Source organism: Myiozetetes cayanensis, unplaced genomic scaffold, assembly GCF_022539395.1.
Source record: "Myiozetetes cayanensis isolate MyiCay16 unplaced genomic scaffold, myiCay2020 scf19, whole genome shotgun sequence".
In the NCBI taxonomy this organism is placed as follows: domain Eukaryota; kingdom Metazoa; phylum Chordata; class Aves; order Passeriformes; family Tyrannidae; genus Myiozetetes; species Myiozetetes cayanensis.
This window is the reverse complement of record NW_026087400.1, coordinates 157-109,980: the sequence shown is the minus strand read 5'-3', so window position 1 is coordinate 109,980 and position 109,824 is coordinate 157. Positions and strand designations below refer to the sequence as shown.

The 109,824-nt window shown below is 46.9% G+C and overlaps 6 protein-coding genes across 9 annotated transcripts; 4 read left to right on the top strand and 2 right to left on the bottom strand.

Moving 5' to 3' along the window:
- Window positions 1-39,330: 39,330 nt before the first annotated feature.
- SLC32A1 (solute carrier family 32 member 1) lies at window positions 39,331-43,075 on the top strand. The gene is made up of 2 exons (XM_050313936.1): window positions 39,331-40,082; window positions 40,914-43,075. Exons 1-2 carry the CDS (start codon window positions 39,711-39,713, stop codon window positions 42,099-42,101), a joined length of 1,560 nt encoding a protein of 519 aa, XP_050169893.1. The 5' UTR covers window positions 39,331-39,710; the 3' UTR covers window positions 42,102-43,075.
- A 3,984-nt stretch (window positions 43,076-47,059) lies between these two features.
- SGK2 (serum/glucocorticoid regulated kinase 2) lies at window positions 47,060-66,105 on the top strand. Of its 3 annotated transcripts, XM_050313923.1 has the most exons (15): window positions 47,060-47,192; window positions 50,879-51,011; window positions 56,315-56,384; window positions 57,639-57,696; window positions 58,203-58,252; window positions 58,839-58,896; window positions 59,484-59,567; window positions 59,884-60,015; window positions 60,834-60,946; window positions 61,470-61,506; window positions 62,054-62,140; window positions 63,392-63,487; window positions 63,760-63,915; window positions 64,300-64,389; window positions 64,606-66,105. In XM_050313923.1, the coding sequence occupies exons 2-15, from the start codon at window positions 50,960-50,962 to the stop codon at window positions 64,759-64,761; spliced, it is 1,239 nt and encodes a 412-aa protein (XP_050169880.1). In that variant the 5' UTR covers window positions 47,060-47,192; window positions 50,879-50,959; the 3' UTR covers window positions 64,762-66,105. The 3 variants fall into 3 exon arrangements, with proteins under 3 accessions (XP_050169880.1, XP_050169879.1, XP_050169881.1); XM_050313922.1 differs by lacking the exon at window positions 50,879-51,011 and having other exon boundaries at window positions 47,087-47,192; XM_050313924.1 differs by lacking the exons at window positions 47,060-47,192; window positions 50,879-51,011 and adding an exon at window positions 52,827-53,502.
- A 597-nt stretch (window positions 66,106-66,702) lies between these two features.
- Window positions 66,703-77,252, top strand: IFT52 (intraflagellar transport 52). 2 transcript variants are annotated; one of them, XM_050313912.1, is made up of 13 exons: window positions 66,703-66,950; window positions 67,993-68,080; window positions 68,351-68,480; window positions 69,301-69,376; window positions 69,464-69,535; window positions 69,975-70,101; window positions 71,109-71,195; window positions 71,495-71,563; window positions 72,280-72,434; window positions 73,454-73,541; window positions 75,591-75,699; window positions 76,213-76,358; window positions 76,939-77,252. In XM_050313912.1, exons 1-13 carry the CDS (start codon window positions 66,832-66,834, stop codon window positions 76,984-76,986), a joined length of 1,314 nt encoding a protein of 437 aa, XP_050169869.1. In that variant the 5' UTR covers window positions 66,703-66,831; the 3' UTR covers window positions 76,987-77,252. The 2 variants fall into 2 exon arrangements, with proteins under 2 accessions (XP_050169869.1, XP_050169871.1); XM_050313914.1 differs by lacking the exons at window positions 66,703-66,950; window positions 68,351-68,480.
- Window positions 77,253-80,028: 2,776 nt separating this feature from the next.
- LOC126639318 (uncharacterized) lies at window positions 80,029-80,769 on the bottom strand. The gene has a single exon (XM_050314019.1). It carries the CDS (start codon window positions 80,767-80,769, stop codon window positions 80,029-80,031), a length of 741 nt encoding a protein of 246 aa, XP_050169976.1.
- Window positions 80,770-83,375: 2,606 nt separating this feature from the next.
- Window positions 83,376-97,446, top strand: MYBL2 (MYB proto-oncogene like 2). The gene is made up of 14 exons (XM_050313915.1): window positions 83,376-83,411; window positions 83,981-84,074; window positions 85,547-85,618; window positions 85,993-86,085; window positions 87,739-87,959; window positions 88,118-88,274; window positions 89,021-89,293; window positions 90,520-90,909; window positions 92,321-92,460; window positions 92,763-92,862; window positions 93,492-93,605; window positions 94,167-94,283; window positions 94,462-94,608; window positions 96,721-97,446. Exons 1-14 carry the CDS (start codon window positions 83,392-83,394, stop codon window positions 96,847-96,849), a joined length of 2,067 nt encoding a protein of 688 aa, XP_050169872.1. The 5' UTR covers window positions 83,376-83,391; the 3' UTR covers window positions 96,850-97,446.
- A 4,319-nt stretch (window positions 97,447-101,765) lies between these two features.
- On the bottom strand, window positions 101,766-108,370 carry LOC126639271 (liprin-alpha-1-like). The gene is made up of 6 exons (XM_050313939.1): window positions 108,229-108,370; window positions 104,945-105,079; window positions 104,282-104,356; window positions 103,792-103,875; window positions 102,904-103,035; window positions 101,766-102,178 (listed from the first exon to the last, which is right to left on the bottom strand). The coding sequence occupies exons 1-6, from the start codon at window positions 108,343-108,345 to the stop codon at window positions 102,089-102,091; spliced, it is 633 nt and encodes a 210-aa protein (XP_050169896.1). The 5' UTR covers window positions 108,346-108,370; the 3' UTR covers window positions 101,766-102,088.
- Window positions 108,371-109,824: the final 1,454 nt, after the last annotated feature.

Sequence of the window (109,824 nt, the reverse complement as noted above, 5' to 3'; positions counted from 1 at the left end):
GGATTAATGACTTCTGAGCTGCTGTTAAAGATTTAAGCTTGAAGAAGGATAAGAAGTCTCTTTCCCACTCTCTCAGTCCTTCTCAGCTGAGCTATGCTCAGTGACATGAGTGCTGGACTAGCCAAACTGGTCTGGAATAATAGGAATCCAGTCTGAATATTTGGTTAAATCGTGACTAATACTTTAGTGTTCAATAGTCAGTGATGAAATGTGGCATAAATCGACTGTGGTTTGTTTAAAAACAGTAACAGCAGCAGCCTGTCCAGTAGTGCTGCTGGAAAAGCAGGAGTTGCTATCCTACCCAGAAACAAAAGGGAAGGAGGATCCAAGTGGCTTTAGAAAGCTTCCAGAGCAATTATCTGAGGAAAAGACCAGTTTATCAAACTCATTTCACCCATTCATCTTCAACAGTATCAAAGCGCTAATCTCTCCCATCCCCAAGGGCCTTTGTGATTGATCATTACACAGCTCTCCCTTGCTCACAATAAAACCCCAGTATTTATTCTTCGGGGATCTTCAATGTAAGTTTATGCTGTGCTGAGGTAACAGGACAGAATATAAAAAGAATCTTGCAAATGCTGGTTAAACATCGTTGTGGATTAAGTGGAACTGAAATACCACAGGTTAAAAAAAAAAAAAAAAAAAAAAAGGTAATTTGCATCAGGAAAGGTATTTGCAGAAATACAGGGTCTTCATAGGAACAAATGAAGCTTCAGCTCCTGGAGGGAAATGACACAGGAAAACTAAATGCACTTTGTGGAGCAAAGTAAGTGACAGCAAGCCCTCATAGTCATCCTCAAACTCCTCTACTACACCCAATCTCAGGTTTTATGCTTTTTTGGTTACTTGTTGTGACAAGCACCCTTCGTTGTCCCTCCTCATCCTTCACTATCCTGGGGAAGGTAGGTGACCTCACCTGCCAAGGTCCTTTTCCCCAGCACCTGGAGCTGGCAGGATCAACTGAGCTCAAGGTGTTGAAGCCTTTCATTCCAGACTATGCTCTGTTACCTAGTTCTGTCCAAGGATTGGCCCAAAGGATGTGGGTGGAGGAAGGAATTGCTTTTCTTTTTAGTCCTTGAAAAGGAATTTGGTGTGGTTTTCATCTCTCTGACCCTCTTGGCTGGCTGTACTTTTCTGGCTGGTGAAGTTGCAGGAGTAATTGCCTGGGGGATAAAGGCAGAAAAGAGCAAGAAGGCAGACAGAAATGGAGGGTGTAGGCGTACCTGTGTAGGTTGCTTGTCATCTTGTTCATTGTTTTGCAGGATTTGGAAAAGATACAGATGCCTATGAGCTCTGATGTTCCCTCCTTGCTCAACCCAAACCTTGCTCTTGCAGGCTGCAGTAGAAACTTGCTTCAGAGACTCCCCATTCTGTGCAGGTTGATGAACAAAGCTGATTTCCTTTGCCTTCAGCTTTTGCCAGCCTGCCTTTTCTGTGACAGGAGGGTGAGGTGAGCCTTCAGTAACGAATACATTTCACGTTAGTCCGTGTGTGTGTATGGATGATTCAAGCTCAGCATGGACTGCTTGCAACTTGTGTTCAAACTGAATCTTGTGAGCCTTACTCAGTCTTAAAAGTCTGAGGAGTGTGATTATACATAACTCACTGTTCTTACTTCCTACCTTAGCTTTTTGTATGTGCCCAGTCAGTGCAGGAAGAGAAAGCCACTCTTAATCTGCACTGGTGACTCTAGTTCTGCCTTCTCTGGGCACAAGAGCAGTCACAAAGTGGAATTATTGCCTTTTACTTATAACACACTGGCAGAGATGTCTCAGGGTTTCAAGAGAGACAATTAAAGATTTTTATATTGTTTTCTTCAAAAGGAGAAATAGACCTTGGAGTTCCCTAATAGCCCTCCTGATTCTGAGCCATGCTCTCAGAGGGTGTTGTTGTGGGTTGCATTTATGAGCCACTTATTATCCCTAATTACTGAGCAGGAGGTAAGTCTCTCTGTAATAGGCGAAGTTGTGACTTGATGAACACTCAGCTGTCTCTATTTAAGATAAAATTACTGTAATTAACAAATCGATCAACCTTACTCTCGCTTTGCCTGACTGGGACAGAGCAAATGGGCTAAATGAGGCCCATTTAGCACAAAGGTAGAGAAAGGGGTTTGCAGACCTTAGGATACAGAGGCTTAAAGCTTTTTTGTCACACGCTGCTTTTAATGGTAATGTCACATAATTGCCTCTTGTTAGATAATTTTGTCTCTAGCAAAAAGCGCCCGTGCTGGGCTTTCTTCAGATCAGCCCAGCAAGGCAGAGTCCTGGCAGGTGAGCAGCCAGGTGGGTTGATTTGCTATAATCTACACCTCGAGCAGGGCTGAGTTGATTCTCTGGCTGCTGCACTCCCTTGTGACTCTTATTGGATTGTTTGCAGAATGTATATCTTTGAGAGCAAGATTAATCCCTCAGGTTGCCTGTTGCCTGCCCTAACTGCCCAGTTACTGCTCTTCATGCTGCCTTGGTGTCCAAGAGCATCTGTGTGTTTCGCCCCAGCCAATCAATCCTTCCGCCTTGCTGGTGTGGGAAAAACTTGTCCCTAGCTCTTCTTCTAGGTAATTGGAGCCATGTACTGTCTAGAAAACACTCAGCTACAGGAATTCATTCCTATTGAAGTTTCTGGCATGGGGCTGTGCACTCTGGCAAGCTCACAGTGCCTGTGTAATCAGCCTATCCTTTCTGCCTGGTCACACTGAGATTGTGTCATATCCCCACATGTATTTAGGGTGATCCCATTAAGTAGATGAGATATCAGAGGGCTGAGGAAATGTTCCCTGTTTCACTATGTTCAGCCCTACTGTGAAATGAACTGGTAAAGGGTAGATCTGCTACAGCTGGGGAAGGGTCTGGACCATAAGTCTGAAGAGGAGTGGTTGAGGGAGCTGGAGGGCTCAGCCTGAAGAAAAGGAGGCTCAGGGGGACTATCTTACTCTCTACAATTCCTGGACAGGAGGGTGGAGCCAGGTGGGGGTCGGGCTCTTCTCCCAGGTAACAAGTGACAAAACGAGAGGAAATAGCCCCAAATTGTGCCAGGGAAATTTTAAATTAGAGATTGGGGAATAATTCTTCACTGAAAAGATGGTCAGGCACTGGAATGGGCTGCCCAGGGCAGTGGTGGAATCATCATCCCTGGAAGTGTTCAAAAGGTATATGGATGTGGCACTAGAAAATGGGAGTGCTTCAGCCTCAGCTGGTTGCTCTTTCAGGAGCATGAAGATGTCTATGGTGGAAGCTGGTTCTCCTTGCCAGCAATGGTTCTTGCTACACCAACTCATCTAGCAGAAGGAGAGGTTTGCTTACACACACTGTGTAAGAAAATCACAGTCAAATTTATTCCAACATATTGGTAAAAAAAGGTGTTGCATATGCCAGGGGAGGTTTATCCTCACTGTATCCAAACCCATGGGAGCAGCTCCAGTGTGATAAGGGCCTTAGGGCAGAGGGATAAATTGAAACTAGAGAATGTCTGGCTTGGTCTGTAATGCTGATGGCTCAGCCTTTCACAGGGATTCGTCATTGCCACCTTGTGCCATGGTAGGCGTGGCTGCCCTCCATTTTGGAGGCTGGTTGTGTCTGTTGGGTGTTTGACTTCTCCCATGCTGCCCATCGCTCTCTGTTGGGCATCTCCTCCATCCAGCTCCGGAGAATGCCTGGCTGAGAGGCACAGTGAGTCACTGCTGTAACTGTCACATACATGCAAGGAAAACTCATGTTAAGCCGTCAACGGCAGAGCCAAAACCATTTCAAAGCTTCATTAGCCGGGCTTTGTTCTGACAGAGTAGTCAGGCGAGGAAATAATACCGGGAGTGTTATCAGCCATGTGCAGGAGGCGGTTGCATAGCAACCCCGATTGAGGGACGGTGCCGCTTCTGTGCCGGAAAGAGAAATACTCATTTTCTTCAATTTAGAGGCATTTCAAACAGGAATTCATTACTGATGAACGATTTGCTCGGGTTTTACATCTCTTACAGAGATGGCAAGCAGTACTGGTCTTGTTTTAGTGTTGTGTGGGTGCAAACTCGTAAGACAAATAAACATGAGGCAATCTAGGTTTTCTCTGTGGTTTCGGCTGCTCTTTTCCATCCTTTTGTCCTGCTGGGGCTCAAAATGGGATGAGGACTGGAAATTTCATTGTTCCTATATCCTGATGTAAAGGCATCTCCAGGGAGCCCTCCCTTGGTACCATGTTGGTTATTACAGGTGAGGAGGGTGACCATTTTCCCCTCTTTCCTCCGAGCCCTGTTTAGAGAGTAAAGTGCAGAAGGGGGTTGGTTCTACCGCTGCGTCTCCATGTCAGGCTGGAGAACTGGTCAAGCTTCAGACCCCCTTCAAACCAGCAATACCTGTGAGGCTGCTGAGGAGCACTGGATATACGAATAGGAAATAGAATGATCGATCTGCTTTTTGTCTGGAATCTGAGATGCTGAGATTGAGGCAAACAGAGGCTGCCCAGGCCTGTTTTAAAGGGAACCATGATTACATGGCACAAGTAAGAAACGAGTTCCAGCACTAAGGAGTGGGATTACCAAGTGTGCAGGTAGTACAGGGCATTCTGTGGTCTCCCTGTGCTGCAGGTCTGGCTGTTTCACACACAGAAGGGCTACAAAGAGCTTTTTCAAACTTCAGCTTTGGTGTATGTTTTGTAGTAAGAGCAATAGGGTAGAAGTAATCTGCCCTGAAAGAGGAACTGGGATGCTGACACATGAGGGCATCCCTAAATGGATCTGTCTGGATTTGGTGACTTGCTAGAGGGAGACACATTCTCCATGTGCCATTTATCTGGATGATGTATCTGGCTTTCCAAAATAAGTTGCTCCTACCCTTGTACACTCATCTCTGAGTGCCCAGGATAGTACTAGTACACACAGGGCAGGGCCCAGTGCTACCAAGCGAAGATATTAATAGGGAATTAGTACCTACAACACTTTGATTGTGCTTCTGTGGCTCCATACAGTAAAGTGGAAATCACTGTTTAATTCTTTGTTCGCCTGTTAATATCTGTATTGCCAGGATCCACGATGGAGGAGAGCTGGAATGAGCATCTTCTATGTGGCCTCACCTACTGAGAATGTGGAGGCACTTTCTATGGTTAATCATCTTATGCATCAAGTGACAGCAAGTACAGCGAATATTATTTGTGCATTTGAAAACTCCTTTCTCTGCTCTGTCCTCTGACTTCAGCCTTTCAATATTGAACAATAATACATCTTTCCTTCTTATTAGCAATCCAGTTTTCAGACTGATTCAGATTAACTTGCATTCTCAGTGTATTAAAGACTTTAGGAAAAAAAACGTGAGGGCTCAGGATGTTTATAAATAGCAATTTCCTCAAAGCCAGGTAGTTTAATAACTCCATGGCCATGGCATTAATTTATTTTAAGCTATGTTTCCAAACTGTGATGAGTCAATAATAAATAAGGCAGGGTGGCAGATTTTGTGTACAAGGGAGCTCATCTCAAAGGAAAGGACACAAGCGTGTTCCGTCCGGAGCACAGGCAATAGAGAAGCTCCTAGATCCACCAAATTAAATGCTTATCTGAAAAATGAATCTTCTTATAGTCAATGTTTCTCCACTGAACTATTGGCAGCACGTGAAAATTTAGAGATATGTATGGCAAAAGGTTGAAGTTTCTGCTTCTCTCTGATCCAAACAGTTTTCTTGTAACAGTAAAATTTTTCTTCTACGTATCAGTCTGGATTTTTCCTTTAATCAAGTCCATGGTGTAAAGAGACATGTAGCCCTAGGCAGGCTTCTGCACCTGAGACCTCAGATCTGCCCAAGCAGTAAATATAAACATTACAGTGTGTTTCAGAGGACTTGTTAAAAATATTGGAGATCAGTACCTTGTAGGAAACAAAGTAAGTTAATAGTATTTGTTGAAAATACCTTTTACAAACCACATGGGACATTGAGCAGGTCAACTGGAATGTGTAACAACATTCACCCATCTACTGCTTCCCTCTGTGGATATTCAGGTAGAGATTTTGGTGGGTTTAAGTTTCATTATCTCCATTTGAAACACGGAAAATGCTGAAGAACCAAACTGAGTTGCTCTGCTTTGTGTTCTGCTCTGCTTACAGGAACTTTGGGCTCTCCAGCTCAGGAAGGGCTTTTCTTCTGCATCCCCCACATTCAGGGCAGCAGGTTCAAAATGTAAATAAGCTTTAAAAAAGTGGAATAGCCAGTTTGTTGTTAATATACAGAGATTGGGACATTGGATTCTGTTGGTCCAATTTCCTCTCAGATTACTCCTGGTAGAAAGATATCCCCTTCTCTCTGTGGAGTGTGATGAATTTTTCCCTTAATAATCAACATACTGAGCTTGATTAAAGTAGTGTTAGCTAACTCAACAGCCATATCTGTTGGATAACTTCTGTGAGTAATTGAGCAGGTAGGTTGTCCCTGCCATTCCCAAGCATCTGGAGGTTGGGCTGTGGCTGGTCCGGGAGCTGAGCTGCCTCTACTTTTATTTTGATTAAACAGTACATTTATAAATCAGGTGCCCAGCATGAATGTTTATTTATGAGTCCTAACTTTTTCCATAGCATTCCTGAGTGCGCACTTATTAGAAGTTCACACTGTGAGTCCCCAGGAATTCATGAAATATTTTATGTATCGGGGTACTTTAAATAAATCTCACAAGTGCAGCCTGCAGGACCTGGGTAGATTAACTGTTTCTGAACAGGCTTCCCACACTGACCTTACGCTTCTCCAGCTTGTCAGGAAGAGCTGCACCAAAATCTTGAGTCTTTTGGCTGTTGGTGAACTTACCTGCAGAGTTTGTTTGAGACAGGGGCTTCAGTGGTGGTTGGGGTGACACCAGAACTGTGGGTGATATTGTCTCCAGAGGTTTGTCGATAAGCTGTAGTGGGCTGATTTTGGCTGGATGCCAGGTGCCCATAAAAGCCACTCCATTATTCTCCTCCTCAGCTGGACAGGGGAGAAAAAACATGATGAAAGGCTCATGGGTTGAGATAAGAGCAGGGAGCTATCACTCATAAGTTACAGTTGAGGGCAAAACAGGCTTGACTCAGGGAAATTAGTTTAATTTATTACCAATGAAATTACAGTAAGGTAATGAGAGATACAAACAAATCCTAAAAATACCTTCTGCTAACCTCTCCCTTCTTCCCAGGCTCAACTCCACTCCCAAATTCTCTCCCTCCTCCCCCCAGTGGTACAGGGAATGTGGTCAGTTGACAACACACTGTCTCTGCTGCTCCTTCCTCTTCAGGGGGAGGACTCCTCACACTCCTCCTCTGCTCCAGTACAGCCTTCCTCCCACGGGAGACAGTCCTCCACAAATTTCTCCAAGATGGGGCCTTCCCCTGGGCTGCAGTTCTTCATGAACTGCTCCAGTATGGGGCCCTTCCATGGGGTGCAGTCCTTCAGGTGCAGGCTGCTCCAGCGTGGGTCCCCGGGGGGGTCATGAGTCCTGCCAGCAAACCTGCTCCTGCATGGGCTCCTCTCTCCATGGGGCCACAGGTCTTGCCAGGAGCCTGCTCCAGCATGGAGCTCTCTCTCAGTGCTGCAGCATTTTGGTAAGGCTGCTTCTGAGACCTAGACTTGGATCTTTAAAGAAACAAATCCCAAATCCTGACCTTCTAAGAAAGGCATAAAAATATCTTCACCCCTGTCTTTTTCCTCTCCCATGTCCTGAAGCCCATGATCTCTCTGACCCAGTGAATCAGGACTGTGGCCAAGTATCCCTACCACGAGAGTGCTGAAGCTGGCAGGGTAATGAGACAGAAATCTAATAGATCCTGAGCTCACATCCTCTCCACTGCTCCTGCTCATTGCCCACACACCGCTTTGGCCATGGGCATGAGCACGTGTGAACACCTGCAGCAGGATACAGAAGCAACACATGGGGACACAGATCCCTTCTCTAGTGGTTAAAGGATTTTATTTTTTAAAGTTATCCTAATAAATGTGTTTACACTAGCAAGGATTAAGTGGGAAGAATTCTGCAAGGATGTCTCTGCTCTCAAAGCCATTTCTGAGTCATCCCTTGGTGGATTTGGCTGCAGCAGCACTGACTGACTCCCCAGCACTTTCCAGAGTGCATCACAGTGCAGAGGAGGGATGCCCACTGCTACATCAGGTGACTGGAGTGTGCATTGCTGCCTGCTGCCTGGCTGCTGTTTTTGTTCCTTTGATTTAAAGCTATTCTGCCAGAGAGTGGGATTCATTCTGCTTAGGTATGCTACTTGCAGCATTGTAGAGAGTAAGAATTATCACCTAAATTCTTAGTAATATTTCCAGGCAAAACCTTTGATCGTGGTTGCTTATATCTGTCTTGTCTGTTCATGTTTTGGCTCACAGAGGCTTTGCTTTCTGTTTGGATTGGGAAGTATATGATTTCTTTGTTTGATTTTTCCCTCCCAAATATCCTGTCTGCTGCATACTGAAGGCTGAGGAAAACTTCTGACTGAAAAATAGAGTTCTACCTGATTCAAGGCTCCCCTGCCTTAATTTCTGCTCAGAGTATGTAAAATGAGAGAGAAAGGAGACAATCTGCCAGTGTTAACAGTGTTCAGCTCTGGTGGTGGTGTCCCAGCTGTTTCCAATCTTCACCTTGCTAGAGAACCCATTTCCATGATGATGATCTTTTGACAGCTTTTAATCTCCCAGTACAGAAGTGACAAAATAGTTTCATAATCCACTTGCGTGCATCAGACTGCTCACTTCTATTTTGGGAGATCCGGGCCTGACTAATGTACAGCTCTAGCCCATGGTATGTGACACCACCACGCCAAAGGCTGTCACTTTATAGAAAATGCCTCCAGAAAGGGGGTAAGTGTAGTGATTTTCCGGTATAAGTTGGAAACTTGAAGCAAAAAAAATCACAAAGCCCATGGAGAGAACCCTGAATAACTCACAGGAATAGAAGTTACTGAAGTTACCAGGGGCAGAGCAGACGGTGATGTTCTTCATGCTGTCCATCTGCAGCCTGGGCCTTCTTCAGTACTGTTAGAGGGATCTACAGGCTTCAAGCCAAAAGGAGAGAAAGGGGTGTAGAGCAGCAGGCAACAGTGTGTTTCCTATCACAAGGGATGCCAGTTACTCCGGAAATCCCCAGAGACATCTCTATGAGTCATCTGCGGAAGGCAAAGGTAGAGGGATGATGGGGGAAAAATTTGAGCAACATGTCATCTGAGGTGTGCTTTGCTTTGGAACTTTTGGAGAAGGGATAAAGCCTCAAAATTTAACACAGCTGCATCAAGAGGAATCGGGGAGAAAATTTGATTCTATGTTTGAATATTTCATCGTAACTTGCACATGTGGTCATTTGACTCTGCATGTGTATCTATTTCCACCAACAACATGCTGATTTAATCTTGTAAAAGCTGAGTGAAAGGATGGTCAAACACTTCTTCCTAAATAACCAACTGTGTTTAATGAAAAAAAAATTAAAATTTCAATAAGGCTCAACATGTAGACACAATAAAATGTAGTTGAAATGTAATCAAATCTTGATCAAGCAAGGAATTTATTTTTGAGAGGTGGCAGTGAGCTCTATGGGTGAAAAATGGCAAAAGACCTTGTTCTCTTGAGACTATGTTTGATTAAAGCAGAAAGTTAGTAAAAAGAAAAAGCAATTTCCAAGTGTGCCTAATGTATACACTGACAAGCTTGTGACGTGTGCATGGAAGTTTCTGACAATGAATCCTGCAGTTGTTTTACTAATAGTAATAATACTTACATAGAGGTACAGATGGGAACTAGTCCAAAGCAGAGTCCAGGCATAAATCCTACCATTTATCATCTGTGTTCTTCTAGAAGCAAGAAGTGACTGACATATATGCTTAATTCAAACTAAACAGCCTATAAGACAAGTTCCCCAAGGCTAATAATAATAATATCAGAAGAAATGAATATAAGGATGATTGAATACAGGATACGCTGAAGAGTGATTATGGAATATAGATACATATCATGTTGTCAAGGATGGGCTGGTGTTTATGGTATGCTAGAAAGTCCAATCCATCATCTGACCAGAGAATGTAATGCAGTTAGAATCAAAAAAGATGCCTCTGTCCGAAGCAATACATAGATGTTATAAACCAGCAAATGCAAATAATCAATCAAAAGCAGCAAGCAGACAGAAGTGGAATATCATTGAGCAATAATTCAGATCACAGCTGTGATTATAAGAAATAACCTTAAATCTACTATTTAATTAATATTAAGCTCCTGACACCCTCTAGGATGGGGCACAGAAACCTTATCAGGCTGATATGATAATAACCAAAGAAAATATTATGTTCCTTAGGTATTTCAGAAAGTGTGTTAACCATTAACCACCAAAGGCTCTCCAATCTGTGTGGATAAACAGGATTCTCTGCAACCAGATGCTGCTCAGGCAATGTCTGGTTTCCTGGGATCAAGCAGCCCTTGTCAGAGACCCCAGTTCAGGCTGGGGCAGGTTCAGTACTTGGGTCACCTTTGGGGTCCTCTTTTGGTGCTGATCCACAGCTGCTGTGCAGCCTCGTCCTTTTTGCCTCTCAGGGACGAAGAGAGATCCCCTGTGAGACCTTCCTATCAATGTCCAAGGCTGGTGAAAAAAGGTTGGTTGCCTTAGTGAAGGATGAGAGTGCCCAGCTGAAGCTTTGAGCTTCAGAAGGGATCACAGAACGGTTTGTGTTGGAAGGGACCTGAAAGATCTTATTTCAACCTCCTGCCATGGTCAGGGACACCTTCCACTAGACCAGGTTGCTCCAGATGCTGCTGATGATCTGACATCTCCAGTAGCCCAAAGTAGGTGTAGAGAGGTGTCTTGCACGTACTCCCCAAGCCTGGATGCTCATACATATGTGAATTCCTGGAATGGAGCTTTTTCTAGGTGAGTGCACTGGCTGCAGGTAGAAATATCTTTGTAGTAAGACTGTAGATTTGCATTGTTAATTAAGTGAGGGATTCCTGTGTCTAGGAATCAAGCAGCTTCCATCACCTTCGCCTGCTTTGTGAGAGTGTGTGTGTGCAGTAAATGACCTTTGGAATGAAAATATTAACAGAAAAGGAAAACATGACTGTAATTTATGAAATGTTAGCCCAGATGCCTCAAGGGGAGAATAGACCTTTCAGTCCTGCAAGCTGATACATTGCTGGGTGCCTGCATTGACACAGGTGCATTTAAAGATTCAATTAAGGGAAAACTGTATTTACACAGCCTGGATTAATTTCATGTTTTGGTAACTTTCCTTCTAAACAGTTGAGACTACTGATATTGCTTAAAGAGGCTGCTTGTTCAGAAAGGACTAGAGGAGGTACCAGAGCAAAGAAGTGAAGCCCACACCTCGGATAACAAGGCATTTGGGTGGTCACTCCACTCTGAGTACCTCAGATTGAATAGCCCCTGCCCATGCTGGAGCAACTCTTGATGGTGGGATTCAGGTTAAGGAATGAAAACAGTGCTGGCAAATGACTGCAAATAACAGCTAAATTTCCGGGGATGTTATCTGAAGGAGAACAAAGGAAGTGGGTGCTTTCTGAACAGTTGCTTTGTGCAATTCAATTTTCTGGGTAAAACCCATGAGTTTCTGTCTTCATTACTAGCCAGGAGCTTCCACACAGGGTTACCAAAACCTTAAAAGGCTGTCTTTGAGGCAGGTAAATGCAAAATGAAATGGGGGGAAATTGTTTATTGCTGATGAAAATACAGCACTGTGAATAACAAGGAAGAAAATGCAGCTGAGGGCTCAAATTGAATTTCTATTATGCCTGTGATTAAAGATAATGTGCTAGGAAAGGGGATTACAGTAGGGTTTCTGCGCTAGGTTGGATAGATAAAAATGTGGTGATTGTGGCTGCTAAGACTTCATTGGCCTGGGGTTGATATCTAAATTATAGGGCTATTACCCAGAAATGAGCTTGATTTCTGTCTGAATAGCAGAGCCCTCCACTGCCCAGCTGGCTGGGGAGACTGGTCCTGCTTGAGGCTTAGAAACTCTCTGTCTCTTTGTTTTCCTTAACAACTGAGGGTTTCTAATCCTTTTCAAGTCTACAGAGCTGGTAGTGCCTCTTCTTTTGTCCTTTTAGTGAACGGGAGATGAACTTGTTGGCTACAAGTGAGCAGTTACATCCCTGGTGCTGATCCAACCTCGTCCTGAGTTCCCTGTCTCTCCCTAGTCTGTGGTGCTGAGCTGGTGCCTTCACCCTAAACCCTCTGCAGGGCTGGGACTGGAATTACCTGAATTGCTGCTTTTCTTGAAAAGCCCAGAAATACCCAGTGAAAGGAAGGGGAAGAGACTGAAATCTGCCATAGCTCAGACCCTGGCAGGAGCAGTGCGCAGAGCAAGGCCGAGGGGTGTGGGGGGTGTGAATGGGATGAGGTTGATCAGTTGCAAGGGTTGGTCTTTGTTTTGTTTTACCATAACCATCATTAAAACCTTGAACACATCCCTGGCCCTCTCAGCATCTCTGACACCATGTATAGAATAGGAGAGTAATAGTCCTATGGTGTATTTGGGTCTGTGCAAATTGGAAGAGCTTTTGCAGAAGTATAAGTGTGTATACAAAGGGGCATCAAATTCAGTAAAATTTTATGAACCATAGTAAAATAACATGTACAGCATCCTTGGAATTGAGTACAAGAAGTGATAGAGACCTTCACAGTCACCTGGAAACTGTTAGCAGCACTCTGCACCCCTGCACCGTGATGTGGGGCTACAAATAAATTGCTTAATTTTATTTTTAAACTTCACACTAAAGCTTTTTTTTTCGTTTAAAGAGGCTTAAAAAACCAAAGATGTATAGATCCTTACAGTCAACCACACTCCCATATAAGCATCCAGACAGTTCATGAGTGACTGCTTTGTTTCAAAACTCGGTTTTGATTTTTTATTTTAATGAAGTGTATGTTCCTTTATTGATGAAGGCGATGCATTGGTAGGCAGAACAAGATTTAAGATGTTTTCAAGAAAAAACTTGCATATTTGTAAGTTGGGGTTACCCAACTAGAACCCCTTCTAGCTGGGGTTCTGAGTGATGGCTGAGGAGTTATTTGGCAAACTTAATTACATTTGAAAAGTATCTGGGCTTGAACTCGGGAGATATTGCTTCCTGTTTAAAACAAAACCGTTCACTAGGATGAGAAGAATATTTCAGTGATATGTTTGTATTTAGTAGGCTCAGGGCACTTTTCACAAACTTCAGAACCATTCAGCATCACAAGTTGTTTTCTTCGGGAAGTCCTTCCTGCTCTGCATCCTCAGCCCCCACAAGCTTTGATCTGGGAATTGCTGTTATCAGTTGCCTGCAGTGTTCTGCTCCGGTCTTATCTACTCCTCACACAATAAGGACACTGATGACTGCTAATCAACCTCCAGCCCACAGGTCTCCGGGAAACATCAACACTATCTGTACTGCACCGTTTTCTTTCTTCCATTCTCATCTTATTGGAGGGAGGAAACTTTGCTGCCTGCAGTCTCACTGAGCTTAAAAATTGGAGCACAGTTAATTATGCTTATTGAGTTGCTACATTTAGCTGAACCTTAATTGGAAGCACAGAGCTACTTGAATATGGAGTTATGTGGTTATCCACTTAGTCTTCAGCATTCAGGTCAGCTCTCCCCCTGGCACCATTAACACCAATGTTTGTACTGCAGTGCTGGGTGGTGTAGCTCTCCTATCCCCTTTGCTTTAGGGGACCTGCTGCAAATCCTGTTCCCCTGGAGCTGCAGGCTGGTCGTTGGCTGCTTGGTGCCACCTCTGGGTCACTCTCCCTATTAGTGCCAAGTACTTTTTTGGTGACCTGGGATGTGGGTGCCCCGCAGAGCCCAATCAGCACCTCTGCAGGTGCTAACGGGCTGCTGTGACAATCTGCAGCTCCTCAGCAAAGGACAAGAGGAAAGATGCTGTAGTGAGATTACATCTTCTGCAGGAGGACAGGCCTAATTGTGATTTGGTCTATCACCCACTCAGGTATCTTAAACTGGAGCGGACCTTGCAGTTTCTTGGATTATTTTGTTAAAAATTCACAAAAAATTCAGCTGTTCTTTCAGTATTCCTGTCACCACTCCTATTTCTCTTGCTGCTGTGGCTGCCTTTGCCTGGGACATTAATATCACAGTTGTCACCACTGTGCTAAAACGTGGCAGTAATAGCAAGTGTTTCTGCAGGAGCGTACGAGCAGAAGAGGACTAGAGGTCCTGGGGACTTCAGGCATCTAGGGAGGGTTTGGCTGATGAACCTAAGGCTGTGTTTACTGTTTCTGTGATTTTACTGAAAAAAATTCACATGATATATGCCAGGCAAACCTCCAGCTCTACATCTTGTGTGATTTTTACTGTCTTTAAAGGAGGAAAACCGATTTGAAATTGGAAGGTGCAGCCTGTGATGATGGGCTGTAAAAGCTCCACTTACTGGTGAGCACTGGTCCAGCGTGGCTGGAGACCCATGACTGGAGTGATGATCAGCTCCATACTGGACAAGGCAATGACAACTGTCGTGTTTGATGGATCTTGCATAACTGGTTCATGTGAATTTTTCAACATGCCTTTGTGGTTAATGAAGGCCAGCATGTGTCAATGGAGAGATTCAGCCCAGCTGTGTCTGACTCTCCTGTGTTTTGCTATTTAATGTGAGTGAACAAGGTCAAAGATACAATAATACCCCCTCCCCCTTTCACAATTCTTCTACTGTAATTTTTTAAGAGCCAGTCATGTGTGAGATCAGGCAAAGGTTAAATTGTCTGGCTGTCTTAGCCAAGGAGAGATTTGACTCCTAGCCTGAGGCAGGGGTATCTAACCTGAGCTGTTGCATTGCTTGTTAGATCCTGGGTTTTGCATTGCCAAAACATATTGACAGCATATCCTTGCTATCCTTGTTGGCTGTGAGGAGTGATGTATTTTCATCAGTCTGTGTAAACTTGATGTAACACAGCCTGGTAACATGTTATCCATCATTCATCCAATTCTGGGCTGCCAAAAAATGGCTGGCATTGCACTTTCTGCTTATACCAGGAAGAAGCATTTTGTTTCTCTGCATCCAGTATCTGATTCAGATTTATGCTGCTGCAGACGAACAAGGCTTGTGTTTCTTGTGTGTGTACACAGGGCAGAGAGTCAACTTGTGACATGGCTGGGAGTGCTGGCTGATTGCCTCTGCTTCCTAAGGAAATTGAGAAAAATTAACTCCTGTTAGATAAGTTTACCCTCATTTAAATTGAAATTTATATAAAAGTAACCAGAAGTTGTATTGCTGCAAGCACCTGAAGTGGCAGATCTGCTGGGCGTGTTGCTGGACTGAGAGGGAACCTGTAACTGAATAAAGCCTTTATACGGCTTTTCATATAAAGAAAATGAAGCTGCAGCACAGCAAACCGCATTACAGCTGCAGTGTGGGCCCAACCGTATGGACCATCTGGCAGACCCAGCCAAGTCACTGAGCCTGCAGGCTCTGTGTCCTGTGACACACGGATGGAAGCCATGCATGAACAAAAGCATTTCTCGTTTTATCAGCAGGAGCAGTGCTCGAATATAAAAAAGATATTGTAGTGAATTCTTCGTGGCGATGTAGGCAGAGCTCGCCTCTATCCCATGCTGTATTTTTCTTGACTCAGCATAGATGCCGCCACACTCCATTTTCTGGTCCCTGGTCTCATGATGAGGGTGGTGGTTTCTCTACCCCATCCTTCCAGGTTTCCTGAATGTAGATTAGGTTTGTAACCAAGGAGGAAAATTGTAAAAAGTGTAGTAATGTTCCAGTCTCAAATATTCTTCAAAGAATGTTTTCTATGAGAGTATTCTCTCAAATATTCAACAGACATGGGTCTGTTTTCTTCCTGCCTATTTCTTCTAGGCATCTCTGTCAAACTAGTATAGTAATAAAATAAATATTTTGGTCATCAGTCCCCACGTACTGTCATGGAATAGCTCCATGCTTCTCTGAAAAGCCATCAGATCCATTTGGGCACTGAGTGCCTCAGTGGAAGGCTGAGTGGAGTGGAGGTAAAAGCCCAGCCCTGTTTCAGCTAAGGCTGAAATGTGGATAGTCACCCTGCAGGTGACTTACTGCTTTCTGATTGCCAAATTAAAATACATTTGATCCCAAAGGAGCCAGAACTTAAGGCATATTAAAGCTGTCAGTGTCTAAGGTGCATTCTGGAAGAAATTGTAGTTGACTTGGTTCAAGGCCAGGTTGGATGGGACTTGGGAGCAACTTGGTGCAGTGGATGGTGTCCCTGCCCACAGCAGGGGGGTTGGAACTGGATAGCCTTTAAAGGTCCCGTCCAACCCAAACCAGTCTGTGATTCTATGACTTTTCTTTCCCCAACACGCACTGTTTATCTCTCCAATATCTGCACAACACATGCCCCTCCAGACAAAAAACAATCTTTGCTTTCACATCAGGACTCAGATAAACAAAGGCACCATCAGCTGCCCCCAGAGAGGCTGGGCTGTAATTGAGGTTATTAGCTGTGCTGTTTTTCAGAGCATAGAGCAGGCTGGCAAGGAGCCAACCCCTCCCTGTGCCGGCAGGGTCTCCTGCAACTGCCACGTTCAACACCCTCCACATGCTCACCAGCCCCCCCCACCCCCACCCCGCCGCCTCTGCTCGCTTTTCCCCGGACTGCCAATCCCCTGCTCACCAGGGAGCTTTTCAAATGGCAGCGTGTCTGGTTAAAAATAAAATGAAACTTTAACGACTACAAAATAGGCCCCTTTCCACCCAATTGCCCTCTGGAGGAATGGGAGTGTTGGGAAGACAGGGAATGTCCTAGAGCCGATACAGTGGTTGATGCCTTCTTTACTGGGGTGTGTGATGGTAGCGAGGAGTAAAGAGACAGAACAGAGGTTTTAATTAACCATTTTTAAAATTTACTCTGTTACCTTGTAGTTTCCGGATTGGAGAAAAGGTGGCTGGGAATGATTTGTGGCTAGGTAATGATTTGTTTGACTCAGTAGTGGCATGCACAGGCTCATAGCTTACTTCTTATGGTTGTGATGTAACCAGTACCTGAACACAGAATGCATTTTGGGCTCTGACCAGCACCGTCAAATCTGCCCAAGCTTGGGCACTCTGGGAGAGCCAGGCTGGCAGAAACCCCTGAGCACAAAACACTGGCCATCAGACCCTCCTGGTGGAATCCCATTGGGGCACAGGAGCAGAGCTGCTGCACTGGCAGCGAGGGAGCTGGTTGTGACTGGGTTTGTGACTGGTTTTTGGAGGGAGCTTGATGCTGCAGTAGTCAGCAGAGTCTGGTCAACCAGTCTGCTTGGTGTGATCATTCTAGATTGAATTTGCCACTTTTCCCCAATTGTTCCCTTGGGAAAACACAGTGTTACAACATTTGGTGTTTGTGTTCACTTAACCACAGTGCTGAACCACTGTGTGACTTCCACCACCCCTCTGAGACTGCTGTGCACTAATACCTCCGTGCTTCTCTTCTGATAGTATTTCATGACCTATTTAATCATTGTTAAAAGAAATTAGATGCAGACATTGGATTACACTGTAAATCAATATTAAGGCAACGCATCTTACCAAGATGGGAGTGGGAGGAAAAACAACCAGGGATGTTATTGTCCTCATAGGGTTTGTTTTGGGAAGAACTGTTCCCTGTGGCAGAGCATTTAATGACCTTCCACATGTGAAATTCTCCGGGAGATTTGCAAACTCCAGCACTTTCTGCTCGGGGCTGATAAAATAGCCTTTCCATGCCGGCATATCCTCGTTCAAAAGGATGCAGAAAGACTTGAATCCAGAGCATTAGAGCTGCTGCAGTCCCACAGCCGGGATGCGGCAGCCAGCGATGAACTGTGACGAGTCACCTCAAGAACTGAATCAGTCACACGGCATCTCATTGTGATGGCTGCTGGAGAAGTCAGAGGGAATCCCAGAGGTTATCCAGCTTCCGTGGCTGCTACTCTGATAGGTATGTGCTGGCACGTTTCCAAGGGTGCAGGTCAGCACAAAGCCCAGCAATCACATCACCCTCTGGGATTTCCCTCCTTCCTCCACAAAATCCCCATCACCCCAGTCCTTTTTTCATCCTGTGTTTGCTCAGTCAGGAAATATAAAGACACTATCATTATTTTTATGTGCTCTATGACTTTATAGGTTAATGTGACATTTCTGACTGCTGTAACTTGATGAGGAAAACAAGGTATTGGGATCTAGAAGTTAGTGATGGGTACTTTACAAATGTCTGGATACTCAAAAATAGCTGAGGAAGACAGTCCTGCTAGTACATTTTAAGAAGAAGAACAAGCAATGAAAGCGTTCCCAGAAATGCTCAAGGGAATAGCAGACTTTTCATTTTAAGGCTGTATTATTTAATTGGATAATCTGATTAAATATATAGGTTATGTGAGGACCTGATGCAATCCCCTTTAGGAACTGCTGCATAGACATGGAAATGGCAGAACAACCAACTGCATGCAAAAGAGAGCTACAATAAATGCTATTTTTGATGTAATTGCTCTGGAAAAATTGGTGGCAGATGCATTATGCTGCTATTTGAATTAAAGGGCTATTTTCTCCCAGATGAATAAGTTTATGAACTTTAGTGAATTGGCCTTTGCCAAAATAATTGGTTAAGTCCAAGTCATTGATGCTGGGTATTTTGTTTGAATTTCCATGTTTTATTTATCCTGTGCTTCATTTACACACATACATATATATATATATATATATGCCAAATGTCTGTGCTCTGTGACATGGCTCTGCTGTGTGAGTGGATCTCAGTGAGAGCTGCTGGAGCTGCTATTAGATCTCCGTGGTTTTGGTAGCAGTCACACCGGTCCGGGGAGTTGGATAAGCTGAATATATTTAACTCAGTGCTTTTTCTGTGCCTGAGCAAGGGACTTGCCATGCCCTGTGGCTGGTTGTTTATTAGCATAACTTAATGGCTGGCTATAAATAAAAACGAAGGGAGGTGCAGGCAGAGACCTGCCTTCCTAAGCTATCTCTTGGGTCCTTGTCTGTAATATTCTTTTTTTCTATTTTTTTTTCCCTTTTCCACAGTGATGAATAGTTAAAAGGCAATTACAATGTTAATTTCTTGTGTTAATGTGCTACAGCAGGAAGCCAAAGGGAACGGCTCTGGCAAACCGGAGAGCCAGTCAGTTCCCATTAACTGTACGGGCTGCCGGGGGAGTCCCTCTGCCACGGAAAACCGCGGAAACACAATCAGCGTCTTATCAAGTCTGACACCGCAAATGATGCAATCAGGTTCAAGTGTCCCAGAAGGACCACGGCCCTGAATAAAGATAAAGCCACTCAGCCCTTCCTTTCTTCACTGGGGTCATTGGGAAGAGAAGGATGTCATTAACCGAGTAATAAATCTTTCTCCTGAGGCTTCTAGTTTTGGTTCGCTCCCCTGCAGCTCCTCTGTAAAGCAAGGAAGGGGATGGCACTCGGCAGACCCCCTTGCCCCTGCACGGAGGGTCCTCACCAGGCAGCACTGTGGCCATGAGACAATGTTGGGTGATGAGCACCGGTGGGAGAGGTGTCACATCATCCCTCTGTGATGGAGCTCTTTCAGCTTTGCCAGTATCCCTGTGCTCAGCTACTGCTGCAGCATTGCCCTTTGGGAACACAAAGACGAGAAAGCAAAACTTTTCTCATCCCATTCTTGTTGGCAGTGTGTCTGGGAAGGAATGCAAAGCTCTGATGCTTTTCATGGACAGTGTTTGTCAAGAGAGAGTTTTAATGGGGGACAGCCTGGGGGCTTATGAGCTCCAACATAGGTTGTTGTCCTTCCCTCAAGTCTATCCCTTTTTTCTGCTTCTGCTGATGTGTTATCAAGTGCTTCAGTCCCCCTCACAGTGCTCTTCATGCTCTCCTCTGCCCCCACAGCAGCTGGAAGCTGTCCAAACTACCAAGCTACATCCCAGTGTCCCTTAATACATTGTTCCTTAAGAGAGACAGCAGGTTTTTCTTCTCTACCTCATTTATTCGATATTCCAGGTTCTCTCCCAAGGAAAGTGGTAACAGGCAGAAGTGTTGTCTTTTCTGTTCTTGAAACTGGGAAAATTTCTCCTGCCATGGGCAGAAATGGAAACCCTCATGGAAAGAGCCCAAGTTGTGAATTAAGATTTAAAATTTTATTCTTGGCTTGAGAGTGGCAGCAAGATCCAGCTGCTGCTGTTCTCCTTGTAGGTCCTAAGCCACTTTGTGGGTGTTTTAGTGCTCTAAGCGTGTGAAAGTTGTTTTATACTGGGGTGCTTGTAGGAATGTTCCTTCAGCTAATACATTTATTCCATTTTGCCTCTCCTTCCTTATGAATGTTTACAAAGTACAACTTGCTGCAGCAGCATTCCTTAGAATTTATTGAATGACAAAACACAGCCTTAATCAAATGCTATTTGCTCAGGACATACATAAATAAGTAAACCACTCTCCAAAACAGATGACTTGCTAGTAATAGAAAAATACCTTTTTTATTGCAGTAGCTGGCCTTCCAAGGAATTAAATCTCATTATCCTCTCCCATTTAGAAAAAAAAAAGGCTTTTAAATATCAATTTAGAATCTATTTGCAAGCTCCCTTGAGGTCCTGTATTACCATTTGGATCCAGGGAGATGTTTCCCTAATAAACTGCTGGGAAGTTCAGAAAAGCAGTAGGGAACTGGAATTTCTAAAATATTTTTCCCTTTTATTGTACTAAAATATGTGTCCAATTACTAAACTAGCATTTAAGACAAATAAAAAAACCAACCAAACAAAACCAAATCCCAAAACTAACCAAACAGCCCCATAAACTTCTATGACTCTTGTAAAGAGGAGAGAATTAGAAATTCATTACCAAAATGTACAAGTGATGTAAAGTTCAGAGAGGCCAAATGGCATGTTCCTGTTTATCACAGCCCTGGCCTAGCACAGTGAGGAGTGCTTGCACTGTCTGTTCCCCAGAGAGAATTAATGAAAGGTATTGGCATTAAAATAATGCTATCAAGCCTAAGAATATTTACTTTTCAAAAACTACTCACTGAAGAATAGATGCAGAGCTACATAAGTATTTCTCAACTTAATACTCTGAGACCTGATTTTGGAGTAGTCCAACTCCTCCAGTCTGCATTTAAAGCTAAGAAGGTCTGGATTTTGAAGATACCAGTTACTGAAGAATTTCAAATTCCATAGGAAAAACAGGAGATCCTATGTATTTCAAGCTGACTAGACAGTCAAGCCCTGTACTTCAAAGATGAGATGGAAAGGATGTGTCCTACTGAATCGTTGTGCAGATGTATTTATTAGTGCTTGAAAAATCTGGTTGCTCTATTGGCCATGAAAAATGGCCTATGGGGAAACATGAACTAATCATTCACAACATTGTCTACCTCTATGCAATGAATGAAACTTGTGGCCAGAGAGTGAACAGTGAAAATAGATGACACTGATCCTCTTTATTCCCTTCTGGAGCATTACCTGTTCCATGTGAGATGTGAAGCAGGACCCATGCGTTGGTTGAAAGGCTGAATTTTGGATCTGCCTAAAGATGCCAAATGAAGGATGTAGGAATAAGTGCAGCTGTGATGCTTTTGATCTCCTGCATGCTCCATTTTGCAGCGGTCACCAGCTTCTGTGGATGTGGTCTGTGTATGCTCCCTGCCTTGAGAGAGAGAATTGTACTGAACCTTGTTTTCCATCCCTTGTGAAAACCAATGGGCTTGTGTTCATGTGTTTATTCAGGAGGCAGCACAGCTGCTACTTAATAATCCTAATACTGTGTGAGATCTTGGCTGTGTATAACTTAGACATGGTGCAATTGTTTTAAAAGCATTTCTCTTTTTAAAAGTAACATGAATGCTATAGGTCTGGGGAGTGCATGGTTGCCCCTTGGGAGAACTGATGAAGAGAGGCTGCAGAGAGGCGTTCAGCTTCCTCACCTACATCCTTCTGGATCCAAGAGGAGTAGAGAGGGATGCTATCACAACCCACAGTATCCTGTGTTGGCTGTGTCACCTCTGCGTGTCAGGTACTATGGGAAGGTGTTGCAGATGGTGGGTGACAGTTAGCCCTGCTAAAGAAACCCTCACCCTAGCTTATACAGGGCATGGGGAAGCTTTCCAGGAGACATAAAATGAAGTAAAATCTAGGTTGAATATTTAAATGTGGCAGGTAGTGTTTAAAAAATAGTACTGAAGACTATCTGTGTCCCACATGTGCAGAAGTAGGATTTGCTCTGAAAAGCAAGGCAGTGTAAATGCATCAATATATTCCTGATTTACAAAGATGATGCCTTGAGATGATAGCTTTTGTGCCTGCTCTTTCCCCTTTTTACACCTCATTTTGATGCCTTGGGTCCTGTTCACTTTATTATCATCACATTAATGAGATTATGCTGCTCTTACTGGTTTTCTCACAGTGCTCCAAGGCACCTCATATGCCAGAGTTGAAGACCAGGAGGTTAAAACAACGCACTCCATTAGTGAACTTAATGAAACTAGTGAGGGTAACACAGTGTTAGTGTTGTCCTACAAACTAAGGAGTTCACAGTCAGAGCTGTTGCTGAAGTGGTCATGAAGAGAGGTGGTTGTTGCCTTTGCCTCTTCTTGTATCTGGCACGTGTAACTGAGCAGAAAAAGTGCAGCACTAGGTTTGTTCAGTTTTTTAGGTTATATGATGATAAAGAGTTGGCTGAATCCAATAGGACATAACAAACACACCTAATAGATGTGACTTTGTAATTCTGATTCAGTTTGGGACAAAGTAGGGTGTATTTCGTATTTTGCCATAAAATGCTGTTTAATGCTAGTGTATCAGTATTGGCAATTATTTTCAAAGGGTATTTTTCTTTTCGTGTAGATTTAAATACTTTGCCATATGTGCCAAGAGAGACCGATTGTTACAGGCCAGAGAAACCTGCTCCCTCTCTTAGCACTCCATGGGGCCACACAGCTAGTGTGATTTTTAATATTAATTATTAATATTAATATTAATAATCTCCAATTGAAAAAAAAATTAAGCCAATTTTAGGGAAAAAAACCCAAAAACCAACCAGTCAGGGTTTTCTACTAAGCCTTGCTCTTCCCTGCCCTTTAAAATGTTATAAATAGAAAAACATCACCAGCAAACTCCTTCATTATGCAAGAGCCTAATTTCTTCCTCTCCGCCAGGGTCTGGTGTGTTTTTCAGAGTCTGTCATTAATTGTGCTGTATTGTGAGCATTTTCTGCTTCACTAGTTAGTCAGATAGGCAGCAAATGGAGTCAGCTCCAGGTCAGAGAACACAAAAAGCCAACTCCTGCTGCCTCCCAGTCAGGTAGGCATATTGAATTGGGTGCCACATAATTGAAAACATTATCAGGCCGGACAATAAGCCAGTTCTTAAACACACAAGCCTGAAACACCACAAAGAGACAAGTGCTGAAAGTTCCTGATGAGCCTGATCTGTCTCCCCATAAAAGCAATAGAAATTCCCCCACCTCTTGCAATGGGCTCAGAGTAGGAAAGAAATACTGAGAGCACTGTGATTTAAAGGTAGAGATCAAAATACTTAACTTCCCCGAAAGCTGTAAATAAAATTAGGTTTAGCATTGCCATTTCTTGGACAGGTATGCTGAGACATAGAAAAAGATGTGGGGTGTTTTGCCATGTTTTTAAATGTGGATGAATAAGGACTTTTTCTATCTGTGAATCAATAGGTGCATCTTATTTGCCCAGACTGTCTCCTTTCCTAATTTCATGCCTAGAAGTTGCTTTTAGCCTATTTCCAACAAAGGTAGAAAACACCCTTCTGGTTAATGGTGTGCATTTCCCCAGCCATTAGCTCTTGTTTAAATGAGACCTGGACCTCCAGCTTTCCTGAATATTGCGAAGTTTTCACCCTGGCTAAGAGCACAAAAGCTGAGGGTTATCAGCTGGCATTGCAGACCTTGCCTTTGATACACACATTTGCTGACTGATGCTTCAGCCCAAGAAGAGCCATGCTAGATAATCAAACATTGGCCATTAGATGAGTAATAGACACTTCTTAAATAATCTCTCTCTTTTCCAGCTGAGGAGATATCACAGGCTGATCATTTTTCCCCTGAATAGTCTATAGCAAAGGGCTAAGCAGGGACTCCTAGAATTACAGATCCCAGTTGATGCAAACAGGCACTTCCACTGGGTACAGGCACAATTTGCAGTAGCTGAGAGTGTCCCAGTGAGGCACAGCAGATCCCCTGTACCAAGTGGGTATTTGGATGGCTGTAGGCAAGTATTATCCTTGGGTAAGTAGATAAATATTCCCATTCAGTATTGTGTATAGGACAAGGTTTCCATATGACCATAGTTACTAATCCTTGACCTCCCTTTTCTGAGCTTGCTTTTCTGGTTACATTATCTGAGTCAGTGGTGATGGAGATCACCTTGACCACAGAAGTGGGCAGGAGGAGAAGTTACAGTACCTTAAAATGTTCTGGGTTTTATTTATAGCATAATGAAATTGGAGGAGGAAGGCAGAGGTTCCAGCTCACACTAGGAATGTGCTGCAGGTCGGGCAGGGAAATGGTGCCCTTAGGGGTGGGCTGCTCTGTGTGGAGCATCTCAAGTGCCCCGACTAAGTCTCACCTGTGCTGTTAAAATATGGGTAAGGGAGAGACAGGGAGGGGAATGTGCACCACACCTTGTACAATTTTTTCTGGGGCAATTATCATATTGCTTCCCATTGACTGTAGTGGTATTCAGCATAAATTTGCATGTCACACTGTAACACCAGGCCTCCAGGTCTGGTCCCCACTGTGAATGCTGTAACATCAGCAGTACATACATGCATTTTAATTAGAGTTCCTTGTGTGTGCTGTCTTCCATATCTCTTTATACATAAGAAATGCAGAATAACAGTCGTGGCTATGCAAAATATGCAAGGAAAGAAACTGTACAAACAAACATGACAGAATTTCCCTTATCAGGTGAACAGCACTGGCAGCTGCATCCTTTGGGACCAGGGATCATGGAATGGCAGAAATGATGACGTGCACTGAGCAGAGGAGATAAAGTAAGTAATAATTCCCCATTGCCTCACACTGCTTTGGGCCTCCTAATCTACACAATCACAGCCCCTCGGTTTGTGTAGGCCGAGCATTTGGCAACAATACCCACAGTGTATCAGCAGCATAAGAAAATGTTCTAGGCTCAGAGTTCTGAATCTGCCCAGCTCAACCCTCTTGAAAGATGTTGAGCCACTGCTGGCTGCTCCTCTGTTATTGGCCCCCAAAGAGCAAAGTGATTCCCTGAGCAAAGGGGCAACTACAATAAGGATGGATGGATGGATGGATGTTGATGAGTGGCTGTAGCTCCAGTATCTGCCTAGTAACCTGCAGAAAAGTGCCCCAGAGAAAATCTGAGGGCATTAAAATGTGAACCAAATCACACCCTGCTGTAACTCCATGGGGAAAAAAGATGATTTACTGTAGCCACTGTGTTCTATATATAGCAGTTACATCTTTTTCAGCACTCAGACAACCAGAGCTCAAGAAGCATTTGGATAACGCTCTCTCTCATGCACATGGTGGGATTGTTGGGGTGTGCTGTGCAGGGCCAGGCGTTGGACTCAGTGATTATTGTGGACCTCTTCCAGCTCAGGAGATTCGATGTCCACTGTGTGCACATTTCTCCACCTACACATTTTAAAACAATTAATTTTACTGTGGCTCGGGTAATACATTTCCTTCATAACACAGTACTCCGAGGGTGTGTGCCCATTCAGAAATGCCTCTTTACAACCTAAGGCATTATTTTTTTCTGATGGAAATCACACATCAGAGACAAAGGGCAGCAGCTCTGCAGTCTCACCGTGGACATGGGGAAGTGCTCAGGCTGTGCAGATGGATGCAAAACAGAACTCATGGCATGCCTGTTCAACCACAGGAATGCTCCGGTGGGTTGTAAATTCAAAGCTGTTAAAATCCGTTTGAGGTGTTAAACGTCCAAACAGTAAAACACATTTTACCTTTGTATTTTCTTCAGTATCCCTAGAGAACCCCTCAGAGCTGTGTCCCAGTTTCTGATGCAGATGGCTGGGGAGGAGAAAGGGGAAGTACGGCTGTCATGCAGGTAAGTGCATTAAGGCTATCGGTGATGCAAGCAGAAATCCCTTGGATGCAGCGATGGAAAAGGGGGTTGGGAACACCAGAAGGTAGCTTCCTGAGATGCTGCTGCTGCCTGAACACTTTGCTGCTGCTGTACCACTAATTGTACAGCCACGTGGTTTGTGAGGATCACAGAAAAACAGCTGTTTGTAAATAACAGAAACACAGGTCACCTTCATTAAGTTTTAGAGTCAACACCACACAGGGATGAAGAAGGCAGTTCACAAGGCTCAAAGAATAGTGAAAGAAATTACTTTCAGTCTTTGCAACACTTTCAGAAAGGTGAAAATGAATCTCTGCTTCGACCCACCTGTGTGCTGTAAACTAACACCTTTAACAATGTGCTTTTACTCCTGCTGTTGCAGCTGGGAACCTCAGCTCCCTGTGTGTGATGACTGTGCTCAGGTCCATGTGGGAGAGCAGTTGCCACCTCAGTGAAATGAGACAGCTCTCCTGGGCACACTGGCGGGGGATTGAGCCGTTGTACATTGATGATGGATCTGACCAGAAGTGAGAAGAGGATCTCTGCATTGTTTCCAGTGACAGGTTTCCCCCTGTGGCCAGTAAACCTCTCCCCACCCTTCCTCAACACATTCCACAGTGAGCCCCTGTGCACTCCTTGTGCAGTGCTGTGGAGGCTGAACCAGAAATGAGCCCTGATCTGCAGGTGAATCTGTCTTGGGACACAGGTGAGTAGAAGAGGCTGAACTTCCACCAGTGAGTGGAGGACAAGGCACATAAGCAGAAAAAGCCCTTCTGTGGTTATCAATGTGAACAAGGGGTCTGGCCCCATGTCAGAACCATCCTGCAAAGACCCCGCTCCCTGGAAATGTTCAAGGCCAGGTTGGACAGGGCTTGGTGGAAGGTGTTCCTGCCCATGGGAGGGAGTTGGAACAAGATGGTTTTAAGGTCCCTTTCAACCCAAGCTATTGTGTGATTCTATGAGAACAATGCTTTTTTGTGCTGTCACTAAGACATAGATTTAGAGCCTGGCAAGTTTTTGTGTGTGTATGCTGACAAAATGGCATCAGTACTATCTGAAAATGAAAGGAAACAGTATCAGAGTAACAAGGAACCACGAAAAAAAAGAGAGAGATACAGAGTTTGATCATAAAAAAAAACTTTAATTCTTATAAAGCCCTGAATGAGACACAGGAAGAGCAAATATTTGTTCTGCTGCTGACCTTCTCAGGCAAATAGCACATCAGGCCCTGTGGGGCTGGAGGCATTGTGCTGAGGGGAAGCGAGAAATCACCAAAAGCCAGAGAGGGCTGTAGATAACAACTGATTACTCAGGGGAGACACAATGAACTCCCCAAACTCCAGCAGAGTGAGAAACCCTTATCTGGATGAATGTGCCCAAATAACCCCCTTGGGTTTTGAGAGAAAGGGCTGTCCCAAGAAGGCCACCTTTCTCTGCTGGTGCTAGCTACAGGAAAGAAGGCACCACCTGGATTCCTGGCACCAACGGGATCAGTTTTGGGCAGCCATGAAATACTGGGATGCCTTCAAGTACCCTGCCCCCAGGTAGAATTTCCTTACCAAATTGCTTTAAATCTGGAGCACGACTGTTGGAGAAGGGCTTAAACAAAAACTTAACAGATAGGAAAGATCAGCTTAGTTGAAAATCACCAGGGACATACAAACCCCTTGAAGAATAAGAAGCTATTTTACACAATTAACAAAATAATTGCTCTTACTCAGACTTTCTGTAAACTTTATAGTAGTTAGAATGGAAGCATCTCTCTGGGTTAATAGTCTTTCTTCCGGTAGGAAAATGGGTTCATTTTACCATTATTATTGCTGCTGAAAAGAGAGGAATTAATTTCCAGTGTGTGTCTAGAGCTGAAATTCAAACATATTTTCAGCACATGTGAGTGGTCCTTATGTCTCAGATAGAGAATAGTCCTTGGTATTTTGAGCTGGAAAATTATCTAAAATATTTTGGTAGCATTTTCCATTCCATCACACTAAGAAGCTGATTTTGGTGATGTCTCTGTCTCCAAGGGGACAGCACTGCTGTCAAAAAGGGGAAAGGTGCTCACATGAGCTTGGCACACTGCACGATCACAGAGTGGTTTGGGTTGAGAAGGACCTTCAAGACCGTCTTGTTCCAGCCTCCTGCCATAGGCAGAGACACCTTCTACTAGACCAGATCACTCAAAGCTGGCCTTGAACACTTCCAGGGATGGGACATCAAATCAGTCACTTATTTTACCTACATCTCCAAAAAGTGATTTTTTTTTTTGTTCCTACGTGGCATGTGTGGCTGGGGGGTGACACCAGCCACCAAAGCAGTGATGGCTCTGACCTCTGCCAGCTTGGCGGTTAGGACAGATTTAAGATGTAAAGGAGAAAGACTACATGAGGGAGAAGCTACAAATGCCAACAGCTGGCTGATGGGTCAACAAGGTGTGTGTTACCTGTGACTCTCAGTCTCTTCATCACAACCCTCCTCAGCCTGAGAGCACCCCTTAGCTCCTTTACTGGGGGCAGCTGATCACCTCCATAATGATGCCATTTGTGACTAATCTTCCAGGATTAAAGATGAACTGTGGCTGCTGCAGGCTTCCACCTTTGCCGCATAGCAACGAGAGCAGAAAGTCAATTAATTACCTTCTCACTGCAATCCAGGGGCTCTTTCATCCTCGGCTCAGCCGAGTGTGTAATGGAAAAGGGATCGAGGCCGGCTGCAGCTGGCCAGCTGGGAATTGCATGACAAAGTGAAAGATGAGCTCCGCGAAAAGGGAGAGGGAGGGCACTGGGGGGAAATCCTCGTCCTACAGGTTCATCAAAAAAAAGTAAGATGCTACTGACTACACAGTTATTGACTTATTTCCCTGCTTTCAGCCCTGATGACGGTGCAGACGCCCTGTCTTATTTCAGGGCACCACCTGAGCTTCTTGGGACATGGGATTATCCGCTCTGAACTCCTCCCTGCTTTAGAACTGTGCTTTCAAGAAGTTTCTTTGGGTAATGGTCACTTCTTGGCTGCTATAGCCTCTCACATGTCCCCAGAGAGATGCCATCCGGCAGCTGTTTGGTTGCTCTGAAAGCTGCTTTCAAAGGCGACTGTTTTACTACTCTTTCTGGTGGCTTTCTGTGCTAAAGGTTAATGAAAAAATCATTCTAAAGATTGAATATCCCTGGGAAGATTTGACTAATGGTTACAAAAACAAGTGAGGAGCCATGGGTGGTGATCTGAGCAGATACTGCTTTTGACTCAGAGCAGGAGGAGATCCTGCTTTTAGCAGCTTCTCTGTGAGACGGGCTTAAAAGGTCATCCTCAGCCCTCCCAGACAGGACTCAGCGAGCAGAGCCCTGTTCTGAGGGAAACTGGAAAAGTGAATGAAGATAAGGAATATTTTAATGTCCATTTATCAAATCTGGCAGCTTCAGACCCCTCAGTAATTGTCTGTTAATGAGAGCAAAAAATGTTACCTCTGGCCCTCTAGTTCAGCAGCTTCACTCAGGTCATTTTGCATGGGTTAGGAGTGGGATCAGCAGGAATCACACCTCCTGAAGAAGGGAAAGAAGAAGTGGAAGGGAGAAGATGAGCTGGGATGTGCAGGAGGTTCCAGCACAGCAATGCTTGAACCAGGCAGAGCCCTGGGGGAAGGAGGGGATCCCTGCAGAGGGCTCTGTTGCGATGGTAGTCAGAAAGGTGATAGAGGGAATATCAGAGGGAAATTTGGCATCAGATGCCCAAAAAGGCATCCTGGATTGTAGAAAGAATTAAACCTAGACAAATCAAGGAACATGAGACCCTCTAGTTTAACTTTCCCTCCAGGCACTTTTGTCCTGTCATCCATTGGAATGTGAGCTGAACTGGGCTCAAATGATTTATCTGCAGCGACAGAGCTACAGTGACCGAAATGGGAACAAGAAAAATTAATTTCTGCTTTCCTGCATGAGTTGAAAATTTTGGATCCCAGGTTGCCCCTTCCTCACCGGGGTTTGTACCTTGTAAAGCAGTTTTTGGCAAAACAAAACATTTAGACTTAGCAGCTGAAGGCCTGTGACATAGCAGGAAGGATGTCATCTCCTCCTGGAAAGACTGAGCAGGTGGGTGTGCTCATCTTGGTAACTTCAATGACTTTTTCAGGTCTTGAGAAACAACTCCTCAGGATCTTCTACCCAGTGCAATGACCAAAACATATTTACTTAATAAGCTAATCCTAAGGTTAAGTGGTTTAGTATTGGAAGAGAGTTCTTGAATCACAGTCCTGCCCTTGGACAGCGCAGCCCTCTCCTTTCCTGGCCTTGCAATTTCCTTTCACTCAGTTTTCTGATGTGCTCCATGGAGAAGTGGTAACTTTAAGTCTCATTGTTATTTTACCTCAGCCACAGTTTACGTGTGCAGGGGAAGGTAATCACAGAGCTGCCTTCTCTTCTGTTCTCTTCCTGAGGTTTTACACTCTCCACATTTCTTTTTGTCATAAATCAAACTAACAAAATTGCTTAAGAAGTACTTTTCTATTAAAAGCAAATAGTGTTGTGCTGCCAAAAGGTTTATTATGAGAACTCTCTGTTTAGTAGTAACACTTTGAGATTACAGGCTGCTAAATTCAGAGTTTCCAAGTGTAAAGACTTTGACCCTGCGAAACAGTCACCTGTGAAATAAAGAGTCTGGTATGAATTTACAAAGGCCTAAATCAAGATACAACTGGATGAAAATTTGTAAACGTGGTTAAAGTACTGGTTACTGTATTTACTGAAGATCCTTGGATCCCCCTACAGAGCAGGAGAGATACCTGGAGTCTTAGTGGACTTTCATTGTCAGGACAATTAACAGTTCAGACTGAATGAAATGCAGGGTACTGTGTATCACTGCTTCGGTGGGCTGCTGAAGTGGGGTTTTAAGGCTAAAATAGGGACAATGCATTGAAAAGAAAATGTGAGAAACCCAAACCAAGAACATATTAAAAAAAAAAAAAAAATTCAGACTGGAAGAGCAGGGTGTTTAAAAAGGAATCAGAACACATGAGTAAAGCATAAAGCAGATGCTCCTGTAACAAAGGCACAGACTTGGGATTCAGACATTATTAGTGTGATGTCTGGCATAGGGAAAAAAAATTTCTATCTATATTAGTAATTTAGGCCAAAACATCTACACATAATGGAGTGATTAACCGCAGTTTTCTGTGGGGTATGTACCTATCTCTTCATGCCTCCATTTCTCATGTCTGAAGGGCAGAAATAACAGAGTTTCCACCCATACAGCACAACACAGCATCCTTGTGAAAAGCCCAGGCACCTGCTGGGGTGGTGGCCATAAACACATCTCTGGGCAGAGCAAGCAGGGGATGGACACAGGGATTCATCACCCCTGGGTGTGAGTTCTTGGTTTCTTAGTGGTAATAAGAATGTTTTTGCCTATTTTTGCAGATGCAAGAAGGCATGTCATGATGAGAGCAGATATGCATGTGTATGCTTTTTTTATATATGTATATATGCATGTATGATATTTTTTGGGGAGTGTGCTAAGCCCTATTATTTGTGGGTATTTTTAAATCTCATTTTCCTTCCTCTCTTAATTCAAAGTCTTCAGCTAAATTCAAGGAAAGGAACAAAATTTGTGCCTGTTTCACCCTTGGGCTTTTGGCAGCTGCAGAGTAGACCTTGGGTGAAGACCACCCCGCTTGCACCTTGGCCACTCCTGGACCCATTTCTGCCTCTCCCTGGAGCACAGCATCCCACTGGGTAGTGACCAAAAACCCCACAGGAGATTTGCTGCAGCAGTAACAGGTGAAATTTTTATTTCATTGAGATATTTGCTGTGTGTCAGTGTGAGCTGCACAGCTGTGCATTGTGCTACTGTGTCACTCTGCTGCAGTTGTGATTCCCAGCGCGTGGTCTGTTCCCTCCCCTGGCAAGGAATAATTTCAGTCATGCCCTAGTATCTGTTCTCTTTCTATACTTTACACTAGATGAAAGAACAAAAACCTCTCTGTAGTGGTCTGGTCTTCTGCAGGTGTGGTTGATGCTGAAACCCCCAGGGGTGGCTGGACTCCTTTGGTGTATGTGGACAGGGAACTCACTGCTTGCTTGCTCACGAGGACAGTAAATATTGCCCTGTCTGAGCTTTCCTAATCTGAAGCGCTGACAGGAAAGCTTTCCAGGTCAGAGTATTTGAGAAACTGTATAGAAATGCTACATTTAGACTGTAATTACGAAGTGCTGTCCCTGTGCCTGGATCCATAGTCAGCACAGAGAAACTGTCTGCAATGGTAGGTGATCTGGTGCTCAGTATATCCAGGGTTGTTATAGACACTCCTGAAACAGCAGATTAAGATACTGAGATTGGCTGATCTCTCTGAGCCATGTAAGAAACAAGCAGGTTCCCTACTGCTTGTGTTAGATACAGGTAACTGCATTTCCTTGTACCCCAGTAGTCCTGGAAAAACTGGTTCTGCCTGATTCTGAGTTCCCTTTGGTTGCAGAGAGCCCTGTCCTCTCTCTCTCTCTCGCTGGGCTGCAGTGTGTTCTTCCAGCACTGTTCATTGCACTGCTCACACTGGTGTGGGATGAAAGGAACCAATGTGTGTGGAGACTTCCTGCAAAAAGAGGGGTTTTTTCTCTTTGCTTGCTTTATTTAAGAGCAGGACTCTGCCTGAACTGCAGAGCAGAGGAAGTTGAGGTGAGTGTAGCATCCAGTCCTCCCCCATAAGCACCAGTATCCCCCAGCTCAGTGAGCATGCAGGGGACTCACAAACACCAGCATGGGGTGTGGTTTTCTGCAGATGCCATGGCCCAGGAAGTGTTGCTGGGGGCTGAGCTGTCTTTTCCTTTAGATCAAGCAATGACACACCTCGCCTTGCCCTTTGACTTTCCTTAGGATACAGCAATAGCTATATGTGGTGTTTTCCTGGGTTGAGATTTTTTACTGTATCCTTAAATGGCTTTTATTTTTGGTCTCCGCAAAAAAAATGACTCAAACTGATTGATGATAGCCACATGGAGAGGCTGCACATCCAAATCCTGCTACTGGAAACAACAGGCTCTATAAGTTCAAGTGGGAGTCAGGTTCAGAGACCCAGCTGCAATTTTCCCAGTAGCAGAAGTCCCTTGGTTAGGAGTACCCAGTTGGTGCCACTCCAAAACATTGAGCAAGGTCCTGTTAAAGGAGGATACACGAGCCTCTGTCTGCTGCCTTCCCTTGTTGGCCTTGGCTGAGCACCAGGAATATCACCAAGCAGGGGCTAGGTTTTCCCAGTGTTCTGGTCTTGGCTTTTGGATGGGGCTGGGAGACATTTGCAAGAGATGTGAGTAACTGTGTGTGTCGCTGACCTGCTTTTATCAGAAATGGACACATAAAGGAGAATGAAAATGGACAGATGGGGGATGGAGCTGGCTGAGAGTGAGCCCTCCTGACAAGAAACACCCCAAAGGCAAGCTGGCTTCTGGGGCTGTCCCTCTGCTTGGAAAGGCCCTTCCTCACTGCATGCACAGATGGAATAGACTTAAGAAAAAATAACATTTTAAAAAAGGGAAAAATTAAGAAAAAATATAATTATATAAAAACTTTCCAGTACTGGAGCGTCATCTGACCACAGGCTCCTTAGGGAGAAAATTCCTGTACATACCAGCCTCCGTTCATTATATCAGCTTTTATTCTGTGCTTTGAAACATTATGTGTTGTCACCACTGGTTAACTATGTCTAAACATAATGCAGATTTCCTGCAACTTGTGCTTTCATTGCAGGTTGCTCCCAATTTTGCTTAAAATAAAAAAATAAAATTAAAAAAAATTTAAAAAAACCACAAAAAACCAAAAAAACCAAAAATAATGTTATGCTGGAGGAAAACAGCCAATCTAGGACTAGGGATAACAAAAATCTTGTTTCAAAAAGCAGCACTTAAGCTCCACAACTGCGGCAGAAGAGCTTTTTATTTGAAAGCTGACATGAAAAAGCTTGGCACCTATGAAGTATGTGCTTTCCTTTCCCAGTCTATAGTCATTTCCTGTGAAATACAAGCACATGTATATATATAAATATAAATATCTAATTTGACAATGATGAAGCTGTATGTATTTAGTCCATGAAAATGCTGTTAAGCTCATGGGAACAATAAAACTTTTGTAGTGAGCTGGGAATTTGGTATTGCAAGTGTCCAATGGTTATCACTTAATTTTGATGTCAACCATAAAGACAAACTACAAGTTAAATTTAATTCCAACTTATTGGGAGTGTTGTGGTCAAATTGCAAATTAATTTTTAGCTTATAGATGATAATGGTTTATCAGGGCTCCTCCCTTCTGGGAAATGAAAGTCACAGAAATTCGTGTACAAACAGTCTCCCAAATTAGAGATGAAAAGTTGTCTGTTTGGCAAATAGTGAGGTTAAAGCAAGATGCCTTTATGTAGTTTTTACATATTCTCCGGGCAAATTTTCTTACTGTAAGACATGTTAATCTAAAATGATGATATTCACAGCCCTTTATATGCTCAGTCTTTGTTTTATGTCTCTAGGCAGCCATTTTGTGTTCAATAAAAAAATTAAATAAAGAGGGGACACCCACTGCGGGCTTTCTCCTGGAGACTTTGCCTCTGGATTTTACTGTGTTATGGTTATTTCATTGCAGTGTCTGTCAGCCTGCCTGCAGCTGTCCTTGTCTTGGACAGCAAACTGTGAATTCAGCCTCAACAGCTAGCGCAAAACAAGCAGCAGCTTGTGTGATTCTACATCCAGCGTTTTTGCTTTGTACCTTCAACATATAGGTCAGCTCTAAACATGGGCAACAAGGAGAAGGTGGAACCCGAGGCTTGGGGTATTCCAGCATGCTGGACTGCATCCCAGAGCCCATCCTCCTCTCCAAAACCCTCTCACCACATCCTGACACCAAGGCCTTTCCCTTCCCTACTCTCCTGAAATTCCCAGAGCTATTAACTAGGTCACGGGAGCTGGTCCCAATGAAACAGTTTGTCTAATTGCCTTTTTATAGTATATTGTGCAACTCTTTATTATCCTGTCAGAGTTCCCGACGTGGTGTCAGAGGGGGCACAGGAGGCACAGCTGGGATGAAGGGCACTGCTGTGCAGCCACTTACGGGTGTGAGAGCTGAGGATAAGCTTGTGCATCACTGATGCTGTGGGGATGGCACCTAGAGGTGCTTTTGGCAGTGGCGGGGGGAAGAAGGACTGTTTGCCACTCCTGGGATCAGCTCTCTAGGTACCCACGTACATGTCCAGAGGGGTGGCTGCCGCTCTGAAAGTGACTGCCTGGGCTGACTGCACAAGGTCTGCTCCTTGGGCAGATGTGACCACAGAATCTTCTCGGCTGGTTGGGCAGAAGGTGCCCCTCGGCCTTCTTGTTTCTGCAGCTGGTAGCTCTGCTGGAGATGCCCAGCAGCAGATTTTTGGGAATTATTATGGCATTAGCAAGGAAACTGAGCAGTAATCAGAGGATTACATGCCTACATTCAGACACCCACTCTTTTCCTGAGTATTGCAAAGGAGGGTGAGGATGAAAAAACAGGATTTACAAATTCCCCTTTTCATGTGGTCACAATTTGCAGCCCACCAAAAGCCCAGGTGAATCAAATCATTTTGGGGCTGGGAGCCTGACTGAGCAGTGAACCTGTCTTGCTCCCAAATAATCACACCTTCATGCAATTGGCACTGTGCTGTGCTACCCAGCAGCCTGGAGAGGGGCTGGCAGGGAGGGCTGTAGAAAGCCCACCCACCTAGGATTGGCCTTCCCTGCTTCCCTTAAATTATTTTTGAGCACAAAGAGGTCTTTTTCCTCAGTTTATTAATCAGAAGACCCAGCCACAAACCGCAGGAGCCTTCTCTGAAGAGATAAGGCAGTCGCTCCTCTAGCGGGATGTTGCGTTTCCTGGGGAGGATGGGGAGGTTTGGATGAGCTGTTCTCCGCAGAAGCAGGGCTGCATACCCCCAGGGCTGCTCGAGGGAGTACAGGAGACACCCATCCCGCCCCGGGGAGCGGCTGCGGAGAAAGCAGCTAGCGCCAGAGCCCCCCGGCGTCAGTTCTGACAGAGGCTGCTGCTCGCTCTCTTTAGCTTGGTCTGAAACGATTTGCAGCTCAAGTGCCCCTCTGAGAGCCGCTAACCATTGGATAAGGTTTGGCACCGTTATCCTGCTTGGGTTAATTGGGAGTTAGGGAGAGTCCAGGAGTGACGCGGCTGCCTCCATCTGTCGGTCCGTCCGTCCTTCCGTCCATCATTCCGCCTCTCCAACCTCCCACGGCTCGCTCCGCTCCCCGGCGCGCTGCGGGCAGGGAAGGGGAGAGAAGCAGAGGTAAATGCCCCGACCCTCCTCTCCATCTCTCCAGGCTCTGCTTTCCTCTCTTCGTCTCCCTCTTTTCTCTGCGTGTCCCGTCCCCCTCCCCCTCTTTTCTGTCTGCTTTCTCTCCGATTTCAGCCGCGGGTAGAAGTTCGGGGTGGATTTTTTTTTTAATTTATTTTTTTTTCCCAGCAGCTACTGCAGAAAGTCTTTTTATCCCTCTCCTGCAAAAGGGGCAGGAGCGAGCCGCCGATCCGGAGGCAGAGGGACCCCCGGAGGGGTGTTCCCAGCCGGGCAGGGGCTGGAGAGGGCTGCTCCGAGGTGCGCCCAGCCAGCGCGGGGATGGAGAAGGCATGTGCTGGCTCAGCTCCCGGCGTTAAAACCGGGTGGGCGCAGCGGCACCGCGGCATCCCTTGTTACTGTATCCCTCGGACCCCGCCAGAACCTGAACTCCTCAGCATCCTCTGCAACTCTATGCATGGCCCGCATCGCCCCCCCCCACCCCCTCAGTTTCCTACTCATCTCGGTGTCCGACGAGGCTCAGCAGACCTCTGGTGTTCTGTAGGGTGTCAGAGTGAGGGGTTCCCTGAATAAAGAGGGGGTACAGCACAGTCCAGCAGCGGGAAAAGAGATTCCCTCAACCCCAGGGCATCCTTGGCCAGAGGAACGGCCCGAGCCCCCCCGCGAAGGACGAGGGTCCCACGGCCCTCGCAGGGGAGTCCCTGCCCGAGGGCAGCCTCTCTGCACTGGTCCCGAGACCTTGGACTTACTTTCGAGATCTCTGTGGGGTTTTCTTGTTTGGAGTTTTCGGTTGGTTTGTTGCTTTTGGGAGGGTTTTGTTTGGTTTTGGTGCGCTTGTTTTTGTTGTGTCATTTTTTTTAAATATTGTTGGCTTGGGGTTTTGTTCGGGTTTAAATGTTGTTTTAAATTTAATATTTGTTTGTTCGTTTGTTTTCGTTTGGGATTTTTTTCCCTGAGAGATATCTACCCAGCCCGACATATCCATGCTCAACGAGCAACCGTCTCCTCCATTCTTGGCACTATCATAGAAAGACTTGGGTTGGAAGGGACCTTAAAGATCATTGGGATGTCTAGGACCCCCTTCCTCTCCCCGGCATCGAGGGATGCTGGTTGGGGTGCAGCGCGATGTCCGGCGGGGCCGCCTTGGGGCTCCCAGATGAGGTTTGGAGGTACTGGGGCAGGGGCGGAGATGTGTCAAGGCGATTTAAGGAAATATTCACGCACTAGACAGAGGTTTGGATGAATTTTCGTTCCTTCTTCCCTGATGCCCCCTGCAGCCTCCAGAAACAGGGCTTCTTCATGTCTTCTTTCACAAAAAAACCTCGTTTTAGGATAAATAAAATAAATAATAATAATGATAATAATAATAAAAGGAAAAATAAATCGTTGGATTAATCCCTCGAGGTGTTCGTCGTATCAGTCATTTCCAGTACTAGGAAGAGGAGAAACAGCAGTTGCAGTGACGGCCCGAGCCCATTGCATCCTCCTCTGGCTGATTTTAATTTTCCGTGGTTAAATCACAGCCCGTCAAGACGATGGTAAACCCGGGGCAAAGCCCTTCTGCGCTCGGCTTTCTCGACCTATTTGTGCACTGACATGAAATAATTCCTCCGCAAAGCCTTCTCTGCTACAATCAAAAAGCCCCATTTTTGAGGAGTTGGCTGTAGCAGCAGCTACCCCATCCTTGCACCGGGAGCCGGGAACAGCAGCCGAGACACCTCTTAGGGGTAAAGCCCTCACTGGGGATAATTATTTTGAGGGATTTTTTTACGCCTTTCAGCCTCTTTGCACACAATTTTCTTTTGTATTCTGTCAGGAAAAAAAAAAAAAAAAAAAAAGAGAGAGAGAGAGAAAATAAAAGGTATTTAAGGAGGGTATTTAAGGTTTCTCTCCCTAGAAGTCGGGGAGGATTCGTTCCCCACCACTGCTCAGCGCCGCAGCCCACCTGCAACCGCAGCCAGAACGCTCCCTCCCCTCTTCCTCAACAACGATATTGGGAAATAATTTAGCGCTGGCTTTTCCACTCATCTGTAGTAAAACAATGCTCTTTTTTTACCTTCCGAAATAGCAAGTGAAACACAGATTCCACCCTTCCTCTCCCTGCCTTTCAAAGGATCAAAGGAAGGATATTTTATATATGTATATATATTTCTTTTTTTTTTTTTTTTTTTTTAATAAAACAACGATTTAAGTGCTCCCTCGGCTCAGAGGGGACGTGCTCTCCCGCACACCGCCCCAAAATGCCATTAGTCCCCCTGCCACCCTGCATTTGTCTGTGCCACAGCACAGCACCGGGATATCCCGTTGCCGTTGTTGGCTGTGTTGGCAGCCCATCTCGGAAAAATTCAAAATAAATTAAAAATCGTAAGGCTTTTAACCGACCAAGGAGTCTAAGCGCTTGGAAACAAAACTAAAATATCGGTATTTTATTTAAAGAATAACCGGGGGGGGGGGTGGCGGAGAGCTCTGCACTGAGCATCCTGCCGGGTGCCAGTGCAGTGCCGCCCGGCTGCGGGCCCCGATCGGGAATGGGGCCCCATGTCCCGCCAGGTTTGGAGCTCATGGATCACAGGAATCTTTACATCCAGCTGAGCTCTCGCCCCCTGTGCTCGAGTGGCCACGCACCGCGGTGCTCCCCGCGCAGGGTCCGCTGCCCAGGCCGCCCTCTGCCTCCGAAGGGGCCGCGCATTTTGGGGGACAGAAAAAAAGCAAAAGAAGAGAGTGCGAGGAGGAAAATCCCGTTAAGAACCAGTCAATAGACGCCTGTCCGCCTCTTCAGTGGAGCTCTTTTGTTTCTCTGTGGGGAAGCGACTGGCGGCCAGGGACCCGCGGGCGGGTGCGGGGCAGGTGAGGGACAGGGCGGGCAGTGCAGGGGCTGTGGAGCCGGGCGGAGATGGGGAGGGGGTCCATGCTGCGGCGCTGCTGGCAGGGCCCGGCGGGCGTGGGTGGGGCGGGAGGGGCTGGGCTTGGCCGGGGACGCTGGTACCTCCCCCAGAAATGCAGTAATTCTCCCCCCTCTCCTCTTCTCTCCGTGAGGTGGGCGCACTGCGATGGAGACGCAGCGCGCTCTACCAGGGGCTTGCGCTGCCCGTCTGGTGACATCCTCTGGCTGCTGACTGTCCCCCATCCTGCCCGGCTCGTCCCCCGACCCTGCCGCGGGGCCCGGCGGAGCGGCGTGGAGCGGGCGGCGGAGCGTGCGGGCCCGCTCCCCCTGCAGCGGTGTCATGCCCCTGGGCACCCCGGCCGGGAACCGCTCGCACTGCACCGGGACGCGGAGGTAGCGGCTCGGAGCAGCCACTCGCAGCCGCCCAAAGCCGGGCGCCCAGCTCCCGTCTACCGCCCCGCCGCCCGCCCGCCCCGTCGGGATTTTCCCTTCCCTGAGGATCCGCGAGCAGCGGACTCACGCGAGCCGCAGCCATGGCCACCCTCCTACGCAGCAAGCTCTCCAATGTGGCCACCTCGGTGTCCCACAAATCGCAGGCGAAGATGAGCGGAATGTTCGCCAGGATGGGCTTCCAGGCGGCCACCGACGAAGAGGCGGTGGGGTTCGCCCACTGCGACGACCTGGACATGGAGCATCGGCAGGGGCTGCAGATGGACATCCTCAAGTCCGAGGGCGGAGAGGAGGGTGCGGAGACGCCCCTGGAGGGGGACATCCACTACCAGCGGGACGGCACCGGCCCCCTGCCGCCCTCCGCCTCCAAGGAGGCCTGTTCCGAGCTCTCTGGGCAGGGCAAGCCCAAGATCACCGCATGGGAGGCGGGATGGAATGTCACCAACGCCATCCAGGTACAGCCACTGTCGCTGGGCACCGGGCAGTGCTCCCTTATCCTGATCACGGTCCTACTCCTCTCCGTGATCGGCTGCCGTGGGCTGATTGCAAACCCGCTTTAGGAGAAAGGGAAAGAAGGTGGAAAAGGGCATGGAAGGGGAAAAATATAGAGGAAAGATAGAGATTAAAATGGGGGGGAAAGGAAAGAAAAAGAAAGAAATATTAAGAAATAAAGGGAAACTAAAAGCTCCCAACAGGGCTCTCTGCTTTGCCTCCCCACCCCAGAGGAGGGCACAGTGCCAGGAAGGGGCCTGAGCCCCATCCCCATCCCACTGTGGCTCCCACAGGGCTGGGGCTGGCCGGTGTCCCCATCAGGTTGCCCCAGCACATGGGCTAGGGAGACAGGGGGGACAGGGAGCCCAGGGGATGACCAGGCTGCTGGCAGGGTTGCACCGGGGTGGGCCTGGTCTGGCGCCTCCAGAGGTCCCTGGCTATGGTGGTCTTGGTGCACTGAGAGGGGCTGGCGACAGAGAGGATAGAGAGTGGGGACAAAGCCCAGGCGCTGAAACCATGCTCTCTATTTCTGGGTGCTGCGGGGTAGGATCATGCGGGTGTGCGGGTGTGACTGTGGGAGTAGCACGTCAGAGAGGGAGGGTGGTGCATCACCGTGTGTGGCCATGGCTGCGTGGTGTGGCTGTGTGATCAACTGCATGGGTGTGATGGTGGTGCCAGTGAGGCAGTGAGAGCACATGTGACTGTGATGATGCAGCTGCATGTGCTCAGCTGCAGGTGCAGGCCTGGTCGCCTCCACCACCAAGCAACACGGTTTCCATTTTGTCTCTTTCTAGGGGATGTTTGTTCTGGGCCTGCCCTATGCCATCCTTCATGGTGGATACCTAGGACTCTTTTTAATAATTTTTGCTGCAGTGGTTTGCTGCTACACTGGGAAAATACTTATTGCCTGTCTTTATGAAGAGAATGAGGATGGGGAGATAGTCAGGGTGAGAGACTCCTACGTGGACATCGCGAACGCGTGCTGCGCACCTCGCTTCCCCACCCTTGGGGGCAGAATTGTGAACGTGGCTCAGATCATTGAACTGGTCATGACCTGCATCCTCTATGTGGTGGTCAGTGGGAACTTGATGTACAACAGCTTCCCCAACCTACCAGTCTCCCAGAAGTCGTGGTCCATCATTGCCACGGCAGTGCTCCTGCCTTGTGCGTTCTTGAAGAACCTCAAGGCAGTCTCCAAGTTCAGCTTGCTCTGCACATTAGCCCACTTTGTCATCAACATCTTGGTGATCGCCTACTGCCTCTCCAGGGCACGTGACTGGGCCTGGGACAAAGTCAAGTTTTACATTGATGTAAAGAAATTTCCCATCTCCATTGGCATCATTGTCTTCAGCTACACTTCTCAGATCTTTCTGCCTTCCTTGGAGGGGAACATGCAGAACCCCAAGGAGTTTCACTGCATGATGAACTGGACTCACATAGCAGCTTGCATCCTTAAGGGACTCTTTGCCTTGGTCGCCTACCTGACCTGGGCTGATGAGACCAAGGAGGTCATTACAGACAACTTGCCATCTACCATTAGAGCAGTAGTCAACATTTTCTTGGTGGCCAAAGCCTTGCTCTCATACCCCTTGCCGTTCTTTGCAGCTGTGGAAGTCCTGGAGCGGTCTCTTTTCCAAGATGGAAACAGGGCTTTCTTCCCCAACTGCTATGGGGGTGATGGGCAGCTCAAATCCTGGGGACTCACCCTCAGGTGTGCCCTGGTAGTTTTCACTCTGCTCATGGCTATCTATGTGCCCCATTTTGCCCTCCTGATGGGTCTTACTGGGAGCCTGACAGGTGCAGGGCTCTGTTTCCTGCTCCCCAGTCTTTTCCACCTCAAACTCTTGTGGAGGAAGCTCTTGTGGCACCATGTCTTCTTTGATGTTGCCATTTTTGTTATAGGTGGTATTTGCAGCGTCTCTGGGTTCATCCACTCTTTAGAAGGCCTCATAGAGGCCTTCAGAACCAATGCTGAAGACTAAGCAGGGGCCAGAGTTGGGTGCAGTAAGAGAATCACATTGAACATCTGTATAGCCAAATAATTCTGCATCCCTTTAATGGAAAGAGTAATTATTTTCGTTATGTGCATCCAACAAATTCTATGTCATAGAATCTGCAAATTAAAGGAAATAAGATGAAAGTGCTTGCCCTAATGTCTTTTTAAATAAGATCAGATTTAAATATATTTTTTTGTTATTTAGATTTTTTAGAAGGAAATTATCTGGTGCCCCACCCCTATCTCCTCACTCGTTGCCTGAAGCTTGGCCCCCTGCAAATGGCCTGTTGGGAAACAGTTGCAGTTTTCAATTCTCCTTACAGATATGCAATTCAGTGTTTCAGGAGCTGAAACACAGGTGGCCAATCCCATGGGATTGGGTCACTGCACTCACAAATGGAAGCAAACCCTCCGTGGATGCTGGGAGCAGGGACCTTCATTTTTCACTTTGTGAGATGGATGTAGATGAGACCCAGATTGTATGACCAGCCCAACAAACCCAAGCAGCGGCTGACGATCAGCAATGCCACTTACCTGCAATGTTTACATTGTTGTCACATAGATGTCAGGACTGCTTAATTCTTCCATCTGAACCCATACCAAGGAACGGAGCTTCCCATCGACTACAATGTGTTGCCTCTGGTTGAAATCGCAGCCCTGGAGTCCACCTCTCAGTGACTTTTGTTTTGTTTCATTTTCACAGTCGTTATTTCTAAATTATGAAAAGATAAAAAGAGAAAAAAATATGTTGTTGGATTTGACGTTGTTTCAGGATACAGAACAAAACTATGACACAATTCATTCTGTGCAATCTACCAGATCCGTGGAGCTGTTTCCAATGTACGTGTGGTGTCATTGTGGTAAATAAGATGAAAAATGTATATCAGAAAAAAAAAAAAATCTATCTTTAACATATAATGTGGTACATAAATATATCGAACAATAAAGAGAAAACATAGATGATGAGGCTGGCCTGTTTTGTGGGGGGCTTGGAGGACCAGGGCAGGGACAGGGGGAGGTTCATCCTTCCCGCATTGGGAGTACCACACATTCTCGGGGTAAAGTCTGGGCAGCGCCAGGTTGTTATCAACAGCGGGATTAAGCTGTTTGCAAGAGGTAGGACACTTATATTTCGGGAAGGGGTGGGGCTGCTTTCACCTCTCCTTCCAGTTTTGCTTTAGCCTGTAGTGGTCAAACTCCAGGGATGGATGGAATTTGCAGATGCACCCCGAGGGTTTTTTCTGAATAAGGGGAAAAAACCCCGTCGCAAACGAAGGAGGAGAAATAAACGAAAGAAAGGGCTGGGGGTACCTCTGGCTTGAACCGAATTCACCGAGCTCTGCCCAGGGGTGCGGAGCGTGGGGCTGATTTCCCCGGGGGCGCTTTTTCCCACAGCGGGGATTAGCCCCGCACTCCATACCTGTGATCGAAAACACCTCGATTTACAGCAATTTAAAAGCTACAACAACTAATTGTCCGCCCGCTGCCGCTGCACAGCGAAGATGAGGATGGGGGGACCCACCGTCAGCGTTCCCCTTAGCACAGGCACAGCTGAGATCCCCGTGGGGCTCCTATTATTGCCTCAAATCACGCCGAGCGCTGGGAGGGCTTGGGGTGTTTCCCCGTTTCCCCCGCCCGGTCCGATGGCAGCGGGCAGCTCCGCAATGCGGTACCGGGGGTGGGAGGGGGGTGTTGGCACGAGCCGGGAAAGGGGTTGCGGGCAGGAGAGGGGGATATCCCTGCCCGAAGGAAAGCGCATTTCGGGCGGTTTCCCCGGCAGCCTTCGGGAAAAGGAAAGAACAGGGGAGCTGTGGGGTCTATTCCGTCTGGAATCGGGGACATGTGGCGCCGTGGGTTGTGTAAGGGGGGAAGGGGGGGGGCATCGTGGTGGGGCGCCTGCTCCCCGGATTAGCCGCATTTCCCTCCATGCGGCGCCCTTTCCTGGGAATATCCGTCTGTGTCCTATCTCCATTCTTAACCTTATCTCCACGCATATCCCCATCATCACCCCTATCCCAGTCCTCATCATTTTCATCCTCATCACCCCTTATCCCCATCCCGGTGCAGGTGACCCCTGACTGCCGCCCCGCCGCCAGGCACCGTCAGCCCGATCCGACTCCGGCGGCCGCCCCACCCCGCCTCCAGCCCGGGGCCGCCGCGGCGGCGCAGCGCCCTCGCCCGACGGCGCGCATGGCCCGGAGCCACCGCATCCACCCGCCGGGATACGGGATGCACCCGGCCCGGAGCTGCCGCATCCACCCGCCCGGGATGAGGAGAGCCAGTCTGGCTGGGGAGCTGGGTGAGGGGCTTCCCTTGAGGTGTGCCAGCTGTTTCTTCTTCTGCCCTGAGGTATCTGTTCCAGCTCTGTTTTCTCCTCAGGGATCAGCATGGGAGGAGATCCAGCCAAACTCCCTGCCCTGTGCAGGGCTGAGATAAGCCCTCGGATCCTGGGAGCAAGTGGAGAGCTGAGGAGCCCTGGCAGATTAACACACTCCTCTGCATATATGTGGTTTGCATTTGCTCTGCACGCAGTAGTTAGAGAGTCTTTTTTTTCTCTGTGTTCCGCACTGGGGAAGCAAAGGGATGCAACCAGGCTGGCTACCATGCCGTGCCATTCCATGCCACAGCAGCACAGCAGCTGGCTCTCCTCTCCTGTGGGCAGCTGCTTGTGTCTGGATACAGGATGCTCACAGACTAACCTGACACGGTCTTTGTGTTTTACAGGGGCCAAATGTTATCTGGTTCAGGACACATGATGATGGAAACTGTTTCATGAAGTTTTAACTTTTCAGAGGTCTTAAACCTAATTCAGCTAGTCCCTTCCCCCCCACTCCTTTCCCCATTCCTCCCTCCTTCTCTCCTTGTGAACAGAAAGGGCTCCTGCTTTGACTATATTTGGGGCTGTAAGAAGAGTTGTGCCCTTTTTGTGACAATGGGGGAAAGTCAGGGCTCCGTGCTCCTGTGCCTCAGGGTGCAGAGCAGGAAGCACGAGCAGAGAGTGCTCTCAGTCCCTGCAAGGTCACCGCAAATCCCTGAGTCCTTCCTGGACATGGTCCCCTTGCTTCCAGGGAGTAGAGATACCCCTGGCTGGAGGAACTCAACGAGGTGTTTCTACCTTGCCCGTGAGGCCTGGCAGCTGGCTGTGCAGTTCCCAGGGATGACAGGGCATCTCAGCGTCTGGTTTGCTGCAGTTTTCAGCTGTGGTGGAGCCAGTGATTGATTACCCAGAGAGCCCCAACGAGCTTTGTCTTGCTGTCAGCTCTGCTCAAGAGCTTTCCTCTATGTTCCTGCCCGGTGCTGACGGGTGCTCCTGGCTGACGTGCGACGAGCTTGCGAAACGAGCCCGCTCAGCAAGCCAAGCGATAAGACGAGGCTTTGTCCTCTAAACTTGTCCGTGGATGGAACGAGCGTGGCTGTTGGCGCAACCTTTGTGACTTGGGCTCGGAACATGGGCAGCCCCTCCAGCCTGCCGCAGCAGACATTTTGGTGTCGTGCTGGTGCCAGCGGGAGTGTACTTGGACGCTGTGAGACATGTGTAGCTCTTACAGCAGGGGATGTAGCGGAGTGAGGAAAATAACCCCCAAAATAGCAGCAGGTTTAACTCAGACAAAGCAGAAATCTTCTGAAAAGCCCGCACGATGGCACAGTCTGATCTCTGTTCCAAATGGCTTTTGTCTGCAGCTTCATAGCTTCTGGTCATGTGCTGCAGCAATCCTCTAAACCTTCTCACTCTGAAAACCAGACAAACAAAGGCCCTCTCTGCACTAGCAGGGAACAGATTTATTTTTCTCTCTGTCTTTACAGTTCCTCAGATACAATAGGGACCTCTGTTTGGGCTTGTTCCCTTGAGACATAAGGGTAATACCAAATCTCTGTTATCCTCATGCACCCACACAGCTGTGCCACCCAAATTGGACTCTCGATGGGAGCTGGGGCAAGATGAGGGCTGAGCTCACTCCTCCCCACATGCTGCAGCTGGTGCTGGAGCTCACAGGGGGCAGGTATGGCTCTGCCTTCTTCCCACATACATGGGGCCACAGACCTTGGCTGCAATGGCAGCTGGGTGTCTTGGCCTCATGAACTTTGAATGCTCCATGTCATGTATTCCAGAGTCTTTCAGAAAATGCTGGATGGTAACACCGATGTTCTCCACCATCTGATTTTATACATCTTTGAAGTTTGTATTTCAGGTGAGGAGATGGAGTCTTTGCCAGTGACTCCACCAACATGTTCAACCACCAGACTGTTATTTGGGCCCCCACACAGGGATGTGGTGACCACTGGTGCTGGGTACCTACAGAGGCGCAAGGAGAGAACCAAGGAGTAAATGGGAGATGGCACAAATGGAGGGCAGTAGATTCTGGCTCCAAGAGGGCTCCTCTGGCCTCAGTTCTGATGTGCCCATGGGGCTCAGTCCTTGACAGCTGCTCAGGTGGTTGTTCCCATGTACATGTGGCCCAGGATAGGGAGCATGGAGCCAGAGGGGGGTCACACAGGAAGCAGAAGGAAAGTTGTAGGACCGTTGCACCTCACAACCCAAGCTCTTCAGTCCCTGAATGGCTTGCTCTGGACGCAGTGCTGCTGGAGGACAAGGCTCCACCTCGCCCTCCTCCTTCCTGGCTGGCAAGCTCCATGGATTGGTGGTGTGTTGGCAACAGGTCATGTCCACATCCAGGAGGTCTTGCAGGCATTTGGGAGGTGACACATGCCTCATTACCTCTGCTAGGACCCGGCATGTGACCCCGCACAGCCTGCGGTGAACAGAGCACTTTGTTCTGACCCTTTGCACTTCCCTGCCAGTGAGCTGCCCTCTAATCCCCCCAAGGAGGGATTTTCCTCACCCACCATAGCTCCCTGTGCCTCAGTCCCCTTTGAGAGAGGTCCAGGGTAATCATTTACTGCCTGCCACAAGCCACTCCTTTGGACTTTTTCTTCGACCTTCAGGCTGAATTGCCAAAATAAAAACAACTGGAAGAAGAACAGTACATGCTGCTTCCCATAGTGGGAGTGTGGCAGTGCCTGCCTGCCCTGCTGCTGGATCCCAGGAGCCCCGTTCCCCACGGCTCGCTCTCTGCAGGTAATGCCCATTTGCTTTCTCTGGGATGACTGAGACTTTTCCTTCCTCTAATGAGTTCCTGAACTCTTCTGGGAGAAGCAGAAGGTTTTGTGAAGGATTTGGCCCTTGCTGCCAGGAACCTGGCTGGCTTGTGGGAGAGCTGCTGCTTGGGGCCAGCAGCTGGAAGTGGTGGAGGGTTGATTTCCAGCAGTGGGGTGGGATTTCCCAGCTGTGGAGAAATCCAGAGAGGAGACAAGCAGCCTCCTTGCTCCTCCTCCAAGTACTGTACTAGGAGAAAAGATTTCTGGCATTAACTGTGCCTCCTCCAGGAAACTTCCATCACCCTGCTTGTCCATGCAGCCCCACATCAGCTCACCTGGGTGAGGTCCACAGGGAGCACCCGTGAGTGTTTCTGACCAGGGTGATTTCAAGAGCTGGTAGATCAGTAGAGGTAGCTGGTGACTGACTCTGTGTGTCCCCATGTCCCTGAGCCACCTGCACAGGGAAAGGAGCTTTGGGCCTGCACAGGCATTTGCAAGCAGCACTAGAATGGTGAGGTTTGCACCAGAAATTTCAGGTTTTGTTGACTGTGGTGCCCCAGGCTGTGTGAGTCTCTGGGGCTGGGCCTGGGGAAGCTCAGGGGTGCTGTGTCCAGCAGCCTTCTAACAGGGTGTTCCCAACCTCCCCTCTGGCAGGACAAGGAGGGCTGTTCCTGCTGGGTGTCAGAGCACAGGAACAGAGACAGGTTCTGCAGATTTCAGCAGAGCTTTGCTGCTGCTCTTGTGGAGGGGTGCATGGTCTTGAAAATGCCTTGAGCCCAGTTTGGACTGGGCTGTCCACCAGATCCAGTATACATAGCTCTGCTGGAGTCAGTCTCCAGCAATTGCTTCCCAGGATTTGCATGTGGATAAAAAGGGGTGAAAACATGTCCCATGGCATGGAGCTGGAGCTGGCCACTTTCAGGAATGGGGATGCAACTGTGGAGAGGGGTGTTTCCAGGAACGCTGCACCCACAAGCTTTTCTAATGAACCCAGCGCTGTGCCAGAGGGGCCTGGTTTTGGGCAGTGCAGCTCCCCGAGCTGTCTCCAAGCTGCTAAGCCCTGCTCAATCAAGCCAGAAAACTGCCTCTCTACCCTTGTCCCCCCAGGCTGGTCACATTCAGGGCTTGAGGTACGGGGGTGGTCCTGAGTGTGTGCCCTGCATCAGACTGACCTGTGCTGCAGGGAAAAGAGGCGCTCACCCAAAAAACAGATTCGGGGTTTTGTGGGTTTTTTAAGAAAGGCTCTAAAGCACAAGCTGTAATGTGTCCTGAAGTGCTGCTGGGGAGGAGAGGAGAGGACAACAAGCAGAAGTTGCACCTTCCCCAAGGACAAGGCTGCCCAGGAAGGGTTGCTTACAGTCAGGCTGCTTCTAACTGCACGTAATTTGTTCATTCAGATGGTGCCCACACTTAAAAGGCACTTAGGAACAAAAAAGTCTCAGCCAATTAATTTAATGGCAATAATAAACTCCAGAATTTATTCCTCAGAAGATGTAAAGGCTTTACAAGAGATCAGTAATATTCTGACATGTTAATATTTGTAGAAGCAGAGGGATAGAATGTTGCAAGAGTTGCTCAAACCCACTTTAACTGTCTTTTGGAATAAAAATCCTCTTGGTTCCTTTCTCCAACACATGGGAAACATCCCAACACCCTTGTGGGATTCGCTGGCAAAATTAAAGGCAAAACCTGAGGCAAAGCCCTGGTTTTTTGAAGCTGAAAGAAAAATATAGAGAGGCAGAAAAAGAAAGAAATAGTTTAAAGACTGGCAGTGGTCACCAATCTATTTAGCCTTTAATGAATCACCCTTAAAATGAAGAAATAGGCTCTGAGCTTTTAAAGAACATCCTGTCTCTATTCCATGCTACTCTATCCTATCCCATCCCATACTATCCTATGCTAGCCCTTACTCAGCAGAGGTAACTGAGTAGCCAAACATTTTAGGTCACCTTTCACTGCAGGTCCATGGAAACTTGCTTTGTGCTCTCTAGAGAAACATTTGTTTTAGTTTTACCTGAACCTTCCCTGCAATTCTGATTGCTCAGGACTGTGTGGTTCCTCTTCAGTGATACTTTCATGATTGTGGTTATGGATATTACTAGATAGGGAAATTAGGATTACTTTTCCCTGTAAAATAGCACATAAAATATTATTAGAGAGAGAGAGAGAGAGGTATTTCTCTGTAGGAAGAGACAAGGGGCTGGTTCTGTTGTCCACTGGACATGTCCTGCCTTGGAGAAGCTGCAAATGTGGCTTCCCTGGGGTGAGTGGCACCAGCCAGGGATGGTCCCGATGGTAGGACCAAACTCAGCCAGGGAAGGACCATGCAGCCCTTGACCCCTTACAGGGCTTGGAGAAGCAAAGGTAGCTTTCCTTCCTTGGTGGAAAAGAAAATGTTTCCAAGTAAAGGCAACATCCAGAGGCTCTGAGCTGTGCCACTGCAACTGAAAAAAATCCCCTTTCTGTGGCCAGGGCTTGTCCCCTCCATGGCCTGTCAGGAGATGTGCGCAGAAGGAGTTAAATTGCCCGAGAGCTGCTCCTCACCTCTGAACTCAGGTCCTGGCACTATCTGCTCTCTGGAGGGCAGGGAAAGAGCAGCCTGGCACAGAAGATCAACAACGCTCACAAAAACCAGCCCTGACATCAAGAGGTCTCCACTTCCATTAGAATTGTTTAATTTTGTTTAGGAGCATGCAGGTTCTGGGCAGGGGAATGGGCCAAGGTCAGTCCTGGTGTAAGGGGGCATGGTCACGCCAGCAGCACCTGTAGGGACACGTGCCTGTGTGATGTGTGTGACCTGCAAACATTCCCACAGCCAGCAGCCCTTTCAGCATGGCGCTGACATGGGCAAGGGGCAATGTTGGGCGGGGGGTGAGAGCTGCTGCAGGCTGTGGCTGGCCATGGGCACACAAGGCAGGTAACAGGGGAGAGTTTCATCTCTTACACATGGGAAGGGCTGCCCAGGTGGGCTGGACTCTGTTCACACCTACCTGTCCCCTCTCCTGTTCGCCATCATGGGTGGGCTGGACTCTGTTCACACCTACCTGTCTCCCTCCTGTCCACCATCATGGGGACAACACGTTTGCCCAGGACAACACCACAGGGAAAGTCACGGGGCTCTGCAGGGCAAAGCCATTTGCAGCTTCTCCAGGAATCTGGTGGCATCTGATGTTGAATTCCCAGGTTCCCGGGTGGGGACCTGCACTACGGGGTAGTAGGATTTCCTGGTTGGCCCTGTGTCCTTGTGTTTCCAGAGAACGTCTTCTCCTGTGCCAGGGAGCCACTGGTGTCAGGGCAGTCACCCTGGGTACAAGGAGAATTAATTTGGTCTTAACTCCTCACCAAAACCCAAAATCCTTTCCTAAGAAGAGCCAAGATGTGTGAATTTAACAGTTTTAGTGTGAATTTCTTCTGTTGTACAGAAGCCAAACAGCCAACCAGGGCCACCTAGCTCTCTTCCACTGCTCTCTATCTGCCAGTCGCAAAGCAATTTGCCACTGGAGCAGTGGCAGAGCACTCTGGTGACCTCCACCAGACTGAGTGCCAGGTGGGTGCTGGCCAGACAAGTGTCAGGGAGCTGTCTCAGTGTCCCAGAGCTGGTGAGCAGCCAGTGCTGTACCTGAGGGCTTGTTTCTGCTCTTACCCCTGTGCCCTTCACATTTGCAGGAGGAGAAACATCTGCGTGTTCTGCTTCCTGAGAATACCCTGTGCTGGCAGCTGAGCTCCTGCCCCTCTTCCAGTTGGCTTATGTCCGTGGCCTGGATGGAGCCCTCCTCCACTGCTCTGGGCAAGACAAAGGGTAATGCTCCTGGCTGGTACAGTGTCACTAAGACCTGGAGATGGATAGGGCATGGAGAAGGTTTCCCCATGGAAGTCTCCTGCTGGCGTTGGGCTGTGGAGCAGCTGGCAGAGGGCAGAGCCCTGTTGTACACCTTCCTGGTGGGCTCCACTTGGGCTCATGCCACAGCCCTTCGCCAGGGCTCACCCTGCCCAGCAAGGGTTGCATGGAGCCCAGCTCCCATGGGACATGCAGGGAATCCGGGAGGTGTTTGTGCAATGGAGGCAACTTTGCATCACATGCCTGGCCCTGAGTGACACCCAGTGTGTGCACAGCCCTTGAGTGTCAGTGACCCTCACAAACAGCACAGGCAGGATACACAAAACCAACCCAACATTGCTTTGCTTGTCAGTATCTGTCATCAGGTTAGGCATTTTATGCATTTTAGCTGTAAAAACTTTTCCTTAGAGGATCCTTCTGCTTCCTCTTCTTTGGGTAGAAAACAGCTTTTTAATTAAAGATGCCTTTTTCCATGGAAAATATAGTCAAGTAGATTTTGCTGATAACACCAAGATTTTCATGAAAGAAACAAAAGCAGAAGAGACTGACTAGAAAACGTAAGTTAACTGATGAAAGTATTCTCAAACTTGACCATTTCACTTCAAGTGGAGGCAAAACTGGAGAAAAGAAAAACATATTATTAGATACTCTTAAAAGCTGACAATGCTGATAGCTTGAGGGTGTTGGCTAAGCAAAAAAATCAGGCTTTGACCTGAGAGAGAACAACAATTCAAGCAACATGCTGCTTCCCCTCCCTCATTACACATGGCAACAAACACATAATCTATTCCAGACGATTTCTGCCTAGTAGCTGTAGTCCGGCATGAGGGACCTGTCTCATGGTGGCCAGCCCCTCTGCTTCCCCCAGGGAATTCTGCCCACATGCTTGCCTTTACCTCCTTGCATCCACCACTGAACTCACTCTATAAACTGCTTTTCTACAGGAAGATTCTATAGGAAACTACAACGGAAGCAAAAAACCACTGCTTTATTTTTAATGAAGAGAGAGAAGACACATCCCTTCTGCCAGGTCTCCTTTTGCTCAGAGCTTAGTCTCTGCTGTCTCAAATCACCAGGCTTCCCCTCCTTGGGTGTTTATGTCTGCAGTTAATACTAGCCTTGCTTCCCTGGCTGCAGCCACACATGACACTGAAAGGAGCAGCTTCTTCTGGGTTTGACCTGAACCAAATGACAGTTTTGACCTTCCTCCAAACTACAGGACAGTGGACAGACTTCAAGCTTACTAACATGTAAAAAATTATTCAGAACACCTGAGCTGCCTGCCAGGATATAATTTGCTCCTACCCACCATCTGCAGCTCTCCCTCCCCATCCAAAACCATCCCTCTCACCTAAATTCTCACTTCTTGGGTATAGCTAGCAGGTGTTTCTTCATCTTTGCAGCTGGTCAGCTTTTCCTGCTCACTTTAAAGAGCTGCTGGGAGGCAGCAGTAGTAGTATGATAATACTGAGGATGGCTGTGTTCAGGGGCTAAATGGACTGCTGTGGGGAAAAAAAGCCTGTTCCTATCTGGATCTTAAGAAAGAGCTTTGGGCTCCTGGTCTGCCAGGGCAATCTGGGTGGGCTAGCGCAAGGATGGGAAGTGTGAGAAATGGTGGGTCTCAGCACTCACTGCTTGGCATGCTTCAGGACTCAGCCTCCATTGGTAGATATGCTCCCAGGTATGTTTGATGCTTTGTTTTTTATTTTCACGGGACTATTTTTCACAAAGTGCTGCAAGCTTTAGCCACCTGCTGTTTTCTTTAAGTTTTGCATGTAGTTTTCCTTTAAAATCTCGAGAGCTGTTTGTCCAGCTTGCCCAGAGCCAGGGCTGCTTGGCTGGGTTCCTGCACTGGTTTGCAGTGTCCCTGGGGTGTAGGGAAGAGGATCTGTAAGAGAAAATTGGGCAAGCCAGGAGCTTTGCAGCGGATGGCTAAGAAAGCTTCCTTGAGTGCAGAGAAGTGCTTTTAAGTCTTTCCTAACCTGCTCCTGGACTTGCTGTGTACAACTATAGTGTCTCAATGGGAATGAAAGATGGCTTGCAGCTATCTATTAGATCTGTGGCAGGGAAAAATTTTTTTTCTCCTCAGTAAAAGCATGTGTTTGCAGGAATCCTTCTTCTGTGCTCCTTCTCTGAGATGAAACTGGGGCATCTCCCCCCTTTAGCTGCAAGCAGCCCCTTGCTGGGTGGAAGTTGTGGGCTGCCTTAGGTGCCCCTCCAAACTCTGTGCTTCCTCCAAAACATCACCTGCTGTCCCAGTGACAGTCTGCCATTCCTCCTTGTCTCTCCAAGCTGGCAGCCAGCCCTTCCCAGAGCAGGAGAAAACGAAGGACTTGCTTGGAGGGGTTTGCAATCTGTGTTAGGTAGGAAAGGCTGCCGAGAGCAGTGCCATCCGGGAGGAGGGTAGGAGGCTCACAGATGACGAATCTGTGAGGTTGCCTCTCTGTGCAAGGTACGTGTTGCATTAGTAATGTGTTTGTAGCAAATAATGCTGGGCTAGCATGGGAATGTGGGTCACCACTGCCAGAACCGTGCAGGGGAGAGGGAGCTGCTCGTGCTGTGCTGGGAAGAAAACGTATGTTGCTGAGGGATATGTGGTGGGGGAGATTTAGCTGCAGTAACTGCTCCAACTTGTAAGTAGCAGCTCTATGTTGTGTGAGTGGGTTCCTGCTGCCTGGAGGATTGCTCTGGCCAGGAGCTGAGGGTCTTTGAGGAAGGGGGAGTGGGGTCCAGGGGTTTGTGTTCCTGGTGTGGAACAGTCACATCATATTGGGAAACTCCTGGATTTGCTTGCTGATGCTCTCTGTGGTCCTGGCTGTGCCTGGAGCATCCCTGCTGCACTAGCAGGCACAAGGAGGGATGCAGCCGGGCATGTATAACTAAAGATTCCAGTGTATTTTCGTGACCTATTTCTGGTTCTGTTGTTCAGTGTGAGTGCGCTCAGGAAATCTTTGTGCTTTAAGGGGAGTAGGGTTTGTTAGCGATAAGGAAAAGCCTGCTTGACTGCTTTGGAGATTTAGATCACAAACTAACCTGGCTTTGAAGGTGAACTTGGGCTGGGAAAGGTGGCTCTGAACCTGAACAAAAAGTGATATGGGATGGGGATATACATATCCTAAAAATGTGTATGGTACTTCAGTGCACAGGCTCTAGTCTCAGAGCAAGTCCATTTAATGAAAATGCTTTGTTGGAAAATGCTGCCCTTGGTCAGCAGGGACTTGTTGAGTGGCTTTACTTCCAGCAAAGAAGCAGTGGAGCAGAACAGGGCTGATGGAAGAAAGCATGCATGGGCTGCCAGGCTGGAAGAGGTTCTTGCCTACTTGCAGGCTGTGGAGACCTTGATAGAACTGGCTTGTCCAAACCCCTAGAAGTAAGTCAGGAACTTGTACTCATAGTAAATACCTCCAAGGCAGATGGATTTGTTTCTGTGGCTTGGCTGTGTGCTCTCCAAGATGCCCAAGCTGCAACATCTCCATCTGTGTCTGTCAGTATTTTCCCTGGAGTATTTTCCACATAGGAACAGTGGCAGCAAGCTGACCCTAGATCCAAACCCAAGCTTGTGGTGGCTCAGATTAGGAGGAAACAGGCTGTGTCTGCTGATGGATGGCAGTGACGTGTGGAGGGGGAACGAGGCTATAGGTTGGGTTGCTCTGGCAAGAGGCTACTGAGCAGGCGATGGGAGCCTTCACTCCTCTACCTATTGCTGCCAGTGCAGCTTGAGGCTTGTCCACACACACCTATGTGCCCTGTGCCAACCTTCTCCCTGGCCTTGAGCCCTGAGTGAGTGTTGCCTGCTCCAAACACAGCTGTTCCTCTGCTGCAGCCATGATATCTGACCAGGCTGGCTCGCAGACTGTGGGACAGATGCATCCTGACGCAGGTGTTGGATGACCTTCAGCAGACCTCCATGAGTAAGGGAGAGCCAGACTGTCAGGGAAAGAAGGACTATGCCCAGTGGGAGGAAATGGGCCTTGATCTGTCTGCAGATCAGGGTACTGCCTGCATCCTGTCCCAGCTTGTGGATGCCAGCTGGGACAGGCTCTTGTACCTGCTGCAGGACAAAGTACAGACAGGGTCAGGAGCTCAGACCAACCTGGTGTTGTAAACTCTCTCACTGCATGATTTATAGGTTTTGCTTTAAATTCCTGCTGTCCTTTTCTTATCCATTTAGAAACTCTAAACCCACAGCTTAGTTTTTTGGCTCCTTATCAGAGCTGCACCCAGATCCCAGACCTGCTTTCGGGGCCAGTTCAGTGGCTCTCAATAGCACATAGGTCCCTCTGCCCAGTAGACCCAAAGATCCACGCAGGAAGGGTTCTGCAGTGGGCTTGTATTTGACTCAAAACTTGTCCTACAAACTCCTTGCCCAGGGGAAGGGGCTCTGGTGGTTGGTGCTGCTGATTCCTTAGTCTGTTGAGGAGCTATTCCAAGATGACAACTTGCCTGAGTCTATAAAACCCCTTCTTTTTAGAGGGACAGGGCAGTGTATGTTTCTGTGAATTTTTTGAGTCTTCCTTTCCCTCTAGTGACAGAACTAAGGAGCAAAACTTAGTCTTGAAATAATTTTGCTATCTACTCCTAAGCAAAACAAGGAACTCTTCTGTATAGGTTGCACTTCTTGGGCTTCTCTCTGGCTCAGCCTGTGCAGCAGGGAGCAGGTTTGGGACTGCCTCTATGTGAAGGGAGAGGTGATGAAGATAAGTGGTGGCAACTGCCCACACGGCTGAGGAGCAGGGATGCTCTGTGGTGGGAATCCCAGCTTCCGGCACTGGCTACGTGTCCTTGAGCAAATCACTCACTGTGATGTGTGTGTGCTGGCTTACCTCCTGCAGGGATCTGAAAGGTTTCATTCATGTCCCTAATTACTTGCAGAGTCCTGAATGAAAGGGACAGTGGATGTGCCAAGTATGTGACGTATCCCAGTACAACGTCGTCCTTGTGGGAACTCTCCTTGTCACCCCTGGGGACCCAGGGATGGCTCAGGAGAGCTTGACTGTGGTGCTCTGAGTCCCCTGTGCTGTGAGAGGGGGTGTCCATTTTGTGGCACTTATCCCTGTCCTGTGAGCTATTGAGGGCTCCTGGTGGGGCCAGGAGGGAAGATGTCCTGATTCTTATAATTTCCTGGTTATTTTGGTATGTGAGTGGAAGGGGGAGGAGGGTGGCTGTGGAGAGAAGAGCAAGGTCAGTGAAGAACAAATGTGCCTCTGTGTACTTGTGATCACACTGCCAGCTAATCGGCTTTGGTGCTCCAACTTTCCTCACAGAACTCATCAAGCACAGCCGGGAGAGGATAGGGCAAACCATCAAGGCCTCCGGCTCCAGGCTCTGCTCATAGTGAGTATGAAGTGCTTTCAGTGGGATGAGAGCCCTTTAACAGCTCAGCCTGATAACCCCTGTGCTGGCTGGGTGGTGAATGGAGCTGGCTGGCACCGGGCAGATATGGGCAGTGCTCAGGGACAGCCGCCAGCATCCGCTGCTGCCTGGCATCTCCAGCCATGGGCAGCCTGGCTGCGCAGGAGCGGGGGCTTGGGGATGACTGGGATTTTGTGCCTGGTGGTGGGTGGGGGCAGAGAGAGTGAGCACACACAGGTGAGATGTGGGGAGGCTGGTGGGTTCTTTGGGCCCCCTCTTTGGGAGTGGTATGGCAGAGGGTGGCTGTGGGGACGAGAGCCTTCAGGGCTTCCCTGCGGTGTATGAGAGCTTGGTGGGGCTTAGTGGGAGTCAGCTCTCTGGGGCAGGGGAGAAGGGAACAGAGCTGCTTGTTTTGTTTGTTATCTCCTTAATTCTGGCTTTTGAAAGGAGCATGGGGGAACCCTCTAAACCAAAGGGGGGAATCCCTAGGGTGGGGAGACCCACCCATCCCCAGTGATGCTTGGTCAGGGTGGAATCTGAACCATCAAGTGTTCAAGTCCAGGTTTTCCAGCCCCAGCAGTAGTTTCACTAGGTAGATAAGTCCTGTGCTCACCAAGCCAGCTCTGGCTGCCTTGTTGAGCTCCTCTTCCCTGCAGAGTAAACAGTCCTGAGCTGCCCCATCTGACCTGGCCTAGGGAGAATGGCCTCTGGCAGCTGCCATCCTGATGGCATGTGGTGGTTGGACCCAGCTGGACTCTCCTGGCTGCCCTGTGGGGACACTCACTGGGTTGCAGGGCTGAGTACTGCAGCGTCACTGTGCAGTGGGGTGGGGGGCTGCCCCTGCCTTGAGAGGAGTCTGATCATGGCTAGGAGGACTGTAAATTCACCTGGCCCTGCTGGGCTGTGCTGGTCTTCACGTGTTGGTGTTCTGACCATTTTCTGCTATTTCAAGTCAAGGGCTAACTGTGGTATTTATATGCTCGTGCATCCGTGAACCTTTTTTCCCTAATCTGCTCCCAGTAGCGTCCCAGTGTTCACTACCTCCCCTGGAGTGTGTACACCCCCATCCCCTGGGAGTAGCAGTGCTACCAAGGGAGTTGCTGGGGAACTCGGCTAAGCCTTCTTATGATGGAGGGGTGCACACACCAGGGTCTGTGCTGCTCCCTGGCAAGTTAATGGTGTGAAGATGTTTCTCTCTTGGATTTTGTTTTCAACACTTGCTTTTCTTTTTCCAAGTGCTGAACGAGTTGCTTTTTTAATGGATCGTTCTCGAAGCCCAGACAAAAGCACCCAGGTGAGATCAGGGCTCTGAACCGGCAAATCCTCACTTCTGGGACAAAGGGGCTGGTGTCTTTAGATGAAAAACAAGCAGGAGAGCCTGTGTTAGCCTGCTGGAAGTCTTACTGCTGCCTTGACCCTGTGAGTGATGCTGTGTGGAATAAAAGAAGAGCAGAGAGGACCTGTATAACCTTTTGGACAGGACATAATGCTCCCTGAGTCTGGGGAGGGGAAGATTCCTGGGAAGCAGGAAGAGGAGGAAGAGCATGTGTGTGTGTACTCCTTGTCATTGGGAAGAGGGAGGAGGTAGTTCCGTGGAGCTGGATGTGCATAAGGCCACTTAATGTGGCCTTAGTTAAAAGTTTAGCAAAACAAGTACTGTGTCTCTTGCTGATGGGTATAATCAATGATACAATTGATTTGTATAATCAATGGCTCAGTGTGAGGTATGCTGTATTGAGGAAGGGAAAGTACAACCTGCAGCATGGTCGTTACGACTAACATTATTGTTATCTTGTCTAGCCTTCAACACCAACTGACAACATCAACCTTGGACCTTCTGCTAACCCCAAGTAAGCTCCCTTCAAAGCCAGGTAGGGTGTGGAGTGTGAAGAGGTCTGGCATGGGAATGCAGGTGGTCCCTGTGTCTCACATAGGTGGTGTCTGCAAAAGTCCTAACTTCTACATTACTTGGCCTTTAACACCATGTGTGTCACCAGTGCACCAGCTTTCAAAACATTAAGCTGTAGCTGGTTCTTGTTATCATAATCATCCTTTCCTGTCCATATCTGCAGTCCCTTGTCCCATCTCTCTTGAGAGATAGTGAGGGAAGATCTTCTTTGTAACTGCTGGCTCCCTGACTATCTTTCTCTAGAAAAAGTGTCCCCTCTAAAGGTGTCCCTTTTTCTTAACAGGTGCTTTCACTTGCTACTGTGTTCAGCATGTGGGTTGCTGAGGGATTGCTCATGCTGTGCTGGGTGCACTGACATACACAGTGTGAATCCCGAGCTGGCTGAAAGCAAGGGTTACCCATCCAGTGCCCTTTAATCCCTTTCACAAACATTCATCTTTCCAGGCAGGAACTCTGCTTTGATGGTAGTGTTGCTGTTGCCTGTTTCTCTCCCAGAAACATTAACTTGTTTCATTCTTGCCTAACAGTGCCAAGCCAACAGACTTTGACTTTCTGAAGGTTATTGGCAAAGGAAGCTTTGGAAAAGTAAGTGGGTTTGTACGGGTGGACTGTAGCTTGGAAAGCAAATATTTTGCTAAAGGAGTTCCTAGTTGTAGTCCTTTGCATGTCTCATGAGGTGTTTGGTCTGAGTGTGGCTGAGACTAGGGAAGCCCTGAGATAGGGTCTTCATAGTCCATTCTTACTCTGAGCTGTCCTTCCATCTCTTTAAGGGCTGAAGTGTGAGGTGCTTTATGCTCAGGGTGGTGATGGTAAGGAGCAGTGATTGATTCAAAATGAGCTTCAGAATTGTTCAGGTAGCAAAAGAACTCCAGACAAACCTGTACCTGGGAGACAGCCCGGATCCCCTTTAAATGGAACTGTCCCCAAATGCTCCAAAGCTGTTTTCTGTTGGGAGTCTAAGTAATGTAAGTGGAGGTGTGGCGTGCTCTTTTCTGGCAATGAGAAAGTGATGACAATTCACAGGTCTGGAGCTGTCTTTAAAACTTTGTACCTGACCCTCCGGAGCAGTTCTTTTTGTATAATCATGCACAAGACTATTGAGCTAATGAGGAAAAACTAACAAAAAAGCAGAAGGTGAGGCTGAAACCTGTGACTGGGACCTTGTGTTGCAGGTTCTCCTGGCCAAACGCAAGTGTGATGGGACTTTTTATGCAGTGAAAGTCTTACATAAGAAAACCATCCTTAAGAAAAAGGAGGTATGTTTGCTTTCCTTGGCTATTTCTGCAAATAATGGTCAGTGTATGAGCTATTCTGGTAATGCAATTGGGATACCTGGTAGCTGTCATTCATGCAGGCAATTTGCATGTTAGACATGGATTTCTCTGTGCCATGGGAACATGAAGAACAGAGATTAAATGGGTCAGATAGCAGGGAGTGGTTCCCTTTCTGGGGCTAGAAATGACACTCTTGGGCTCCCAGCCTCCACGTGTTTTGAAAACAGCAGTGAGGCCCTATGATAGGCTGGGCTGGACCCTTGCCTGAAACACTGCTGCCTTGTCTGCTTTTTGATAGCAAAATCACATCATGGCGGAACGCAACGTGCTCCTGAAAAATGTCAAGCACCCCTTCCTTGTGGGACTCCATTACTCCTTCCAGACCTCGGAGAAGCTTTACTTTGTGCTTGACTATGTAAATGGAGGAGAGGTGAGTGCACTTAAAGGCTTCATTTTCATCCTTTTTGGTCCTTCTCAAACATGCTGTTTTATTGCCTAAAACTGTTTCTTGTCAGAGGATAATCATGTTGAGGTATAATGCTGCTTTGACCGCTGGAAAGGAGCAGCCAGGAACACCTGGCATTACCTCACCGGTAAATTGAGTGAAGATCTTGCTGGCTAGGACCTGAGTCAGATGATTCCTAAAGGAAGGATGCTGAGAAAGGTGTGTGTTAGGGATGTTTTAAAATCCTATGGAGAATACAGAAAATACTGATGTTAGTGAGCTTTAGGCAAAACCCACCTGTGGGCTAGCTCTGGATCTGTGTCTAGTGATTGGGTGATGCCAGCACAATTTTATAGAATTTTTCTGTGCTGTAGGAGCTTCCTTTTTTTTCAGCTGTCTTTCTGTTCTATCTGAAACTGTCTGGGAGATATTGTTAATATGGATATCTTGCCCAAACAGAGTTCAGGTTGTGGATCTTGTGTTCAGCTCTATGTATGTATCACTTCTTATGGCCATGCTACCCCTAGTATGTGGGCTGTACTAAACGAGGAGCTTAACTAGATCAGCAGATGATGTTTTTCAGAGAATTACTTATTTATTTTTGGGAATGAAGAGTAGAACAAAGGAAGCAATTTGTAGGAAGGTGTTTGGGTTGCCTAAAGTGGCTTGGTTTGGGCTCATTTGATGTTATTTGTGTGCTACTTGCTGCAAAGAAGTTTTCACTTGAGTAGCTGGCTTTCAGCCTTGCTCCAGATAGCCTTTAGTTATTTAAAAAAATGACCAACCCTTTCATCTGGCTGTAGCTCTTCTTCCACTTGCAAAGGGAGCGCTGTTTCCGTGAACCCCGGGCCCGGTTCTATGCTGCAGAAGTTGCCAGTGCAATTGGGTACCTGCATTCCTTAAACATCATTTACAGGTAAGACGTGTCCTGCTGGGGAGGGCAGGGCCACCAAGTGTGCCCAGCAAGGTAGTGTCAGTGCTGGGGAGGGAAAGGGCTTTATGGGGCCCAGCAATATATTCAGGACTGAAATAGCTGAAGAATCTCCTACTCCAGACAAGACTGACTAAGTGCTGCTGTCACTTTTAAACTTTCAAGAGGGATCCTGTCTTCATAGGACCTGATGGGCAATAAATACTCTCAGACCGATAGTGGGAAGGAGAAAGAATGTTTAAGTGTAAAAATATAAAAAACCCTGGATCAGTAAGTGAGAAATCATTGCTCAACAACAACTTATGTACAGAAATGCAGGCTAACACCTGATCCTGTATGGCAGCAGCCTTTTGATGTTTGCATGTGTGTATGTTGATGGGTAACTGCACTCCAAGAAGGCCTGGACCGGGAGACTTTGTTAGTTCCTGTTCTTAGCTGATGCTATTTCATATCCATGTTTTCTAAGTATCTGCCCAAATCTGCTCAAACAGCACCTTTTGTCTTGCAGAGACCTAAAACCTGAGAATATTCTCCTGGATTGCCAGGTATATTCACAGCTTGGGGTACTTTCCTTCTGGCTTTAAAAGCATCAGAACTATAAACAGAGGGCATGGATTTTGTATATCTGCCCCACTGCACTTCTGTGCAGATCCTGGAAGGAGGACTCAGCCTGCCCTCTGCAGAACTGCACATTTGTGGGGCTGGGCTTATTCCCAAAAGCTGGGACCTGACCTGTGGGCAGGGATCAGGGGTGTGAAGAACAGGTTGCTGCTGCTACTCTGGTGGTGAGACTGGTGGTGAGCACCATTAAACCGTCTCTGGGATAAAGCAGCAGAAAAGTACAGGAGTGCTGGATTTCTTCATAATTATCCAGTTGTAGACAAATAAAAATGGAAAAAAAAAAAATCTAGACTCTACTTTCTTTATAGGCTCCTGTACTTGTACTATAGGATGTCCATAAGGGAGGGAAGGGAGAGAGATGAGCAGTGGGGAACTAAAACCCCCATGAGATGCAATATGAAGGCAAATACTTGGAAACCCTGTCTCCTCTCAAAGAAGATTGAGTGAAGCTGAAATTTCTCTCTTCTTTAGGGACACATAGTATTGACAGACTTCGGACTGTGCAAAGAAGGAATGGAACAAGAGGAGACAACTTCTACTTTTTGTGGCACTCCTGAGGTACAGCATATGTTGGGGCTTTGCTGTGACTTGCTGCTCTGGGTCTTGGGCTTATGTGGCATCTCAAAACATGGACTCTAAATTAAACCGCCTTGGGCTCTTTGAGGTTGTTGGCCTGAAACTGGAGTTCAAGTAAGGCCTTCCCTACTCATCAGAGATGTTTTTTTCTGTACCAGCTAAATTCTGAAATTGCTGTGCTATCAGGGCAGGGATCCCTGCACTCGGAAATGGCCAGACTTATGAAACTGCAGTTGTCTGTGGAGGCAACCTTGACCCTGGGAGCCTGTGAGCAGGCCGTTTACCTGCTCCAATACCCTGGAGCTGCAAAGCAAGGAGCCTGCTGCAACTGACATGCACCCGACCTTACTGTGCTCTCCTATGTGTACTTGGTATGCATGAGTTGCAAAATGCCCTGTGCAGAGGAGAGGACCAGGCTCCCCTCTGAAGTGTGAACATTGCTCAGAAGGGAGGAAATGTCTTTTCTCCAATGTGCCCCAATTAGTTTTTGTGAAAACCTATTTCCAGTTTGGCTTCTTGGAGGCTTTTTTCTTTCTTCTTACTGAGCTGGGGATTTTCGTAGCACTTCAGCCTAGGTAATACACCTGTCCTGCTGCTCTTCCCAGACAGCTTGAAAGAGGGTCTGTGAACAGTATTCAATCTCAGGAATTTCCCTCTGCTTTCATCTGAGAGCCTCTTATGCAAAAGCACAGCATGAACCAAACAGGAATGTCTGAGCTTTGTTTTCCAGTTTTGGTGTATGTTGGTGTCTTCCTGTTCGAGACAGAACCTGAAGGTACAGAGATAATTCTGTGGGAGGCTGTTTATTCTGCAGACTGCTCAAATTCTTGCCCATTGCCTCTTGGTGGTGGTTAGTGGTAGTTTTGCTGTTTTGGACAGACTTGTCAGGATTGAAAACAGCAGCTTTTTCAAAACCACAGGAACCTCTTAGGGATGTGATTTGTCAGTGCAGGACAGGTTTACTGGTTGAATTGTGATGGGTGGCAAATCCTTGTCCAAGTCCTCTATAGCAAGAGAACCCTCGGTAGCCTGGAAGAACACTGGGGGCTTTGATAGGTGTCTTTCAACCCCATTGCCCCAAAGCAAGTGGAGAATATATTAGATCATAGTAGGAAATGCACCTGTGTGCTTCCTAATGCATTTGCTCAGCTTGAGCTACAGCCAGATTTGTGACTTACAGGGGCAAAGCCCTTCTTTATAGCTTGACTCAAATGTTTGCTTCTGACTTCCCAGTACCTGGCTCCTGAGGTGCTAAAGAAGCAACCCTACGACAGGACAGTAGACTGGTGGTGTCTAGGAGCTGTCCTATATGAAATGCTGTTTGGACTGGTAAGTTTAGAAATGGTCTCTTTTACTTTACACAGTAGAGAACTTTTTTTCAAGACCTGTGGTGTGAGGTTGGTCTGGTGTTCACATGATACCTGATAGATGACTAAATCCTGAATTAGATGACCTGGTTTAATCGTACCATTGTACTTTTGAGCAGAGGTTGGCAGGTCTCTCTCATCTACTCACGGCAGGTGTCATTTTTGATTGGCAATGTGTGGTTCCTTATGGTAGCTCATGCTTTACCTGGCTGTTTCTCCTCTCTTTCAAATCAGCCTCCTTTTTACAGCCGGGATGTGTCTCAGATGTATGACAACATTCTGCACAAGCCACTCCAGATCCAAGGAACCAAGACAGTGGCAGCTTGTGACATCCTCCAGGGACTCCTCCACAAGGACCAGAAGAGGAGGCTGGGTGCCAAAACAGACTTTGTAGGTGTCCTCCAGTATGATCAGGAGGGAGAACAGATGGGAAAGCTTTATTATACTGAGCCTTTCTTTTATGATAATACCACTGCATTGGATAAAGCTTTCCATGCAGTGTGTTCCTCCAGCCTCCTAAAAGGGGCGTATGAGGTTGTCTTGGATTTCCAAAGGGAAAGGTGTGGTAGCAAGCGAAGGATACCAATGTCTGATGGGTCATTTCCCTTCAAGGGATAACTGGAACATGACCCTCATGTGTTAAGGATTTGCGAACATGGGTATGTGGTAACTCCAAGTCTTGCTTCAACTCCTTAATGCTGTGAGACCAGCTGGCAGGTGCTGGAAAAGGAGAGTTGACAGAAGTTTGACATTTGCCCCCTGCTTTCTATGCAGCTTGAGATAAAGAACCATATATTCTTCAGCCCAATAAACTGGGATGATTTGTACCACAAGAGGATTACCCCTCCATTCAACCCCAATGTGGTAAGTGGGTGTTTCTGTCATCTGTTATATATAGGAGTACAAAAGAGACACTCTGCAGGTGCCTTATGCTGACACTGAGGATGTTGAGGTGTGGGTTAGGAACTCTAAATGCAGTGCTGATGGCTCTTCTGGAAGAGAAGCTGTGTTGGACTGTTTGAATACAAGTGGCTGGGTTCTGCTCACTCAAAATGACAGTGTCTCTGCTCCTTGGCTTAGGCTGGTCCAGCTGATCTGCGACACTTTGATCCAGAGTTCACCCAAGAAGCAATCTCTGCCTCCATCACCCGCACACCTGACCTAGCAGCCAGCAGCTCCAGTGCCTCAGATGCATTTTTAGGATTTTCTTATGCACCAACTGAAGAGGACATCTAAATTTTACAAAGGCTTTGAGAAGCCAGATTTTAAACTAATGGGTTTTATGTTGGTTTCTTTTTTGTTGTTGTTGTTTTGGTTTGGGTTTGGGGTTGGTTTTTTTGTGGTGTTTTTTTGTTGTTGTTGTTGTTGTTGTGGTGTGGTTTTTTTTGGTTTTTTTTTGGTTTTTTTTTTTTTTTTTGAGAGAATTTTTCCTTTGATCATAGCTTAAGGAAATTGGGACTAACACACTAACTGGCTGGGATGGAACAGAGCTCTTAACTTTTGCTGTTTGGTGGATTTCCCACAAATGTTTCCCTGCCAGGACTGTTCCTCTGGCAGGGAAAGTGGGACACTGATTATGGTTTTTCTCCTGAGTGTCTTGTGCTACCTGGCAGAATTGTATTCACCCTGGGGTTTTATTTATGTTTGAGGTATGTGCCATCATTCACATCAACAGCCATGTCCCTGTAACCGGCCACCTTCTTCCCCTTTGGTTTTTCTTTTTTTGTTTTTGTTGGGGAGCTGTGCCCAGCTCTGTCCAACTGCTTTCCCCACCTACTCAATAGAGAAGGGAATTCTTCACACAACCATGAATATTGGCTTCCTTCCTTTAAGTAGACTATGTCACTTAAGCCACTTATCCTGGACTGAGCTGGGCTGAGGGAAAACTGTTCACCAGTTTTTACTCCAAAGGCAGCTGCAGGTCTGCAATTCCTGAACTGCACTGGGGCCTTTCATGCCAGCCAGTCCCTCCCTAAGGCAAGTGGATCATCTCTCTGGGTGAATTAGGATGCTGCTGAAGCACCAAGGAGGCTGTTATGGAAGAGTCAATGTGTGGGAGGAATATCCCAGATCAAAGGAAGAGGCTGAATTGCTTGGAAAAATAAAAATAAGTCTATGGCTGAACCCTGCTTGGGGTGGGGGGTGTCCTTCACACCATGTGCTTGACTTGACTATGACACACCAACACAACTGTGAGGAGCATGTGGAGCACAGGATAGTGCACAGCAAAGGGTGGCCAGCAGTGCTGTTACAGGCTCCACTACCCATCTGAAAACACTCATCACTGATGTAGAACAGTTATTTATTCTGCCTTAATTTAAATGCTGGTGTATTCATTGAATGTCACTTCTCACTTTTTCTAAGCTGTTTTATTTTGTTGCTATGGGGAGAGGGATCCTAGAGCTTCTACTGCAACACAGGGATAAACAAGGGGCTTTCTGCAAGTTGTGTGATGCTTATGCTGTGGGGAAGCTTGTGCTGGAACAATTTTTTTGTTTTTTTGGACTTTATCTTGTGTATGCTGAAGTCATGGGGAATATGACATGGTTTATATAAAGTGCGAATGCTGCTGTGTCCCTATGGCTGTCCTGGAGGTGAGTGGGGAGGGAGCAGGGTGGGAGGGTGGTTGGTCTATGCTGTGTGTGAGAGCACTTAGCTGCACGCATAAAGTAACTAAAACTGCTGAGTTTAAAGAGGAAGAAATAGGTTAATCATAGAATCATATGATGGTGGGGGTTGGAAGGAGTCTTGAAGCCCCTCTAGACCAGGTTGCTCTAAGCCCTGTCCAGCCTGGCCTTGAACACTCACAGGGACGGGGCAGCCACAGCTTCTCTGGGCAAACTAGGGCCTCACCACCCTCACAGCGAAGAGCCTGCAGACTCTTCTGGGATTGTGATTTTACTGGTGTCCAAGGCCCAGAAAGCTGCGGCAGTTGAAGGGTAGCAGTTTCCTGTGAGGTCACGGGGCTGCCCTGGGCGCTGATAAAGCCGGTAAGGGGCACTCGAGCAAATGGAGAGTGCATACGTGGATGCCCGTGCACCCTCACCCCAGCCCGCCGCAGTGCTCCCGCCCCACCCCCTTCCCAGGCGGGGAAGGGAGGGAACCCCTGAGGCAACCCCTGCACTCCCGTGGAAGGGGCGGAGAGATCCGCGCATGCGCCCGTCGGGCGCGTTGCTAGGGGAGGAGCGCGCGTGGAGCCGCTGCCTCCCGCTGGGCACAGGGCGGGACGCCTTGGAGAACGCCGGGCGCTGAGGGTTCCCCGCTCCGCACCGGAGCTGGAGCCCTTCGCCAGGCCCCGGGGAGCATATGGAGAGCGGCCCGCGCAATGCCATAGTGTTCAACGCGTCCAAGGGGGAGAGCTTCACGCCTGCCGGCGGCTACAAGGCCTTGCGGAAGAGGCTGCGCGGGAGCTGGAAGGTGCTGAGGTGAGGGGCGGCTAGGAGGGGACAAACAAACCTCCACGGGTTTGTGTGGTCCTCGTTGAGTACCCGAATAGCCTTTGGGGACCGTAGAATCGTAGAATGGTATGGGTTGGAAGGGACCTGAATCATCTTGTTCCAACCCCTTGCCATGGAGAGGGACACCTTCCACTGGACCAGGTTGTTCTGAGCCCTGGCCAGTCCCATCTTTAATGGGATGTATTTCATGAGCTAAGGTCGCTCTCTTGCATTAATTGCTCTGTGGTATCAGCTGTTCTGTCGCTATGGGATGTTGTGCGTGGTTCTTTGGAGCTTCCAGCTGCCTTGCCTGTGGAAGAGATAGAGTGTAAGTTATAAGGTTGAAAATCCTCATACAGGTTTTTGAGTCTATCTGGGTTTGGAGTTTGGGAGGCAAAAGAAAACGGCCTTTGTGCAGATGATATTGTTTATCTGTTCTCTACAAAGCAGCATCAAACTGTTTGGGGGGGGGGTAGGCTGGATATCAGGAAAAGGTTCTTCCCACGTGGGGTGGTTGGGCCCTGAACAGGATCCCCCCGGACAGCGGTCACAGCCCCAAGGCTGCCAGAGCTCAAGGAGTGTTTGGACAACACTCTGAGGGACAGGGTGGGATTGTTGGGGTATCCTTTGCAGGGCCAGGAGCTGGACTTGATGATCCTTGTGGGTCCCTTCCTGCTTGGGATATTCTGTGATTCTATGAAATGTGCCCAGAGCAAAAAGAAGAAGAAGAATCAAAAGAACAAGAGGAAGCTCCTCAGGTGCAAAGTTTAATAACAGCTGTGACAGTTTATAGTAGCTCTGGATCTGCCACAGTACCTTGTTAGAGGAGCTTTACTGTTTAGTTGGTTGACAATTGTAAGGATTGTTTTTGCTCAAGCTGTCAACTTTAAACCCAGATGAAAGGATATGAAGTGACTGAAGTGATTTGCTTTGTGTTTGTTTGCCAGTCCTTTAAAAAAAAAAAAAGAAAAAAGTTCTGGTTTTGAACTATATTCAAGAATAGCATGTGCCTTTATTAATCTATTCATAGCCTAAAAGATGAGATCACATCGGAGAAACTGTTTGGAGTAAAACTGTGGATTACAGCAGGGCCAAGAGAGAAGTTCAGTGCTGATGAGGTAAGACATCAATAACTGTTTTCAAATTAGTTCTGTTTTAAGATTTGCTTAGATAGAAAAGAACAACACCGAAGACTGCAGTTGTGCTGTTTTAGATGAATTTACACAAATTGAAATTTGAGTGTTTTTCTCATAGGAACAAGTTAATTGCAAGCAGTCAGAATCCTTTACCTTCCCTCATAACTTCCTGCAGTCTTGTGTGTATCTTCATTCATGTGTGTGTTTGTTTGTTTGTTTGTTTGTTTTTCCTGGATCTTTGTTGTCTTCCAGTTTTACGTTCTGAAGAAATTCCTGGAGGATGGTGGAGCCATCCTGGTGATGCTCAGGGAAGGTGGAGAGTCCCGTAATGGCACAAATATTAACTTCTTGTTAGAAGAATATGGGATCATATTCAATAATGGTAATGGGGCTTACTGAGAGCTTTTATTCATCTGTTTTCAGCAAAATCTAAAGAGCAGGTTCAAACTTTGGAGATACAAGCCAAGAAAATCCTTCTCACAAAGTATCCCTTGGTCTAAAAGATGTTTTTTCTTCTTAAATCTACATGTATCTGGCAGGGTAATACTGGAATACATCGAGAGTTTTCCATGGGCAGAGTACATGGATAACAACTTAGCCATTTCCATTCCTTTGCTGTACTTGTTAGTGTTAATGGTATTTACTAAAGAAAATTAATTCTAGTGACATTTCTTGATTAAAAAGCCTTTCATTTAAGACATTTTCCACGCATTTTAATGAATTGAATCACTTCATGCTCACCCTGAACAAAGACTGGCACTTTTCTTTAGCAGACCAGTAAAATGTCATTCAGTGTGAAAAAAGAAAAACCAACCAACCTAAGTCAGCTGTATCTCAGTGTACTAAAATATTCTTAGGGTCTTTAGTGGCTTTTCTAAATGATACCTTTTTGTGTATGAACAGGATTCAGTTCATCCTGGTTTGGAAGATACACTGGAAAAAAGAATTTGGAGTTGTAAAATTTGTTAAATGCTGTTTTAACTGGATCATCCTTTTGCCTCTTCTGCTTTGCAGAAGGTGGAGAGGGGCTTATTTTCTCATATTATTTATCAGTGAAGGCTGATTTGAATTCTTTTGGGAACCGAATGCTAGTGCTGGAAGCACACAGCCAGGGAATCCAAGAGCTAAACCAGTTTTTCATTGCTGTGTCTAGCACACTCATCAGCTAAGATGTAAATGTCTATATTTTTTCTTTCCTCAAGATGCTGTAGTACGAAATGTATATTATAAGTACCACCACCCAAAAGAAGCACTAATCTCTGATGGAGTTTTGAACAGGTAAATATTTGGAGTATATAAATCTTTACAGTAAACACTTGCAATCTGTATTGCTTTCAGTAAGTTTTGCCTTTCAACATCTTGTAGGGGAATCTGTGAAGCTGCAAGAAAAACAGTACTTGAGACAACAGATGAAGATGGAAGTGGGCATGACTCACAGTAAGTGTTTTTCTGTGAGGAAACTGATGTGAAAATATGTAGAATAACTCAGAATTAGCAGGTTTGTGATTAGCAGCAGTTTGTTGTGCTTGACAATACAAGGTTTTATAATGCATTTCTTATGTCAGCTTCTTAGGTTATATCTGGAAAGGAGGATCTATTTAGTAGTGGACAGAAATTGGACAGAAATTCTCTCATGATCTGATCTTTTTTGCCCCTAGTCTGTGAGTTTGAATTTAATTAAAAAATGTAAATATTAATAACCTGGAAAAACCTGTAGAGAGAGACTGAAATGTGGTTACAATGATCTGCATGTTGGAAGCAAGGCTTTGGCTTTCCACCGACAGTGCACAATTGCAGTTTGCACTGTGAGTTTTATAAATATGTGCAGCCTGCCTTATACATGCAGGTACTTAGGGAGTTGCTGTATTTCCTGCAGAGCTCTCACTTTTGTGTATCCTTTTGGAGCCACATTGAATGTGATGAAACCAGCAGTGGCAATTCTGTCAACAGGATCCGTCTGCTTCCCACTCAACAGGCCTATTCTGGCTTTCTATCAGCATGAGGTAGGATTGTGCCTGTGACATGCCTTGCATTCCACCTACAAAAACTGGGAGTGTATCCTCTGGTAGTACTTACAAACCCATGTCTGTCTTTTGATGCATCTGCAAAATCCAGATGAGCCAGTGACTCCTATCTCTTTTTATGGTAAACTCCTTTGCATGGGGCTCAGAGGAGAATTAATTTGATGGTCAGCAAAGATTACATATTTTTTGTTTGACAGATGGATGCATTTAGTTCTTTGTTGAAGTTTGGGTTTTTTTCCTACCCTTTTAGTGACAATTTATTAAGACTATCATTAGCTTCATAAGTACACCATACCGAATTAATTACTGTCACCTTGGAATCAGTAGGTTTTTCATATGTTATCTTACTCATCCAGACTTGATGCTTTATAAAAATAAATTCAGAAATCTAGTAGTAGTGGATGAGTACAAACAAAGGATTGATATTGTTAGTGAATGTGAACAAATTAACACATTTCTTACTATGTAGGTGAGTTTCCTATTGTGGTTTTCTGATATCCTTGTTAGGAAGGGGATTTTTTTCTTCCTTGAGGATGCCCAACTTCATTCCCCCCTACTGTGGCTGAAATGAACTGTGTAAATCAAAGCAAATACAGCAGCATGAAGTGAATTTACAAGTACACTTACTGCTTGCATTTTGTCTGCAGCTGTCAGAGTAAGATATCCCAAGGGAGAAACTTGGTAGCAGGAAAACAAGATCTCTCAGATTGGAAAAGAGATTTGATAAAGAATAGGAACAGAAAGTGAAGGAATGGAAAGAGCGAGCAGAGGATCTACCCAGTTGTGGGTAAAGCATGTAGAGTTAGCTTAAACTGCGAATCATGGAGTGTGGAACATCCGAAATGTGTTAAACAAACTGGAGCTTTATTTGATGTATCAAATAAACACTGAAGAACGGGTTGCAGAAAGTTAATAAAGCAGTAACAGTTATCTCTAAAACTGTGATTTGGAAGGAGTTTTTGCTAAATTGTCTTCTTTGTTGATAGAGTCAAGGTGGAAAGATGGCAGCATTGGGATCTTCCCACATGTTCAGTGATCAATATTTAGATAAAGAAGAAAATGGTAAGATCATGGTAAGTTGGGTGGGGGGTTTGGGTTACCTTTTTTTTATTTATTTAAAAACACATCTGTGGATCTTCACAGCACTTCCAAAGCGCTCCAGGCTCAGTAGCTTCGTTTTAGAGCAACACAGCTATGAAATGGATTCAATATGGAGATTCTAATCCAATACTAGTAGATATGCTTTGATATATTACCTATATTTTGTCTTATTTTTCATGGTATGTTATTTAATTGATTTAATATGAATGTTTAAGCCTAGTATGAGATTACTTGATCTTTCTGAAAATAATTAAGTTTTACCCTTCTTCAGGATGTGCTTTTCCAGTGGCTCACAACATCAGATATCCACTTAAACCAGATGGATATGGAGGACCCTGAGGTAAGAGAGATCCATCACAAGGAGGTAAAGAATAGTGTGATCAGTTTTGGCACACCCTGTATTTAGGACGGAATGGTTAACAGCAAGGTGGATGTTGCTGCTGCTGTTGCAGAACCTTCATTCAGGGTCTAAGATGGAGTAGACAGTTGGCTTCAGAGTAAAAAATATTTGTATCTCTTAGACTTAGGTTGCTCTTCATTATCACACTGCATTTGTGAAAGTCTCTTTTCAATTTGCCCATCTCTATGAGATCATTTGCTGCTCCAGGGTAGTAAGTTTGAAATTCACTCTGAGCCCTAAGACAAGAGGAATGTGCAGGAAGTGAAGGCAGATTTTCTGAGTAGGGATCAAATTGTATTTCAATTTTAGTTGTTTTTTTAACTGATGTATGCAAATGCTATTTTTATTGGAAATAGCGTATGTGATAAAATTGTATACTCTGAGTGCATAAAAGAACAAGTCTTGCACAGTTGACTAGTAAGCCGGTTCTTTTAATGTTAATTAACAGCTGAAACATCCGTATAGGGAGTGGCTTTACAGCAAGAGAATAGAGTTTGCACAGTTGGTGATCTAGTGAGCTGCACTGCAAAGAGACACACCTGGTAAAGAGTGAAATAATTATTTCTAGATGAGATTTTAGGTGAGATATAAACTAGAAAGAGACTGTGTGAACAGGTTGGCCATTTTAAATCCCAGGTGTGCATATCTGTGTTCAGATTTCAGACTATACCATGCTTCCAGACACAGCTGCGCTGTCTGAGCAACTGCGAGTCTGCCTGCAAGAAGGAGATGAGAACCCAAGAGACTTCACAAAGCTGTTTGATACATCTCTTTATCAGCTGGATACAACTGCCCTCCCTTCAGTTATCAAGTCAGCAGCAGTGATTTTCTTATTACTTATTTATTCCATTCTGTATTATGCATTTTCTGTTTGTGTTTAACTGTGTCTCCTTAAGAGCAGAAGGGGCTGAGCTGTAAGCAGCATTCTGAATACGGATATACCAGGAGATGGATTTGTACAGTGTGACAATGTTTTCTCTTGCTTCTTGTGTTAACTGTAATTTCTGAGCTTCTTTTCACCTTTTTTTCTGACTACTTTTGATTCTGTGATCTGATAGTTTCAGTAGAACTGTCTGCAGTGATGTTGGACACTTTCTGGAATGATAACTGAGAGCTGGTCATTTTTCCACTTTTGAATTACTTGGCATTTACTGAAAACTGCATTTTCATTCCCTTTTGCATTTCCCAGTAATTGTGTCTTGAGATTTATCAGCTGATCAGTTTTACCAGTTTGTGTCACTATCAGTTTTGTCCATCATAACTCTTTTACCCAGATCTGAACATGCTGAGTAGTGGCAGCTTAACACAGATTCCATGAAACTCCACTCTATTGTGGACACTCTTCTTTCTTCTTACTCTGTATTTCTTGTACTTTCACAAGTTGTGAATTGATAGGGGGATCTCCCTTCTGATCCCATGACAAATACTTTTTTAAAAATAACTTCTAGTTACAGACTTCCTGAAAAGTCTTTGAAATTGCAATTCTGCTTTTTTTGAACTAGATCACTTTTTCTTCATCCATGTTCATCCCTTTAAAAGTTGCTTGAAGAATTGACGTGTGACTTCCTTCTTTTTCAGCATTTTATATGTCCACCTATCATCTTCCTCTGTCATAATTTTAACTAATTTTCTCACTATAGAAGTCACTTATTACTGATATGCAGTTCTCCGAGGTCCTTCTAAAATGGACATCACATTTTTTTAATGCTGTTACTGTGCATAACATTGACCCTGGTGTCCTCATAAAAATCCATCTCTATAGCCTGCAAGTGGAAATGGATTTTATATCATTTTCCCCCCCCTCATTCTTTGTCTTTTTCTATGCTGCAGAGCTTATGAAGAGCTGAATGTGAAACATGAACGCCTCCAACTCATTCAGCCTCAATTTGAGACTCCGCTACCTGTCCTCCAGCCAGCTGTGAGTAACCTCCTTGCTCATACAGCTCAGGGAGAATCCTTCTCCATGAAGGTTGGGCTTGATTATCTTGGAGGCCTTTTCCAACCTTAATGATTCTGTGGTCCATTTGTTTCTTGTCAAATCCCTGTGTGTCATTTCTATAGTTTTTTTGTTTTGTTTTTTAAAGTGAGAAATGCTGTAGTAACAATGAATCACTTGGGAGTTGAATACACTTTAGGGACTATCTTTTAGGAAAGAACCCTTATTTACACTTATCAACAAAGCTTGAAAATGTAGTATGTGGTGCCATAACAGAATGCTCTGTATGTGATGCCCCAAAAGGCGAATAAAAACTACTTAGAGACAGAGTTTTATACCTTTAAACAGCAGGTATTTACTGTTCGACGCCAGGAAGCCCTCTGGCTCGGGCCGGACAATAGGGCTCCGAGGTGGTCAGGCCAGAAGGGGTAATTTATACAGTCTTTGATTATGATTGCAACATATTCACATACATATTCATATTAGATTACAATATTCATGGCAGGTGGAGTCAGGGGCGGGTTTTGAGGCATGGTCTTCATTTTGGGGAATGATTTGGTGGTACATCTGGTCTTACTTCATCGGAGGGTCTCAATTTTACTCCTCTTCAGCGGTGACCCCTGGTGAACTTCTGAACTTTCCATTGTTTCGTGTTCTATTCACTGAGGCTTGAAGAAAGCCTTGGCTTCAGGCCTATTTTACCTATTTGAATGTCTACCTTAGCTCATTTGGCTATAATTTATTACCTCTGAGGAGCCCCTGGTGGTCTAGTGGTAAAGGCGCCGCGCTATCACCGCGGAGACCCGGGTTCGATTCCCGGTCAGGGCCACTCCCCGGGCAGGTGGGGCTCGTTAGCCCTTAAAGGCAACCCACCTACGTCCTAAGGACCTCGCTGCCACCGTCCAAGCTCGCTTGGCCCCGGCAGATGAACCTTAGGATTAAAGGGTGGGCTCAGTTCCGCGCACACTGTGTCTCACCTAAAAAATCCAATGCGCAGGCTGGAAGGTGTAAAGACCTTCCCCGGATCTTCGCTCGCGAAGACTGGCCAATGTTTAATTACCTCTGAGCTCTTTGTACACTGTTCTTTGTGGGTTTAGGTCTGCTGAATTTGTACAGAACAAAATTTCCTTTGAGTAAGGTAGAAAACGGGGGGAGAGAGAAAAGCGGGTCTTTGCAGTAAGATGCTTCAATTAACCCTTCTAAAGCCTTGTTTTGCTTCAATGTGTGAGCCTTTAGTTGAGAGGCTGATGGCTCAGCCTTTGCTGTGAAAACAGGAAACGGTATCTCAGAAAGCAGTGGTGTAAGTACTACACTGACTGTTGCCAGGGAGGAGCTAGTCTATCCTGCTCTGCTTCCATCTCCACATCCTCAGGGGAAGTAGAAAGTGGAGTCTTTTACAGCAAGAGCTGATCAAACTTTTACCAGCAGAGGTTTGGGCTGAAAGCAACATGAGCTACGATGGTGTGAAACTAATTTCAAAAAGCAGGAATCTCTATCTGAGTTTTGCTGTCATGGCTCCATCCGTCTTTATCCTGGCCATTGAAAAAGCAGTACTGGGATCCTTACAGCTGCAGGGGTGCAACTGAAAGTAGTGTCTCATGCACTGCTCTTTAAAAACCTAAGTCCAGCTTATGCCATAAGTGGTGACTGCATGAAGAAGAACTCATCACCAGAACTGATGTGAATATGTTTCCAAGGTGCGCTGTTATGGGGAGGTACGTTCCTCAGCTATCTCAGCCAACTAAGTCTCATAGAGCAAAACAGAAACTGCAAATGCAGTATGTCTAGTTGTCATGCTGGGTGGTAATTCTGACATGCTTGTAATAATAATGAACATTCCAAAAGAGTTTAGTCACAAAATATAAATGGAATTTTCAAAAAGGTGTCCCTTTGTGCTGTGGGCTTTGGAGGCGCTTTTATTTATATAAAAGGTTTCTTCAAGTCCAGTCTAAGTCCAAAACTGTTGTCTTAGAGATCTGTAAAGTGTAAGAAAACATGGGGCAATAAACCAAGCTACTTCTTCTCTTTAAGGTTTTTCCACCTGCTTTCAGAGAATTGCCTGCTCCACCTCTGGAACTGTTTGACTTGGATGAAACCTTTTCCTCTGAGAAAGCTCGTCTTGCAGAGATCACAAACAAATGTAAGTGGAGCAGACTGCTTGTTTACACATTTATATATAAAATCCAAATTTTTAGGGGAAATTTGTTGTTATATTTAATTTTAAAACATGGGCTTCGTTTTTGAAAATTCAGCGCTCTCATCTTGATCCAGGAAACTGGAAGCTCATGTCTATTGATAAGCTGCCTTTATGCACCATGACATTTTATTTTGTTTGTTACATGACATTCTATCTATGTTTCTGCCTGCTGTTTCCTACATTGTGTGTAAATTGCTTTGTGCACTCTCACTGATTAATTTCACATCTTTTTATGCTTTGAAGTGAAAATATTAATATTATTCTAAACACACTTAGGTCTAAAGAAGACGAGAAGGTGCCAGCTGCAGGAGGACATCACGGCTAGTCCACTGAGCTTAGTTATAGGACTCAACTTCCCTGAATGCCAACAACAAATGAAGATTTGTAGTAGTTTTTTTCTAGCTGATGCAGATATGTGTGATACTCACCTGCCTCCTTCCCTGGGTGCTTGTTTAGGTACTGATGATGACCTGGAATTCTACGTACGAAAATGTGGCGATATCCTGGGAGTAACAAGTAAACTCCCAAAGGAGAAACAAGATGCCAGATATATCCTGGAGCACATCTTCTTCCAAGTGGTTGAGTTTAAGAAACTGAATCAGGTATTTTTAATAACAGAATTAGAAGTGAGTAATTGGTAGTAGCAGCACTGAGGCTGGTGTGTCTTTGTAGCAGCTACACTTGTCGCAGGCAAGAAGCCTGGGATGTAAGACATTTGTTGTGCAATAAATTAGACCAGTGAAGTGTGATCCACAGTACTTACGATTTTTAATCTGTAGCGAATGTGTAGTGCTCCATTAAATAAGTTTTTATTTTAATTTGGGGATTAGTACATGCAAAGGTAGTTTTGGTAATTTCAGCTGAATCAAATTCATTAATAGTGCCTGAGTAAAAGCAGTGTGCCCTCAGGAGTGTTCACAGCTCTTGCCAGTTCTGCAGTGCGGAAGTAAAACCAGCATTGTTACTCAGGAGCAGTACTATGCTGAAATAATTCTTCATAGTAAATTTGGTGCTTTGAAGTCTGTTTGGAGCATATTAACAGATCAGTTGTTTGTGTTAACAAGTATTCCCTATTTTTCAAATATTCTAGTTAAGCCACAAAAAATCTGACAGTTCTACCCTATTGTTAAAATTCTTATTTTTCTTCCTGGTTTTTTTTTCCCTCCTCTTCTCTTACCTAAGGAACATGATATTGACACAAGTGAAGCTGGATTCCACAACGGCAACTGAGACCTGGCTTTCTCCAGTTTGACATCAGACTTTTGAGTGAAAATACACTTCTCTCTTTTTTTAAAACTCCTTTCCAGTATATTGATTGGGACTGACTCACTAGTTCACTGAATGCTTGGATTGTTTATGTGTGGTAGTTTGGATACTTAATGCCTTTTGGGAAAGTGCTTGTATTTCACAAGGACTTTCCAAATAATTTCTTATTTTTCTACTTTATTGAAACTGTAATTTTGTAATATATTTAAAAAAATATTATACAAAGAAAATGTGTTTGGGGTCCTTCTTTCTGGCTCTAGCATTTGTGTTCTTCTAAGGTTTACTGTGGGTTCTCCTGATATACAGAAAGCCCTTAATTGCACTCTGGGAAGAATTGTTATTTTGGTTTGGGAACTGGGAAAAAGAAAATAAAGTCATAAACACAGGAGCAGCTGAAACCATATATGTCACTCTGAGGCAGCCTGCTTTTGTCTCTATGCCAAAGTGAAACAAGGAGAGATGAGTTTGCTATTGTAGAATGAAAATATTTCTTTCAAGGGAGGGAAGAATTTGAAAGTAAGCAAAAATGACATTGTTGCACATTGCTGCCTTGTGTAAGACTGGAAATACATAATTTTGAAAAGAAAGGACAGCATGTGGGTGAAAAAGATTTTAGGATTGAATTGATCATTATTAACAAAATGTGATACTGTGCAGAAACTCAGGAATATTTTTACTTCCAGTTATTTGATATCTGGCCCATTCCCCAAGGTGATGAACTATGTAATGCACAAGGAGGGAAATTCAGATTAAACTCATTGACCGTGAAATGTTGAAGCTCAACGCACAGCAAAAATAGAGCCAAGAAGATCAGTGGGGAGAAGAAAAAATTTGTCAACATCATCAACACCACGTGTCTTTATTGCAAGACCTTTTTCTAATATCTATATGGTGAGATTGCACTTTAAATACAGCATTTTTTGGCTATCAGTATGACACTCGAATTGTTAAGTGAAAATTCTTCCCTCACTCAAGCCTTCCATGACACATGTGCTTTGTCTTGCTCTGCCATGTGTTTTAATATCAATGCTGCTTTTTGCAAAAGATCTGTTCATCTTTTACCCCCCAAAAAATCTTTTTATTTTACATTTCTTCATGCTTCACATGCCATCTTGGCACAGGGTTTTCTAAAGGAGGTGCCCTAAAGCCCCTGCCAAGTTTCTGGCCTAATTGACACGTGCTAATAAAATGTTAGAAGTTTTATCTCTTCCTATGCTGCAGACATTCTCTTTTCAGAGAAGTATGTTTGAAATTTTTCGTTTCTTCCTATATTTTCCTTATAGGCCATGGTTTTGTTTGTCACACAGAGCACTTTGCACATTCTAGCTACAGATTTACACAATAAGCTTAATCTCTCCTATGCAATATCAATACCAATCAGTCAGGCTGCCCAGGCTGCAGCTGAACCAACTCCCTGAGTGATCCTCTTGCTAATTATAGCTCTGGTCTGTGCTGTTCTGGGGCGTTTAAACTGTAAATAGTTTCTATTTCCCAGCTCTTTTTTGGAGTTGTTTTGTCACCTGTTTCTGATGTTGTAACATGGTTTAGAAAAAGGCCATGTAAGCAATCAGGGAATACAAGCAGCTCCCCGTTTGCCGTGTGTCTATGGGGCCTCTCTGACAGCTGAAGCACAGATTTTTCACCGAATGCATGTTTTTTTGGCTAGTGTGGAATACAGGTGGAGGCAGTAGCTTGCATCTCTCTTTCAAAGCTTGTCCCTTTGGCTCTAAGGAAGTATTTAAGCTTTTATTTTGTAAACAGACAGAAATACTTACTTTGGTCATGGGAGTGTGATACATAAAAAGTTTATGGCTGACTGACAGAATTTTGAATTATTACAGGTAGGTGACTGCTTTCAAGAGGTGAGGCAAGGCCACTGGCAGGCACACAGCCATGGAGTTTATGTATTAATGGAATTATTGCAATATTTCACAAAGGTTGGTTCCAAGCATCTGTTGCTGCTTTCCCTTTTTTTGTCTCTGTCCTCTCATGCAACTGACTCATCATCCCTTAATCTGTCCCTAAAAGAAGAAGGAGGGGGATAGATTGTTTCTGCAGCAAACCATGAATGTCCTGAAAAGTGGTTTTTAACAAGTCCTTCTCCCTGTTTTTGCTTTAAGCAGTGAGAGGAGAGGAAAAACAGGAGGGAGAGCAAGTGGTTATGTGAATGGGATGAGATCTAACAGGAGCACGTGAAAATCTGTAACAGAGGTGGGGGATGCCGTGGGGTGGGCTCGTTTCATGCACTCGGAGCAGAAAGTGAACATCAGAGAGGAAACCTTCACAGCGTGTTGGTAAGTGCCGGTGATGAGGATTAACATACTGCATAAGGCAGAGGCGGGTGACGGGGCGGGGGTGTCCGGGCCGGTCCCGCCCGTTCCGCGCTCCTAGGCTGTGCTTTCCCGGTGCGCCAGGAGAGGGATCCCCAGCCCCGGCCGCGTCTCCGTCCGCTCTCCCGGCGGCCCCGCAGCTATGGCCCAGCCGCCGGAGCCGTGTCCCGGAGCCTCTTCTCCACCGGGACCTGCCCAGGCCCGGCTGCCAGGTAACGGGGGCGGGTGAGGCGGGGATGGACGATCCCCCTCCCCCGGGCCGCGGGAAGGTCCCCGGAGGGGGCTGCGCTCGCGGAGGTTGTACAGGCGACCGGCCGCCGGTGCCGAGCGGGGCTCAGCAGCAAGCTGGGTGGGCAGTGAGCGCCAGAGGCCAACCACACAGAACAACATTCGTATCTTTATTGCGTCAGTACAAAAGACAGGGATAGGGGAGGACGGGGAGCCAGCGGCGCTGCTGCCATCAACCGCCCAAGCATCCCCAACAGCAGCGCCCCAAAGCCCCTCACCCCAGGAGGGCAGATTTAACCTTTCACCAGGTGCTGCCATCAGCGCAAGAGCCGATGGCTCCGGGCAGGGGAGGAGGGCTCGATCTCCGGTGCTGCAGTGCAGATTCGTGCCCTGCAGCAGGCACCCCGCGAGCCCAACGTGCTCTGGGCACAGAGCCAGGGCAGCAGCATCACTGAGCCTGGTGCAGAAACACGGAGACAGAGTCAGGATCGCTCGGCAGGGTCTCGGGTGTGGCAGACCCGTGCATCAGCATGGGGTGCTTCTTGAAGGCACCAGGCCAAGCCAGAGGAATCACTACAGATGTCCCCAGGGGTGGCGTGTCCTGTTTGGAGCATCCCAGTAATCTTAACTCCTCAGTGCTCAAATCAAGTGACAGGTTGGTGTCCAGAGGGGATTTTATTGATGAGATCTCCCACCTGGGTGCTGGCACATTCCCAAGGACAGAGATGTCTCCGAGGAGCTCGGAGCTCTTGGAGAGCAGGCTCTCAAGTGGTTTGGGGTGCTTGTCTTTCTTGCGAGGTGTTGAGGTGTTCTGTGATGCCGTGTCCATGAGGCAGCTTGGTCTGCTGGGGTGTTCACAAGGCAAACCAGACAGCTCTGAGGTGCCCTGGCCCTGGTGGGCCTTGCAGAGGCAGACAAGACTGAGGTCAGAGATGCCTTGGGTCAGGCTGTGCAGGTCAGTCTTCACACAACTGATCAGAAAATCCGATTGCTTGACAACACAGAGAGAACTGCCTTTTGCTGTGGTGTCCAAGTCCATGAGAAGCTCCCAGGTGTCTGATTTAGAGTCTATGCAATAACTCTGGACAGGAGAAGAATGGGTATGGCTGGAGGCCCTGGCCACAAAACCATTTTCTAGGATTTCCTTTACGGTCAAGATGCTGGAACCATGCCTCTGTGTGGACAGCATGGTGCAGAATCCCACCACCGCCAGGCTTATGGAGACCAGGATGTTCCTATCAGAATAAACACGTTACTGTTCAATATTGTTCACTAGTGAGTTGCAGACTTAGAGTAGCAAGACAGCTCTTGGCAAAATCCTGTCTTGGTCTTGCAAGGAGCTGCACTGGATCCAGGACAGGCATCCAGCCTGCCACTGTCTCCTAGAGCTGCCCAGAGGTCATCATGAAGCCTTCTTAGAGCTGCACTCGTTTGGCCTCAGCCTATCACTCTTAGCTTTGTGCTGAGAGACTCAGGAAACCTCTCCGTCTGTTAGCTGTACTAAGACAGAACTGGTTTTCCTGAGAAATAAGATATTTTATTCTCATTCCTTAGGTCAGTGAGCCATTAAGCTGCTAGACTTGAGCCTCTTTGAGAGGGAGGCACTAAAGCCAAGCTCTGGTTAGGATTGAAGAGGTTGAGGAGCACCTCTCATCTTTAGTCTCACATGCAGTAACCCTCCTCACCAGTTCAGCCAGCAGTTGACTTCCAGCTACCCCCAGAGGGAACAGGGTAGGTCGGGGAAGGAGAAGTCACTTATTATGGTCTGAAACCATTTTTATACTGAAAACATTAAAAACAGAGCTAAAAAGCTCCTGAATTTACTGTAAAATGGGACTGTATGGCCAGTCTAGAAGGAAAGTCTTCTTTAAGAGACTAAAATAACTTTTTTCTTAAAGATGATTTCAACAAATTAGCATGTGAGAAATAAGAAATAAAGGAGACAGTAAGAGGATAGACTAAAAAAACACTACTTACCTTCAGCTTCTATAGAGATCCCTTGAAGGGCTTGAGCCTTTTTTACCAGTGTTACTTACAGCAGTTTTATAGTTCTGGTAGTTAATTAACAGGGCCAGTTCGGGAGAGGGAGGGGTTTTTGTTTCCTTCTTTTTAAACACAGGACCAGTGACGTTGGGTCATGGGTGACTGCTGGAGGTACACTGGGGTCTGTAAGGGCTGGGTTGTGTTTGTACCCTGTCAGTGGGTAACTCTGGAGACCAAAGGGGTGTTTGCAGGATACATGGAGCCTTCCTACTTGGACCCAGTGCAGGGTCCCTAATAAGCTCTTTCAACTTTTGCCTTGTTTGTTGTGATATACTGGTCAGGAATATTCATGTGCACAGACTGAGCACAGATGCTTTAGATAGTGTATGTTGCAGCATTTGGACAAGGCCCTCAGGAACATGGTGGGATTACTGGTGCTGTTCTGTGCAGGGCCAGGAGTTGGACTTAGCTGATCCTGGTGGGTCCTTTCCAGCTCAGAATATTTGGTGATTCTGTAATGTGTGGGCACTGGCTGTAGGTGTGCTGTGTGCATAGCTGGGAGAGCAGCAGGAATTTGGTATGCAGGTGTAGAGCCCTAATGTGTTCCTGCCCTGCTGTCCCCCGGGCAGGAATTCAGTATGCAGTGTGACAGTGCTGCTGCCTGGCCAGGGGGCAAATCTGGGCTATTGCTCCCTGGCCCCTTTATTCCCTCCTGGGAAGCATCAGACCTGCACTCCCCAGGAGATTCCACCGTGCATGGGGGAGCCAGACACGCTGCAAGGGCAGCGTGGTGATTGAATTTAATTTTGTGAGTTTTTTGCCTGGCTGTGAAGGTCCCATGTCCCAGGGTTGGTGGGGTGTGAGGTGAGCACAGCGGGACTCTGGCAGCAGCCAGTTCCTTCCTGTAGCCAAGCACAGTCCTGGGGGCTCTTGGGGCACCCCCAACCACATGTAGCTGTGTCCTGTGGGAGTTCGTAGAATGTTAAGGGGTTAAAGGTCATCTAGTCCCAACCCCTCCTGCCTTGGGCAGGGACACCTCCCACTGGATCAAATTGCTCAAGGCCTTATCCAGCCTGGCCTTAATCACTTGCAGGAATGGGGCAGCCACAGTTTCTCTGAGAAACCTGTGCCAGGGCCTCACCCTCCCTCACAGAAAAGAATTTCTTCCTAATATCTAACCTAAATTTCTCCTCTTTCAATTTGTACCCATTCCCCCTTGTCCTGTCACTATGTTCCTAATGAGGGGTCCCTCTCCAGCCTCCCTGTAGGCCCCTTCACACACGAGAAGGTTGCTCTGAGGTCTCCACACAGCCTTCCCTTCTTCAGGCTGAACAGCCCCAACTTTCTCAGCCTGTTTCAGGTAGAGGTGATCGGGGGGGTCTGTGTGTGATCCTCTCGCCCCGCGCTCAGAGCTGCTGCTGCAGTGGGGGGAGACGGGGGAGGCGGATGCGGAGTGTCCCGGCGGTGGATGCGGGGAGTCTCAGTGTTCCCGGGTCAGTGCGGTGTTGGATGCGGAGGGGCTCCGGTGAGTGCGGGGATGGGTATAGGGGGTCCTGGGGGTCCCAGATCGGTGCGGGGTCGGTGCAGAGGTGGATGCCGATGGTGCCAGGTCAGTACCGGGGGTGGATGCCGGTGTTCCCGGGTGGATGCAATTCCTGGGGGCGGGGCGGGCGGGCGCCCTCCCGCGCGCGCCTCTTTGTGCGGGCGGGAGGCGCGAGGCGCATGCGCGGCCCGGCCCCGGGCTGGGGGGGGCGCCGTTGGCGCGAGATAGGAAAGTGCCGCCGGTGCCGCGCTCCGGCTCCGCTCCCGACCTCGGCCCGGCCCCGCCATGGCCCGCCGCACCCGCGGGTGAGTGAGCGCGGCCCCCGCCGTGCCTGGACTCCCTGTGCCGGCTCTGCGGAACACTCTGCAGGCTCCTCCCGGCCGCCCCGCTCCCGGCCGGACAGCGGGATGCGAGATGCGCGCAGGGCGGCGGCTCCGCACTCCGGGGTCCCCGCGCTGAACGGTCCCAGCGGCTCCACCCGGGCCTGGGTTTGCCCTCTCGGAGCCCCTGGGCTGCTACCCCGCACCGCCCGGCCAGCGCTGCCCACTCCCTTCGTTCCAGCGATCCCGGGGGTGGGGAACTGGAATGGGGGAATGGTGCCAGACCCCCCAGATGCAAAGTCCTCCCCGAGGGACAGAAGGAACAGAAATGAAGAGAAACGCTCCTTCCCCTGCTCTGGGCAGCATAAAAGTTACTAGCAGCCACCAGAGCCCAAAGCTGAGGGTCTCCTTTAAACCTGGGGTGTCTGGATGGATGCTGGGGCTCAGTGCTGGAAGGGACAGATCTGGAGTTCTACTCTGCATGGTGTGGCTTACTCCCTCTCCTGCGTTTTCATCAGAGCTTGAAGCTATAATCTTCATTTATTTATTCCTAGTGAGGACCAGGATGAACTGCGCTACCAGGATACCGAATTGGATGTGCCAGAGCAGCGGGATAGCAGGTGCAAAGTCAAGTGGACCCAAGAAGAGGTGAGTGAGAGCCCAAAATTTGCCGAGAGAGGTGTTTTGGGGTGGGCATCTGGCCTGGCACTCTGGGCTTCAGTGACTCCACCCCAGTCCTGCTGGCCATGACTCCACCTCTTGCTGTCTTGCTACTGGAGAAGACCATGTGTCTTTTATTCTGATCTGAGGTCTGAATGAGGCTCAGAGCTCAGGGGAGTTTGAAGTGCAGCCTGAAGAGCAAGAGCTTCAACCTCTTTAGCTTAAGCACGAGTCCTCAGCAAGGCATCCAGTGCCTGCAGCACTCATGTGAGCAAAGAAGGATTCCTGAGGATGGATGAGGCCTCCAACAAGCTGAATTGTGCAGTGAAAGTGCACTCCACTTTCGCCTTTTCTCTAGCAAAAGCAGGGAGTATTGAAGCTGTTAAAATCATGGCTTAGTCGTCCTGGCTAAGAGCCTGAAATTAGTTGGGATATTCACTTCCCTCCTCCTAGTTCCTTCATCATTTTTGTTCTCTGTGAAAACTACAAGATGTCCTGTTTCCCTGGGGTTTGGACACGGAGTAAGGTGATCTTTGTGGAGACCACAAAGTCCTGACCTCATGTTGGGCAGGGAATAATTTCATGCCTCTGTTTGCCCATCCAGAGCTCACAGGCAAGGACCCCTATAACAGGCTTTCTCTGAGCTGTATGAGGAGCCCCTGGTGGTCTAGTGGTTAAGGGCGCGGTGCTGTCACCGCCGAGGCCCGGGTTCGATTCCCGGTCAGGGACACTCCCCGGGCAGATGGAGCTCGTTAGGCCTTAAAGGCAACCCATCTACATCCTGAGGACCTCGCTGCCACCGTCCAAGCTCGCTTGGCCCCGGCAGGTGAACCTTAGGATTAAAGGGTGGGCTCAGTTCCGCGCACACTGTGTCTCACCTAAAAAATCCAATGCGCAGGCTGGAAGGTGCAAAGACCTTCCCCGGATCTTCGCTCGCGAAGACTGGCCATTATTATGAGTACACACACCCAGGCTATAGCAGGGATCAGGAAAGAGATGCTGTAAAGCCCTGTAGCACTGAAAGACAGAAGACCACCAGGCTAGTGATGATACACTTGAACCAATCAGCTTTCCTGGCCAGGCAAAACCAGTGGTTGGGCTGGGAGATGGTCTGTCTGGTCAGGGGTGCACTGGGACTGGATAAACAGGCCCTTGGCCGCAGGATTAGAACCAGATTGTACTGGAACAGAGCTGAGCTCTTATTTTGTCCTCAGTGTATGAGCTTGTCCTAGTACAGAGCCCAGAACTAAACAATCTATTCCAGTTGGGCTCCATGTACTGGAGTGCTCTTTGTTAGAGGTTGGTGTGAGCTACCTTCCTCCCCTGAACACAGAATGCCAACAAAACCTTCTTGGCTGTTCAGAATATCTAGCTTGTTCTGTTGATGCCATCAGCCATGGGGTGCCTCTTGCATCTGTTGCCTCAGTATATCTGAAAGTGGGTGTCTTTGTTCTTTGCAGGATGAGCAGCTGAAGATGTTAGTAAGCCACTATGGGCAGAATGACTGGAAATTCCTGGCTAGTCACTTTCCTGTAAGTGACCCCTTGCCCAGCTGGGAAGCAAAGAGTTTGCATGTTGCTTCTTCTCCTTGTGCTGATTCTCTGTGTCTGTGCAGTGGGACTGTTCTGTGACAGCTTCAGGCTGTGAAATGGGGCTGCTTCGGGGCAGGGAGACACTGTACAGAGGGCTTTCCAGGGTGAATCTGTGGGAGCTGGGGTGAGAAATTGAGGTTCCTGTCCCTTTGCCCAGTGTTCTGGGTCTAGGGTCTTAGTATGTATTTTCCATGGGCTTCTACAGGTTTTCTGTGGGAGAGTCTCTGTGTATGGGGACTGCTACTGCCTTTGGAGATTTTTGGGCTTTTGGAGCCTCCAGTCTAACACAAGGCTATTCTCCTTCCTTTTCCCAGAACCGCAGTGATCAGCAGTGTCAGTACAGGTGGCTGAGAGTCTTGAATCCAGACCTGGTTAAGGGCCCTTGGACCAAAGAAGAGGACCAAAAGGTAAGTCAGGGCCAAGAGGACCAGAGTGTTTGGACTGTCTCTGTCTACAGAGAGGGTGGAGGAGTTAGACCCTCAGGTCTTGTGGTAAACTGTGTGTAATTCTTCTCACTGATGGATACCTGTGAGAGCAGCACTGTCTGAGCAGCCTGGGCCGCCATGGTTGTGATGTGCAGGAGCAGCTCTAGGCCTCTTCAGGTAAACACCTTCTCCCTTTCACACAGTACTGCCACAGTAATCTGCAGGGGAGAGAGCTGAAAAGGGAATTAATTCACCTCTGTGCTGGCAGGTCTCCATCTGGCCTTGCCAGGTAGGATTCAAGAGAAAATAAAACTGGCATTTCCTCTGCCACTGTAGTCAGGCTGGAGTGGATGTCTGGAGTTGGCTGGGTAAATCGTGACTTTTGTGAGCCTGTTTCTCTGCTATTTCTGAGTGAGCTAAGAGGGGTCAATCCAGACAGACTCATCATCTTGAGGTACTTAAGAAAAGTTGGAATAAATTCCAACTTCTACCAAGGTTTTCTGGTTCAAAATATCCTAGTCTGGCAGATTCTCTGTAACACTTTTACTCCCTCATTTCTTTTGGTCCCATCACATTTTGTCAAGCATGTCCCAAGGAAGCTTCTCATTATGTCCTTCTACCTTAGAGCAGAGCAGTTGTTGCCTGATTTCCCCTTCCCTTTGCATTGTCCTGACTCTGCCAGCCTACCCATCCTGGCCCAGCTGGGCTCCAGCTCTCTCCTCCCAACACTGAACATAGTTTTGCCCCAGTTCCTTGACCTGTGCCTCAGTTTGGCATCTTTGGTCCATTTGTCTGTGCTTGACAGACAAGGGTCTGCAGTAGGAACATTTGTGCCAAGAGCAGTGAGCATCACCTCTCTACCTGCACCTTTCAGCTGAGCACAGCTGACCAGGGTGTAAATGTACTCTCAAGACTCTTCAGTTAGGATTTTGGTAGGCTGAACGTTGCAGGATTGTTTCATCCTGACTGTGCCTTGGACATTGTAGGGGCTCAGAACAGTTTCTGTACCCAGAAGCATTTGCATTGAGGCTCAGGCAAAAGTGAAAAAGCCCTGGGTGAAGGGGAAGAGGCAAAGTGGATGGCTCTTAAGTGAATGTGGCTTGTTTAGGCTTTGAAGGTCTCCCTGAGTGTGTGCTGGTGCTAGCAGGGCATGGACCTGCAGCCCTGGCATGTCCTGGCTGTAGCACACTGAGGAAGGGAGTAGTAGACCAGTGCAGAGGTGATGGGGACTGTTGTCATGCAGCCAGGTCCTCAGAAGCAGCGAGGGCAGAGGAGCCTTGGAGCAGGTGGGACTTGACCCTTGCTCAGAAATGCACAGTCTGGGCCCCTTTTCCCCTGGTGCACCTGCCAATCTCCACCTCATCTTCTCGGACTGGTCATCTGCATTCACAGGTGACCTGTGGCAAAATACCTGCATGGAAACAGCCTCTTACAAAAATTTGGTGGAATCATTGCTCTCATGAGTGTTGGTACACCTGACTGTCTGTGCTGGATCCCTCCAGCTTTTCCTCCTAAGAGGCCTTTGTCTGCACTTAACTAGTCCCAAGAGAGCTGAAGAGCAAAGCCTGAAGATGATTGTATTGACCTTCCTCTCCTTTCTTCCATGTCCTTATTTCCCTCCCTCTCTCTTCAAAGGTAATTGAACTGGTTAAAAAGTATGGCACCAAACAGTGGACCCTGATAGCCAAGCACCTGAAAGGGCGTTTAGGGAAGCAGTGCCGGGAACGCTGGCATAACCACCTGAACCCTGAGGTGAAGAAGTCCTCTTGGACAGAGGAGGAGGATCGTATAATTTTTGAGGCCCACAAGGTCCTGGGGAATCGCTGGGCGGAAATTGCCAAGCTGCTGCCTGGGAGGTAGGACCTCTTTGCTCACTGCTGCCTTTCCAGCTGGGTGGCCCATGGAGATCCATGTGTTAGGCTCACAGGATGGGGCTGGGGAGTGTGTTGGAGCTGTTAGCTGTGCTTTAGAGCTACTGTAAATGGTGATTTGTTTTCTTCTGCTTTTCCTGCAGGACCGACAATGCTGTGAAGAATCACTGGAACTCCACCATCAAGCGGAAGGTGGACACGGGAGGCTTTCTCAATGAAAATAAGGAGTCCAAGTCACTGTACTTGCTTGTGGAGGTGGATAACAAGGAGAGACAAAGTCAAACAACAACTGAGAGCCAGGTACTGCACCAGCACTTGCAGCGGGCAAGTGGGTCAGTCCCCTGCACTGCTAATGCGATTTGGAGCTGTTCATCCACCCTTCTGCTGCCTCATGCTACCTTTGCCATAGCCTGGTATCTGCATAAACTGACTGTGCCTTCTCCAACCTTTTCCAAGAGACTGACTCTCGGGAGATCTCACCCTCCAGGAGCTAGAGGTGTGATAGGAGCCTGAGTGTGTTATCTGCTAGAGCTGTTATCTTGCCAGTCTGAGCAGCAGATCTGTCTTGGACACTGAAGGTTCTTTTGGCTTTGTTGTGCTGTTGCTGGTAGGAAAAGGAGGCTACTGCAGACAGTGTGTGTGTGGGAGCATGGTAAAGAGATACTGTGTTTCTTTCCTCTAAAAAAGGAGGCAGGGGAAGGACACCAAATGATTGTTTTCATGAAGAAAGCATGTGGTTTTCGAAGGCAGGTTTCTGGGAAATAGGAAGTGCAGAACTCGTGCTACTTGCTCAGCCTATGTTCAGTTTTCTCCTGGGATACTGTTAAGAGAAATCTTCAGTTAAATAGTCCTGTGCTTGTTATGTTGCATGGACTCCTGCTCAGGTAGTGTATGGGACAGAGCAGTGAGGGAGAATGGGGATGTGAAACTGAATGGCAGATAGGAAACCTGAATGTGTACAGGGACTCTTGCTCTTTGTACCCAAGACTTGGCATTGTTCTTTTGTTTTCTACTTATATCTGAACTTTCTTTGTTTATGTGTGAAGAATGTCCTACCGAACTGGCCAGTGGATATCTCTGAGATAAAGGAAGAAGATGTCAGTGATGAGGAGGTGACGGGTGTACAGGAGTTGCCCTCGGAGCTGCCAGTGGCAGAACTGGCAGAGCAGAACGTGGAGGGGACTCCAGAAGAGGCATCACTGCCTGAGGATGCCACTTCGTTTGTCGAATCACCCTACAAATGGGTTGTTGAAGCTGCCAACTATTTGTACCCAAGTTGTGTGCCAGCCTTCAATGAAGCTCTGGACATGATTGAATCTGTAAGTAACAGTCCCTCGCTCCCCCAAGGGAGACAGGTCCTCTCCCTTTATCCTTGAATGAACTTACCAAGTCCCCTTGCTCATCACCATGGGTGGCCCGAGGAGGGCTGGGTCTGTCATTGCCTTGCAGATTCCTACCATCTCTCTTTCAGGGCTGGATTAGACCTTTCCAGCTCTGCCGGTATTGCTGTGGGCTTGCAGATTTCCCTAGGCGGGTGTCCTTGTGCATGGGCTCTGCTGGTGTGGGAGGCTGTAGGTGCTGGCAAACCCAATTTCAAATCCTTCTTTATCGGCCAGTGTCCCCAGCGCTCCTTTTCATAATGGTTCAGTTCATGCTTATTGGCTTTCCTTTTGTCCTGTCATGGGATGGGATGGGACAGGACTGACTGGGAGTAAGCCAAGCCCGTTTGTACTATGGAGGACAGACCCTTTCATGCTGGCATATGGTCACTATTTCTTTTCGGTGGAGGTAGCTTCACTGAAACTAGTAATTTTGGGCCAGTCAAGCAGTACTGATGTCCTCTGGGTGACAGAGGCATGCCAGGGTGGAAGGCTGGCTAGAATCAACAGAGCACTTTGCTGCCACCAGAGGGAAGTGCCTCCAGCAGCCCCCAGCCTGCCTGAGGTGCTTATGAGCTGATTACCCATGAAAGATCCACTTTGGCTGTGTATAGGAAAACAATCTGTGCCTGAGGCTTAGCAGCCCATATGTGGGTCCTTGTATGGTACTGGGTGTTGGTGGGATGGAGCTGTAAAGCAGCTCATCTCTGAACTGGTTTGGTTAGTTTTAATCTGCTTTCAGCAGTGCAGAGCCCTGTGTCCAACTCTATTGATGTGCCCAAGACCGTGGTTTGCTGTTGGGTGACATTTGCTTCATTCAGCCCCTGTCTGCAGACCTCTCCCCAGCTGCTTTTTTTGTTCCCTCTCTGGGGGGTGCAGCTGTTTATGCAGCTGTGCTGTGAATTGAGCTGAGAAAACAATCTTGCAGAAATAGAAAAACCTACCTGTGCCTAAACAGCAGCTTTCAGCTGGGTCAGTGCCCTGGTGTGGCATCCGGCTGTGCCTACAGCAGAGGGGAGGAGGGCTGGAACTCTCCTAGCCAGGCTCCTTCCAAAGCTCAGTGCCATCATATACTTACTTCACCTTCTAGTTCAAATTTGCATCTTTGCCTGTCAGCTGCTCAGCTTCACTCCTGGGCTGCCGCTGATGGTTTCCCTTGTGTGCAGGACCCAGACGGTGGCTGGTGTGACCTGACCCAGTTTGATCTGCCTGAGGAACCTTCTGCCGGTGGCAGCAGCAGTAGCAACAGCCCCATGAGGCGAACGCCAAGCGAGGCCGTGCCATCCCTGCCCAGCATGACTGAGTACCGCCTGGATGGCCACACCATCTCTGACCTGAGCAGGAACAGCAAGGGAGAGCTAATCCCCATCTCCCCCCATGCTGAGGGGAGCTTTGGCACCCCACCCTCAGTGCTGAAGAGGCAGAAGAAGAGGAAGATCTCCCTCTCCCCTGTCACGGAGAACATCACCAGCACCAGCCTGTCCTTCCTGGACTCCTGCAACAGCATGACGCCCAAGGGCACCCCTGTAAAGACACTGCCTTTCTCTCCGTCTCAGGTATGGGGAAACAGCAGGGCCCAGTCTGTGTTCCTCTGCCTGGACTTGGGCCTGAGCTAACAAGCATGTTCATACTCTGTCTTCTTGCCCAATGGCATGTATTCCCATCAGCTCTGCCAGCTCTGAATGTCTCTCCTGCCTTGAATGAGGCAGTGCCAGTGTGCAGGGTGTATCCCTTTGCTAAAACAAGGCACAGAACTAGGTTCTGGCACTGCTTATCTTCAGTGCTGCCCTTCCTGTGGGAGCAGCAGACCGTGTTTGCCTCTCGGAGTGCTTGCAGCCTCAGAAAAGCCCAGCTACCCTGTGTGAGAGGCAGGGCACTGTGGAGAAGCACCACTGTGTGGATGGATCTATGTGCCTGCCCATGCTGTAGAGCACATTGCTTCTGTCCCCAGGTCATTGCTGCCCCAGCTGTGGGTAGCAGAGTGGCAGCAGTGAAAACTTGCTTTCCCTCTTTGTTTGCGCTCAGGCAGGCTGGGCAGCAAACACCTTGTGCAGATCTCGGCGTTGCTGTGCTTGGGAAAATGCTCCTGGGCTTGTCTTTGATGCAAAAGGGACTTGAGGTCTTTTGACCTGTGTTGTAACTGTTACAGTGTCCCCATGCATGTGCACACATAGTCTCCAACATACATCACCTTAGAGCGCTGTGATCATCAAACACCACAGGGCAGTCCAACATGCAGGTTCAGGTTGGCCTTGAATGCAAGGCTAACAAGGACTGGGAAATCAGATCAGGATCTGAAACGCGTCACTTTGCTCAGTGTAAAAGGCAAGAAGGTCTGGAGTGAATTTGAGAAGGCAATGGGCACATCCTGCCTCTTGGGCTGAGCTTCAGCCATCAGTGAATGTCACGAACACAGCTCTTCTGTCCTGATAGGTTCTTAGGCACAAACCTCATTCCTTCTGTGAGTAAAGCTGTCACTTATTAGCTGTTTTGAAGTAGAATCCTAGCAGAGATGAGAGAGTGTGTAGTTTTCTTACAGTTTAGGCTGAAAGCAGCTCAATGCAAAACTTGTTAACTTGTACACTTCGTGTTACATGGACTTCCTTCATGTTTGCGAAGCTGAGGTTGGAATAGACCTTTGGCGAGCTGTGATTACTGGTGCAAGGAGAGACTTCTCTCCCACACTAGCTGGTAGCTGTAGGAGTTGTATCAGCTCATCCCTTATGGGAAGTGAATAACCTTTATAGGTGTGAGGCACCTTCTGGCAACTTTCACGTATGTGTCCATGTACAGAACTGTATGAGTCTGTAAGTCATCCTGGTTTACACTGAGAAAGCTGCTCAGAATGGGAGGGTTGTCCCTACTTCAGGTTTTCCCTCCCTACTGAGGAATAAGTAATGCCTTGTGATTTGATGCTGGGATGCTTGCGAATGACTGTCTTCACTTTTTCTTTCCTGTGCTATGCAGTTCCTAAACTTTTGGACCAAACAAGATACACTAGAACTGGAGAACCCATCCCTGACCTCCACACCTGTGTGCAGCCAGAAAGTGATTGTCACCACCCCACTGCACAGGGACAAGACCCCTCTACCCCAGAAGAACTTAGCGTAAGTCCTTCCTTCCTCCTCTTCCCTGAGCAGAGTCCTTTTCCACACAGGAGACTGGTTCAATTCAAACACTCCTCTCAGTACTTGACACTACTGAGAGAGGGGCAAGGCAGGCTGGGGATTTCCTTAAATTAGTGGTTCCCTCCCAAAACAGCTCCACTCTGAGCTACAGGGAACAAGTGCCCAGGCTGACTGGGGCCACAGCCAAGTGACCAGTGTTGTATTCAACTGCTGGGTGGATTGTTGCCTTCTTTGGCTTATAGCGGGTCTGATTGCTTCTATTTCCCCCTCTCTGCTTTCAGGTTTGTCACACCAGATCAGACATATGTGGTGGACAACACACCTCATACTCCCACGCCTTTCAAAAATGCCCTGGAGAAATATGGACCAATTAGACCTCTGGTAATTATTGGGCAGGGCTGTGGCTTGCAGGTGGCAGAAGCATGATGGGGCATGGGGCAGGTTTCAGCAGAGCCATGAACCAACTCTTATCTGTGCCAGAACAAAGTGCAGTTTAGTAGTGCCAGGCTGAGATGGGAGGGGACCTCGTTATGGTGATCATTTCATTGCAAGTAGCCACAGGACTGTTAGTTCCTCTGTGAACCAGCTAAAAATGCCAAAACCTGCCCTTGAATCAGGCTGCAGTGCTTGGCTATGATGACCTTGAGGAAAAGAAAGGAAATGGTCTGCCTAGGCCTCTCTGAGGAACTAGATCTCTGAATGTGGGTGTTGTGGGAATGGCAGTTTCCAGTATCCCAGGCCTTGTGTGCATATAACCCCTGTGTGCCTGATGGCACACTTGGGGTTCAGATGATAAGAGTCTCTCATGCCTAGAGATTCTGGAAATCTGTTAGGCTAGCAGAAAACTTGTCATATCTTTTCCACCTGGGAAGTAAGTTGGAAGTCATCTTTGTGTTTGGCCTCCCACTGTGGCCTCTCCTGATCCCATTATCCCTTGAGGGAAATACTCATGAACCTGCCCAGAATACAGACTTTGACTACCTTGTGCTCTCTCTACCTTTTCACACCAGCCCCAGACTCCTCACCTGGAAGAAGACTTGAAAGAGGTGCTCCGAAGTGAAGCTGGCATCGAACTCATCATAGAGGATGAGGTGAAGCCTGAGAAACAGAAAAGGAAACAAGGGGTGAGCTGATTTTGCATCCAGTACCTGCTGCTGAGCTGCCCTCTGCTGTTAGGGGGTGTTTTGGTTGGTTTTATTCATCCTGTTGTTGATGCCAAAATGTTTTTGGCCCCATGGCTGCTGTCTTTGAATCAGCAAGAGGCACTTGAGGTTAAGGCCTGCTTAAAATACTACCAGCCATGTCCTGGTTTATACTGAACTCAGAGCTTGCTAGGAGATGCTGTGTCACTATCCTACAGAAGAGACCCATGCCACGCTTGGAGCATCTGGGGCACATTGCACTCCCAGAAGGCCGTGGGCTGGTGTGAAAAGTCTATTGGCTCAGTTATTTGGTGACCTTCCTACTGAAAGGGGCTTCGTCTTCTAAATTGGTGGCTGTAGGTGCCAGGAAGAGAGCACTGGAAGCTGCTGTGCCCTGTGGTAGGGAAGGCTGCAGCAATCTTTCCTGAGGTGCTGGGACCATGCAGACCCAGGATGACATGGGCTTGTTGTGTACCCTGGGCCCTAAGGATGGCAGTTTTCTGGGTGGATTCATGCTGACACTGTTTTTTCTATGTCCTCCAGTTGCGCAGGAGTCCCATCAAGAAGGTCCGGAAGTCTCTAGCCCTGGATATTGTGGATGAAGATATTACACAAAATCTGCCTGCCCTCCCCAAGGCTGTGTGTTTCAAAAGAGCCCAGGTGAGGAATTCTGTGTTCAGAGCAGGGGCAGGGCTGTCTCTACTCCGAAAAAAAACCCTGTGCAAAGCAGCCTGCTGCTGCCTTTGAACAGTCCATGTGAATGTGGATGAAAGGCTGTATTTCTTCTTTCCTTATAGTTTCCCTTTTTTTTTTTTTTTCTTTTTTTTCCTCTTTTCAGCCTGTGAATTTCCTGTCAAGGTCCCTGAACCTTTCCTCCTTGAGCAGGAAGAATGACAGTGGTTTGCTCAACAGAGGCTTCATGCAAGTGCAGCCAGAGAAAATGTCCCACAGGAAAATGCCAAGCCATTTCAGGCCACCAGCACCAGTAAGCCCTGCAGCCTCTGCTCTCCCAGCCAGGAGTTCAGCTGGCAGTGCAGCCCTTGTCCCTCCTTGGGAGGAGGAGTGAGGGATGAAGCTCTGAACTACTGCATAGGCACCCCTACACTTTCAGGGCTGTCCCTGCACCAAGGCTGGGAGATAACAACCAGCACTGTCAAACTACAGCCTCCTTCTGTCTCTTTGCAAACCTGCCTTCCTGCTGGGGCTCAAAGCCCTGTGGTTGATCAGAGCTGTGACCTGCTTAGCATGTTTGGCCCTGGATTTCCTCATGGGAGTTTGCACCCTACCCCAATCCATCAGGGAATTTGGATGATTGATCTGGCACTGAAGTAAACTTTCCTTTTCTCATTGAGCACTCCTTGGATGGACAACAATAAGTTCATCTTTTTTGTTTCTCAGAGTATGCAACTCTGAAGTGCTATATAAAGCTTAAGCACAAAGGTATTTCTCACCCCTCTGATTTTTAGGGTATTTCTGGGTGGTGGGGAAGGCTGTGTGCCTTAGCCAGCTTAGGCTGACTTTATCCTACTTTATTCTGAACCCATGGCAGTGTGGAGCTCCATCTGACAGTGTGGCACCTTGTAGCTTGTGCTGAGGTTGGTGCTGTTACAACAAACCTTTTCCTCAGCTCTGCACAGTTGGATCCAGTTTGTGCTGGAGTCACAGCAGCCTACAAATGCCCTCTGGGACATAAACTGATCTCTTTAAAATCTTCACCACTTGCACGTAGGGTGCATTAGTAGAGGGATATCCCTGCTTTGCTGAGAAGTGTGGCTTAGAGAAGGAGATTTGGACCATGATTTTGCAGGTGTTTGCTTGGACCAAGTAATTGGAGGTCTCTAGTAGCTTGAATGAGGATGGAAATACCTGCTGTCCTTAGTGGGAGGGTGAAACTGCAACTGGAGCCTCCTGTGGGGTGTTTCCCCACCCTGGAAAAGCCCGGCTGCTGTGTTGTCCTCACTGAGCACAGTAGCTCAGTCTTCAGGAAGCATTGCAGTGAGGGGGATTGCACCTGTCTCTGCATTAGAGCTGTCTTGTGGAAGTTTTTTCTTCTGACAGATAAATACTCCTCAACCAGAAGAATTCCTTCTCCTTCCCAAAATAAACCCTCTTTTAAAAACTTCCATTTCTCCTCCTGACCTTGGCAGGGTCGTGTTGTTCCAAGGGCTAATAGATTCATATAAATAAAGCTTTGGGAGTGACTTTCTGAAGGTGACAGTGTAGCCATTTGTGTGGCAACAGAGTCCAGGTGTGCAGTGAAATCCCATTGCCCAGAGACAGCAGAGCTGTCTGAGCTGCTGCTGGGCTCTGGGGATTTATTGTGCTGGGCTGGTGGTGCTTGCAGTCAGTTATTTATGAAGGGAGCTCATCCAGCTTTGGGCTGAACCTCCATCAGCCCAAAGCCATGCTGTGTGGGATGTTCTTACTGTGAGCAAGCGCTGAAGCTCAAGCTCTGGTTCTCTGCAGTACATGTAAACAGGTATTTCCAGTTCAGGCCGTTGAGTGTCTCCTGGCTGCATTTATCAGGGAATCCACAGGGGCTTTCCTGAAGTGCAGAAAGACCTTGTGGGTGCCCTTTCTGCATGCAGAGACTAAAGCACACCTGATTTTTGGCTGTTCCTGTGTGCTGTGGGACCCTGCTGAAACTGAAGGCACCTCATTGCTGTTAAGAATGGTCTTTGATCAGCCTAGACCTGGGGTTGAGCAGCTCCTGTAGGAATTGTTCTGGTTGGGAATAAACCCCAAAGCTATACTTGAATTTCTTCCTTCACTGGAATCCCTTCAGGGCTTGTGCTTTGGGGTTTTTGTCTTGAGGCAAGTAAGGGAAAGCCCTGAAAAGGTACGTGAATTGTCCTGAAATGGAGCACTCACCTGAAAAACTGTTGAACCTTATGCCTAGAAATTACTGTGGTGAGTAACGGGTGATGTGCAAGTTCTTCGTGGTTGCAAGATGGGTGCTGAAGTTTGATTTCCCTGGGGTGGTAGCAGATAGCTGATAGGTCTGTTTATTTTTGCAATCTTTTTGAACACTATGTTGACAAGATGTTTGTCCTCTCCCTTAACTGTGTTGCACACATCCTTTCTTTTTCCTCTGCAGATGACCAGGGCTTGGAAAGCAGTGGCCTGTGGTGGAACCCGAGACCAACTCTTCATGCAGGAGAAAGCTCGACAGTTTTTGGGCACGCTGAAACAGAGTCACACATCAAGGACCTTAATCTTATCATGAAGGATTGTTCTGCTTCTTGATTTTATTTTTTAAAACTTTAAATAAGTGGAGGAGGAATCACAGGAAAAAATACCCTCTGTCAGACCTTAGTGCGTGGGAGTGGATTTTTCTTTTCCTTTTGTTCCCAGGTAGATTTATATTGTAATAAATTGGGCTAATTGCTGGCTAGTGTGTGGAATGCAAGCTTTGGGATCATTATCGAGAGGCAAACAAGGGTTGGAGAGATAACAGCAAGACCTTTCTTTGCAAGGCCTGAATTCTGCAAAAGTAGAAGGACGCAGCCGTATTCCACCTTGAAGCAGCATGTGCACACTGACCTCACAGCATCCCTGGATTTCCTCTTGACTGCTTTAGTACCTCAGGAATGGCTTTTTGTGAAGATTCCTGCATGCCTTGTGCCTCCCTTCCAGGTTTCCCCAGGGGATGGAGTTGTCCCCCTTTGCTCAAGGAGGAGGGAGGGCGTGGTGCTTTGGGGTGACCTGTGCTGGGAGCTGGCCCCTCACTCGCCAGGGGACTGCTTTGTTACTGCCATGGCTCCGACTGGGAGCAGCGGGTGCCTCTTCCCAGGACTCCTTCAAATAAACAATGGTGCTCACATCCTCCTGTCCCTCAGACTCTGACTCTGCTCAGGGGAGGCTGTGCTAAGGTGGGGAGATGCAAAGTGTTGATTTTCACGTGGGATCTTTGCTTTTCTGGCAAGTTGCTGAATTCCTGTTGACTTCTCTGCATGGAAGAGAAAGGATATTTCCCTCCCCTCCCTTAGTAGTTTCATCAGCTGTTTAGAAATTTTGGCTGCTTTATGGCAGGTTGTCACAGTGTGTTTGAGCTCTGTGTGACTGGGATCTCTGCAGAGCTGCAGGAGTCGATGGAGATGAGAGAGAGCAGGGGGCTGGGAAAGAGTAACACGACTCTGTGTGTGAGGTAGCAGAGCCTTCTCTGTTCCTTTCGAGGCCAAAGCTGCATCCTTGTAACTGTTGTGTGGAAACAGTAGCAGTGTTCTGTTTTAGGATGTAGCCAGGGACGAAATGTGGCCATTGTAGTAATATATTAACTTTTGCAATTGGAAAGGTGCTGAAGAAACAGATGAGCAACTCGCCAGTTACATCAGAACAGGAAGAGGTTTTGGGGCTGTCCTTGGCCTCTGGCTGGGGCTGCTGAACAGCAAAGGTGGCAGGGGGGAAAGCCCCTCATTTTTCGTTTTTACAAGCTTGGGGCCAGAGAAAATCCATGAAGTAATTTTTATTTCTGTTTCTCAGTCCTTCAGTCTTCACTTTGGAAAGACAACTGGGACCACTTTAGCTGCTCCCATTCTGGTGTTATTTTTAAGAGATATTGTCATAAAACCATCCCCCTCTGCTCAGGCTTCAGCGTACTCAGCTGTTCCTGTGTTGGGTGTCTTTACAAACCCAAGTCCAGAATGCAATTCCTCCCTGGAACTGACATGGGCTGGGAGCCCTGAGCAGGCAGGGGCTGCTGGAGAATAAATTGAGGTGTGAGCCTGGCACCTACATCTGGGAGCTGTTCCTAAATTAAAGGATAATGAGGAGCCACCTCACGAAGCCTTTAAGGAAAATAATAAATCAAAAAACCCCTAAAAATAAAATGGATACAATCAAAATAAATAAAAAATTAAAATAAAAGGAAATTCAAAAGAAAAACAAAAATAAAATAAAAATATGTTAGAAAATAAAAGCATACAATAAAAAATAAAATTAAAAAATACACAGAATAAAAAAATAAAGTAAAAAAAATCGAAAGGGGCGGGAATCACTGCCGCTGCCTGGTGGTGAGCTCGAGGTAATGCGCGTGCGCGGTGACTCGGATGAGCCCTCGTGACTGAAGGCGGTACTTCAGGAAAGGAGGGCACGCATGCGCACTTGCTCTAAGGAAGCCAAATATCACGTGGAACGAAAGGGCGGAACGAGAGGGGAGATAGCGGGAAGCACCTCGGCGAGACGGCGCTGCGAGCGCGGGGTGGGGCTCGGGGAGGAGGTGGAGGTCAGGCAACAGGATAGACGCCTCTCTGAGGCGGAGGGGATGTGGGGGCCTCGCACCGCCATCTTTTGTGTTGGTCTCGCGACATTCCGGTCACGGCAGCGGTGTCTTTGGTGTGGCGCTTTTACTGCTTTTACTGCCAGGGCAACAGACGAAACAAATTGTTTTGTGCAAATACAGGCTGTAACAAGCGCATAAGTCAGGTGGTGTCAATTTGTTACGGAAGAATCGGACACCAGATTTAGGGATGAACATTCAACACATGAAATGCAGTTCTGTTCTGTTAATAAATGCAGAGCTGCACATTCCCAGCTCTTTTTTTCTTGGTTTTTGGTAGATGATGTAACAATATGTAATCTATGAGAGTGTTTTCAAAACATTTCACTTAATTGGAAGATTTATAAAATTGGGGTGGTTTTCAGGCTGCGTGTGTGTTTGTAAATGTACATGCACGCAACCGAAACATAAATGCACTCACATGTGCACTCACAACTATCCTGTTGAACATAATAATGATGCAGCAACTTCTTTGGTTAGAGAATCCTAGATGAGGTGGACTTCTTCTGTGGGTGCAGTTGAATAGTTCCAAAGGCCTGTGGGAGGGTGTAGTTGCGATGTCAAAAGGTAACCTTCACAAATATAAGCATTAGCTGCTGTTTGTCACTACTTCCTTTTACTTCAACTTGTATTTCTTTAAAAATCCCTGCACTGTGCTACTTTTGGCGTCAGGATTCCAGGGGACATTACTCAGGCACCAGAGTGCCGAAAGACGTGGTCATATTGCCGTTTGATCACTGGCCTAAACTGAGGAATTTGTTTGGGTTTGGCAAGGTAAGTTGCCATCACATTTTATGTACATAGTCTGCTCGAAGTTCAGACCGTTGCGTTGTCCTTCAGGTCCCCCTCAGTGGGCCACACGAATCAGTTTTGTTCAGCCTGTAAGTGCTTTAGGGTGACAGAACCTACCGGGTGTCCTGTGTCTGTGAGGAGTTTAACCCCTGACTCAGGAAATACTGAATCTCCTGGCCACGAGGAAGTAAGCGTCATCCTCCTCATCTCCTGTGGGTGCTGTGACTGATAAACAATGACAAAACTCCGCAGACAAACAGAACCACTAAGCACAAATTTGCTTCTTGAAAACAACCCTGACAGCGATCCGTTTCCTGTTCAGGGACTTTGGGGGCTTTTGGACCTTGAAGGGACTAAGGCCAACAATACAACCCATCATTTCCTTTGGGAAACATTAATGCTGGTCATAAAATGTACAGAACAAGTTTTAAGCCAGTTTTGCTTTGTGATGTTGGGTTCCTGGAGTTGTTTATTTTAGTTGGTTCCTTTACTAAATAATCTGTGCACTTGCCTGTGAAAAAGAGAAGTTCTCTTACAGTTCCTCCTCAGAACCCTGTATTTTTATAGTATTTTATTTAGCGGAAATGAATTAGCTTGTTAGAAGGGAATAGTGTGAGATCTTGCCAAGGTATAAACTCTAAACCAGTCATGCATCTAGTTTCTGCCTCATTTAATCAGACTCTTGGAAGTTATATTAGGTGTCACCAAAAGGTTATCCTGGCTATTTCATGTCCCTGGAGAAATAAAGGTGGTGAGTGGGATCTGGTCAGGAGCTCTGGTTTAAGGGGTTTTATCAGAAATTCTGATTCCTTAAAGTGTAAGCACTGTGTGAGAGTCCGGCTGTTAAGGATAGAGATGGACTCCGAAGATGTGGTTTTGGTGCTCTTCTGCCTACAAACCATTGTTCTAATTCTGCTCTAATTCTTTCCCCATTCTCTAATGGGGAAAGTATATAATGGGCCGGGGAACAAAAGTGAAGATAATTAATCCTGACTTTTTCGCCCATTCCTTTCGTGTGATTGGTGGGGGAGGCTGCTTAATGTTCTTGAATAGGAGGAATAAATTCTCTGAGTCAGTTTGCAGCGGGAGTAAAGAACAGCCTCTTAACTTTTGGTCCAAATGTGTGTTAATTCAGTAGAAAACAAAACACGTCTCTGAGAACATTGCTCTACTTTGTAGAGAATCCAGGTATTTTGTGTCCAGCTGCTTCCATTCTGTCACTTTGATTATAGCTGAAGGTTTATCCTTCCAGGTGTACAGCCCTCTAAATAATGGATTTAGTAATAGTACTGGTTCCATAAATTTTTAATAGCAATAGCAACCTTTTAAAACTGCATTTGAAAACATCTGACTAGTAAAAAATAATAAAACAAAAGGAATAATTAGGCAGCTAAAATAATTTAAAGTAATTCACTGAGTGGTTATGGAGAGGAATTAGCAGCCATTATCCTTAAGTTTTCATTCTATTTGCACTTGTTTGACCTAAAAAAATTCCTACACAGTAATTTCTTGGATGTACTGTGCTTTCAGAACTGCAACCCTCACTGAATTAAGGGCTTTCCTTAACATCAGAGCTGTTTTAAATTAGAGATTCCCCCTGCTGATAGGAAACTCGTAACTGGCTTTCTTCTCCTTTTCTACCACAGCCAAAAAGTTCTGATTAACAATTTCTTGAGGTTGTTAATACCTTTATTACATGTTTAAGATGAACTACAATCTCGTATGTGGAAAAATAAATCACTCTGGGAAAAAGACCAAGTTATCGGAACAAAGTCTCAAAATGTTACCTGCACATTTCTTTCTAAGTTATCATAAAAGAATGAGCTGGAAGCCTCCACAAGAATACTTCTCTAAAAGCTGGTACTTAGAGTAAAGAACAAGTAGATTTTCCTCATTACTTGTGAAAGAAGTTATGGAAGACAGGAGGGAGTTTGGGCCAGCCCTAAAACACCCCCCAGTATGCAAGCATTTCAAAAAAACAATGCAGTCATCTGTTTCTTCGAAATTGAATTCAAAAAGACTGTTATGACTGTTGATATCATAACATGCCCCATAACTAGAATTTCTGAAGCAGTTGGTAATGTTGAAAATAGTGATGTTAACTAAGAAACACAAGGCAAATTTGCAGCCTTAGATGCCAGATAAGCACCTTTATCATCAACTCAAACGACAAAAGTAGGACCTATGTTCCTTCTGCACCACTCAATTCCTCCCAGCTCTGAGAGTATAAAAGGAGGGCAAGAAATGAACTAAATGCCTGTAATGATCTGAGAGGAGCAGAGTCCTGGAATGATGCAAAGATGTGTCATCTGACACCCGACTGTTGGTTTAGGGATGAGAATTGAGTTGAAATAAATGCAAGAGGAAGCAAACACTTAGTAAAAGTCTGAAAACATCATTCTACACATTGAAGTGTTTTATTGACTTTAAAAGAAAAATTCACACAGTTTTTACTGAAACATTTTCCCCAGATGGTCATTTCACTCTGTAACAAAGGAAACCAAATATTTTTTTAATCCAAGACAAAGCAATCCTAAATCAGCACCAAGCAAAGTGCCACTTTTGAAGACCTTGCTTTGTTGGACGTAGAGTAAGGGAATTTAACTTAAAGGCATGCATGGAAGAAAAATCCAGAAGGAACTACATCCAAAAGCAGAAAGGAAAGAAAAACCGTAAAGAGTTGAATGCTGGGGAAAGTTCCAAGAGGTGTATTAACAATGCACAGAACAGCCCAGTTACATTCACATAATGAGCCCCAAAATTATCTACCTGGGAAGAAAACACAAGGTTGTTTTAACTTGCAAGAATCCCACAAGGACTCAGGGGAACTGGTACAGCCAAGAGCAGTGGGAAACAAAAGAAACTGAACTGAAAAGGCCAAAGTTCTAGTCCTAATTCTTCAGGCTTCCTGTATTACACTGGATGAGCCTACTTAGGCAATCCACACCAATCAACTAGAAAAGCATAAAGCTATTGAAAACTAAAAAATGCCTTCTCAGCACTGCAGTGCAATGCCCAAGGACAGCCTCAAAAAACCTGAATTTTTGGTACATATTTTCAAAATCCACATTAAAAAACAGCCTTAAGAGAAACTATTTATTAATAAGGATTTCATATTTATTTACTAAAGTTACAGATGTGTGCAAACTGCACAAATCACAGAATTCTGACCATTCTAATTCATGTATGTGCTGGAAGGTGACTTGTTACCTTATCTTCCAGGGCAGCCATCCTTTCCTTGAGATGAAGCTGGAGCCTTTCATTGGATTCAGACAGCAGCTTATCAACAGTTTCTGATAAACGTTTATTATGCTCTTCATTCATCTTCTCTCTCTGTCTAGCCTAAGACACAGAAAAGCTACTGAAATAACTTCAAATTTTCAATGTCTATAACAATTTTCAGGTTATAAAGGCAGTAAGCTTTCTTTAACAGCAATATTTTTTCCAGAGAGGAATACTGCATGCACCTCCAGGACTCTGTGATGGAGTATAAGGGACACTGCAGAGTGTAATAACTGATCCAAAATCAGAAGTTTGAAAATCTGAGTCTACATTAAAAAAACAAACAAACCGGATTCAGAACGAATTCCATTATTTATAACCCAGGAACCAATTTTTCTATAGTCCTTTAATTCAGCACGTTTTTGATCTGTCTCTTCATCAGAAAGTATGAATAGTAACAGCAAATTTTATTATTATTTATTAATTATTTTTATATAATAAATTTTTATTTCTAAAAAGATTTATAAAATATTTTATATAATAAATAATTAAAATTATTTATTAATATTATTTATTAAATATTACTAGCAATATTTAATATATTTTATTGAGTATGAATATATACTGAGTATAAGAATAGTAATAATAATCAGATATTTTCTATTTTCAAACTTGCATTGCAGACTTTCAGCTTTCCCTTGAGATTTAAGGTGAGACATAGTACAGTGACTCAAATCTCCCAAATATCAGCCAGCCCAAGCTCTGGCTTTCTTTTGAAGAGAGAAATAAAAACAGCTTTGCTGAATGGTAGCAGCCATGAAGGGGATTGGATTCTTTCTTTCAGCTTTATATCTTCGTCAAAATTATGTACGATACCCTTTGCAGCTCTTGATTCTTCTCCTCTAGCTGTGCTTCCATCTGCCTCAGTCGTTCCTCAGTGTTGCCATGTCTCTCCTCAGCCTGTCAATTTGAAAGCAAAATTAGAATTTGGGTGGATTTTTAGGTTTCAAAAGCACAGAAACATTGAAGCACAGTAACATTTCTAACATGCTTCGCACAACTTCCATTTATGGTAACACAAAATGCAGAACAGATGCTTTTCTGTCACCAAAAACCTCGCAAGGGTTCATATGTGAGTAGCAAAATGAGGTAACCTCTCACCATGAATCCACTGCTCTTTGTAAATGAGCTTGCAACAGCAGAAGTTCATTCATATCCCGAAGAATTAAAAAAAAAAGAAAGGAAAAGAAAAACTAAGTGCATTTTCAGCTTTTCCTCACTAGCCTGGAGGATGTGACTCTGTATTAGTACCCATGACAAAGCAGAAAGCAGCAAGCAGAAACAAGGACTAAGATACAAATTCTACCTTCCTAAGCTTGGTGGTAAGTTCCAACACTTTTGCATCTTTAGCAGCAGAGCTCCCAGGAGACAAAAGGTCAGACTACAGAGCCAGTTAGGGACAGGAAAGATAACAGGGAAAGAAATGAAACTAAGACTTTCAAAGAAAGCATACGCACACACTTGAAAAGGCTCACTTGTAGTTATTAAACATAATTCTTCACACTTCATTAGCTCACTTGCAGCCCTCTAAAAACCTTGATATTTATTAGTATCATTACTTCTCTTGCTCCTCACACTCTTCACTTGTTTATAAGTGGAAGGATTTGGGGTTTCCCCTTCAGAAATAGTTCATGCTTAGAAGGACTTTATGCCTAATACTGAATTGATTTTAATAAAGAACACCAAAGTAATACTTCAGAGAGACATTGTCATAATGTAATGTAATTAACAGAAAACCCGCTCAAGTTCCAAAGAGAAAAAATTAAAAAAACCAAAAAAATTAAAATAAAAATCAAAAAGGGCATCTTCAGAGAGATGAACGGAAAAAGTAGAGAGAACAAGGATAAATATTTTCTGAATTGTCTGTGGGAAAACCGGACTGTAACAAAGCCATCACTACGACCAGATTTCGTGCAGTGGGACACCAATGGGAGAGCAGAGTCTGGAGGACACTGTCCAGGGGCCTCACCTTCGTAAGTGCTGCAACTCTCTGGGCCAGCTCAGCTTCCACCTCTGGCAAAGTCTCAGCTTTTCTCAGGGTCTGCTGCAACTTTTGCTCAGCCAGTTCCAGTCGTTCCTGCAATTGCCTGTTCTTATCTTCACTCTGCACAGGATCACAATCAAAAATGCTTAGGGTTAAAAATGGTAAGTAATTCGTAAAGCGGCAAAGAACAAGCTGTGAATTTTCTTAATCAGAGTTGTGCTAAGATAAGGGACAAATTCCTACATATTTTAAATAACACTGTGCATATTATTGCAAAATTCAATTCTTTTTCAAGTGTGTACACTTGGTTTATAAAGTTGGACTTTCCTGTCAAGCACATGTCAAATTTCCACTCCCAGTAAAGCAACATTCACTTCTATTATAGCCTGTAAAAATCACTACACATTATACAAGTTTTAAAAGGTTTCAGCTTAAAATGAGTAATTCTCACACGTGAACTTAAAGATGCTTGGATACACACATAACAACTTAAAAATCCACAACTAATAGGGACAAAAGCCATGAAGAAGTGCACTGAAATTCTCTAAATCATTTCCCCTTCCCAGTAAAACTGCCTCATCTTCATTCCCAGGGTAAAACTCTGCAATGTACAACTCCATTTACTGAAAGACAGTCAATACCAACAGCCAATCCACAAGCACAAATTACAGTGAAAAGCACAGCCAATAACAGAATTTAGGTCCAGTGCTGTTCATTAGCAGGCGAAAGAGCACCAGGAATCCCAGCACGTCCAGCTTGCAGAATTTCCAATTCTGGACAGAGGTTTGACTATAACATTCTATTGGCAAAAGTATATATTGCTAAAATGTTTGTGACAGGCTCACATAAAGCAATCAAGATCCCACAACTCAAACCCACAAATCCACAATTTAAACCCTGCCATTTCCTTTCCCTTTTATCCCCAATTTTCCTATTTTAAAATAATTTTGTTTTGCACAGCGAGAAAACTTCCATATCATGCATTCTACGAAGCACACGATAAAACAAATTTCGCTTTCAGATATCTCTTCCCCTTTTCATGACTGTACTTGAAAATTCAGAAATAGTACTAAAACAGTTTAATAAAACTGGTAACTATTTATTGAGGTAACCCTAGATCCAGAACCACTAAAACAACAGGAATTTATGGTCCTCTTCACTGAGTGAGTTCTCTCCACATAAAAGAAGTTTTAGCCTTTACACCAACTATTTTGGTGGCCAAAACCCAAATTTTATATGCATTTATATGGGAGACAGGAATAAAAAAAGGAACCATTGTGCTTCAGAATATTTCAATTCAATTAGATACCAAATTCTCTCTCTAGCAATAGGAGTGAGGCACAAACACAGCTCAGAGCATACCCAGAGAGAAAAACAAATTAAAAATTAAAAGTAATTAAATAAATAAATTTAATTTTAAAAATAAATTAAAAGCTGCCCACTTTCCTATCACAATAAATTCAAAATGCTTGTTTTCTGAGTGGAAGTTCTTTTTACCCTTTAATACAACTCAAAGGATACATATATCAAATATACCAAGCTTTTTTCCACACGGCCTTTGAAACAAGTGATGGTTCTTGTTTAAAATCTGTCCTGAAGATAACTGGTTATACACTGGCAGTGTAAGGACCTTTTTATTTAGGAATCACAGAATCCTAGAATGGTTTGGGTTGGAACAGACCTTAAAGACCATCTCATTTCACACCCTGCCCATGGCACTTCCACCAGCCTAGGTTGCTCAGAGCCCTATCCACCCTGGCCTTGAATCTCGTGCACTTGCCTTATCTGGGTGCACTCCATGGCATTTCTAAACCAAGATACTAATTCTGGGTATTTATATCTCTGAAAGCATAACCACAAGACAGATGAGCTACAGGAAAAGATGCTGCCTGCCCTTATTCGTACATATCCATTTAGAGTCATCCTATATTTCAGATCCAACAAAAACTGTATTTCTATTAAGGCTTTTCACTTCTATCCTCACAAAACACACCCTGAGTAGAAAAGACGAACGTAAACATATGAGCAAAGCTCAAGGCCGGCGTGGAACAGCCAACAAACAGATCAGGCAACAAAGCTGCTCTTTTTAAAAAAGCAGGATCAGGCCACAGAGCCTTGTCGGGCCAAACAGAAGAAAAGGAGCTGATTTTCAGCAGAGCTTACATGAAACAAAATTCTACCAGCAAAATGAACCCTGGCCTGCAACACCCTGATAGTTAAGAACTGGTACTCACTCAGACTTCTCTACCTTATGTTCAAAATTTAACTTTTAAATATAGTAGCATCCTGGATGTTTCACAGATGAACTTACAAATTTTAAACCTTGAATTTTGTAGAATATGCTCTACAAGGCACATAAAAGGCACCATTAAATCCACTAAGACCATAATTAGAATCATAATGGGATGTGTTTATATTAAAGTTCCATAAGCTCTCCAACTAAAAAGTTCATTTTAGGTTTTTTCTATGAAGAATTCTGGAAAGAATAAAATTAAATTTTTGCACAGCAATTTGATTCCTCAAGTTCATTTTCCAAGGTCAGAGCACAGCTGGACTGGGGTAATCTGTAATAGCAGGTAACTCCCAGAAAACAAAAGGCATTGGCAAGAATCCAGTTATTTTATCAAGGCAGCAGAGATTATTTCATTTCCAGCTGCCCAAAGGAAAAAAAAAATGGGCAATTTTACTTGGTATAAATGTAACAGATTAAGCCCATCTCTATCAAATTAAAATGCTCTTCTCTCAGTGAATCCAGGCTGGGATTTTTCCCTGTCTTTCTACCAGCGATTGCCCTCGTTTTTACCCCAAAACGTCCATTACTTCCCCAACATGTCCCGCAGCTCCCGGTGGCGCCGCCTTCTCCAGAATGCCAGCGGGGAACAGATCCCTGCGGCGGGCCCCCGAGCCCCCCCGTAGCCGCGCTCCGAGGCCAGGCAGCCCCGCTGGGTTCATCCGCGGGCGGTGCCGGTGTCGGTGCCGCCGAGCTGCAGTTCCGGGGGTTTCCCAGCAGACGGCAGCACTGAGCGCCAAGACCTACGGCGAGCACGCGGTTGGGGTGGGGGGGGGGGAGCGTAAGTCCTCGGACACCACACTCAAGATGGCGGCTCCGTGACCGGAAACTCTGGAGGCCACACTCAAGATGGCGATGCCACCCCCGAAGTCGCCAAGGCCCATAATCAAGATGGCGACGCCCTCACCGAGAGTCATCACGCTCACACACAAGACGGCACCGCCCTCAACAGAAGCTACAGAAGGCTAACTAAAGATACCGGCGGCCCCACCACGCGGGCTGAAGAATCCTGGCTGGAGAAGGTACCGGCGGATCGCCTCCGGGGACGCGGCACAGCCGTGAGGAGGAGGACGCCGGAACATGAGGCCGCTTCCATCCCGTTCGGTCCCGCGTCGATCCCCTCTTCCCCCCTCCCGTCCCGCTCCGTTCCCGCTGCCGCTCCCACCTCGCGTCGCGTCGCGTCGCGTCCCGTCCCGTCCCGTCCTGCTCGCGGCTCCGCGCCGCTCCTGTCCTTCCCCGCCCAGTCTCCCTACGCTGCCACACCCTCCCCGCCGTTCCCATCCTCCGCCGCCGCGCCGCCCGCCCCTCTTTTCCGTCGCCGCCCCACTCCCTTGCGGAAGGGCGGGGCTTCGCCGCCGGAACCTGTCCTTTCTCCTTGGGAAGCTCCACGTGGTGACCGCACATGGCTCCATTCACAAGCGGCCATTTCATTTCGGTGAGCGTGGGGAACTCCGCGTGGTTCTCTTACATGTCCCCTCCCGCTCCTCTCCCTCCCACCTCCCATCCCGCTCCTGCTCGGCTCCTTTTCCCCCGTTCCGTCCCATCCCGTCCCGCTGTCGCTCCGCTGCCCCCCCCACCGTCCTGGTCCCGGTCTACTCTTTCCTCTCCCTGTGCCTCGCCGCTGCCGTGCCGCCCCGTCCCGTCCCCACCCCGCTGGGTCTCGCGGCGCCGTGGCGATGGGGTGGCTGCGCCGCCGAAACCCTCCCACGGGCTGTGCCGTGCCAAAGCACGCTCCTCTCACAAAGCCAGCAACTAGGGCGAACATCTGGGAAGCAACGGGAAGAAAAGCTGCTGATTGAATTCACAGGTGGGTTTTCAAATGCATTTTATCCAGGCTGGGATTTTCTGCTAAGAAAAGTGGGGCCAAAAGAGCAGGACCTGGGACTGTGAGTGTGGGAGAAATAAGGAAGAGAGCAATGCACGGGTCATGCTCTGTCTCCAGGAGGGAGGGCAGCAGGAGGCCATGGACTAAAACACCAAAGTGCTGTTCCCTAGGGAGCCCCGCCTCCCGGCTCGCCGCGGCCCCGCCTCCCGGCTCGCCGCGGCCCCGCCTCCCGGCTCGCCCCGGCCCCGCCTCCCGGCTCGCCGCGGCCCCGCCTCCCGGCTCGCCGCGGCCCCGCCTCCCGGCTCGCCGCGGCCCCGCCCCTCAGTTCGCCCGGCCCCGCCTCCCGGCTCGCCGCGGCCCCGCCCCTCATTCGCCCCGGCCCCGCCTCCCGGCTCGCCGCGGCCCCGCCCCCTCATTCGCCCCGGCCCCGCCTCCTCGGCTCGCCGCGGCCCCGCCTCCCGGCTCGCCCCGGCCCCGCCTCCCGGCTCGCCGCGGCCCCGCCCCCTCATTCGCCCCGGCCCCGCCTCCCGGCTCGCCCCAGCCCCGTGGCCCCGTCCCCCGGCTCGTGCAATTAGGTGGAGTAGCCCTAAGAGTCCACGTGGATCCACTTAGGCGGCAGAGGCGATGGCTGTGTAGTTATTGTGGATGGAGCAGCCGTGGTCCTTCTGAGTGCAGTGCTGAGAGCAGGGTTTTGTGGAGATGGTGAGAGCTGCCTAGCAGGGCCATGGATTTTGGTGGTTGTTTTCTGTG

Coding starts and splice junctions, on each gene's coding strand:
- SLC32A1 (XM_050313936.1), top strand. CDS start 39,711: ATGGCCACCCTCCTACGCAGCAAGCTCTCCAATGTGGCCACCTCGGTG. Junction 40,083..40,913: donor ATGTCACCAACGCCATCCAG/GTACAGCCACTG, acceptor GTCTCTTTCTAG/GGGATGTTTGTTCTGGGCCT.
- SGK2 (XM_050313922.1), top strand. CDS start 47,102: ATGCTGCTTCCCATAGTGGGAGTGTGGCAGTGCCTGCCTGCCCTGCTG. Junction 56,385..57,638: donor GGCTCCAGGCTCTGCTCATA/GTGAGTATGAAG, acceptor TCTTTTTCCAAG/TGCTGAACGAGTTGCTTTTT. Junction 64,390..64,605: donor CTCCATTCAACCCCAATGTG/GTAAGTGGGTGT, acceptor TCCTTGGCTTAG/GCTGGTCCAGCTGATCTGCG.
- IFT52 (XM_050313912.1), top strand. CDS start 66,832: ATGGAGAGCGGCCCGCGCAATGCCATAGTGTTCAACGCGTCCAAGGGG. Junction 69,377..69,463: donor TCTGATGGAGTTTTGAACAG/GTAAATATTTGG, acceptor AACATCTTGTAG/GGGAATCTGTGAAGCTGCAA. Junction 72,435..73,453: donor GCCCTCCCTTCAGTTATCAA/GTCAGCAGCAGT, acceptor TCTATGCTGCAG/AGCTTATGAAGAGCTGAATG.
- LOC126639318 (XM_050314019.1), bottom strand. CDS start 80,769: ATGCTGTCCACACAGAGGCATGGTTCCAGCATCTTGACCGTAAAGGAA.
- MYBL2 (XM_050313915.1), top strand. CDS start 83,392: ATGGCCCGCCGCACCCGCGG. Junction 88,275..89,020: donor AAACAACAACTGAGAGCCAG/GTACTGCACCAG, acceptor TTATGTGTGAAG/AATGTCCTACCGAACTGGCC. Junction 92,461..92,762: donor CTACCCCAGAAGAACTTAGC/GTAAGTCCTTCC, acceptor CTCTGCTTTCAG/GTTTGTCACACCAGATCAGA.
- LOC126639271 (XM_050313939.1), bottom strand. CDS start 108,345: ATGGAAGCGGCCTCATGTTCCGGCGTCCTCCTCCTCACGGCTGTGCCG. Junction 105,080..108,228: donor CCCGCGTGGTGGGGCCGCCG/GTATCTTTAGTT, acceptor GATCCTGTGCAG/AGTGAAGATAAGAACAGGCA. Junction 103,036..103,791: donor AGAATCAAGAGCTGCAAAGG/GTATCGTACATA, acceptor TCTGTGTCTTAG/GCTAGACAGAGAGAGAAGAT.